The sequence below is a fragment of the Euprymna scolopes genome, chromosome 27, assembly GCF_053919585.1.
Source record: "Euprymna scolopes isolate OS-2025 chromosome 27, ASM5391958v1, whole genome shotgun sequence".
Classification (NCBI taxonomy): Eukaryota; Metazoa; Mollusca; class Cephalopoda; order Sepiida; family Sepiolidae; genus Euprymna; species Euprymna scolopes.
In genome coordinates, this window is record NC_136508.1 from 51,260,379 (window position 1) to 51,402,495 (window position 142,117).

The 142,117-nt window shown below is 34.9% G+C and overlaps 2 protein-coding genes across 4 annotated transcripts in view; both read right to left on the bottom strand.

Annotated features, from left to right (window-relative positions):
• LOC145248852 (cilia- and flagella-associated protein 44-like) overlaps positions 1-34,361 on the bottom strand; it is a 228,307-nt gene extending 193,946 nt beyond the window's left edge. The window contains exons 1-7 of the mRNA XM_080110575.1: positions 34,253-34,361; positions 19,780-20,699; positions 16,145-16,307; positions 14,598-14,737; positions 13,105-13,284; positions 8,835-9,114; positions 5,751-5,915 (exon numbers count right to left, since the gene is read on the bottom strand). Of these exons, the coding sequence (XP_079966701.1) occupies positions 5,751-5,915; positions 8,835-9,114; positions 13,105-13,284; positions 14,598-14,737; positions 16,145-16,307; positions 19,780-20,648 (1,797 nt within the window). The 5' untranslated portion in view covers positions 20,649-20,699; positions 34,253-34,361. The remainder of the gene's footprint in view (positions 1-5,750; positions 5,916-8,834; positions 9,115-13,104; positions 13,285-14,597; positions 14,738-16,144; positions 16,308-19,779; positions 20,700-34,252) is intronic.
• Positions 34,362-55,021: 20,660 nt separating this feature from the next.
• LOC145248854 (sulfite oxidase, mitochondrial-like) lies at positions 55,022-119,154 on the bottom strand. Of its 3 annotated transcripts, none has more exons than XM_080110577.1 (4): positions 118,739-119,154; positions 69,360-70,330; positions 64,949-65,478; positions 55,022-55,195 (listed from the first exon to the last, which is right to left on the bottom strand). In XM_080110577.1, the coding sequence occupies exons 1-3, from the start codon at positions 118,989-118,991 to the stop codon at positions 64,951-64,953; spliced, it is 1,752 nt and encodes a 583-aa protein (XP_079966703.1). In that variant the 5' UTR covers positions 118,992-119,154; the 3' UTR covers positions 55,022-55,195; positions 64,949-64,950. The 3 variants fall into 3 exon arrangements, with proteins under 3 accessions (XP_079966703.1, XP_079966705.1, XP_079966704.1); XM_080110579.1 differs by lacking the exon at positions 118,739-119,154 and adding an exon at positions 118,281-118,344; XM_080110578.1 differs by lacking the exon at positions 55,022-55,195 and having other exon boundaries at positions 64,948-65,478; positions 118,739-119,117.
• Between the last annotated feature and the right edge of the window lie 22,963 nt (positions 119,155-142,117).

Sequence of the window (142,117 nt, forward strand, 5' to 3'; positions counted from 1 at the left end):
AGTGATGGCTGAGAATGCAGTTAGGAGATTCGAAGTTCCTATCCGTCGCGGTTACCACCTGACGAAGGCCAGAGGAATAGTTGGCCGAAACGTTGTGAATAAACAAAACCAATAAAAGATGAAAAACAACAACTAATAAAGATGAGAATAATAGTCCAAAATAAATTAATATATAATGCTCATCTCAAAAATGAATTCCAATTAAGGAATAATATATATATATATATATATATATATATATATATATATATATATGTCAACGGATGTTATCAGAATATGATTTGCAAAATCCTTTATGAAGATCAGGAAGAGGATTGGACCAAGAATTTTCATTTAGTTTTAGATGCAGTTAGCGAGTAAGGAAAATTGTTGACAATGGTTGTAGCTAGACGAGTGTTTGTTGAAAATGCTTTACAGAGTGAGAACCATAAATTGAAGTTAAGTCAAGCACCTGTCACCACTTATTCAGGCCTAAAGGCCACACGAGGATAAGGTTGATGAGTGTCAGATGTGACAACAACATAATAATCGGTAATATTGGAAATTTGGGTAGAATATAATTTATTAAGAGGCCAGCTCAATAATAACTTGTTTACATTGGACTTGAAAACAACTATGTTGTAATCAACTTGGAAGCAGTCCTGCAGTATTGTGTTCCACAGATGGACAGTTATAGGCAAGAAACTTTGTTCATAGAATTTTATAAGGCGGAGTTGTACAACCATCAACCCCATGCGTAATTTTTATACTGATAGGTTTTTTGAAAATCTTTCACTGGATTATTATTGATTGGACACTAATTAACCAGATTATAAAAAAAAAATTGAAAACAAAAATCATTTCGACATTTGAAAGGGGTGCTCATTTTTTAGTTACAACATTCTGATAAATTGGTCATCCATTTTTTTTTTTCTAAATACGGAAGTGTCTTTGGGAGATATGAAATGGTCCCATGTTGATGAAGCAATGTATCGGGAGGCGTACGATATGAAAATTGACAACGGGATGGAAAATTATGAAACATTTCTCCAGCATGTTAGTGAAATTTATAATACTTAAAAAAATTTTAAAAAATTTTAAAAATACTACATTAAATAAAAACACTAAAAACATATCCAGTTAGGTAGAAAAGTAACTTATATTGCTTTTGATAACATTTATTTGTTATATATTTGTTTTTTGACAACTTTTTCGAATCTATGTGTACAGTAATAAAAACCCCAAAAACAAAATAAGTTAAAAAAAAAACACTCCAAACTTTATTTTCATAAAAAAACAATAAAAAAAAGTCATGTTCATTCTATCTTTTTTTTTTTTTCTTTGAGAAACAAAAATATTTCTGACTTACAAATGCGGTAAGCTTATGTCATTTTTACTTTCTATGGTTTTGATATACCTGCGTTTTTATTGGTTACAAAATGGGTGACTGATTTACCAGAACGTTGTAACTAAAAAGTGAGCACCCCTTTCAAATGTCGAAATAATGATTTTTTTTTTTCACAATCTGGTTAATTAGTGTCCAATCAATAATAATCCAGTAAAAAAATTTTAAAAAACCTATCAGTTTACAAATTACGTAGGGGGGGGGCTTGATGGTTGTACAACTCCGCCTTTTATAAAGTTTTAGGCAACAGATAGAGAGTGAGGGAAATTGTTGACAGCGGTTTTAGCTAAACGAGTGTTTATTGTGAATGTTTTACAGGGCGAGGACCATAAATTGAAGTTAAGTTGAGCACCTGCTATGAAATTTGTTGGAGCCTTACATGCCGGTGATAATCAATATAAGCAAAATGTTTATTAGCAAAAGTATGTAACAAAAGTATGTAACAAAAGTATGTAACAAAGTATGTAACAAAAGTATGTAACAAAGTATGTAACAAAGTATGTAACAAAAGTATGTAATAAAAATATGTAACAAAAGTATGTAACAAAAGTATGTAACAAAGTATGTAACAAAAGTATGTAACAAAAGTATGTAACAAAGTATGTAACAAAAGTATGTAACAAAGTATGTAACAAAAGTATGTAACAAAGTATGTAACAAAAGTATATAACAAAAGTATGTAACAAAAGTATGTTACGATTCTAGGGGCCTAACTGCCACGAACCGCTACCAGTATTTACTTACTTCCGACTTACTACAGGAAATTGTGACACAAGGTCGGAAAAGTAAAGCCAGAGCTCCTAAAGGAGGAGCACTGTAGCCTATTAAAAATGCTTTGATACATTGATACTATGTGTTTCAGACTTGTACCCATAAGCAATAACTTTTATAAACCTATCGAAGTGAAAGGATTTGATTGTTGAGAAAACATTTCTAGATATTCCTAGCTAAAAAGCTCTATGTCATACTCTGTCGAATATATTTATCTCCCTCTCCACTGTAAGAAGATGCGACACAAGGGTCAGGAAAATTGGATTGAAAATCTAGTGTATCTGAGGAGGAGAACTCTGGCCGGCAAAAAATGCCTGTGCTGCCCTGTCAGCATTTCTTGGTCGGAGCCTCTCCAGCAATTAGCAATAAACTAATCCCTTCTCAAAGAGAGAAGTCAAAATCAGGCAGGATGGACTTCCTAGAACGATGACCAGCAACATATCGCAATCAACAGAGAAAGGGTGATTACAAAAATGCTCTATTGAATACCTTTGATATAACAAGGGCCGAAATTCCCAATCAAAGGATTGGGTTGGGGTTAGTATTAGATTTGGGTTAGGGTAAAAAAAAAATTAGCTTCTCAAAAAATAAAGTTGAAAATACTCCCTCAAAAAAAGGAAGGGAAAGAAAAGAAATAAACTCTACCCTAATAAACAAAGTCTCTAACAGCATAGATACAGCACTTTCCCTTGACACTAGCGCACAAGTGCATGTATTTGGTGACTTCAATGTCCACCGCAGCAACTGGCTTGGATTTTCTGCTTACACAGAAGCAGCTGGTACCACAACACGTAACTTCTCTATATCTCATTCCGTATCACAGATGGTTACATTTCCAACCCGTTTCCCAGACCAGCAAGAACAACATGCATCACTTCCAGATCTGTTTCTGACCACAGTTCCTGATGACTGTGTAATGAATGCCCGCAGCCCTCTTGGAAACGCTGATCATGCAGTGGTAATGGGTGAAATCGCCCTAAACTCTAGAGCCAAAACTGAAGAGCCACTGCTCAAAACAACGAGCTATTATAAAAAAGCTGACTGGGAAGCCATCAGGTACCTCATCAGGGACCTCATCAGGGACGCTCCATGGCAAAATATCTTTTCACTTCCTACTGAACATTGCGCAAATGAGACCACTGAATGGTTCAAAGTGGCAATTGAAGCACATGTTCCCACACGCAAATCCTATAGCAAACCTCACTCTCCCGAATGGTTTACTTTAACTTGTGCAGCTGCCATAGCACAAAGGCAGCATACGTACCGCAAATTTAACTGACATAAGTCCAGTTCAAACAGACAGAAGTACATAGAAGCCAGAAATAAGTGTAAGAAAAAAATAGCGACAGCTAAGAAGGAATTTACTGAAACCACCCAAAAACGCATCGAAGTACAGAAATTAGGAACCCGAGACTTCTGGAAAATCTACAGCAATGTAGTAAATAATGGGCAATCAACAATTCCCCCACTATCCAACAATCATGAGGTTGTTTGCTCTGCAACTGAGAAGGCTAACATGCTTGCCAGACGGTTTGCCTCCATCTCCACACTGGACTCTGCTAACCACCTCCTCCCTGACTTTTCTTTGCAGACAGACGCCACACTAGACGATCTGAAAATCACCCCTGCTCAGGTACATGCTATCATAACAAAGCTTGACACTGCAAAAGCATGTGGACCTAATCTCATCCCGGCTGTGCTATTAAAAAAAATGTGCCACCAAAGTAGCTCCAGTTCTCTCCAAACTTTACAACAAATGCCTTAATGAATCTTGCTGGTGAAAGAACTGACCCAGTAAATTATCGCCCCATTAGCCTCCTCTCACTTTTCGCCAAAATATTTGAAACTATAATTAACCAAGCTCTAGTCCATCACCTTACAGATGCTAAACTTCTGACTGACCAACAATATGGGTTTAAGCAAGCCCGTTTCACAGCAGACATCTTAACTATAATCTCAGAACGTATATACCAGTCACTGGACAAAGCGGGGGAGGGTAGAGCAGTAGCTCTAGATATATCTAAGGCTTTTGACAGGGTATGGCATGAGGGTCTTCTCAAGAAAATCAGATCATATGGCATCACTGGAAGAATACATAACATAATTAGATCCTTCTTAGAAAAGAGAAAAATCCAGGTTATCCTTGACGGTCGTACATCTAAACAATATTATATAAATGCAGGAGTGCCTCAGGGGTCCATTCTTGGACCTCTGTTATTCCTAATATTCATAAATGACCTCCCTGACAAAACTGTCTGTTAGATGGGTATGTATGCTGATGATACCATGCTCTATAACAGACACGACAGGAAAATAAATGAACACATATCTAAAGAAATGGCAGAAGCACTAGAGGAAGACCTCCGATCCGTAGTTGAATGGGGACAAAAATGGATGGTCACCTTCAATGCTGCCAAGACTAAACTTGTTTCTTTCAATGATTACAAGAAACCTTCCCTACCGCCAATATCAATGGCCAAAGACTCTTTATCTGAAAGTACATCTTTTAAACTCGTCGGCTTAACGTTCACAGGAAACCTGAGTTGGAACAATTACATTGAGAACATTGCCAGGACCGCTGCAAAGAAGGTGGGTTCTCTCTATCGTGCTAGAAAGCTATTAATGCTTGAAAGTATTCTATACCTCTATAAGGCCACCATTCGCCCAGGTATGGAGTATCGTTGTCATATTTGGGCTGGTGCATCTGCTACTAGTCTCTCGCTCCTAGACAAGGTTCAAAAGAGAATCGCCAATCTGATAGGTTCTGAACTATCAGCTAAAGTTCAGCCTCTGTCACATCGACGAAATGTTGCATCCCTCTGCCTGTTCTACAAGTATTTTAACGGTGAATGCTCTGACGAGCTGCAAGCACTTGTACCCCCTCGACGTAAATACCCCCAACAAATCCAACAACCAACTAAGCCCCACCCCTTCACAGTAGAGATCCCTAGATGCAAGAGAGCCTTCTACTCCAGTAGTTTCTTCCCCAGAACAGCTAGATTTTGGAATTCCCTTCCGGGCCCCTGCTTCCCCGACTGTACTGACATGCAGAAGTTCAAGTGCAACGTGAACCGACATCTTGCTGCCCAACTTCCTACACAGTACCCCTGATGCTTATGTCCCTGATAATAGCCCCCTACAACAAAGTGTCAATGTGCCTTGTTTGGGGTGAAAATGTAATAAAAAAAAAAAAAAATTTTTAAAGTTGAGCGCATTAATGATTTCCAGAAAATTATTAAACCCATTCTTAACACAGATTGGGGAGAGGACTTAATTGATCCTAACCTTAAGTTAGGGGAAAATTCTTTTTTATAAAGTTCTTTAATCTAATGTCGGTACTTATTGACTGTTCAGCGACGGCTTGGTCATTTCCAATCCGTTTTGGAAATTGCAATTGGAAACAATTGGGCACATGTTAATATAAGTACTGGTCTATAGAAATAGTATTATTAATTTGGAGATTTTCAAAATGACTGGAAGAATTTTAAAATCGCAATGTATAAAGTTGAGAAAAATTTGAAAAAAACAAAAACACTGTTGATCAATACTTCAGCTACTCGTAGAATAAAAAAAAAAGGAGGTAATGTTTACACACCTGCGCATACCAAGTGATGTAATCATTCGTCTCGTCGATGACCTTCTCAAGAGAGTAAAGTTGGACGTTCATCGAACCGACCTTGAGTTCATTCATCGGTTCCATTTCAAACAAACCGGAATCATCGACGGCATCAGCTGCGTCGATCGTCTCAAAGTCCCAAACCTGAATGAATGAAACGGAATAATATTGAAACTTTGATCCAAAAGTGCTTAAACATGTTATTGTTGTGCTGGGCCTTTTGACTATGATCACAGCGTATTATCTGTGTTATGTTGTGGCGGGCAATGCCAAAGGTCTGAACGATTATTATTATTGATTTGTTAACTGTTATGTGGCAAGTGACCGCAAGCGCAACCTGATACCAAATGAACATATATTGCCTCTGCTAAAGTTAAAGTTAGAGATAGCTTAGTATTAGGGTTCAAGTTAGTGTTAGGATTAGGGTAAGGGTTAGGAGTTAAGGTTGCTACTCGACTTGGTATTTATATAATACTCACATAAGTATGACTTGACACAAGGCCGGAAGTTGGAGAGAGTAAGCCAGTGTCTCCAAAGAAAGGGAACTTTGAGCTGTTAAAATTGGCCTGGGCAGCTCTTGTCAGCATTCCCCAGTCAGGGTGCCTCAGGCAGTTAACTAAACTAACTCTTCCTCCAAAGTAGGAAGGAAAGGTCTGGGAGAATGAACCTCCTGAGACTATCCAATAATAATACTTCAGCTCAACAAATAAAAGATCACCAAGTTGGCTTTGTCGCTATCAGACTAATCATCTAGAACAGATCATCGACTAGTATATATACCGTCTCAGCGAGTGTCATCTTTTCAATAGAAAAAATGTTTCGTCTAGTGGTTGATATATACATACAGCTTCTTTTCATGCAGGAAAAACACACGGAGACGTTCGCTGAGTGTTTCTTTTTTTTTTTTTTTTTTTGTTTTTGCAGACAATTTACTCAGAAGAGAGAGACTAAGGTTTCTTTTTAGCTGATTATTAACTTCTTAGCTTAACTGAAATGCGAACAGATTTTAGCTCAGTGAAGCAATTCGCACTTATCAAATTATCAAATTATCAAATTATTAAATTATCAAATTATCAACTTATCAACTTATCAAATTATCAAATTATCAACTTATTAAATTATCAAATTATTAAATTATCAAATTATTAAATTATCAAATTATCAAATTATTAAATTATCAACTTATTAAATTATCAAATTACCAAATTATCAAATTATCAAATTACCAAATTATCAAATTATCAAATTATCAAATTATTAAGTTATCAAATTATCAAATTATTCGATTGTCAAAGGTTTCTGCGCAACCCATTGTTGCGTTGCATCAATGTTCACAATTACAGCACATCAATCATTTTTATCAGGATTTATAAAAACGAAACCAAACGTAATTTTTTATATCCTACACTCGTGCCCCTTGGCCGTGCCCCCCTCCCCCAAGTTGTTTGTGTTACACCGTTAATCACATCTGGAAAAAAAGCTTTCTTAATGCATAGCAACAGACGCAAATCTCATTTCTTTCTGAACAAATGGATTGTATTCAGTCATCATGGTTTTCCACGGTTGAAGTCGCGTCATCATTTTTCGTCCTTAATAGGAGAAGGCGGGGGGTCTCTATTTTACCATTTATTTCTATCTCATTACCTCCACGAGTATTCTGCTCATCCATATTCTCAAGAAATCAGAGACAAGCTTTTCTGATCTGCTTTCTCTGACGCCATGAAACAGACTTTTCATTAACTTGTATCACTTTCCCCCAAAATCGCGTTCCAAGAATCGTTCTGTAACGAGGCGATCCACATCACGCCATAGAAATGATTGCTCTGCCTATTCGACCAGTCTCTCTAATTTTGTTATGACACTTTTTTATAAACAAACAACCTGTGCTAATAACTTCTAATTCAAAAACGATGAACTCCAATTTCTTATTCTACCTATTGGATTGGCCACAACTACCAGTCTGTCTATGGTCAGCCTGTTATATGACACTATGACATACTCGCTTTATCTGATATCTCTAGTTCCGCTTCCACAGACAGTGATTTGGGTCATCATGACATGCACTCAGTGTGATCTTTGTCAAACTTTATACTAGCTGATCTAATCGCCACTGATTTAAAAACTGTTTTCTATCAGCTCAAAAACACCTGACGTCATCCGTCATCTCGATTTATACCTAACTAATCTGACCTTTTGTTTTAACCTCGGATGTCAGCCCCCCTTTGATTCAACTCTGGGAATGATTCTGCTTTGCATATTTGGGTCATCATGACATGCACTCAGTGTGATCTTTGTCAAACTTTATACTAGCTGATCTAATCGCCACTGATTTAAAAACTGTTTTCTATCAGCTCAAAAACACCTGACGTCATCCGTCATCTCGATTTATACCTAACTAATCTGACCTTTTGTTTTAACCTCGGATGTCAGCCCCCCTTTGATTCAACTCTGGGAATGATTCTGCTTTGCATATTTGGATCATCATGACATGCACTCAGTGTGATCTTTGTCAAACTTTATACTAGCTGATCTAATCGCCACTGACACAATTAGCATTTGCTTCTCGACTCCCTGACTGGATTCTATCCAGTACTATAAAATTATCGGAAGAGTCCTTTGTCTACATAAATAAGGATGATACCACAACAGAAAGGATCTAATTAGATCAGATTTTCTTTGTTTAAATAAAAATTAAAAACCGGATCTTTTCTTGCTTTTTTTTGTATGGAAATCGCTCCAGACAAGGCATGACACCACTTGATGTAAGTAGCTAAAAAAATAAATAAAATAAAATACTACTTCAAGATCAAAAACAAACAACAAATAGTGTTATCCAGATAGATTCAACTCATAAAACAGTAATTCTCTCCCCTTTGTCAGAAACATCGCTCATGGAATACAGGCATCAAAGGAAAAAAAAATAGGGAAATGAGAATTACGAGACTGTCAAAAGTAAATCCAAGATCGACTTTCTACTCTCCTAAATTATTATATGATCATATACAGCAAATCATAAACTATTATTATATGATCATATACAGCAAATATCAAATTTAAACTGACCCGAATGTATCCATCGACACCAATGGTCATCATTTCGCCTTCATCGAGCGTGATTTGTTGAATGTTCCCAACATGGCACGTCTTGTTGTTCCTCCGAGTAATCTGCACTTTGATAAGTCCGCCATCCCAGACCAACAGGTTGCCCCACTCGCATCCGGATACGACTTTACCATCTGGCAATTCCACATAACCTTCGATGTCTGAGAGTTTTGTCCTGCCAAATTTCCCCAAATAGCCTTGTAATTTGAGGCCAGTGTAAGTGTCGGCCATTTTCCAGAACCTGTTACAAAATAGATAGAGAATCTGAATAAAATAAAATGCGTATTATATACGTTTGAAGCCAAAACAATGAATTATTACAAAATAAACGGACATTTATTTTGTTTGAAATTTATATTGAAATTTATAAATATAGTTCGAAGATATACTTCATCATCAGTATGTCTTTCCTTCTATTTTTTTATTTGCTGATTCTCTGCTCCAACATTATGGCAAAAAAAAAATATATATATATATATATATATATATATATATCTTCAAAATATATTTATAAATTTCAATATGAATTTCAAACAAAATAAATGCCCGTTTATTTTGTAATAATGCGTTGTTTTGGCTTTAAACGTATATAATACGCATTTTATTTCATTCAAACTCAATCAGCGCCTCAAAGGAACAAAGATCTTAAAGTAGATAGAAAATTTATTTACAGTTTTTGGATGATGATGATGATGATGATGATGAGGAGGAGGAGGAGTAGTAGTAGTAGTAGTAGTAGTAGTAGTAGTAGTAGTAGTAGTAGTAGTAGTATCATTATCATTATTATTATTATTATTATCATTATCATTATTATTATCATTATTATTAGTATTATTAGTATTATCATTATCATTATTATTATTATTATTATTATTAGTAGTAGTAGTAGTAGTAGTAGTAGTAGTAGTAGTAGTATCATTATCATTATTATTATTATTATTATCATTATCATTATTATTATCATTATTATTAGTATTATTAGTATTATCATTATTATTAGTAGTAGTAGTAGTAGTAGTAGTAGTAGTAGTAGTAGTAGTAGTAGTGAAGGCCTGTGGAAATTCCACAGCAAACTCTTTCATATGTAATATATCGATGTTAACATTCTGTGGATGTTCAGCATAAATGGAGACGCTCTGATATTATTGTAGCTCTTTTGTTTAAACTGCAAAAGTATTTATCTAAGCTAGCAGGGACACCCGGCATAGCCCGGTCGTAAAATATGCTTAAATATGATGTTTTAATTTATGCAGATTTCGTATATATTATTATAGAGTCAATTTTCTATCGATTCTTATATAGTATACAGTTGTGATTTCAAAAATGAAAAAAAATGTACCCATATGACTTGGATGCATCAGCTTTAATTAAAACCGAAACCAAAACTTATGAAGAATTCTTGGTAAAATTATTTATTACAAGGAATATAAGGTCATAATAATTAAACGATAGTTCCTCGGAAGAAAAAAAATGTACGTGTGACACACAAAAAAACACACACAAGCTATCATATTAATATATAGAATTTTTGTACTCACTAGGAGTTCTCACACAGGTCATCATCAGAGATTACTCTCTGCCAACAACCTGTGGTGTTCTCTGGAGTCTGGGTGACAACAAGTCTCTCCAGAGTTCCAGTACTCACTGCCTCTTTCGATAACCTTTGCAAAAGAATTTGCGTTATTACAACAGCTGCTTACCATTGATTTCGCATTGGTGGCGACTATTGGTCTTCACTGAAATTTGGGTGGCAATAACCCTCCCCAAGGTCCCAGTCCTCTTTGTAATCATTAAGTGGAGGTCTAGCTAGTGCTTTCTCTTCTTGATCTTTCCATCGTCCTTGACCCTCTTAGATTATTTGGTGTGGCATCAGTTTCTGTTAACATACACAGAAAAAAAAAGCGGGGGAGGGGGAAGGCAAGGTGCAGGGGTGAGTAACTTACTAATATATAGTTTCAGTTTCACGATTCCATATGACGTTCCTTTGTGGTTTACATCTGTAGCAGTTTCTATATGTCCGGCTTGTGTCTGTAGCTCAGATGTCTTTTTATTATTATTATTATTAATAATAATATTATCATTATTATTATCTATATATCTATAAAAGCGAAATTGTCTGTGTGTCTGTCTGTGTGCGTACATTTCCCTACCAAATTAGTGTGTTACTTTTCAGTCTAAAGACTCGAGATTTGACATAAAGGGTATTGGGATTTGGGAAAATCTTTTTAATCGGTTTTCGGCCAGAGATTTGGCTGTCAAAGGGCCAAAGTCCAACGAGTTGACCTTTGAAAACTCTACTAAACTCCTTCGCCAATTTTGGGTCTAAATACTTGAAACGTTAAAAACATTTAAAAATAAAGGTTTAAATTTCAACGATATTTCTCGCAATTGACAGTGGCCAAATGGATTTGGTTCTTGCTAATGGAGTCAGAGATGGCTTCATTGCCGGGTTCGAATCTCTTGACTGGCGTTAATTGTGACACCCTGCACTGATGATTCTCGGAAGGATAAAACACTAGTGTCTGTAGGTATTTAATTATTATTTTAGTATATATATATATATTTATTTATAAAAGTGAAAGTGTCTGTGTGTGTGTGTGTTTATCTGTCTGTCTGCATACATGTTCTTACGCAATAACTCTGTCAATTTTCAGTCTATAGACTCAAAATTTGATATACAGGGTACTGAGATTTGAGAAAATCTTTGTAATCCGTTTTTTAGCCCAGAAATTGGGCTGTTAATGGGTCAAAGTTCCACGATTTAACCTTTGAGAACTCTACCAAACTCCTTCGCCAATTTTGGGTATAAACACTTGAAATTTTAGATATAGGTTCCTTGGACATGGAGCTAACTTAATAACTTGATTTGAGCCCAAAACAATGAATTTTAAGGGGCCATAATAGGGGTCAACGTTAAAAAAAAATTTGACCTCTGCAGTCTCTTCCAAATTACTCAGACAATTTCTGGTCTAAACATTTGAAATTTTACATAAAGGGTATTCAGAGATAGGACAAGCTTTTTAATCGGTTTGGGTCGAAAATTTGAGTTACCAATATATAAATGTATGTATGCATGTATGTATCTTTGTATGTCTGCCTAAAACTTTCGACAGAGGTGACGGATTTTTACAAGATCAGTATCATTTTGAAGTTCGACCTTTCAGACGACAAATATCGAAAAATTGGCGAAAAACATTAATATCTTCACCTTCAACTGGGTACTTTTCTATGGAGAGGGGGGGTCGCTTTTTTCGCCGATATTTTCGAAAGTCACCCTTCCTTTCGATTGTCTAGCCTTAATTAAAACCTACGTCACTTCCAGTTTGGCGATGGTTGTAACGTCAGGTTTTTCCTCCGTTCTTTTCCTCCTTTGCGATACAGGTTTAAGCCTGCCTTCCTACTACCACTTTTTTTTTTTCTCAACATACACCTCCAAACACCCGGGCAACGCCAGGCTGAAATGCTAGTATATATATATATATATATAAAAGGGGTTTTGACTAATTGCTAAGAAGTGTTCATTGGGAAGACTCTTTAAGAAGGAAGTGGAATGAAATTTTGTTCCAATAGTTTGGAAGCCTATAATTCTATAATTCTATAATTCTATCATTCTATAATTCTATAATTCTATCATTCTATAATTCTATAATTCTTATTTAGATTTTACATTGGAAATTGATTACCTTTACATTACGTTTTTTTACATAGAAGTCACCACTTATCAAGGCCCAGATGTCACTCGAGGATAAGGGTTAAAGAGTGTGCAGTAGTCAATGGGACAATATCATAGTAATCGTTAGTAGTGTAAACTTGGTAAATTGGATTACTTAAGGGGAACGGCTCATCAAGAACTTGTTTACATTGGACTTGAAGACGACCATATTGTAGTCATCTGGAAAGCAGCCAAACGGAAGACGGTTCCACACGTGTGCAGTTCTAAGAAAGACGCTTTGTTCATGGAATGTACGTGTAGGTTTAGGCACTGATAAAGACTGGGGAAATCATTGATAGAGTTTTCAGCTAGACGAGTTTTTCTTGTGAAAGTTTGGCAAGGAGGAACCATAAATTGGAGCTCAGACGAGCACTTGCCCTGAAAATGATGATAAAGCAGACAGGTTGATTTCTTGTCAAGTCTCTTTTTGTGTTTGAATCATTTCTTATTATTTGCATTCCTTCTTCACATTGATTCTTATAGAGTTGTGATTCAAAAGAAAGAATAGACACGACTTACTTGATGTGTCCTGATCCAGCTGTTGTTAGATGACCTTCCAGGTCTGATGAAAACGTGACTCGAAAAACCTCCGTAGAGAAGGCCTTACATCGCAAAGTGATATGTTCCTGGCGCCAATTCCACAATGTCAGCATATAATCAGGGGCCCCACCTTGGGAAGCCAATAAAGAGCCATCTGGGCTGTACGATAGTAAAAGAAAGCATTTATACAATCAGCAAGTTGACGTTTTGGTTAGATACCGGAAGGGGACACTGGAAGCTACAAAAAATATAAGGTGCCTTCAATAAGCTTCCGGATTTTTCTTTTTTTTTTTTTTTTTTGTACAGGCATTTAAAATTGTTGTAGACTCTTGAAAATTCAGTATCTTATTGCTAAACATCTTATACCAAATTTATGATTTCAGGTTCAAATGAACAGCTACAGAAGGAACTGGAATGAACCCTACTAAAGCCTAATTTTCACAGCTGGTGAATTTTAAAAATGCAATCAGGATGTGAGGACAATTTAGATGCAATAAAATTCTGTTTTAAACTTGGAAAAAAAATGCCACAGAAACGTACGGAATGCTTCAGACTGCTTTTGGGCCATCTTGTATGAATCGAGCATTAGTTTTTGTGCGGTATAAGAGATTCACGGAAAGCAGGGAGTCTGTGAGGGATGATGAGTGATGAAGGAGGAGTAAGGAAGTCAGAACACCCGAGTTGATTGGCCAAATAAAGAATTTCATGGATAAGGACCATCTTATATGCATAGAGATAATAAGTGCTCAGTCTGATGTCAGTGTGGGAACTGTACACAATTATTCATGTTGGAAGAGATCGGCACTCTTCAAATAGGGGCAGTGGCATTTCTACGAAGACAATGCAACAGTCCACAACATCCTTGTCACAGACTATTTGACCAGGATGGGCATCATGGCAGTTCCTCACCCTCCCTATAGTCCAAACCTTGCTCCATGTGACTTTTGGCTATTCTCTGAACTAAGGAAAACCTTAGAGGCTGGCGTTATGAAACAATTGAGAAGAGATGAAAGAGGCTGTGACGAGGGTCATTGACATGCTCACACAAGAGGACTTCCATGGGGCCTTCCAGGAGTTGTTAGACCGGTTTAAGTGCATTGCAGCCGGAGGAGATTACTTCGAAGGGGACTAGAGTTTCATATGTGTACTATTGATAAAAGTGGCCATACGAAAAAAGTCTGGAAACTTATTGAAGACACCTCATACCAATTCAATAATATCAGTTCAAGGTCCAAAACTAACGCTAAGTGTTATATGAATGGATTTTAACCCAGAAAACAGCAATTCTTCCCCTTTGTCTGACATGTCGCTCACGGAATGCGAGAACCAAAAGACAAAATAAGGAAAGCGAGATATAAAAAGAAGGCATATATTCTTAATGATCAAATGCACAATCGCCGAAGAAAAAGGGGTCTGAGTTCACGTTTTATTTGTTACTTCAAACAGAAAACAACAAATATAATTCGGCTCACCTAAAACTCAAAAACGAGTATCGCCTTTCGGTTCCTTTTTTTAAAATCCGGTACAGTTTTAAGGATGGAAACTCAAAGATGTTCAAGTCCGGAAAAATGCCTTTCTCTCCAACTGCAAAGTACATTTTGTTCGGGTGTACCTATCAGACAGATTATAATAGACACATGAGATGGAAAAGATCTGATAGTCACGGAAAAGGAAAGAAAATGAGAGCATAAGAAATATAAGTAGTCGTTTGAAAATTGAAAGACAAACTGAAAGATAAGTCACTAAGATATTATAATAGACACAAAAGAAGGAAATTGCTCTGCGAGAGAGAGAGAGAGAGAGAGAGAGAGAGAGAGAGAGAGAGAGAGAGAGAGAGAGAGAGAGAGAGAGAAAATAATGCTGGGGCATTTAGCAGTATAAACAGCAAAACGATAAATTGGTAAAATATATATATATATATATATATATATATATATATATATATATATATATATATATATATATATATATATAGCAAATAAATGTTACCAAAGGCAAGATAAGGAACTCTTTTACCTATCTGGATAAACTTTTTTGTGTTTTAACTTATTTTAAAGTGTTTATTTACTTTGAAACAAAGTAATGTCTAGTCTTAATTTAGTACAAGAAAAAAATGGCTGACATTAGACAGTCGTCTGGGGAGTCACGATAATCACTCAAAGAAAAAAAATTAAACAAAATACTGGTAGAACAATGCATTTTCGCTCGATTGGTGTCATTTTGATTGGATTTCTACCAGTATTTTTTTTTTTAATTTTTGATTTTTAAACGATTATCGAGATTCTCCAGATAATTGTCTAATGTCAGACATTTTCTTTTTGTTCTAGGTTAAATTTTGTTTCAAAGTAATAAATGATTTAAAATATAAAACCTAAAAAAAAATATTCTGATAGTTCTGTATCTTGCCTTTGGTAACATTTATTTGTTATTTATTTATTTATTTATTTATTTATTTTCCACTCTTTCGTTTTGTTATCTTAAACTGCAAAATAGCCGAATGCTGTTTGATTCAAAGTAAATCATTTAAGAAAGGATCTAATTTATTGTCCTGAAAAAAAAAAGAGAGAGAGAGAGAGAAGTATACAAGGGTAATTTAAAAAATAAAGCCCCCTATTTTTTTTTTTAACTCAAAAAGTTGGAAGAGCTATAAAGACGAGAGTGGTACTATGAAAACCAAAATTTATTTTTCTACATAGTCACTATCATTCTTATTGCTCTTTTTGCCTACAATGACGCATGTCTGCTTCTGATGCACGTCCATGACAGGGGTTGCTTTCTTAGAGTGTCACACCGTCAATATCTGCAACAGAGAGATGAAACTTTCAGGTCATGAATGCATAAGTTCAGTCATCATAACAATGCAGTTTGTAATCCTCTCTGATCCATTCGGACGGAATAAAAAATAATAGGAGACAGTACTTTTGGGACACCCCTCACCCCTCATAGAATCAACAAGAGACTGTATAAAGTAAAAAAGAAAAGGCAAACAGGAAGTCGTTGTTAAAATATAACAACTTACGGTAACAGCGCCAACACCGGATGGTCCTGTGCATCTCAAGTAAATCTGTTCTCTCGTCTTCAAGTTGAGAATCGTTATCATACTTCCCGTGCACATCAAAGCAATTTCCGGAGTTATCAGGTGAAGATTTGATCTTTTCGTGCTGTCATAACCCAGGGAAAAACTGAAGATGCACTTAAGGAAATTTATTCAGGGAAATGAAAAAAAAGGAAGAAATACATGGAAATACGTCGTCAGCCATCATCATCATCATCATCATCATCATCATCATCACTACCACCACCACCACCACCACCACCATCATCATCACCACCACCACCACCACCACCATCACCATCATCATCATCATTACCACCACCACCACCACCATCATCATCATCATCATCATCATCACTACAACCACCACCACCACCATCATCATCACCACCACCACCACCATCATCATCATCATCATCATCATCACCACCACCACCACCACCACCACCACCATCATCATCATCATCATCATCACTACCACCACCACCACCACCACCATCATCATCATCATCATCACCACCACCACCATCACCACCATAATCATCATCGTCGTCATCATCATCATCATCATCATCATCATCATCATCATCATCACTACCACCACCATCATCATCACCACCATCATCATTACCACCATTATCATCATCATTATCATCGGTTTAACGGCCATTTTACATGCTACCAAGCGTTGGACAACTTTAAGAACTGACAGCTAAACTAACCTATCTCTGGCCAGGTCTTCATTCATTCATCCCTATTGTTCTCGAGTTCATGTCTTCTTTGGTCTTTAGGATGACACAAAAAGTACAATGCAAGGGAAGTAACTCTTTACCTCTTTGGGCAAAGTTGCCTCCCTTTGTCTGAATCTGAGACTTTAGATTCGCGTGACTTCTCACAAGAGTAACGACCGGAAGTGGAGAGTGGAGGGAAGGAGAGTGACTTTCAAAATGGAGAAATAATCATCATTCCCATCCGTTTCAATTATCATAATTTGACCACTAACCTTTTCATGTATTACGTTTGAATTGTCCTTGTGTTTGTCTTCATAATAAATGTGTATCACCAAGCAACCGTGAGCAATTATCTTATTTGTTCCTAATTTTTTTCATATGCTATTTCCTTTCACCATGTGCTGCACTGCTGCACACACACCAACGTGGAGGCTGGACACCCTGCGGTAAGATATTTTATATTATATCGATGCTAACGCAACCTACTGGCTGAAATGTTTGTCTTCATAATAAATGTGTATCACCAAGCAACCGTGAACAACAACTATATAACACTTGTGAAATGAACCTGCTACCTCAACTGTTCTACATCTACTAATCCAAGAACTCATTCATTCAACGCAGCCATACCATCAAAGCCTACCCTTCTGCACACATCCCTCTATTCTGTCTAAGTTTAGTCTTTCTCTGAGGTCATCAAATTGAAGTCTGTCTTTATGACTCACATCTACTATATAAATCTCATATCATTTCTGTCCATGCCATGCATATCCTCAATCCTTCTTGGCCAGATTTTATTCCCATACATCATCAGACTGTGTACACATGCCTGATTTACTCTGTAGCAGTCATCATAACATGCTATTTTCTCTTGCGGATTAATACCCCCTTTGTTGACTGATGCGGCCATGCACTGATTAGTCAGCTAGTAGGGCGTATTAATCCTATATGCCCTTAAGGAACTAACTACCCCTGTCAGGAACTAGCTAGCAGCCAACAAAAGGACTCAGACCACCAAAGTAAACAAACATCTCCGCTCTCACTCTCTGTTCACTGAATCCCCCCCGGGTTATGACTACTTCCACTGGACAATCTGAGACACTTCAATTGTTTGTCTCCCAACACGCAAACATCCTAGAACTTTATATTTCTTTTCTTTCTTTCACCTCGGACATAATTCTTCTTCTTTCAAAATAAACCTTTTTGTTGTTTTGTTTTAAAAAAGAAATGTTGATTATTTACTCTGTGCTTTTGCAAATTAATCTTTTACGTGGAGTTCTGTACGCTCATGCATAAAAACTGCCTAAAAGATTCTGCTAGTTAGTACTGGCCGGTAGTTCCTTGGATTTACTCCCCACTATCTCCTGTACAATCCCAATGTTATCACCAAGATAACAAAATTTCTAAACAACAACAATAGCTTCTCAATAACAATAATAGCTTTGGCATCCAGATTTACTTTTTCTACATCTGAGTTTTCATCTATCTTCATTGTCTTACACATCTGCCAATGCATTTCTTGTGTACCCAAGTACGACAAAAATTTGATGTCCACTCGACTTCCTTTCCACAAGCGGAGCAAGGGAAATTTCCTGAAATCCAAATTCACTGGAACTTCAGGTTCATATACAGTTTAGAAGCACTGTATGATTTCCACAAAACAATATGAAGGTTGTTCCAAAAGTAAAGCTTCCTATTTTTTAACTAAAAAAGTTGAAGAGCTATGAATATGGGAGTTGTATCATTAAAACGAGTGACCGTTTTTGGCCAAGAATTTATTTCTCCGCATAGTCACCACCATTCTCAATCCACTTTTGCCATTCATTTTCATTCTCATATACATGCCTGATGTAATCTTCAATTAGTCAACATTGGTATCGCTCTGTTGGTTAGTAATGGCAAAAGTTCCTTGGATTTATTCCAGTCACTCTTGACTCGTGCAGTCACACTAGCTCTTGTCCAACTTCAATGGTATGACCCAGCAACAACCTCAAAAGTTTTACCCTCCAAACATACTTTCTCCACATCTGATTTTTCATTCATCTCCATTATCTTTTTTTTTTTTTTTTACTCATGTTCACCCCTTACAAAGCATATCACCGCTTGGATGTAAAAGGCTACTATTTGGGGCCATGTCTAGGAAAGATTAACAAGATATTTAGTTAGGTTACATTTAAACTTCTGCATATCAGTACAGCCAGGGAAGCAGGCAGCAGGAAGGGAATTCCAAAGTCTAGCTGTTCGAGGGAAGAAACTATTAGAATAGAAAGCTTTCTGGCATTTAGGTACATCAACAGTGAAGGGATGAGATCTTATTGCTAATCGGGTTTGTCGGGGATATGTATGTTGAGGGGGTACAAGTGAAACAAGTTCATCAGAACACATTCCATTAAAATATTTGTAAAACAGGCGCAGTGATGCAACGTTGCGATGATGGGGCAGGGGCTGTTGCACATTTTTCAATCTGTCATCACTTTGGTGTCGCCCTCTGAGGTCATCAGATCTAAGCCTGTCTTTAAAACTCAAATCATACATCCATCATATCATTCTCATATCATTTTTCTCCATAAATGCCGTTTAGGTTATTTAATGTCAAAACACAATAACTACTGTAAACAATTCATTGTAAACGATAAATTGAACATAAGTTGCTATTATACCGAACGCTGAGGGAGAGGATGATAACTTCCTCTAATGGATTAGTGCATGATAATTAAATAGCTGATTTCATAGTCGCCACAATACCACATTTACTCTAGAAGTTTGGCATAATCTCGGGTATCACCAGGACATAACTAGATCTCTGCACACCACTAAGTTGAATCAGTCGATATTCGCTATTTTGATTGCCTTCCACATAAAGGATACCTAAATTCTAATAAGTTGAGAGGGATACCAGATTCTTCTGTCACGTATGGTTGAGAAACTAGTTCTTCATAATCGTAATAAAAGTTTTCGGGTATGGCTTCTTTTTTCGATAAACCCTTCGATGCTTCTGATTCTCCATGTTGCTCTTGCTCCATTTCTCCCGAATCTTGTATCTCATTTTCTTTTCCTTCTTCGACGCTGGCCGCTGCCTCTTCTTCTTTCTTCTCAGATTGGTCACCTTCCTCCGTTTCAGTTTTGGGGGCGTCACTTTCTTTTTCCTCCGGCGCCTCTTCCGCAGCCTCCCCATCCGTCTCTGGTTTCCCAACGCTTTCCTCACCCGCTTCCTTTTCAGGTTCTACTTTTGTTTCTTTGTCGCTTTCTCCTGGCTTTTCATCACCTTTGTTTACTTTTTTATCGTCTTCTTCTCCTCCGCCTTCTACTTGTTCACTTTCTCTTTCTTCTCCTCCTTCTTCTGTCTCACCTCCCCCTCCTCCTACTCCTTCTGTCTCACCTCCGCCTTCTCCTTCTGGCCCACTTTCTCCTCCCATCCCAACTTCTCCTTCTCCTGTCTCACCTTCTCCTCCAACTTGTCCTCTTCCTTCTTCTTCCATTCCAACTTCTCCTTCTGTTCCAACACCTCCTCCTTTCCCTTCGTCTTCTTCTCCGTCACCTTCTCTTTCCACCTCTTCAGTTTGTATTACAGTGCTAGATCCACCCTCATCTTGTGTACCAGCTTCTCCATCCACATGCTCTCCTGCTTCTCCATCATCATCCCCATCTCGTTGAGTACTTTCTCCTCCTTCAGCTCTTTCACTCTCCTCCTCTTCTTTTTTCTTGTCTGTCTCCTGTGCGCTATTTTCTTCTTCCATATTTTCTTCTGCATGCAATAAACCTTAGTATTGTCAGACGTTTTTTTTTTCCTGCAAAATAAAAAAAAAAGAAAAGAAAATAATTAGAATCAAAATGTTTTTATATATCTAACAGACGGATATAGCCTACAAAGAGATTTGGCAAATAAACCAGTTCAGTTGTCGCTTGCTGAGGTTAAATAAATGCTGGAAAAAAAAAAAAACAGAATATAGAAGATGCACAACACAGAAATAAAGAATAATATTATAACGTTGTCCGTGGACCAACACAAAAATCTATTTCATTGAATTTCTTATTTAATCTTTGAAAGTTTTTTGGGTTTTTTTTTTAGTAGTAATATCATAGAGGGAGTCGGTGGAGCTAACCCTCCCATAGTCTTAAGTTCTGTTTTTACAATCAAGGACACTGAAAGAAAACCTAGACAAAGAATAGGAAATAGCTACAACTCGCTTGTTCTTTGTAGGAACAACATTTATTTCCTCATTAGTGCAGCCGTGACGTCACTCACATGATCTAGAACCTTCTCCACATCTCTCACGAGATCTCAAAAGTTATTTCATCTTTCTCGTGATCATTCACGTTCTCTTTTTATAGTCCTTTCCCCCCCCCCCATCGGTGATGTCACTTTGCATGCATTTACATAAGCGCATTCGTGTTGTGTTACAATATGTGTGTTAAATCAGACAATAATAAAGAAATGTCTTTGCAGAACTGTGTTTGCAGCTTTAAGAAGTTCAACTATAATAAAAACAAGTGCATGGTGAACGAGACAAAAAATGATTACATTCAGCATTTGCGCCCCCCCCCCCACACACACACGCAAAATTAGCCCCAAAAGTCACAAGGGGATGTTAAATCCTTGTGAAAATGAACAGTTTTAGGCCTTAACATGTTTGAGTTCTGCACCATACAAAAAAAAAAAAAGAAATGAATAAGTCCATCATTTACCCCCATTTAGCCCCAAAAGTCCCCAAGGCCTTAACATATTTAAATTTGAGTTCAGCACCATGCAAAACTGCTAAATAGACATGCAAGGAGATTTCGGACAAATATGGTAAAATAGTCCCAAAAATGGAGTGTTTTTATTAACCCTAAAAGAGCCCCTGAAGCACACCCAAGAGTTATCGCAAAGTATAGACAAACAAAATTATATAGAAATCAGTTAGTTGCAACTTTTCAAAAAGTTTTATAAAAATCCAAGGCATCAGTTTTTTTTTAATAAGCACAAAAGTGTCAAATTTAGCCATTTTAACCCAAAAGGCACCCCTAGGGGGGCAACCGGAGTTTTCCCAGAAAATCCGTCCTGTTACTTTTTTACTCATATCATGTTTAATGTTTGTGCAAAATTTCACAAAATTCAAAGGCGTAGTTATTGAGAAAAGTGTGGACAGACGAACCGACAAACGGGCAAGGGTGAATTTACAGGTCTACCTTCCTTTTGTCCGGCAACCAAAAAAAAAAAAGAAAAAGTTCTTTAGCGTCCAATAAAATAGATGGCCCTCTGAATGCCAGTTTCAGGTAATTACATACAAATTAAGTAGGTGAAGTTTCCTTTGTTGATTGGTTACAATTCCATTTGCAAACGAGAAAGGATAAGGGTTTTTTGCTTTCTGCATGCCAAAATTAGGTGTCTGTTGATTGGTCAAGCAAAATCGTCTTGGCTAATCAAGTAGGGCATTTTTTTTTTTCAGAGTAGGAGGTGGGGGAACAAAAAGAGAATTATTTTATGAGAGAAAGAGAAGTAAATTCTTTTTTATATATCTTAAAGATGATACATAGATACATCTAAAAATTATATTTCAAACTTTTAAGAGGAGCAAGTTGATCACTTGTTGCCTAAGTCGCCCTCACCGGAGAATGGCGACAGTGCTATTCAAACTTATTTTTGCAGGGCAAGGGGGCTCTCCTCTTGGGGTGCTGCTGGCCCATCACATCGCCTTGTGGTGAGAGAAAGGTAAAGACTGGCACACAAGACACAAGACCTCATGGTTTTATAAAGGATTAGGGGTGGGAAAAGGATGCCATAGAGGCCACAACAAAGAATACATAAAATGGACAACGTTGGAAGTGTGTAGATTCTGACTCCATATAATTAAAGACAGACGAATATTGAAGGTTGAGAACCGATTTTATTTACTACTAACAACTTGTATTGGAAGAGGCAAAGTGTTCGTAGGATGGAATGTGATTTAACGAAGAATGGATTGTCCGATGGAGATATTTGACAGTTTGTATTACGTTGGAATGTTCGTAGAATGTTTGCAGGTATGTACGATTTAACAAGGAATGAATGTTCGTAAAATGTTTGTAGGTATGTATGAATTGACAAGGAATGAATGTTCGTAAAATGTTTGTAGGTATGTATGAATTGACAAGGAATGAATGTTCGTAAACTGTAACTTATCTTTTGGACGATGGAGATGGTTAGGGTAGGCCGGTCATCCTACTGTCGGTGATGCGTGTTCTGGCTTGTAACTGGAAAGCGGGTGACTTTTTCATCAGCAGCTAGTAGCCCGGCGTCTTCGTCTTCTTTTTCCTCCTCTTTTCTTTGGTTTGTATGAATTAGGCAGTGTTTAGAATTGAAGGCGTTTGGCCCATAACATGAGAGCATAATCGGCTTCAGTTCACTGGTGCCTAATTTCTTTTTCTTCTTCATTATGTCTCTTCGGGTTTGGTGACAGAATCCGTCCATACGTTCACTGACGCAGCGGGGCGAGTTCTCTTCTCTTCATCTCTTTAGGTCGGGTGGGGGAATCTGTCCGTGCGTTCACTGACACAGCAGGGCGAATCTCCTCTTCCCTCCTTTCAGTTACCTCAAATCCCTCGTTTTTATTGTGGCAAACTGGCTCCCGGAGACTGTGATATTTGAGGTGTTTATTTTAGGCACGGAGCTCTGCCATTGGTCGATAATTATTTTGTGGTTATCTTATTTTTTTTTCTTTCCAAGCAGAAGCGATGCGCAAAAGACGATTTTTCATTTTGTCTCACATGGTGGATGCGTTAACATCCGGTTCGCTGCTATTTCTCATCATGTTCCCACAACAGAAAAAAAAGGTAATATGTGCATTTAATTAGATAATAATGCAAAAAGTCTTTGCAAAACTAATTGTGTTTGTGGCTTTAAGAAATCCAACTATAGTAAGCAAAAGTTATTTGATCTATCTATCTATATAAATAAAACCGTGTGTGTGTGTGTGTAAAATTATTTAATAGATAAATTTTAAATTCTTCTGGTCACATAACACTGAAATTAACAGGAAATAGTAATCATACACCAAGGATAGTTTATAACAAATAAAATCTTCGTTTAGGTTGATGAATAACGCCTATATATCGGCAAGCTGAAATGCGAAATGTTCATTTAAACTCGCCATGTTTTTATTTCTTCATGTGCATGCTCACATAAAATTCATTTATTCAAGTTTAATAATAAGACTTTATCTTTCTCTCTATGTAACAGTGGTAGAGAACGCGGGTGGAATGTTAAATGTTTTGGTTTAGATTCTAGCTGATGGTACCGAGGGTTTTTTTTTTTATGTTTATTTTTTTTTTAACTTTTGGAATCATGTCTTTGTATTAGTAAATACGAATTCTGCATACTTTTAAATATATTTAAAGGTATTTTATGGCAAGCGGAAATGTAAAATATTTATTTAGAGGTTGGGATAATAAAGACAATTTAAAGATGATTTAAGACAATAAATATTTTTTGACAACAATTATTATTTTTTTTTTTTTTGTCATAAATCCCTCACAACTGAATACAAAATTCTGTTTTAAAAATTCATACTTTTCTTAGGGAAGTCCTGCACGACAAGGAACAATTTCTAAGTACAGATTTTAATAGAAAAGCTTACTTGGGTTAATGTCAGGTTCCTACGTTTTTGTTTTTGTTTTTTTTCTAGTTTTTTTTTTTAAGTAATACGTTAATATTGCTCGAGATTCTAAAAATGAAACTGTTTATAGTCTAGCCTAAATGTAATAATCTATTATTCTTTAAATTATTTTTCAGTTTTTCCAGTTTTTTTTTTTTTAAGTAATACGTTAATATTGCTCGAGATTCTAAAAATAAAACTGTTTATAGTCTAGCCTAAATGTAATAATCTATTATTCTGTAATTTTTTTTTTTCAGTTTTTTTTTAAGTAGTAAATTAATATTGCTCGAGATTATAAAAATGAAACTGTTTATAGTCAGGCCTAAATGTAATAATCTATTATTCTTTAAATTTGTTTTTCTTTTTTTCAGTTTTTTTTAAGTAATATGTTAATATTGCTCGAGATTCTAAAAATAAAACTGTTTATAGTCTAGCCTAAATGTAATAATCTATTATTCTGTAATTTTTTTTTCTCAGTTTTTTTTAAGTAGTAAATTAATATTGCTCGAGATTCTAAAAATAAAACTGTTTATAGTCTAACCTAAATGTAATAATCTATTATTCTTTAAATTATTCCCCCATGTTCCCTTTCTCTTAACTTTTCCTTTACTTTAAATAACTGCTCTCTTTTTCTTTAATAAATGCATTTTTTTCTTTTTTGTAAAGAAATAAGAATTTATGAACTGCAAACTTTAAATTAAATACACGAAGACATACCTATATATCTTTTCTTTTTTTATTCATTTATCGATTAGACAAAAAGAAATTTAATTTCAAACCAAAATTCTAGTTTTCGAATACGTGGGTTTTGTTTTTTTATTTTTTGAGAATGTTTTATTTACACATTTGCTGAATTCAAATAAATATAAGAAAATTATAGCAACATAAAATAGAGGTTTATTTTATTGCAAAATATATATTTGTTTATTTTATTGAAAAGTATATATTTATTTATTGCAAAATATTAATTTATTTATTTTATTGCAAAATATAAATTCTCGTAACTAATTAAATATAAATAATCATTAAATTTTGAAAAAACTATTTTATTTTTAAAATTTTGCAATTTTTGTTACAATGTATTGTGTGTAATGAATGAATAAATAGATGAATGAAATCCCTCATGACTGAAAACAAAATTCAGTAAATAAAGTTCATACTTTTCTTGAGGAAATCTTGTACGGCAAGGAACAAATTCTAAGCACAGGTTTTAATAGAAAACCTTACTAATGTCAGGTTCGTACGTTTCTTCTTCTTTTTTTTCAAGTAATATGCAAATAGTGCTCAAGATTCTGAAAATTAAAATATTTGTCTATTCAAACTTTAATAACCTGTTATTTTTCTTTGAATTATCTTTCCTTTTCCCTTTAGATTATTGTTTCCTCTACTTTGAATAACTTCTCCCCTTGTTTTACATAATTTCTTCATTTTTTTTTCTTTAAACATTATTTCTGTAAAGAATTTATGGGCTGTAAGCATTAAATTAAATATACGAAGGCATACCTATCTTTTTTTTTTAATTCATTTAGCGATTAAATAAACAAATATTAATTTCAATGACATTTTAAAATAATTTATCTCTTTGACTAAAATATACACTTTTTTCGGATAATTACCCGATATTTCAACAAATTTATGATACATTTGGATTCTGCTTTTCCTAATATAAATTTAAAGTTAAAAATTCATACCTAAACAGATCGATTGCTTCATGTACTTTATATTTTAAAGATATAATAAAATAAATTCAGTCAGTTATCTTCGACACTTCATATCGAGATATCATACAAGAAGAATATTTAATTTCCATGAATACAGTTTTCATAAGAATAAAAACAAAAACAAAAACAAAAATAAAAACAAAAATAAAAACAAAAATAAAAACAAAAATAAAAAACAAAAATAAAAAACAAAAATAAAAACAAAAATAAAAACAAAAATAAAAATAAAAATAAAAATAAAAAACAAAAATAAAAAACAAAAATAAAAACAAAAATAAAAAACAAAAACAAAAATAAAAAACAAAAATAAAAACAAAAATAAAAAACAAAAACAAAAATAAAAAACAAAAACAAAAAATAAAAACAAAAATAAAAAACAAAAACAAAAAATAAAAACAAAAATAAAAAACAAAAACAAAAAATAAAAACAAAAATAAAAAACAAAAACAAAAAATGAAAATAAAAATAAAAACAAAAATAAAAATAAAAACAAAAACAAGAAATATATTCGCCATCAAAATCTCATCTGGCGAAAATCTGCCAAAATACTCAAATTGTTGTCTGCTAATATTTACAATCTAAAAACCACCACGAGACTGAACTCAACTAATGAAAGGTTGACACGAAAGCAATCATTCAAACATGAACAGAAGTTCTCTTGCCCATTATTAAATGAAATTTAATATAATTTGAATTTGCTCCAAAAGAATAAATTTTATACAGTTTATGTTCATCCACCCTGCGCCGATAGAAGTGCCAAGTGGCAGTTGCCAAGTCATCACAATATTGTACCTATAATTCTATTCTTTTTAAATCATATTCCGAAAGTATTATACACCAGAAACTTACATTATTAATAGTTAATTATATTATAAGTTACCCTTAGAATCGTAAAAAGAAAAAAAAGAGTGATAGGTCTAACAAAACGTTATAGTCTGCAGTTTATCTATAAAACAAAATGCTGCTCTCCTTTGGAGTCAAACGCTTGATTCAATCCCGAATTTTTTCTTTCCACTAAAAATTTGATATGAAAATCTGGCACCCCTGCAATACTGTGTGGTAACCATGTTTTTGTTTTTTCGTTGACAATGGTTCAATAACATTGGATAAAGACCTTTAATTGCACAAATTACCATGTAACCTGATAGTAAATTCAATTGGCGATCTGATGACAAAGGTTTTCATAGATATTGCTAAAAATTTCCACGATGTTGGAAAGAGCAATCTTGGTCCCTAGAAATGATGTTGTTGATATGATGAATTATAATCTTTTGCAAGAGTTAGAGCATTCTTATCAATCCATTGATTGTGTTATTGATGAAGATCAGGCTGTAGAGTTTCCTGCAGAACTTCTAAATTCACTACAACTGCCTGGAATGCTACATCATAACTTGATATTGAAGGAAGCAGCTCCAATTATATTATAAAGAAATGTTGACCCACCTAAACTATGTAATGGCACACGGTTAGCAATAAAATTTTTGAAAACTTCAGCTAGTGTCCAAATAAAAATAGCTGATTGTTTGAAGGTTCAAATTAAAATTGTTGCATTCAAATTAATGAGAAGTTTCAAGAGGTTTTTTTTTTCTGTGTCTTTGTTTGTTCGTTTGTTTGTTTGTTTGTTTGTTTGTTTGTTTGCTTTTTTTTTTTTTTTGTATTCAGCCCGCTAAAATAAAGTCTCTGTTTTTTGGTCAAGAACAACTGTCTTTGCCAATCAAATTGGGATTTTATTTTAGAATAGGAGCGATGAACAAGCAGATAATAATTTTATGTGAGCAAGAGAAGCAAACCCATTCATTTTCATCTTAAAGATGCATCTAAACTGATATTTCAAACTAAGATATACCAGGCAAAAGAAAATATGGACAGTTTCCGGGTGGATTTCTATCAGTTTAATTTTTCTAATTTTCAGTGTTTATTCAGACTCCAACCCTATCATGCCGGCCATTTTTCTTGTTCTCACATAATATGCGACATTATTTGTTTTTCGAGCCGAATAAACACTTTAAAATAAGCTAAAATAAAAAAAAACTTATCCAGCTAAGTAGAAGAGTAACTTATCTAATTTGTTATATATTGTTTTTTGACCATTTCTTTTTGTTGTCTATAGTAAAAAAAAAATGCCAGAAAATTCTATTTGATATTGTTAATTTACTTTATAAAATGTACTTATATTTTTTTATTTATAAATTTGTTGTTTGTTTTTGTTGTTTATAAATGTATTTATAAATTCAATTTAAAATTGTAAAATGTAGCTAATAGTTAATTGTAAAATTGTTAATTTATGTAAGGGAAATAACTCTTGTTGACTAAACTATTTTTCTCTTTGAGGAGAATTTGAGACGCTAAATCAACACAAATTAGACAAATTGTACTTTTATTAAAAAGAAAGAAAATGCGACTATGGTCACAAAAGAATTATAAATGTATTTGGTAATAATTACTATTACAGACATAAATTATTTCACAAGAAATAATGTTGGGAAATTAGTCAAAAACAATTTGCTTTAGTTTATCTTCCCATTTGTGATCTATTTGTGTTAAAAAAACGAAATTTGTTTTCTGATTCTGTCTCATTTGTGAGACAATCTTATTCAAAATGTTTATGAGACAATCTTATTCAAAATGTTTGCGAGACAATCTTATTCAAAATGTTTGTGAGACAATCTTATTCAAAATGTTTGTGAGACAATCTTATTCAAAATGTTTGCGAGACAATCTTATTCAAAATGTTTGTGAGACAATCTTATTCAAAATGTTTGTGAGACAATCTTATTCAAAATGTTTGTGAGACAATCTTATTCAAAATGTTTGTGAGACAATCTTATTCAAAATGTTTGTGAGACAATCTTATTCAAAATGTTTGTGAGACAATCTTATTCAAAATGTTTGTGAGACAATCTTATTCAAAATGTTTGTGAGACAATCTTATTCAAAATGTTTATGAGACAATCTTATTCAAAATGTTTGTGAGACAATCTTATTCAAAATGTTTGTGAGACAATCTTATTCAAAATGTTTGTGAGACAATCTTATTCAAAATGTTTGTGAGACAATCTTATTCAAAATGTTTGCGAGACAATCTTATTCAAAATGTTTGTGAGACAATCTTATTCAAAATGTTTGTGAGACAATCTTATTCAAAATGTTTGTGAGACAATCTTATTCAAAATGTTTGTGAGACAATCTTATTCAAAATGTTTGTGAGACAATCTTATTCAAAATGTTTGTGAGACAATCTTATTCAAAATGTTTGTGAGACAATCTTATTCAAAATGTTTGTGAGACAATCTTATTCAAAATGTTTGTGAGACAATCTTATTCAAAATGTTTGTGAGACAATCTTATTCAAAATGTTTGTGAGACAATCTTATTCAAAATGTTTGTGAGACAATCTTATTCAAAATGTTTGTGAGACAATCTTATTCAAAATGTTTATGAGACAATCTTATTCAAAATGTTTGTGAGACAATCTTATTCAAAATGTTTGTGAGACAATCTTATTCAAAATGTTTGTGAGACAATCTTATTCAAAATGTTTGTGAGACAATCTTATTCAAAATGCTTGTGAGACAATCTTATTCAAAATGTTTATGAGACAATTTTATTCAAAATGTTTGTGAGACAATCTTATTCAAAATGTTTGCCCAGTTTCGTGATTGCAGTTGTTCTACTGTCTCTTTTTTCATCATATTGACGTACCATTTTGAGGTCTGGATTTTGGGAGCCCATCAGTGCTCACGATTAGTGGTATGATGCTCATGGTCAATTTCTGATACCTATTACCTCTTGCTCTGCTCAGCAGATACAACCTAGGCAGACACATTGTTTTTATATTTTATTCTATGTGGTGTCAATATTTTTCAAAATGTGTGATAATTTAGGATAAGGGAAATAACTCTGGCTGACTAAGATTTTTTTTTGAGAGAGATATTGGAATGTTAAAAGCCAACGAATATTAAAGGAATTACACTTCATCTTAAAAAGAAAAAATGCAACAATAGTTGCAGAGGAATTGGAGATGTTATTAAAGAAAAATGTGACGACCTTTAAAAAATTTTATAACATTAATAACAAAAACTTTTAATCTTTAACATTACAAAAAAGAAAGAAATATTTAATAAACTATAAACATTATTGTATCTGAGCAAAGTGGTCATCTATGTTTACCTTACTAAACACAATTACTACTCTGTTAAATATTGTTTCGTCTATAGACACATGACGGTCCTTATCCATGAAATTCTTTATTTGGCCAATCAGCGCTGGTGTTCTGATTTCCTTACTCCTCCCACACTTTTCATCATCCCTCGCAGACTTCTTGCCTTCCTTGAATCTCTTATGCCACTCAAAAACTGAAGCTCGATTCATGCAAGATAATCGAAAAGTAGTCTGAAGCATTCCATACGTTTCTGTAACATTTTCTCCAAGTTTAAAACAAAATTTTATTGCATATCATTCTTCTAAAGTGTCCTCACGTCCAGGTTGAATTTTTGAAATTCACCAGCTGTGACAATCAGGCTTCAGTAGGTTGTATTCCAATTCCTGCTGTAGCAGTTCTTTTGAACCTGGAATCATAAAAATTGGTCAGCCATCTCATAAGATGTATAGCCATGCCATACTGAATTTTCAAGAGTCTACAGCAAGTTTAAATGCCTGTAGAAAAAAAATCTGGAAACTTATTGAATGCACATTGTACCATAGTTTGGTTGGTCTTTCGGCTAAGATTCAAGTGTAGTATCTGTTTTAATGCTACATGCTGGGTTTTTTTTTATCTTGCCACCAAAATCAGCAGAGATTAGATCATTCCTGTAATAACCTGTCCCTTGCTGATTGAGTCCTGTGCAGTTCTAGGAGGTCCACCCTCCCAGGCTTTGCCTTCTCTCTTTGAGAAGGGATTAGTTTATTGCTAATCGCCTGAGGCGTCCCTGCTGCAGTATGCCGACAGGGCTGTCCAAGTACTTTTTGCGGGTCAGAGTGACGCTCCTCCTTGGGGCGCTGACTTTTCAATCTAAACCTAAACATAGATTCCATGAACAAAGCTTCTTTCTTAGAACTGCATGCCTGCGGAACTCTGTTCCGTTTTCCTGCTTTCCAACTGATTGCAATATGGTCGTTTTCAAGTCCAAGGTAAACAAGTTCTTGATGAGCCATCCCCTTAAGTAATCCAATCGATCAAATTTCCATTACTAACGATTACTACGATATTTTCCCATTGACTACTGTACACTCATTAACGCTTATCCTCGAGTGGTTTCTTTGCAAAAAAAAAAAAAAAAATTCCACTTTCCGACCCTTGTGTCACATTTCTCATGGTGGAAGATAGAGAGAAATAAACAATCTCTGTTTTGCTGCTGCACTTAAGTTAATTTGTCCTTCGTCAACGTAGGAGAAACCTTTCTATGCTAAGGCAATTTGTATTTTTGCCTATTTCCAAAGTGCCCCCTTTTGGAGAGCTGGTTTCCCGCCACACATTACAAACGACCTTGTGTCACATTTTTCTTTCATGGGGAAGCAAATAAATAAATACCATAGTTTGGTGATAAGGTAAATTTCTTTACAATAATTTTCACCAAAAACACTCGTCTAACTGAAACCACTGTCAGTAATTTTCCCCACTCTTTATCTGTGCCTAAATCAAAACGTAGATTCCATGAACAAAGCTTCTTTCTTAGAACTGCACGCCTGTGGAACTCTGTTCCGTTTGCCTGTTTCCCATCTGACTACAACTTGGATGTCTTCAAGTCCAACATAAATAAGATCCTGATAAACCAACCCCTTAAGTAAGACACTTTATCAGATCTCCATTACTGACGATTATTACGATATTATCTCACTGATTACTGTACACGCAATAACCCTTATCCCCGAGTGGCCTCCGGGCCTTGATAAGTGGTTACTTCCATATAAAAAAAATAATAATAATTTAAATCAATTTTATTTATACAGTTTCATTAACACGACAAGCATATTATGGGAAGAGTTATGCAAACAGGAACATGAAAACATGCTGAGTCGACAGATATGAATGTGGTTGATTCTAGGTTGTCTGCATCACCTAACTCAGGTTGTCTGCATCACCTAGCTCAGGTTGTCTGCCTCACCTAGCTCAAGTCGAGATAGAAATATGCTGCCTTGTCATCATGATGCTAAAACACTGACTAAAAAGAGGGGGAAAATGGAGAAATTCACCAGAAGCGCCTCCCGCACAAACATGTTCTTACAATGTATCAATCACTCTGTGAGAACAAGCTAACACAAAAGGAAATAGATCGTAATTATATGACTGATGCATGGCTATGAGAGATGAATCTTCTTAATATTTACAGTATATCCTATTTTGCTGATATTCAAATCATATATATAAAATTTTGTGGATTATATAATGGAAGTAGTAGCAAATGTCTAAGCGTCCTCCATGGAGAGCTATGGGGACCGAACCTCTTAAAACTTCAAATGTATGCTATTTTGTATTAAATTTAAATCATGTACATATATATATATATATATATATATATATATATATATATATATATACAAAATCAAAAAGTCAAAATTAAGTTTCCAAGCCAAAAGCTTATTTGAATATCCTATCTAACAATAAATTCATGTAAAATATAATTTATAATCTTACATTTGTATTCTTAGATAGATAGATAGATAGATAGATAGATAGATAGATAGATAGATAGATAGATAGATAGATAGATAGATAGATAGATAGATTAGGTTGAGAAGAAAGTTTTAGTAAAATTTTTAATTTGGATTTCATTTCAAATGATTTAAAAGTTAAAAACCGCAAGAACTTTGTTAACCTTATATATATATATATATATATATATATATATATATATATATATATATATATATATATATATATATATATAAGTCTCTGTTGACGACAATGGAAGTAGTCTCGAATCTATGTGGCTTTTTGTATGCCTAATCTCTACATCCTCCTTCCCTGTAAGCCATAAGGTAAAACCTTCTTATCTCTTCAAATAAGTATCTAAGAGTTTACTTGATATTAAACTATATGTATATAAGACACCAATGCAGAGAGTTTTACGAAATTTCGATTTCTTCTGACTATATAAACGAGCGGAACAGTATTGCTGTTACATTTGGGCTGGTGCATCTGCTACCAGTCTCTTACTTCTGGACAGGGTTTAGAAGATAGTCGACAATCTAATAGGACCCAAACTGTCAGCCAGGCTTCAGCCTCTCTCCCATCGATGAAACGTTGCATCCCTCTGCCTATTTTACACGTATTTTAATGGTTGATGCTCTGACAAACTACAAGCCCTTGTACCTCCTCGATGTAAATACCCCCAACAAACCCGAAAAGCAGCTAAATCCCACCCCTACACAGTAGAGATCCCTAGATTTAAGAAGGCCTTTTACTCTAATAGTTTATTCCTCAGAACTGCTAGACTTTGGAACTCCCTTCCGAGTTTCTGCTTCCCCGACTGCACTGATATGCAGAAGTTCAAGTGTAATGTAAACAGACATCTTGCTGCTCAACTCCCTACATAGTATCCCTGTAATTATATCCCAAATAGTGTTCTAGTATTCTCTTACATCAAAGTGGCATTGTGCCTTGTCTGGAGTGAAAATTCAATTACAAAAAAAAAAAATAAAAGTTTTACGAAATTTCAATTTCTTCTGACTATATAAACGAAAGGAATAGTACGTAAATAAACGAACGAATAAAAGGAAAGTAATATGGTGTTAAGGCCATAGTAAAAATGAACACTTTTCGTCATTCAATCCCACCAAGGTCGGGTCTTCCTGCTAGTTAATTTATAATTCATCCAGCGTATCAACGTAAATTGAAATCAATTAAAAGTCTGATTTTCAATAAGAAATTAATATTTTAGCACCAAATTGCTTGTTTTGTTTTACTCCTGGATAATTTTTTTATATATAAATTAGTAAGAAGAAAAACGATTTCACAATGAACGTTTAAAAAGAAAAATATATATATCTATATACATGAATATTTACCTGGCGATGGATGGAAGTGTTTTCTGGATTGTAAATTGTTTACTTTCTTCAACCCATGTTTAAACATTTGTTGCTAAGCAATTTTTCGTTAAAGGGAGATAATATCAAAGGGGAGTAACTCTGCAATCTTATTTTCTTAGATAAGAGCGTTCGAAAAATAATTGTTTTTACCAGAATATATAAAAGGACATCATTACATTAACACACCGATTCTCGTGAGATTGACGAAGGCGACTTTGAGCCTGCTTAGTGTCAGATGGGTAATTAGTGACGGCAACACTTGCTTGCTAAAAAACTAATATCGTTAAAATTGGATTGCGGCTGACAATTGCAAAGTAGAGGCACTTATTCGGGATTCTGCGTTTATCTAAGGGAGATAACTAGCATTTCGTACGGACACCAACAATCTGCACTCTTTGGAAATCTGATAAATATGTTATTTTATTTTATTTTTTCTTACTAATATGCACTATCTTAAATTAAAAAAAATAAATTTAATCAATTTAACAGTAACCATAAAACAATAATCAGCATTTCATGATCATAAATCACAAATTAAAAAAAATGACACTAACATTTTTTTTTAATTTTTATATATATTTTAAAATTGATGCAAAATTCACAGTGTTTCCATTATTTAGATAGGATTTATTTCTCATCCCATCTTTGAATGATTGGAATCGATCTCGTTGGTTAGATTGTTCGAAATTATTCTGGAGTTTGAATCGTGCAATTTGTGCAGTTGTAAAGCTTCTCAAATAATGCACTTGTGATATTTTTGTCAAAATTCGATTGCTTCTTCTTTAATCGATTTTTTTACGATTATCGATTTTCAATATTTATCGAAGGCATTCCAATGCAAACCCTATCAAAGAACACTCCCAGAAAAATAAAGTACATTCTAGTGCAATTTCAAAACATTGGCACAATCGTTTCGAAGTCCATAAGGAATGAACTCACACATACAAAGTGACTTATCTATATATATATAAAAGCGAAAATGTATGTATGTATGTATGTATGTATGTATGTATGTATGTATGTATGTATGTACGCTTTTCCTCGATGTCAACAAAAGGCTTCTTTCAGAGAAGCGCTAGCTCGGTTCACAACTTCTTAAAACTTTTTATATCATCTATAAATTGTAATATCTCAGAGTTATCCACGGAGCTCGCCTGTCTATTTAATTTTATTGACTTTCAAACGTTAATTATTCGACATTTCCCGCATCGGCACGCGTTACATTCGGTTTTCGGTATAAAAAAAAGTGAAACTCGACCACAGGCCGAAAGCCAGTTGTCTCAAGAGAGCTAAGTAACGTTTGTTCAATGTCGACTTCCTGATATCAGACTGTAGCTTTCATTTCGCTCCTCCTAATAAACGGGGAGCGGGTTTTTAAAAACAAACAAACCGATTTATTCACCTCATTCAAAACTGTCCTGCACAAAATGCTTGCTGCTGAATACCTATCGCCGTCATGTCAATCAAAAACGCGCACCTGTTTTTTTTAACACTTTACTATTTTCCAATTGCGCGTCGTGAAGGCTTCGTTTTTTTCACGGGCACCTGTTTTTTTTTCACATTTTCGGTGTTTTTTCACATACCCCTAAAACCACCCGGGCAACGCCGGGTACCCTTTGCTAGTCTATATATATAAAAGCGAAAATGTGTGTATGTATGTTTGTTTGTTTGTGTGTCCGCTAAAAACTTTCGACAGACAACAAAAATTCACAAACTCTGTATCATATTGAAGCTCCATCCTTCGCCCGAAAAATTGGCCAAAAACGTTAATTTTTTCACCCCGAAATCGACAATTTTCTACGGGGGGGGGTCAACAAAACCGTCCTCTCATGACGACGACCGGTTCTATGCATGCGTCAGCTGACGTCATGAACTGATTTAGTTTAAATAGTTGAAGAACTGACTAAATTTCATGTACGTCGTGTTAGCTAAGTTGGTGAGCGCGTTGGTTCATTATCTAAACGTTTTGGGTTCGAATCGTTGTGTGAGATGTCTTCTTTTTTTTAATCGATTTTTTAAATTTAAATTCTTAGGTTTTCATTAACACTCTCGACCACACACCCAAAAACACCCGGGTACCCACCGATTTTTTAAATTTTAATATCGAAACAGGCTTATTTAAGCCATTTTTCACATGTTTTTTTAACGTTCGTTTTTCTGTTTTCTTTTTTGTTTTTGTTTTTTTTTGTTTTTTGGATTTTACATCGTTAGTTTTTTGTGTTTTTTTTTTTCGATTTTTTTAATTTTAATATCGAAACAGGCTTATTTAAGCCATTTTTCATGTGTTTTTTATTTTGGTTTTAATGTTTGTTTTTCTGTTTTCTTTTTTGTTTTTCCGATTTTTACCTTTAACATCGTTCATTTGCCTTACGTTAGTTTGTTTATGTTTTTTTTTTCGATGTTTTGATTACCCTCCTCCCCTCCGTGCTTAAGTTTTAACGTTCGTTTTTATGTTTTCTTTTTTTACTTCGTTTATAACAAACAAACCTGGTCATTGACCTCATTTGCTGAATAGCTATTGCTTACGTCGTTGTCATCTTAACGCTCTACGACTTCAGTGTGGGCACCTGTAAATTTGGTTCTTACTTAAATAAATTCAAACATCTTTCAGTAACTCATTCTCGCTGGCCGAACAGTTCATGTTTTTTCACATTTTATTTTCAAACTTCGCCTCAGGGCTTCGGGTTCGATCCTACCCCCACCCCCCGGTTTCTTTTTTATTTAAGAACACACACACCTCCAAACACTCGGGCAATGCCGGGTACCCCCACTAGTCTATATATATAAAAGCGAAAATGTGTGTATATATGCATGTTTGTATGTATGTATGTGTGTTTGTATGTCTCGCAAAAATTTTCGACAGGGGTCACGGATTTTTGCCAGATAGGTCATTTTAAAGTTCCAACCTCCGGCCGACAAATATCGAAAAATTGGCCAAAAACATTAATTCCTTCACCCTAAAATCATCAGTTTTTTACAGGGAGGGGTGCCGAAAAAATCGTTCCTTCATTTTCTTTGCTCCTGCTACAACGCCAATGACGTCATATTTGACCTAGAAAACGTTCGCGTTAGTTTCAACCACCTGCAAGTGTTTTTAAAGGTTTAATTTTATCCATTATTAAGTGTATCTCTCTTTGGCGTAGGGGTAACATGTAGGGCATTTTTTTTCCACCTTAGCCTCGATGTTTCGGGTTCGAGCCTATCTTTCTACCTAAACTTTTTTTCCTCTTTTACACCTTTTTCTTTTTTTTCCTTTTTTTTATGTTTGTTCGCTGTTTTGCTTTGTATTGGTTTTTCCAATTTTTCTTAACAGCGTGTTTTTTTTTTTATAATATTAAAACAGGGTCACCCTCTCCTACATACACCCCCCAAACATCCGGGCAACGCCGGGTACCCCCGCTAGTATATATATATAAAACATCAAATTAAGTATTCGTATATGGTAATATATTTGTTTGTATGTATAGCATTTACTCCTAAACTAATTAACCGCTCATTATGGATTCCAAAACACATCTGATATGCATAAGGAGTTCAAATATAGGTTAATTTTAGTTTAATTTAATTTCATACAAATGGAGAACTTTACGAAGATTCATACACCTTCACTTTTTGTAAAAATATAACAATGGGTATTGGGCATCAATTAATAAATATTTTCCAAATTCTTTGAAGTATTTTGAAGAGTATTTATGGACACAAACAACTTCTTATTTGAATATTCAAATAATTAAGATTTTTCTCATGTCATTTCTCCATAATCCAATTCCTCTGAAACTGTTTTTTCTTCTTTTTAAGTTAGAAACCTTAACATTTTTAAATTAAAAAAAAGGTGTTGAGTCGTTGGTAATGTTGACACATACAGGCCCTATGTAAAAACATAGATATAATTGCCACCAATGTGTAAGGTGATTTGTGTTTATGTAAAATACGACCTAAGGAAATATCTGAAACTGAAACAAAATATGTTTTAATAGTTTTTGCGTCTTGCTTTAACTTTGACTTCTTTTTCTTTCTTTTTTTTCTTTTTTCAAAGACGTCACCACTTGAGTGTACAGTAGTCAATAGGACAATGACGTAGTTATTGTTAGTAGTGGAAATTTGGTAAATTGGATTACTTAAGGGGAACGGCACATCAAGAACTTGTTTACATTGGACTTGAAGACAACCATATTGTAGTCAGCTTAATTATGGAAGAGAGTTCCACAGGTGTGCACTTCTAAGAAAGAAGCTTTGTTTATGGAATCTACGTTTTGGTTTAGGCACAGATAAAGAATGGGAGAAATTGTTGATAGCGGTTTCAACTGGATGAGCGTTTTTCATAAAAGTTTAGCAAGAACGTGATCATAGATTGGAGCTCAGACGAGCACTTGCCATGAAAATATCAAGAGAGCAGAGACAGGCTCGCAACGTCCCTTCTGTAGTAAAGAGGTTGCAAGGAAGAGAAAAAGGCATCCTCTATCAGGCTATGAAGTCTATCTTGATATCTTTACATAAACACAAACCGCTGTACACATTGGTGGTCATGATATCTATGGAAATGGCACTAACCCTATGTGGGTTTAATCGGCTTCCTCCAAAGGAAAAAGTTCCATGGGAGTATGAAATTCACAAGTGTTCCTCAATCACATGTATATTCCCGTCAACATTCTCCTACATACAGTGCTTGGAATTCTCAAATTGGTCACCCATCTGGTACTGACCAGGCTCAACGTTGCTTAATTTCGGTGATCTAACGAGAACGGGTGGGTCAATGTGATTATGTGTATATGATATCTGTTGCAATATTTTTGATTATTCATGGGGGTATGGTCTCTCACAGTTGGAAGATTCTATTTATAAACACTGCTGCTAGGAACTGATGAATCAAATTAATCCACATTCTACTACTAAGAGGTTATGGGCACAGAGTGCTTCGTTTTTTTTTTTTGTTTTTTTTTAAAAGAACACAGCTGTCTTTGTGGAATTAATACAGTGCTTAGATGACCGAAGTCTATCACTGGTAATGAGAGAAGCTCTGGACAATGGCAGCAAAGCATTGAACATATTAAGAGAGCATTATTTATCGAAAGGAAACCCCAAAATTATCTCTTTATATACTGAACTGACATCTCTAAAACAATTGGAAGCTGAAACAATTATAGATTATACTATAAGAGCCGAAACCACCGCAAATTCTTTAAAAATGTCTGGCGAAGTTATTAGCGACAGTCTATTAATCTCCATGGTCTTTAAAGGATTGCCAAGTGATTTCAAGCCATTTACCACCGTGATAACCCAGAAAGGAAAATCCATGACTTTTAGTCAGGTAGCCCCCCAGGAGTTACAAGGAAACTGAGAAAATGATCACAGAATAAAAACGAATCTACAAATATCATGAAATTTAAAAATGCACACATAAAAAACATCAAAATTAAATTATACTCATGCCTGGAATAAAAAACACAACTTTGCCAAAACCAATTTTTCTCCTAAGAAAAGTACGAAAATTATTTGCTATAATTGTGGGCGACCTAATCACAAAAGTTTCCAATGTAGGTACAAGACTTTGAAAGGAGACTCCATTAAAAATGTGGAGAGCTTCATGAACGAACATACATTTTAATTTTCATATACGTTTGATGTTTCAACAAACAGTAACAATTTTTTTGTCAAATGTGGTGCAACGGCACATGTAATTATGAAGGAATCTGATTTTATCAATTTTGATCCCAACTTTAAGCCTCAGAATCATTTTGTAGAACTGGCCAACAGCAGTCGATTAAACGATATCGTTTTGAAAAAAGGCGATGCTAAAATCTCGCTAAGGAACAATAAAGGTAAACTTTGTTTCTGTATTCTAGAGAACGCTCTTCTAATCCCGAAATTTAAACAACATACATTTTCTGTACAAGCCACCATTAAACAAGGTGCAAATATAAACTTTAGCCCCAATAAATCAAAACTGGTGTACCCAAACACACTTTATTTTGAACCAATAAATGTTCAGATAAATGAATTGTGTCAATTTAGTGTCACTTTTCTTTTTTTTTTTTTTTTACATAGTCATCATAACTTATCAAGGCCAAGAGGTCACTCAAAGATAAGGATTAAAGAGTGTACAGTAGAAATTGGACAACATAGTAATCATTAGTAATGAAAATTTGGTAAATTTGATAACTTATATAGAACGGCTCATCAAGAACTTATTTACGTTAGACTTGAACACAACCATATTATAGTCAGCCGGAAAGCAGGAAAACGGAAGACAATTCCACAGGCGTGCAGTTCTAAGAAAGAAGCTTTGTTCATGGAATCAACGTTTAGGTTTAGGCACAGATAAAGAGTGGGGGGAATTATTGATAGTGTGTACAGCTAGACGAGTGTTTCTTGTGAAAGTTTGGCGAGGGGGGACCATAGATTGAAGCTCAGTCGAACACTTTCCATGAAAATAACGATACATCAGAGACAAACTCGCAACATCTCTTCTGTGAGAGAGAGGTTGCAAGGAAGAGAAAAGGACATCCCCTACGAGGCTACGAAGTCTATTTTGAACTCTATCAAGGCAGGACAAGTCCTTTCTAGCAGCTCCTGCCCAGATGTGGCAACAGTATTCCATCCTTGGACGTACCTGGCTCTTATATAGATAGAGAATAGCATCAGCAGTGAGATATTTACAGGATCGATAGAAAGATCCCACCATTTTTCCAGCGGCCTTGGCAACAGATTTGATGTACGTGTTCCATTTAAGATCAGAAGTAATGGTCAAGCCCAGAAGCTTGTCAAAACTTGAGGCCTCCTGAAGGCGAGAGCCATTCATTTCAATTGATGCCAGATGGGGATCAGAATGTTGATGATGTAAAGAGAGAGGCTTGGTTTTAGATGCATTAAAAGTAACCAGCCACTCCTTTCCCCATTGTAGTACGTGCTCAAGATCAGAGGAGAGAGAATTGGAGAGAACTTGGTCGTTTACTGTCTTAGATGTGCTACCATAAATGGTAGTGTCGTCAGCATAAATGTCTACAAATGATGTAAGGATGTGATTTGGAAGATCATTAATGTAGATCAGGAAAAGAGTTGGGCCCAGGATGGACCCCTGAGGGACACCGGCATTAATACTGTGAGCTTCTGATTTTTGCCCCTCAACTACTACTCTTATGAACCTATCAGAAAGAAATGATTTAATAATTGAGAAGACATTTCCAGCTATACCATAGCTGGAGATCTTGTGAAGTAAACCTTTATGCCATACCCTATCAAAGGCCTTAGATATGTCAAGAGCAATTGCCCTAGAAAGATTGCCTCCGTCGAGAGATTTGCTAATCCTATGAGATATAACTGTAAGCACATCTGCTGTAGATCTAGCAGAACGGAAACCATATTGAGTGTCACTAAGAAGGTTATTTTTGTTGAGATGGTTGATTACTTCTGTATTTAACACAGATTCCAGCAACTTACTCATGACGCACAGGAGACTTATTGGCCTGTACTGAGAGGAGGATGAGCGATCACCTGAATTCTTAAATACAGGGCATACTGATGAAATTTTCCAGGGAGATGGGAAACTATTCTCCTTAAGACAACGTTTAAACAGTTTTGTAAGTATGGGCGCTAGTTCAGGTTGAAGTTTTTTGAGTACTATAATTGGAATACCGTCAGGGCCAGTTGCTTTACTGGAATCAAGGTTTTTGATTAGCTTGGCAACATCACGTACAGATATACGTATATCACATATAATTTATAATTTAGTGTGTTTGCTTTAACTTTAACTTTTTGATTTTACCATTTTAAATTTAAGAACTTTTTAAATTGTCTCCCCCTGTGGAAGTCTTCAAAAACGAAAACAAAAAATTTTCTTAAAATGTACAGTTGTCAAAATGGATGCTTGTGCATTATAATTGCTTATTAAAAAAAAAAAAAAAAGTGCCCCTCTTTTAGGGGCGCTGGCTGGACATTCCCACTTTCCGACCTTGTGTCACATCTTGCTGAGGTGGGCAGCAAGTAAATATCTACTCTCTCATTATTATAAGATCTAAAGCACTTCATTTTGATTCAATAAATGTTCAGATTAATAATTGTGTTAATTTAGTGTCTTTGTTTTAATTTTAACTTTTTGGTTTTCACCAACTTTAAGAACTTCTTGAATTGTCTCCCTTTGTGGAAATCATCAAAAATGTAAAAAAAAAAAAAAAAGAATTGGGCGCTTCTACACTATTAGGACGAAATTTGGGAAATTGTAAGACTGAATTTCACATGAAAACAATGGTATCTATATATTCCTCGTATTTTTAAGATGCTTATATCTAAAAATTACGAAAATCGAGAAGGTAGAAAATTATTTATTTAAAAAAAAAAAATAGAATTTGATGAAACGATCGTAAGACAAAGGAGAGTTCAAAAGAGGGGTAATTTTCCATTTTGATTCAAACAAAATGGCCGCATTTTTTCACCGGCTAACACAATTAAAGTTGTGGTTTTTTGGGGGGTTTTAATAATTCATTAATATTCAGGTAATTTCGACTGCTTAATTTAGAAGCTAACATTGTAATTTATTAGAATTGACAACAAAAAAAAATCAGTAGAAACCATTTTTTTTGTCTGAAAACTACAAAATTTCGTCCTAAAAGTGTAGCAGCGCAAAAATGCACGGTGCTTGTCAAGATAGTCAACTGATCGATTTTTTTAATACGTCGTTTTAAGCAAAAAACAATATTACTTACTTAATTGTCATGTCAAAAATAGTAATATATCAAAAAATTACGAAAAATTCATCGAGAACAACTGCTTTAGTGTTTTTAGTAAAAAAAAAAAAGTCTACTGCTATAAGGCTAAAATATTGATTGCCATTAAAATGTAATCTGAAATTTGCGTTCTGAGTTATGTTCCCTGTGTATGAACTCTTCACCATCTATTTTTTTTATTTATTTATTTTTTTTTTTTTTTTACACCGGAATCACCACTTATCAAGGTTCGGAGGATAAGGGTAAATGTGTATACATTAGTCAATGTGATTATAGCGTAGTAAACATAAGTAGTGGGAATTTTGTAAATTGGATTACTTAGGGGGGATACATTATTAACTAGAAATAACTTTGTACTTAATGAATTTACTAGGCTTCAGGACGTGCTGGAAGCTGTAGGAGGTGCTGAAGTGTTTGTTGGCTGTAGAGGGTAGTCTTAGAAAGCAAACAGTAGTGAAAGTAGTAGTTTGCATAGAGGTAGTTGTGGAAAGTAGCCTTGAATAGGGCTGTTTGCGCTACTTCTGTACTGCTGCTGAGACCTTTTAGCTGTTGGGCTCGAACAACTTGACTTGGTGTGTCAAAGTTGCATTTAGGGAAGCTTCCTGAAGTGTCGTTCACGTGACTTTGGCTGCTGACAAATGTAGCCATTGTTTGTTTTTGTTTGAGTGAAACCAGAGATCTGATACACACTGCGACAATCGTTATCACCATCTTGTCATTTTCTAATTTGAAATAACAAAAGTTAAGTGAAAACAAGGGAGATAAGTCAAATTGTTATTTATTTATTTTTTTGTTGGAATTATTTTTCAGTGCTTGTGCAGAATAGTGGATTTTGAAACAAAAGTATTTCAGGGGGAAAAACATTATTATGTACTTTGGTGTCATGTCAAAATTAATATAAATGCAAAAAAATTACAATAAATGACCCAGTAGAAAAATAATTAGAAGTAAAAATAGAATTTATCGAATGACTGAATTTTATTGTATGTTTTTAATGCGGAAGAGTTGTACGATCAATTCTCCATGACAAACAAACTTATCTCCTTTGCTTTTTTTTTTTTTTTTTTTTTCTCTTTTTACTCATGTTCACCCCTTACAAAGCATATCGCCATTTGGACGTAAGGGGCTACTATTTAGGGCCATGTCTAGGAAAGATAACAAGATATTTGTTTATATTACATTTAAACTTCTGCATATCAGTACAGCCAGGGAAGTAGGCAGCAGGAAGGGAATTCCAAAGTCTATCTGTTTGAGGGTAGAAACTATTAGAATAGAAGGCTTTCTGGAATTTAGAGACATCAACATTTCCTGAGAAATTTGCCATTAAAAAATAGAAAATCCCTGACCATTAGTCTATATGTTATAAACATGTAAGGACCCAAATCCATTGTGTGTGTAGGTGTATATACGTGTCACTAAAATGTCTGTGGTTCTTCACTATTTGAACCATATGTCGTCTTATCAATATATATATATATATATATATATATATATATATATATATATATTCCAAAAATATATATAAAATAGACTGTTATATATATATATATATATATATATATATATATATATATATATATATACGTAACAGTCTATTTTACGGCCTGTGATTAATCTCATCTAGGTGTGTTGATGTATGCGTGTCAACATAATTACATAAACATATATACATTTGATGATATACCTGTTTCTACTATTGTTTCTCTAGAAGTTCTTCAGTCATTCTTTGGGGGCTGGATTCTGTTTAAACAAAAACACTTCAAGACGCTGTATTTTTTTTTTATATATATATTTTATATCTCCCAGGTAGTTGTCATAGACGAGGAGTGATCAACGATCTTTGCTTGGGGTGGGTCTTATACGTCTCGATTCTGAGACCTCTCCCGCCCTCGTGAGGAGGCCCCTTTAAGATCATTTTCTTCCTTTGACGTCTTCAATCCAACTCAACACTATGCTTGTCAAACTGGAACATGACATGGAACACGTCAACTTCCAGTCACCTGCTCAGATACCTTCCAGTGCAAACTTGACCAGTTCACCAAGTTTGACATGCTTTAACATGTTTTGATAACCTTATCAAAACATAGTTTCACCTCGTTTACTTTGCCAGTTAGATAGATAGATAGATAAACAGACACATTGATACATACACTGATAATTTGATAAACGGATAGATAAATAATTTACTGTTCTGCTCGGCCAAGTATATAACATATACAATCGTTTTCAAAAAATAGCTCTATTTGAATCTTCCACCGGGTCATTTTTCGTAACTTTTGGAATTTATACTAATTTCGACATGACAAGTACCTAATAGTGTTTACATTTAAAATGCATTTTGCATATCCGATTATAATGCACAAGTACTGAAAATGTGTATTTTTTAAACAGTTTTTGTAATAAGTAAAAATTTTTAAATAAATTTAAACAACAAACAGTTTATTTACAAAGGATAACATCTATTTTGAGAGAAAATTTTGTAATTGCCTAAACTTGCCCCCCCCCCTACCAGTCGAAAACTCTTCAACAAGGTTAAAAAAAAAGAAAATGCAAAAGTGTCCTCATTTTTCTCTTAGTAATTGTTTTAAATTATTTAGAAATTTTGGTGCTTCTTCATTACTAGAGCAAAATTCGAAAATCGAAATATTGAATTACAAGTAAAACCGATGGTATCTACTTAATTGTCGTATCGCAATGATGAACATATCCAAAAATTACGAAAAACGATAAGGTAGAAAATGAATTATTAATGAAAATAGTTTTCAAAGAAAATTAGCAAAAATTGAAAGTTTTGCTAAAAATAAAAAACAAAATAAAAAAAACAGGAGAGTTTACATTGTAACAAGGGAGGTAATTATTTTCTGAAAACTGAAAATCTTAAGCCAATTCTGGAGACATTTGTGAAATATTAGTTACTTCCGTTGTTTTTATGTCTCGTGTTCCCAAACAAATATGACAAAACATTTTTTTTTTTCGATAAAGCTTGAAAATTTTTGTTTGATTTAATAATGCAGTAATATTTAACAAACTGCAACATGGCAATTAAGTAGATATCACTGCTTTTAGTTGAAAATGGCATAAAAGGTAAAGAGATACCCTTCGTTTTTTCATAGAAATTGATATTTTTTTTACTTCGGAATTTCACTCTAATAATAGAGGGGCACCAAAATTTTAATTCATCTAAAAAAAAAAAATCACACATTCGCACCCCCCCCCCAAAAAAAAAGAACACATTTTCAAATAATAATTAATTTCATTAAGTTCAGAATTTTATTTTAAAGAAAGTGTTTGTTGAAACACACACGTGCATACACACACACATACACTTCTTCAAATAATGACTGATTTCATTCTTTCAGAATTTTATGTGCTTAAACAAACCATTTGCTTTACGAAAAAAGAAAAATGAATTTTTTCAAATAATTAAGACATATATTCATTCCATCATTTCGATTTCTTAAAAGAAACTTTTCATTTAAAAAGGTTACACATTTTCAATTAATGACTATTGCGCGAGCGTTTTCTAGTCTCACACAAAAATACGCGCGCACAAACATACACGCCCACGTCCACACACGTACATATATTCACGTTCGCGTACATACACTCACATTCACGTGTATATACACACACGCTAACGTACACACATGTACTCACACATGCGCACACATACGCACACAAGGACAGCATCACTTCCCCTTTCAAAGAAAATCCACACATGCGCAAAAAACCACCGGAAACAAGTATAAAAGAAAGAGCAATAAGCAGCTTCTTCCGTTTTAGGACCAGCTTTCAAGCTGGTCGGTCTATGGACCGACCACGTACCTCACACCACTTGCTACTATGTGGGACAAAAAGCTAACAGACCGTACGTACATTCTTTCTCTCTCTACATATACAACTTGTCCCTGAGAATACCTTCGCGTAGCTGACTGATAACATGGCATACAGCTTAACCCTCTATTCTTTGTCTTTGTCTACACGCTGAACTATCATTCTCATTTCTACGCCTCACTTCTTTTCCCACGTGCGAGCAAACGATAGTGACCCGAATGTGTGATGAAAACACATTTCCTTTTTCCTTCTACAATATCAGTCCTCTACAAACGATGGTTACACCCGCGCAGACATGAACACATGTTATATCTAAAACATTCATTCTTTCAACAGTAAATAAACGACACATTTATCTTATCCATCAACTGAGTTTTTGTTTCCTTCAATTCCATTCGTTTCATTATTTTCTTGTGGCGAGTTAGGGTATTATATCCTGGTCCGCAACACTATTTTCATACGTCTCAGAATATCCCAAAATGGTTGTTTTTATTCATTTCGAGATAGCAAGTAAAAGTAAGTGTTCGCTTTTTAGAAACGATTGTCTCCTGTGGGAATGGAAATTCCCGGGCTTATTCAATTGTCACCCTTTAACTCTGATAACCAGAGAATGACCTAGCCACATGACTTTCTGTTTCTCGTATTTCTCTCTATTTTCCACTGAATCCATAGACCATTCGACATGTAACGAAGAGTTGCTCCGGGTGGAGACATCGGCCACTCAACACTTCGCACGAACAAGACATGATTACGCAGATGTGGAACAAGCACTTGCAACGAATGCACGTTACACTACAGCACAGACGTAACTCTAGCGACATACTATGTCCACTGCTACAACGAACAAAAATAACTTCTTCATATGAACGAGAATCCTAACGACTTTAATAGCAATCTCAACATATTTTCAACGCCAGAAATTATATATGAATTTTGCTGTGGATGACGAAGTCTAACAAACATTCCATCACGCACACGTTTTAACTATGTGTATCACAACTTTAAACTTTCTTCACTTTATCTAAATTTTTTTTTGCCATGTGCGAATATAAAAAAAAATATTTCAGCTTAATCATGAAAAACATGTGGCAACAAGCCCACCCCCACCGCATAACTCAAATAGCAATTCTCACACTATTTCAACTCCAGTTTTCCATAATTATGGAAAGGAAAAAGCGCATCAAGCCTCTTCACAGCATATCAACCTTTTCTAGCAACAACCAACTCAAAAATATTCACCAAACAGTGTAAACTTCTGGATCTCACAACAACTCACCTCATCGAAGTTCCCCAGCCAACATGAGTAAGTTGCATCATGCACACTAAGACACTCATTCCGGGACGTTTAGATCCGTACAGACCCACTGAGTATGCCAATCATCTGAACAACATCGACACAGTTTTCTACGGACGGACCAATTACCTCGCAGACCCACTTGTGACCATAAGCATGTAGTCGACACATTCACAGCTAACACGAACCAACTTCAATCCACTGTGCTAACCCTTGCGCATGCTTCATAGACTCCATGGCAATACAGTCTATGACTGCAACACTCACACTCCATAACTCATAACGTCGTTCCTGTGATCATCCTACAGTTATACAAGTTGTGAACACATTTCTGCCTGATATCCTTTAACGTTGCAACTCCTTTTCACCTTGATACTTAATAAAAATTCTTTCTCGTTCTCTATATGGTGGACACGCACACATATATATGCATGTTTTTTTTCTCCTATTATCTTTTCTTTTCTCTAGCTTCCAGCTAACTAGGAAGGGAGTATTGTGGGAATGGAAATTCCCAGGCTTACTCGATTGTCGCCCATTAACTCTGATAACCAGAGAGTGACCTAGCCACGTGACTTTCTGTTTCTCATATTTCTCTCTCTTCCGCTGATCCCTAGACTAGTCGACATGTAATGAAGAGTTGCTCCTGGTGGGAGCATCGGCCACCCAACAGCGGCCCTGACTAACTGTCAGCCTCTCACTGCTATCAATCACAAGCAACAAACTCTTATTCTTTCTATCTGTATTCCTAATATTTCTCATGTAAATAAATCTGCATTCCTTCACTGATATATACCGGTATGTTTCCGTCGTCATTATGCGGCCTTTTGCTTTACAATCCTTCTAACATCCAATACATCCACCATACACATGGAAACAGGATCGTCTATCACACAAGGAGACCATATTGTCCTCTCCACACTCCCTTTGTCCTGAATCGAACTCTTCAAAAATGAAAATGTAAAAATCAAAAATTTTTGTTTGTTTTTTTAATTTTTTTGCCGTCATTTAATTTGATTTAATTTGTAGGTGATCAGTTAACATTATTTCATTGTTAAAGTTTATTTACTTTTTATTGTTTTGGTAAGTAAATTAACAAGTTTAATTAGGTTTTTACTTAACTGCATCTTATTTTTTCGTTCATTTATTAACTGGCTTCATTTTACGATTAATTGACCGTCATTGTTCAAGCATAGTATTTGTGTAATCAGTTTTTATTTAAATTCCCAAGTTTATTTAACGTTTTTTTCTTAACACCATTTCATTGTTAGATTGATTGTAAGGATGGATTTCACGTGGTCTCTCCTGCAAGGAGGCACCACATGAAGGTTGCCAACATCCTAAGTTAAAGTATTTTCTGTAAAATGAACTGGATTCAAACTTGGAACACCCAGGCTGTCAGTCCATGTCATTAAACAATTGACCACTGTCACCTCCGAATCTATTTCAAATAATTGGCTACCATAACCTGGTGTGGAAGACATGGAGTATTTATTGTGGTAAAGTTCCTGAAGAATGGTGAGTTTGTTGTATGGAACAGCAATTAATCTATGGGTTTCTAACATTAAACAAACATCAAGAAAAATCTTGGCAGTCTTTTTACCACTACAGATGCAGAAAATGCAACAGCATTCCTCAAATTTTTTTTTTATTTATTAAAAAAAACTTAATTTAATTGCAAAGTTTAATTTACAATAATACATTTTAGATTTTTTTGTAAGCTAGTCAGACATTTTTAATATTTTGATAATAGCTGAAAAAAAAAAAAAAAAAAAAATTATTATTATATTATGACTTTGCGAAATTTTAAAAGAAATTTCGAAACATTTAAAATGTTAAGTAGAAAGTTATTTCTGGCTTTAAAATGCTTGGCAAATTCTCATGTATTTAAAAAAGTTTAATTTTTACAAGCCATTTACATTCAATAATTTTATAAGTTTTTTTTTTTTGTTTTTTTAAAAAGAAGTCACCACTTATCCTCGAGTGGCCTCTGGGCCTTGATAAGAGTTAAAGAGTGTACAGTAGTCAATGGGACAATATAATAATCGGTAGTAGTGGAAATTTGGTAAATTGGATTATTTAAGGAGAACGGCTCATCAAGAACTTGTTTACGTTAAATTTGAAGACGACTATATTGTAGTTCCACAGGCATGCAGTCCTAAGAAAGAAGCTTTGTTCATGTTATCTACGTTTAGTTTTAGGCGCAGATAAAGAGTGGGGGAAATTATTGATAGTGTTTTCAGTTAGACAAGTGTTTCTCGTGAATGTTTGTCGAGGGGGGACCGTAGATTGGAGCTCAGACGAGCACTGCCATGAAAATAACGATAAAGCAGAGACAGGCTTGCAACGTCTTTTGTCTGTGAGAAAGAGGTTGCAGAGAAGAGAAAAGGGCATTCCCTACTAGGCTACGAAGTCTATTTTGAACTTGGGGATGTAGTCTTTTCTCTGAAAAAGTGGCTGTATGACAAGACAATGGTTTCTATATTTCACAGAGTTTGAATTTCCTTATTTTATCTTTGCACTGAAAAAAAAAGTAATTCTGTCAAGGTATAGCTTGGGTGATACAGCAACAAAAACTGTTATATCACAGTTGTGAATACTTATTTTGATTGGACTATTGTTCTCATCTTGAGTGTTATTTGTGCAAAGTTTTGTTTGATGTCTGACAAAGGTCGATGGCTACATTGACTGAAATATTGCACGAATAATGTCCAAGATAAAAACAATAGCCTGATCAAAACAAGTAATACAAAAACAATCATAGTTTTATAATTATTTGGTTCAGTTAATAATTTAATCACCAAATAACATCATTAAATTTAACTTTCAAGTTTCTGGTAGACTAAATACACCTGCCATGTTTAAAGAAAAGGAAAAAAAGAGGATAAGCGAAACAACCGAGTAAAATTACTATTTAGTATTATTCTTGGGTGCTTGCTCATAACCCCCCCCCTCATCCCAAGAAAAAAAAAAATGTCTGATGTATATACTTATGATAAAAAGAAAATAACGTACACCAAAAATCATGAAAATTTATCAAATAGATTTATCTATAAAAAAATTTTTTTTTAAAATGTTTTTTAAATTTAAAAAAAATAAAAAATAAAAAAAAAAAAATAAAAAAAATGTTTTTTAAATTTAAAAACAAAAAACAAAAAACTATGAAATTTTATGGCTAAATGATTGTATGGTGCCATTTTGAAATTTATTACTGGATAACTCCCTCTGAAAAAAAATCTTCAGGAATAGAATTTAGAATCAACCTTTTACATTATTGTAATGCCTATGAATTCCCATTAATTGCTTGGTGCCAAGTCGTACTAGGTAATCTGGATAACAAATCTTGTGTAAATTCAGGAGGAATTCACATTCCGATCCATAATCTAGTCATCTCCACTTCTATGTGTGGCAAACAAAGAGATGCTTGTGCAGTATACTGGGTTTTCAAAAAACGCATTTCAAGTGAAAACATTATTACATACTTACATGTCATGTCGAAATTGTTATAAATTCCCAAAATTACAAAAAATGCTCCAGTAGAAAAATAATTACAAGTAAAAATAGAATTTATTGAATTATCGAGTTTTATGTTTTAATGTGGAAGAGTTGTATGGCCAATTTAGTATAACAAACTCACTTATCTTCCTTTAAATCTACAATTGGAAAAAAAAAAAAAAAAATGTCTGACTTCTAGCCTCTACGATTTTTTAATTTTTTTTTTTATTAAAGCCATGTTTAATAGCAGAAGAGTTTTGATGGGTAGCCTTGGACTTTAACCTTTTGCAGGCAAAGATCTTTCTCGCATAGACACAAAAAAATTAGGTGCAGGAATTCTAAAAGATCCAATATTTTTATGGAGCAATTCCGGTTTCTGATTGCTTGCAAGCAGAACGTGGCTCCATTTGATTGGTCAGTTCCTATCGCAATAACTAGAACCTTCCAATTTTTTTTAATCATAGCCTCTATTCATATAAAAAATATTGCAACAATTTTTTCCAAAAATATAGTTCTAGCCTATCTTGTTGGATTTTTTTTTTTTTTTATAAATTTTGAATTTATACTCATTTCGACATGACATGATACATATGTGATTGTGTTTCTACACGAAATACATTTGTTTGAAAACTTGGTATACTGTACGAGCACCAGCAAAGATATTTCAGGAACAGAACTGCAAATCAGTGGAATGAAAGTGGCAATGATGTTTCTGCACCGTTCTTTTACGTGTTCTGGGCAAAATCTTTCCTGATATTGCATGCAACCAGTGCACTATTGTTAAATGAGACATGTTAAATGTATGTGGTGGTTGATATCAGTAAAAGAAGGAAGGTCCACACGGCTCCTTAAGGGAAGAGTTCTCAAACCAAAGGGGCATAACTATGGATGCTAAGGTTTACTTTCTTAAGAACTTCAATGCTTTGTAATAGGAGTAAAACCTGCAACCCTGAAAGTTAACAAATGACAACAACAACTAAAGAGAACTAAATGCTGACCAGATGACCCTTCTTCACGTGCATCTTTTTTAACTTGGGTATCTTGGGGTTTTTTTTTTGTTTGTTTTATTACAAAGGAGTCCTTTCTTATCAAGGCCCAGAGGCTACTCGAGGATAATGGTTAATGAGTGTACAGTAGTCCTTGGGACAATAGTGTAGTAATTGTTAGTAGCTGAAATTCGGTAAATTAGATTACTTAAGGGGACGGCTCATCAAGAACCATATTGTAGTCAGCGGGAAAGCAGCCACAGGCGAGCAGTTTTAAAAAGGAAGCTTTGTTCATGGAATCTACGTTTATGTTTAGGCACAAATAAAGAGTGGGAGAAATTATTGATAGTAGTTTCAGGTAGACGAGTGTTTTTCACGAAAGTTTTGCAAAGGGGAAGGCATAGATTGGAGTAGACGAGCACTTGCCATGAAATTAACAATGGAGCAGAGACAGGCTAGCAACGTCTCTTCTGTGAGAAAGAGGTTGCAGAAAAGAGAAAAGGGCATCCCCCACTAGGCTACAAAGTCTATTTTGTACTCTGTCAAGACAGGATAGCGTGATTCGAGCAGCTCCAGATGTGGGAACAGTACTCCATTCTAGGATAGACTTGTCTCTTATACAGGTAGAGAATTGCATCAGCAGTGAGATATCTTCTGGAGCAGTAGAATGATCCAAACATTTTTCCAGCAACTTTGGCAACAGATTTAATGTATGTGTTCATTTCAGATCAGGAGTAAAGATCAGACCTAGAAGCTTGTCAAAACATGGAGCCTCCTCAAGATGAGAGCCATTCATTTCAATTGATGCCAGACTAGGGTCAGAGCATTGATGGAAAGATTGAAGCTTGGTTTCAGATGCATTAAAATCAACCAGCCACCCTTTTCCCCATTGCACCACATGCTTAAGATCAGAAGAGAGAGAATCAGAGAGATCTTGGTCATTTACAGCCTTTAAAGTGTTGCCATAGATGGTAGTGTTGTCAGCATAACTGTCTACGAATGATCTAAGAATGTGACTTGAGAAATCATTGATGAAAATCAGGAAGACAGTTGGGCCCAGGATGGAACTCTGGGGGGAAGTCAGCATTAATACTGTGATATTCTGACTGCCCATCCACAACTGCTCTTATAAACTTATCAGAGAGAAATGATTTAATAATTGAGAAGACATTTCCAGCTATACTATAGCTAGAGATCTTGTGGAGTATACCTATATGCTATACCCTATCAAAGGCCTTTGATATGTCAAGAGCAATTTCCCTAGAAATGAAGTTCCTGTCGAGAGATTCGCTAATCCTATACGATATAACAATTAGTACATCTGCTGTAGATCTAGCAGAATGGAAACCATATTGCATGTCACTGAGGAAGTTATTTCTGTTGAGGTGGTTGACCGCTTCTCTATTTAACAGATTCCAGCAAGTTACTCATGACGCACAAGAGACTGACTGGTCTGTACTGAGAGAAAGATGATCGATCACCTGAATGTTTAAATATGGGACATACCAGTGAGGTTTTCCATAGTATTGGAAGGCATTTCTCATTAAAACATTTAAACAGCTTTGTAAGTATGGGGGCTAATTTTGGTTGAAGCTTTTTGAGCACTATAATTGGAATGTCCTCAGGGCCAGTTGCTTTACTAGAATCAAAGCTTTTGATCAGCTTGGCAACATAATGCACAGATATTTGTAAGTTGCATAGCATGTTTTCATACACAAGAGGAAATACAGAGGGGTTGGCGGCTCTGATAGCAGAGGGTAGAATTAGCTGCAAACTTTTGGCAAAGAGTTTGGCTTTGTTCGATGCTGATAAGATTATCTCAGGTCTACTGATGATGATCGGGATAGAGCACATGCTTCTGTTCAGGACCTTGTTTGTTATTTGCCAAAACTCATTGGAACCAAGTTGCTGCTCAGCTACTTTGGACTTGGACTGAGCATACTTGTGTTCTTTATTGCTCTTTTACAGTATTTGCTAGCAGTCCTGAAGGCTGCTTTCGTCTCAGTTACGGTTAAGGCTTTACTACACACAATAATAACTAAGATTGACAAATATTAAAACTTCTAACAAGTACGATCTTCATGTGCACTATACAGAAGCCTGACTCATTTAAGAAAAAAAAAAAATTTTTTTTAAACGCCGATACATCAGAAAATCTTGAATTAATCGTACATTTGACAGTTGGTAATAAAATGAAAAAAAAAAAAAAAAGAAAAGAAAAAATGACAAGATTAACTGCTAAAAAAAATTGCATGTAAAAAATTTCTTCGCCGGCATAGTTTTGTCAGCAACAGTCTTCTGCTTAAGACAAACATGCACACAACTTGGAACTTTTTTTTGGAAATTCTATCCATATTTTTTCGCATGAATTATATTATAAATGTATATGCGAGAAAAATAAAAAAAATAACAAAAACGCACAAAGTATAAAGAAATATTTATTTCTAAAGAATAATCAAAATAAGTGTTTCTTTAATGGTTTTACATTTTTAAATGAAAGCCCATGGTCACGACAAAAGATTGGTCACAGTGAGTTTTTATTTTAGATCATCTCAGTTGTAGATAATATAGCCATTGCAAGATTGTGGATAAAGTTCTGCAAAAAATAAAATTGAATATGTTTGTTTTATTTTGTTTACAAAAGATATTTTAGAACCAAAAGACTCATTAAAAAAAGAAATTTTTTTTTTGATTAAATATATTCTGAAACAAAAGATTCATTAAAAAAAAAAAATAAATTTTTTTTTACAAAGATATTTTGAAGCAAAATATTAAAAAAAAAAAAAAAAAAAAAAAATTTCTTGCCAATATATTTTGAAACAAAATAGTCATAAAAAATTAAAATAAATGAATAAAAAAAAAATTATAAAAATATTCCGAAACAAAAGATTTATTAAAAAAAAAAAAAAAATTTGGAGCTTCTATTCTTATTTTGGTTGTTTTCATGATGATTTGGGCGATATAACTTTAGGCCATCTTTAAATGCATCGTTTTGAACGTGGGAATCTTGGGTTACATTTCAATCCTTACTGCAGGCAATAGTAACTAAGATTGACAAATATTAAAAATTTAAGCAGGTCATAACTGACAGAAAGAGAAAAATCTACTCCTGTAGATTAAATTAAGAGTTGAATTGAAGATTTTTATTGTGCATATTAGAAGTTCATTTATTAAAAAACAAATTCCAAAAATGATGTAAATTAATGAAGTATTTTTTTTTATTGAAAAAAAAGAAAATTAAAAAAAAAATCAAATTTTATGATTTTTAACAATAAGTATTTTTGGAAGCCAATGATGATCTCTTATTTATAGAGAAATAGATAAATTTCATTAGTCAAATTGAATTATTTGAATTATAATGCAACCTAAAAAGCAAGGACATCTACTACCACCAGTCCCATCTGGCTAGTCATAAAATTTAATTTTTTTATATTAAAAAATTAATCAAATTACATAATTTTTGGAATATGCCATCTTCATTCTGTGATAGGTACGTACACAATAAAGATGTATTTATTTTTTAAAATAAGTGTAATCTTCTATTATATAAAGTAGAGATGTCTGTTAGTGTGTATGCATGTATGTGCGTTTGTATGTATGGTTAAAACATTTTAAATCCAAAGAAAATAAGAATGATTCTAGTACTGTCTTAAAAGACAGAGGCACTGACACATAATATGTGAAATTAACAAAATATTCATTTTTTTTTTAATTTTTTCATAAAACTAATTTCAATAATTAGTTTAAAAAAAAAAAAAAAAAAAAATCAATAATTCTTAATTAAAATAGGACATGAAAACCTTTTCAATGATTAAATAAAAAGAACAATCAGAAAAATGTAATAAAAATAGATTATAGGAACAGAGGAGATGTAGGCATGAGAGAAAAAAGTGAAGAAACTGATTTGCCATGTCACTGCTATCGCTAGCAGCCATGCCAGAAGTTAAAAATTATGTTAGCTGACTACAACAGAAAAATTAAAAGAAAATAAAAAAAAAAGAAAAAGAAAAAAGACTAAGACTAGCAACATCACGTCTGTGAGAGAGAGGGTACAGAGAATAAGAAAGGGGGCGAGCAACCAAATTACATATACACTTCTACACTTTATCAAGAACCCTCAAATGGGACAGAGATTCACCAGCTGAAATATAACAGACATTGCTTCAATCTTGTAAATGATATCAACATAAAACAAAGGCTTAAAAAAAAAATAATAATAAAGGGGGGGGGCAAAGGGAAATAACTATTAATCAATACAGAATTACTTGCCCTTCTTAAAAAAAAAATCAAAATTTAACCAAAGATACTTGATTCTCTTAAAATTATGCCATTTTGAAAATAGTTCTGGTCGGATAAAATAATTTCCCAAATAAATTAAATCGAACCACATTTTTTTCTTGCTAAGAACATGTACCAATGTTACACAGAAACCTGATAAACCAGAATCAAATATTGATGTTGTAAAACAAAATCTCTCGATGAGCAAAAGCAACAAAGTGACTTTAGAATAAAAAAAAAAGCATAGAACATATGGAAGTGAATGTGATAGTCAGTAATGGTTAAATCTCACATTAACCATGACCTTGTGTCACGTGTATGGGAAGGGTATGCAAAGTTCTTCTCATAAGTACTATAGCTGCATGTGATACACAGCATGAATTTGAGGTAAATAAAACCGGCACATGATTGGGTAGTTGTTAAAGGTCACATCAAGAGCAGAATGCAAGAACAAAATTCTGAACAGGCAGATTTCTAACATCTATACAGAAATTTTTTTCTTGCATTCTATTTTCAACATGACCTTTAACTATTACCCGTTTGTGTGTCAGCTTTACTTACCTCAAATTCATGCAAGTTATCTATCACACATTGTTTTATGTTGTTTTTAAATATTAAATGAGGAATTATTTACAGCTAAAATCCACTTATTATTACGCACGTAAACTTGAAAAAAAAGTATGTTCGAAATGTATCTACATGCAGAATAACATTGACACCCGTTAGATCACCAAAGTTAAGCAATGTTGAGCCTGGTCGGTACTAAATGGGTGACCATTTGGGAATTCCAGGTGCTGTATGTGCTCTCTGCCTATCTCGGCATTGTTTCCAGTAGTTCTAGACTTCTCCTTGTCTTAAGCAGTGCCGATCCAGGAGAGGTGTAGCTGGAGATTGTGCAATCCTTGCCTCACAATTACACAAGCAACCACCCTTACAGGGGGTAGCCATTGTCTTTCGAGACTGAACGGAAGCGTACATTATGTGAATAAGTGTTATCAAAACAAGATGGTGATCGAATATGACTTGGTGTCGTGCTTCTTGTTTTGATGTCATTTATTAATATGATGTTGACGTACTTCAAGTATGTTATTCTCAAGTTTACATGCATAATACTACATGGATTTTAACTCAAAATGAGCCGTATTTAATATTTAACAAAAGCAACAAAATAAAACCACTTTTAATGCTGTTACAAAACTTTTTCTCACATTCTGCTTTTGACGCGACCTTTAACGATTACGCATGAATGTTAATCAATTCTTCACTTTGTTGTATATATCCGATGTTGCCCGGGATTGAATTACGATTAACAATTGTTGCCCACTTTCAATATTTTTATTGTCATCACAATCAGTGAAATTGACTATTCGCCAATCAAATAGCATAAATTCCATAAATGGGCCCAGATGTTTTGGAGTCCACAGGAAAAACTCACACACAAACACACACACAAAGTGCCTTTTATATATAAGTTCATTGCCTACTCTAGTTAAGAACCTACAGTGGTACACCAGAAGGAAGCTTCACATGCCTCCTCACAGTGACTTAATCCACAATCTATTGTAATCTACATTGCACTGTAGAGAACCTACTGTTGCTTTACTGAAATTATTTTTATACGACTTGATTTTTATATAACGAGTTTAAAATGAAAAAGTCAAGTAACATGGTTCGATTGTGCATTCATTTCAAACGCGCCCTTGCCTTATCAAGGAACCTACTATTGATTGTATGTGTGAGACTCTACCGTTTGTGCAGTGATAAACCTTCAAGTGCACTTATGACATTAAGCCATATTAAATCTGGTCAAAATCGAACTGTTCCTTCTTTCATAGGATTTTTTTCGATTATTGACAGTTATTGGAGATATTCCGATACAATACCTATATAAGAACACTCCTAGACACAAAGTACATTTGCGTGAAATTTCATAAAAATCGGCCCAGTGATTTTGGAGTTTATAGGGAACAACCTCACGCACACACACACAGAAAATTTTATATACAAGTAGAGGTAAATTCCACAAGTTGCAATATCTCTACAATTCTAGAACTAGGTATGAAAAATGAAAAAACAAAATTATATATTCATTAATATTTTGTCTTTCTTTAAACAACTTATTTAAAAGAAATAACATTTTTTCCCCATTACTAGCGTGCATGGGGCACGGGGGTGGGGGTCTTTGCCCGGTTGTAAAATACGCTTAAATATGATATTTTAATTTGTCCAGATTTTGTATATATTATTAGTTGTTATTTCAAAAGTAAAAAAAAGTATTTGGGTGCCATCAGCTAAAATCGAAACTGAAAGCACAACTGTAGCATTCTAAGCTGGTGACGTTACCACTGCACCAAAGTGACACACATACAAACTGATTAAAAATAAACTAAAATGAATGTACAAGATGTATAACGATTTTTTCAATTTTAACCCCTTAAAAGTTTTAACCAGTTAAAGACCCATAAAAGAATGGTCCATAAAAAATTCAATCATTTGAGGCCCAGAGTGCTGCTCTGTGACTTTTAGTTTCGGAAGAGATATAGTTTGAAAACATGAAGACAGAGTTCTATAAATTAGATTAAGCAATGGTCATAAAACAATCAGTAATAGACAGCAGCTACTGAACAATTAGGAAATGCATAAAACTTAGGAACATCACAATAGTTAAACAATACAGAACTCTGAAAATGTGACAGTGATACATGTTCATTCACACAATTCTGAGGCAGCATGTTCAGGACTGCAGAACACAATGCGAAAAGAGATCACTGGTACATCTCTGAGCAAACACCAGTGTGATTATGCAGAGAATCCAACGTGAATTTATATCGTTGCAGGTTTAATCTGTTCAGCCGCAGCACAGGACAGTATTTAAGCATTGCGGTGGGGAAAGAAACATGAAATAATCTGTAAGCAACAGAAGCAACTGTTACATTCTGGTGAGTGGACAGCAGATCTAATCCAAGTAGATCATATACTCCAGAGGAAACAGGGTTGTGTCAGAGAATATGTAATATATATCTGATGGCACAATGCTGTAGAGTCAAGAATCCGAGAACACCTTGCCAACTTTGGAGAAAATATTATGGGCCCGTATTCCAAGTGGGGACAAATCGTTGCCTTGTAAAGCCTAATCAGCAAATGCCATTCATAAAGGAATTTGGTAGCTCAGGATGAGCAACATATAAAGCTCCTTATTAACCCTATTGGATATATAAGACAAGTGGTCGTCAAACCTAAGATTGCTAGATATTATTACTCCCAGATAGTTATGATATACACTATTTTGAAATATGCGGTACATTTATGAGGTGAAAAGTGTGTTTGTATTTTTGTTTTGTTGAAAGAAAAATATTCTTTTCGTGTCACAAACGCACCACATATTTTCAAATATTGTACTTTTATGTTGTTTCTTCAAATCAGTCATCTTGAGACAGTCTTAAAATAAAGATCAAACATTGATAAATACATAAAGTTATGCATATGCAGGGTCATCTCATAAACTATTGAACTGATCATTACTGAGAGAAACATTTGATGAAAGAACAGTTTCATGAAATGGACCGGTCAACTGGCCACTTTGTTTGTGCAATTTACCCCCATTAGATTATTTGAGGGGGTATATGTAAAGTCCCATGTCTATGTTGATAAACCAGATACAATAGAGCACTTGAAGATAATATTTGATGCGTTATTGTCAGATTTAATATGTAGAGTTTGTGAAAATTAGATCTCTAGATTAAAAATCGGTTTCATAAGGAAAAACAAACAAAATCAATAAATTGTACGATCGTTTCGGAAACGATGTTTTATTGTGATAGACAATGAGTCTTGGACAATAATTTTATCATATAGTTTTTGAAACAAAGTCTCCTCATCAGCAAAAATATTGGGTGGGTTTTTTTAAAGACACCAAAAATAAACCTAGAAACCATTAAAAGATACATCTGCCTTACTTAAAAAAGTAAGGCAGATGTATCTTTTAATGGTTCACGTTCTAAAAGTCGAACGTATCATCATCAATGTATTCATTGGGATGGTAAATGTAGTTATAACAATTATACAATTTATTGATTTTGTTTGTTCTTCCTTATGAAACCGATTTTTAATTTTAATTATAAATTAAAAATCATCTTACTATATATATATATATATATATATATATATATATATCTCAACGCGATGGTTGTAGGTTCAATTCCTGGCTAGGCAAAGGTGCTAGTCTAGCCGCACTGATGAGTTGTAATACAACCAAACAGTACTGTATGTGGATGACTAACGTGCAGATATTTAATTGTGATTAAGAGTCACATTTAGTTTACAAAGCCATTCGGCAAAAGTAATGTAAGACAAATTTGAGGGTACGTATATGATGAGTATTGCAGATAATGTAGCTTTTTCTTTTAAACAGTCTATATTTGAACTTTTATAAGAAAATTATAACCTTTATAATGAAGATATGTTCAATGAATGTTTATGAATTGTTTATTTTAATCAAACATGAAGTGTTGGTATTTTTTTGTTTTTGTTTTACATGAAACAAAAATATAACTGTTATAAAAAAATATTTATGAACGTTTTTTTTTTCCAACAAGATTTTCTTTGAAAAATATTTATGGATTATATTTTTGTTTGATAAAAAAAAAAAAAAAAAAAAAAAAAAAAAAACAGTTCATAAATATTTTTTCATAACAGTTATATTTTTGTTTCATGTAAAACAAAAAAATACGAACACTTCTGATCTTTGATTAAAAAAAAAAAACAGGACAAACATTTTTATTTTAAAGGTTATAATTTTGTTATAAAAGTTCAAATAAAGACTGTTTGAATAAAACTTCTATTTTTATATTTCTTTAAAAAAAAAAAAAAAAAAAAGAAAAAAAGGAAAGGAAAAAAAGAAAAGGAAAAAAAAAAGGAAAAAAAAAAAGGAAAAAAAAAAGGAAAAAAAGAAAAAAAATACAGTCTTGGTTATCTGTACCTTAAAGTTTGCCTGACGTCACTTCCGCTGAATGACTTTGTAAACAAAGAAGTGCGACTTAAAACCAAAAATTAAATTGAAAATGGATTTTTTTTTTCAAATCAGTTCATTTTTACTCAATCTGTAATTTTTAGTAAAAAAAAAAAAAAAAAAAAAAAAAAAAATCAGCAAATAATTAAAATTAATAGGACACATGCAAATTCCACTGAATAAGAAGCAATATATTTAATATGCTTTGATAAGGCTGAAATTTTTCTGGATAGCTAAATAAGTTTTTTTTTTTTTACAGAAAAACTAATAATATGCAGCAAATATAAGTTTAATAACATTTCTATGAAAATAGTATCCATTGTATTCTAAAAACGAAGTTACAAAGGGAAGTCACTTTCATATTCTTGTCCAGGGTTGCCAGATGGGCATTTTTAGTGCCAAATTTTACGAATTTGGTCTCTTTTGAAGCAGTTTCGTCTTCAAAAACTATATTTGGCCTTTTTCAAAGCATAACGTATGGACTAACTAAGGAACATGCAGAAAATGATATAGAAAAAAAAAAAGGTTTTCTATTTATTTTGTTTGAATGCAATCATTTGTATTGGCTTGAAAGTATCAAAATTAAACTTAATACGGTGTTGCCATATAAGGAAAAGGTGATATAAATTTCAAGAGAAGAGGATACAGTAGCCCAACATTTCTCCAATTTCACCTTCGATTGCTATGTTATAAATAGGATACAATAGAGCAGCACTTGTCCAATTTCAGCTTGAATTGCTGCATTGTTTGTTGCATTTATTACTTCACTTGAAAATCTATTTTATGGCCCACGGATTCTGATTGAGAAAACAGCCCTCCTCTAGTTCAATCAAAATCAACGGTGAAATAGTTTCTTATAAGGAGAAATCCTTAGACTTCTTCATGATGCACAAGTTAATAGGTCTTGAGGTTAAATGTAATGCCCATTGAGGAAATTTTAATTAAAATTAAAACAGAAATATTAAAAACAAACAGAAATATTAAGAAAAAAAATATTTAAAAAAGTAATATTAAAAATCTAAAAATTTAATAAAAAGAAAGAAATATAAAAAAAATACTTCAAGTTAAATTCAAGTAAAAACCTTTCTTTTAAGATCAAAAAATACTCTCGTTTCTGACTTTTTGTAATGAAAAATCTGTGGATATTTTTCTCACAAGGTTTTCTTACAGATTTTTTTTTTATATTTCTTATTAGATATTAAACAGTTTTTAATGCCAATGCATAGTTAAAGCAAAAGCAATTGTTTTGGACAATTAAATTTCCAATGTTATTGATAATGTCTACCAATTAATTCAATTTGTACAATGTCAAACTGAAGATCCCAAGGTTTCAGTTTCTAGTCATGGAATTTGATTTATTTGTTGAGAATTTATTTACTATTGATATATTCTCCATTTCTAAAAGTATTTAAGATCTTTGACATTTGGAAATGAGAAAAATTTTACAATGTTTTTTTTTACATTTCAAAAAAGAAAGTAGAACGTAAGGTACTAAGAATTGAAAGAGGATTATCACAAAGCCTGCAGGTACGAGGAAAACGGCAGGAAGAGAGTTCCACAAGTTTGCAGTTATAATTAATATTGATATGAAACGAAACAATATTTTCACCCCCATCCTCCGACTTAAGGTTAGGTCCAATTACCCTCCTCTCATTTATGTTAAAAATGAGTTTAATAATTTTCTTCAAATCATTAAGTGAATCAATTTTTTTTCACAATCAAAAGAATCTAGTCAGATATGTATTCCCAGCTACAGAAACTACTGAAGTTCATTTTTATGAAAATAATTGGTACAAGTCCAGAGTTTAACCTAATTAAAAAACAAAACATACAGAAAAATCTGACACATATTTCTATCACAGAACGAAAATAGATTCTAAAAATCACATAAATTAAGTACATTTTTCTTAACTAAATCAAATTTTATGATGAAGTGATCCATCATGTTTAATAAAAATGGGAGACAACTCAATTCGAACTACTAAAATTAAAAAAAGTCTTGTAATGGCTATAATTTATTATTAAAATCATAAAAAGATGATTTTCTATATAAAAAACTATTTGATCAGTTTACGTAATTTTTAGAATATGACATTTTCCTTCTGTGATGGGCATGTACAAGATGCCGCCAATAAGTTTGCAGACTTTTTGTACAGGCATTTAAAATTGTCGTAGACTCTTGAAAATTTAATGTTATGTACACACATTATTCACGAGGAACTGAAGATGTGGAAGATTTGCACGAATGCACCAGTCCGCAACTCCATCCTTGTCACATACTATTTGACCAAGATGGGTTGGTTGGTTGTTTTTGTTTTACGACATATCAACCCTTTTCGGGTTATTTAATGCCGAATCCAAAGATTTTGAAGAAAAAATTTTTCTAATAGAATATATTTGTTGTTTTCACGTCGGTTTCTATTTAACCCATAGTTGGGACCCTAACAGGTACTACCACTCCGGGCCAGAGTGGACCTGGGAGCAATGGTAATTAAAGGGTGGCTCCACACTCTCCAAAGCCCACAAGCTGGGGCCTCACCACTGGATATAGTTTAAGGTCATATCCAGGACCCCCATTGAGGGACTTTTACCCTCTGCAGGGGGGGGCAGTCGGCGTATTCTAATGCCCCACCGACAGGGCCGACCAAGATGGGAGTCAAGATTTTCTCACCTTCTCTATAGTCAAGACCTTGCTCCCTATGACTTAGTTATTCCCTAAACTCAAGGAAAACCTCATTATGAGACAATGAAGATGAAAGAGGCTGTGACCAGAGTTATTGACATGCTCACACAAGAGGACTTCCCTGGAGCCTTCCAGAAGTTGTTGGAACGGTACAAAAAGTGCATTGCAGCTGGAGGAGATTACTTCAAAGGGGACTAGAATTTCATGTGTGCACTATTGATAAAAGTGCCCATACGAAAAAAGTCTGGAAACTTATTGAAGACACCTTGAATATCAAAGATTTTCTGTATTTTTTTTTTTTTTTTTTTAAATTAGGTTGAACCCTAGACAGGCATGAAATAATATTAAAAAACAAATCAAATAAAACATTAATTACTCACTTTTATCTTTCAGAAACAGGATCAACTTTCACAGTGATTCGATGCCAAGCGTTGCTCAGTACTCCTCGAAGATTCCAGATTCCTTCCACACTATCAGGTTGAGTGTTGTAAGAGACATCGGTTGCCTTGCAAACAATGTCTAATTTCCCACTGTGATCAGGTGGCAGAGGCACGGTCGCAGACCATAAAGTCCACGCATAGGTACTATATAAAGATTGCCCAGTGGGTCTGATTGTCGCATCCTGCCAGGTTTTTCCACCATCAACCGATACATCAACACGGATAATACCACGTCCCCCTCCGCTCCATGCATAACCCTGTAACTCAATTTCACTTTCATCTTCATCAATAGATTCACCATCGGAAGGAATGCAGATGACAGACTGAACAGGATATTGTTGAATTGATTCAGCTTTATCAAAGTCAACGTTGTGCCAATCGATCGAAGGATTGAAACCTTTGTAGTCCCTTCGTTGCCAGTGACTTAAGCTTTCTTCTTTGCTCAATGACACTTTTTTTAACCATTTCACCTGGAAAAAAAAAAAGGCAAGTGATAAGTATTAGAAACATTGCTATTGTAACACTGTAGTTATGCATATTATTAGCAGGGAGACCAGACGTTGTCCAGGATTTAATGAGGATCAACAAATTTTCCACCTACCATACTTTTATCGTTGTTGAAATCGGTGAAATTGTCCATTTCTTTTTTTTTTTTTTTTTTTTTTATCAAATTGATTGACTGCCCGCTCAACTTAGGGACCCACGCTGGTGTACCGAAAAAAAAAAGCTTTCCCCACCATGGTATCATCAGAGCTATGCTGTCTGGAACTCCAGTTCCTGAGAGGGACACTAATGGCAAACAAGTTTGGCACCAAACGACATTAGGGCTGCAATCTGGCTAACAGAGCTCTGGTAAAAATTCAAGAGTCGCCATCCAAATCTGTCATCCTCTAGTTGTCTCTGTATGTGGCAAGTAAAGATGCGTCAGACACAGAATCGTTATGGGCAAAAAAGAAATACACTTTTCTTATTTTTTGAAAAGAATAGGTGAACAGGGTTGCCAGATTAGCCTTTTTTAAAGCCGTTTGGGCTTCAAATGTTAACTGGTTCCAATAAGGGAGATTGATTTACTAGATCGTTGTATTAGAAAATAAGCACCCCTTAAAAATCTTTAAACATTGAATTTTTTGTATTTGGGGCCAGATAATGTGATAGGTTACTGTCCAATAGATAATAAGCTGTTGAAAAAGGCAAGAATATTTTTATTCTAAACAGTTTTTATTTCATTTTATATACAGACTAGCAAGGAAAACTAATGTTGCCCGGTATTGAATGATGATTAACAAATGTTTCACATTCCCATATTTTTTATTGTTGTTGAAATCGGTGAACTTGTCCATTTTTCAATCAAATTGATTGATTACCTGCTCTAGTTGGGGACTCATCGCAACAAGAGAAAGCTTCATGTGCCTCCCTGCAGTGACTTAGTCCACAATATATTATAGTCTATATTGCACTGTAGAGAACCTACTGTTGATTTTTTTAAAATTATTTTTATATATAATGGTTTGAATTAAAGTTTAAAATGCAAAAGTCAAGTATCATGCTTCAATTGTGCTCTAAACAGAAACATTAATTTGAATGCGCCTGTGTCATATCAAAAGACAGACTGTTGATTTTATATGCCTGGTCTTACTGTTTGTTTGATGATAATGGCTTGAATTTAAGTTTAAAATAAAAAAAGTCAAGTATCATGGTGCAATTATGCTTTAAACAGAAACATTCATTTTGAATGCATCCTTGTCATATCAAAGAACCTACGGTTGATTTTATATGTCTGGCTATTCGACTTGTGTTGTAATTCAAATACACTTGTGATGTTAGGCTATGTAAGGTGTTAACTTTGATTAAAATCACCTGTTCCTTCTTTTGATTATCAATTACTAGTACTTATTGAAGACATTCAGATGCAAAACCTATCTAAGAACACTGCCAGACACAAAGTACCTTAGTATGAAATTTCATAAAAATTGACCAATTGTTTTTGAGTCCATAGGAATGAACTCGCATACACAAAAAGTTCCTTTTATATAATAGTAGAGATAGGGATACGTTTTTCATTAAAAAAAAAAAAAAAAGGAACAAAAAAAAAAAAAACAAGGAACAAAAAAAAAAAAACATGAGAAATGGAACTTGTAGAGCTGGAGATCCATATTGATCCAAATGTTTCTTGACTGTAATTTACATAAAAGTCGGAAATGGTTGAGCAGTGGCTGAACAGTCACTTAGTAGACATTAAGTGAAACAACTTTTTTTTATTCTTATGATTAAAGATTAAATAGTAAATTATTATCTCCCTCCACCTTTATGTTAAGAATTTATACTTCTCTTAGTCTGTTTATCAGTTTTATTTTTCTAGGAAACTATTGGGCTGATCTGGCTACAATTTTGTATAGATCTTTGTTATGAAAAAAACCAAAAAAAAAAACGGTGATACTAACCCTAGGTGGGTTCAGCCAGCTTCCTCCGAAGGAAGAAGTTTCACGGAAGTATGAAATTCACAAGCAATCCTCAATTGCATGTATATCCCCATTAGGGTAGACGACATTAGGTTTTTGCAGCTCTTGCAGGTAAATGTTGATGTCCTTCTACATACAGTGCCTGATATTCCCCAAATTGGTCACCCATCTGGTACTGACCAGGCTCAATGTTGCTTAACTTCGGCGATCTAACAGGTGTGTCAACATGATTATGCTTTGTTGTGATTAGGTGCAGCGAACTATTATAGTATCCGTTCAATACACAGGTATCAATACTGATTTGTATTTAATGCGAAAATGAGCACTAATTTAGCCATAGTCAACAAACAATTTGGCATAAAGCACTCATTCTAAAATCAATGGGCTATAACCTTTTGCTAGTTTTTTTTAATGGGCTAAAAAGTCAGGGAGATTATTTTCTTGGAATCATTAAATGAATTCATTTTATTCATTTTTATTAGTTTTTTTTTTTCTCAACTTTGTTTTTTTAGGAGCAAAAAAAAAATTTTTTTTTTTCTTTTTACAAGGTGGTCACCACTTATCAAGGCCCGGAAGCCATTCGGGGATAAAGGTTATTGCATGTACAGTACGTTAGTGTTGAGATTTGATAACGTGTCTTAAGGGGGCGGTTCATCAGGAATTTGTTCAACATTAACATAACCAAAATGGTGCATTTCTGTTGCATCTGTTGCAATTTTGGTTTTTGTCAGAAGGCTGTCCCCCCCCTCCCCCGGCAGATTCAACAGCTGTTGTCATTGCAGTTAAATTTATTTTGGTTTTACAATCGTATGACTTAGTGCCATCTAAACTTCTTACATTATTTTTGTAGCTTTTTATCATTAGCTGCTCCACATATTTTCAGTTTGTTACGTAAATCAAAATGTGAAACATTCAGGCTGATATGTATTTCCATCTGAAGAAGCACCTGTGAAATTTACAAACAAATTCATAGACTTTCGTTGTTTGGATCGGACTACAAAATGAAAAGTGATCAATAAACAAATATACAAGTAAATGTTACCAAAGGCAATATAAGTTACTCTTCTACCTATCTGGATAAGGCTTTTTTTTTAAAGTATTTTCATTTATTTTAAAGCATTTATTTACTTTGAAACACAAATAATGTCAAGCGTTTAAGTTAGAACGAGCACAAAATGGCTGACGTGAGACTAATCTGGGTAGTCTCGATAATCGCTCAAAAATCGAAAATTAAACAAAGTACTGGTAGATACCTATCTAAGACTACTGTTCTCACCTGGAGCATTATTCTCACAATGTTTTAGCCAATGTAACCTCCAACCTTCTTCAGGTGTATCTTGTTGAACTCGATAATCTTTCTGCTGCACTCTGGCATCTGCACGGAAATCTGATTGGAACCCTTCATTTAATCTACGGGAGTAACATACTCTAATTTCGTCAGGAAGATTCCCAACTTCAACAAGATACACCTAAAGAAGGTCAGACGTTACATCGAGCAAAATGTTGTGCGTATAATGCTCAAGATGAGAACAGTAGTCCAAATGATCTAAATAAATATCAATCCTCATCTCAAAAATTCAAAAACTTATACTTACTTATATTAAGTGTTTTGATCGGACTATTGTTCTCATCTTGAACGTTATTTGTGCAACGTTTTGATCAGTTAATCTTTTGACTGTCCACAGACATGTTAGTTGTTGTTTGCAAAAGACGGAGCCAGTAACTTTCTTCTTTTCCAAACAACCAACATCCCTGATGAAGGTCGAAGGCCAAACTGACCGTAACGTTGCATAAATAACACTCAAGATGAGAACAATAGTCCTATCAATGCAAGTAATATAAACAATCAGTCCTCATCTAAAAAAAATTTCAGAACTTTGACATGTACTTACTTGCCGAGCTCCGACCACTCCAGGAATTATTACACGTAGTGGATAGCCATGGTCAGCAGTGATTTCTTCCCCATTCATTTCATAAGCGAGAATTATATCATTTTTTATCAAATTAAATAAATCTATAGGTATCGAAGCACCATAGGGCATACCAGTTGGATCGATGTCGAGCCCCTCAAACTGAATGTGTTTGTAATCAGGGTTGTTGGTATCCACCCCTGCATGTTCAAAAACGTCGACCAATCTGACCCCTGCCCACGAACCATTCCCAATAGCTGCATTGCCCCAGTTTAACCCTTTCACCGATTTAACAGCTTTCATTTCACTTCTACGATTACCGGCACACTGAACAACTGAAGTGACTTGATGCTTCGGAAATTTTTTCAGCTGATCCAGCGAGAGGCTGACTTCTTTGGTACCTTCACCGGGCGCTACCTCCAGTCGGAACTTTTCGATATCAACCTGTGGCACTGGTAGATGGTTCCTGACAAAAAATACTTCTTTTGGCGTCACAAAATTATCTGTAAGTATCCCTAAAGGTGGTTCCGCGTTAAATGGAGTCTCCGAGGATGGAATAAGAAGTGGATGTCGCTTCGGATCATTCGCATATGGATCGGAAGCATCTTTAGCTTTTGGTATGTCTTCTGGTTTAGGGATGTAATTACCGATCCTAAAGGCCTCCAAAATCTTCAAAATTTCAGGATTTTTATGAACTGCGTACATCGCCCAAAATGGCTCTATGGATTTCCCAGCAGCGAGAAGGATCTTTTTCCCTCCAGGATGATTTTGGACGTAATCCGTTATGTTATAGACACCATTTTTGTAAATGACCCAGATTTGTTTTTCAAAAGAGTTATGATTAGCTATTTCTTCTTTGGAATAAAATGGTAGATTCTTTTGTACAGAACCAGAATTTGGTAATTCGGCAGCATTCTCAGGCGACCCCAAAATTTTCAGATACGCAGATAAACCTAGAAGAAAAAAAAAAATGTATAGCATAAAGAAGCTTTGACTATTTTACAAAAAGAAACTAAAATAAAAATAAAAATAAATGCAGTTTACATTCTGGAAAAAAAACAAAAAAAAAAAAAAAAACAGATCGCAGTCTTAGCACTTGCATAAGCCAACCTTCTGCTAGAAAATTCACAATTAATCAATTATTTGGAAAAAAAATAACTTTAATTGCTAAATAGAAAACAAAGATCATCAGCTGTTTACCATGTAGCAGTTTTGGAAATTTAAAAACAGGACAGCTGTAAAATACATGGCTCTCTAGTCGAAAATACCACTTCCCCAAATAACAAAATGTAGACACAATGCAGTTACTATTTATATTAATATGTAAATATATTATTATATTTTTTTTTTTTAAGTAAATAGAATAATAATATTTTAAGATCTATTCTGTGATATGTTAATTAGCATATATATATATATATATAAGCTGGTAGCCCAGCTTTGCCCGGTCATACAATAGGCTTAAACATGACATTTTGATTTATGCAGATTACACCTATATTATGATAAAATCAATCCTCTGTCGATTATTACATATTACAAGGCATAATTTGCCCGGTGGACTAATTTGCAAAAAAAATAAAATAAAACAATAAAAGATAATAATGATGTCATTCATCAAATTTCATCATGTTTGTTTACAATATCACATCAGTTGATATTTTCGCTCGACGATGAATGCCCTGGAAAAGACACTTCTGATTAATACTTAGTTTTAAAATATGCAAACCGAAAAATGATTTGCAGCGATTTTAAATGGTAACTTTTCTTTTATCGTAAATTGAACCCATTTATAAGAAAAAATTAAAATAAAATGGTGAGATACTCCTGGGCTTGAACAGGGGATTATTTGATCTGTAGTTGAATACTCTACCACTAAGTTATATCTCCAGATAATAATAAATATTTTTTTTTTCTTTCTTTTAAGAATTCATTTGCTGAAATTTTATTATCTCTCTTTACCGGTGTAACGTAAAATATTCCCCTGTAAAAAACATTCTTTTTTATCCCTTAGAGAGAAAACCTACTTTTAAGTTGAGATCTTTTTTGGGTTGAATTTTTGTCCAAAACATATCCAAAACACTGCCATATTCTGGGCCCAACTCTCTTCCTGATCTACATCAATGACCTCCCTAAACACATACTTAAATCATTTGTTGACATCTATGCTGATGACACGACCATCTACGGCAACACATCAAAGGCTGTAAATGACAAAGATCTCTCTGATTCTCTCTCCTCTGATCTCGAGCGCGTGGTTCAGTGGGGGAAGATGTGGCTGGTTACCTTTAATGCATCCAAAACCAAACTCCTATCCTTACATCATCAACACTCTGATTCCCAGCTGGCATCAATTGTGATGGATGGCTCTCGTCTGGGTGAGGCCCCGTGTTTTGACAAGCTTCTGGGCTTGACCTTTACTCCTGATCTGAAATGGAACCTACCGTTCCAGAAGATATCTCACTACTGATGCAATTCTCTATCTATATAAAAGCCAAGTACATCCAAGGATGGAATACTGTTGCCATATCTGGGCAGGAGCTGCTAAAAACAGCCTATCCTGCCTTGACAGAGTACAAAATAGACTTTGTGGCTTAGAGGGGGATGTCCTTTTCTCTACCCTGCAACCTCTCTCCCACAGAAGAGACGTTGCGAGCCTATCCTTGTTTTATCGTTATTTCCATGGCAGGTGCTCGTCTGAACTCCAATCTCTGGTCCCCCCTCGCCAATCTTTCATGAAAAACACCCATCTAGCTGAATCCACTGTGAAAAATTTCCCCCACTCTATATCTGTGCCTAAATCAAAACGCGGATTCCATGAACAAAGCTTCTTTCTTAGAACTGCATGCCTGTGGAACTCTGTTCCGTCTGCCTGCTTCCCTCCGGACTACAACTTCGATGTCTTCAAGTCCAATGTTAACAAATTCCTAATGAACCACCCCCTGAATTAAACATTTCATCAAATCTCCACACTAACGTAATGTACTTGCAATAACCCTTATCCCTGAGTGGCTTCCGGGCCTTGATAAGTCGTGATCACTGTAAAAAAAAAAAAAAAAAAAAATTAGCTTTGTGTGAAATTTGCAAGATATGTTCTGAAATGGCTCAGCCTATGAGGAAGGAACTCTCACACACACACACAAAGTGACTTTTCTATAATAGAGATGATTATATATATACACACACACACACTTATAAGGAAACATTTGAGCGCTTGTCCAAAACATCACGATGAAAAAAGAAAAAATTCATATGAAGTGTGTATATGTAGATTAATCAATTAGTTTTATTTTTAAAAAGAAAATCATTTTTAAGAGAATTCAAGTTTTATTGAATGCTCTCTCCCTACGTTAATGGTTTTTCAAAATCCTCAAGTTTTAACTATTTGGAGTTATCTCCCTTGTTCCTTAAGACTGTTTTCAAGATCGTATTGTAAAATCGTCACTCATTGTTTAGCCATAAAATATGATGTTCTTATTTAACAAGCCAATCATGCGAGGCCCCCCTCCACAAGTGATTAAGTCTGGGAAGAGAATTTTGAGAGTGACCAAGATAGAGAAGAGGACTGCTATGTCAAGGAAGGTGAATGCTGTGAAGGTGAAACATACCTTGCGCGATGCAGGTTATGCAAAGAGACTGTTTTCCTTGGTGCACATTGCCATGATGTGCTGAAGACTGCAAGAAGCATTTATATTATGATTGTAATGAATCGACAAAAGGAAAACTTCAACCGAATGCTTAAGTCTATCATCGAAGAAAATGATAGCTTTGACGTTGGGCATATCGATCATGATGAAGCTGTATGTTGGGAGTTTGACTGCAGGGAGCCAAATTATGACTGTGATTGACATGAAAAATTGGATTTGAAAGGTTCTGAATAAAACTGAGGGGCAACCAGAATTATCCCGGAAAATCCATTCAGGCAAATTTTAACCATGACTAATGTTTTTGTAGAATTTTAAAAAATTGTGGTTATTGAGAAAAGTGCAAACAAACGATTGGACAAATGATTTTGGAGCAATTTTACCCCCGATAATGCCCCGTAGGTGGGGTGGGGGGATAAGCGTGATCCTGGTCAGACATTTTCTAATATTATGCAAGCTCGCTCTTAAGTTCATCACTAAGTTTAATCACTTGCTTTTAAATTTTCCTTGGTCAGCCTATCTTCTCGAGATTTAAGACATCCATGTCACCGAAACGGTTTATCTTGAGGGATAAACGACCATATAACTATACCAGCATAAACAGGGGGATGATGGTGGCTCAATGGTTAATGATATAGACTGACAACCTGGATGTGCCAAGTTTGAATCCAGGTCATTGCGCTGAAACATGTTCACTTAGAGACGTTGGCAACCTTTACGTGGTCTCTCCCGTAAGCACAAAATATCTTTCTAGAAAGAATTCTGACTAGAAAGATATCAGGGAAACGAATGCCAACAAAATCATGAATGATATTCATCAGCAATGAGTCCTTCACATAAACTCTTTGCTGTGCGAATGTAGTGCTTGCTTTCAGGTTTCCCAAAATGGGCTCCACAAAGCCCTGGGGGGGGGGGTCCCTGGGTGAGGCTGAGGGGCTCCAGAATCTCTTAAAGGGAACTCAATGCTTTATATAGAAAAATTAAATAGCTGCAGACATTAAATTATTGATCTTTTTTACTGGAAAGAGATAGGATACATAACTATAGATGTAAGAAGATTCAGGAGGGTTCATGAAAACGAAAATAAATTTACAAAAACTTGCAACAATTTTTGATTAACCAAAAACAAAAAAAAACAAACAAAAAATGGTTGTAAACATTATCATTAGTAAGTACAAAAATTTGAAATTAATGTTTTTCATATTTATTTTAGAAATTATCTTGTTAATGCTCCAGGAAAAACCTTTACCCTGCTCAGAGGCTCCATGGTGTCCTGAAGTTTGGGAAACCCTGCTCTAACCTAAAGTGTTGGGTTTGATCAGATTTTACATTACTGATGTAATCACGAATCTACCATTGTGCTGCAATCAGGCAAGAGAGGGTGGGGTGAAAGCCCAACGTTCACTGCCATAAAAATAAAATAAAATAAAAGCTACATAAAAAATAACATTTATTTATGCCCTAAATTATTCAGCATCACGAAATGAAAAAGAAAATATTTTCACTCACATTTACTTATTTAGAGATTCAGTCATTCAACTTTTTCAAAGGAAGGTCACTTAGTATCTACTCTGACTGCTCATGGGCGCAAAAAATTCATAGGATAAACTTTCACTTTGCACTAATCTTATACATGTTAGCTATTTGAATCAAATCTCACATCTATCTTTAAATGAGAGGTAAACGTCACCGTTTTCATTTCGCAATAAATTTGCTGCCTGTGGAGACAAGTGTTATGAGTCTTGTATTTAATCTTCTATTTAGGTATGAATCTCCCCACTCCATGGCAAAATGATGGATATAAAAAAAATGAAAACTGAACAAAGATTCAAATTTCATTAACTCTTTCATTGCAAGCATCACTTTAAAGAGTTAACTATGAAAAATGAATTAAAGAATTTTGATTTCAATAGTTCACCCTATTATGTATTCATTCCTTTTGCAGACTTATCTTCATAATTGTTTCACTACGTTTCGGCGAACTAATCCTCTGGCCTTCTTCAGGTGATTAATAGGGCTGTGACAACAGAACATTCTTTTCATTCTTTGAACTCTCAAGTATATATCCGACACAGTAAGACACAGTCAATCAACAGAGAACCACATCAGTCTATATAAAAACATAAGATATGAACAGAAATATACTCAAGAGTCAAAGTGAAAAGAATATGCTGTTGTCAAAGTCCTAGTGATTAACCATGATGGAATAAGAATGCAGGGTCTTGTAACTTATCCCCAGTAATTACTGCCTTCCATAGTTGTCTCACTACATTTTGGCCAACTAATTCTCTGGTCTCCTTGGATAGGATTGAACCCACTACCTTCAGACAATGCTCACCTCGAACCGTAGAGACTCAACGCCTCTTTCTACTGAGCCACAGGCCCCGAAGACAACAACTATCAAGATGAGGATAACAGTCTGCAAAAAAAAAATGAATGCATAAATTGTGAAGCCTCACCTCAATGGATTTCAAAAGAATAAAAAACAAAAAATAGTTTACTCCTTAAATAATACTATGACTGAGCCGCAAATTTACCAACTCTTCATAGTAACAGTAGCATATTTTGATGAGATGGATAGGATCCAAAAGAGAGTCTTTAATCTAATAAGTTCCACTTTGTCAACTAAGCTCCAACTCCTGTCCCATCGCCACAATATTGCATCTGTGCCTGTTTTACAAATATTTTAATGAAATGTGCTCTGATGAACTCGTTGCACTTGTGCCCCCTCAATGTACATATCCTTGACAAACCTGCTTAGCAACAAAATCTCACCCCTTCACTGTTGCGGTCACTAAATGCCAGAAAGTTTTCTACTCTAATAGTTTCTTTCCTCGAACAGCTAAACTTTGGTTTGGTATTCTTTTCCTGCTAACTCCTTCTCTGACTTTACTGATATGCAGAAGTTTAAATGTAATGTAAACCAACATCTTGTTAATCTTTCCTAGGCATAGTCCTAAATAGTAGCCCCTTACGTCCAAATGGCAATATGCCTTGTTTGGAATGAACGGGAGAAAAAAGAGATATATGACATACTAATTGATCATCAGGATGAATGGATTCCTTAAAAAAAAAAAAAAAAAAAAGGTAAAATTATATATATATATATATATATATATATATATATATATATATATATGATGATTGCAACGTCTTGTCAGACGAGTGCCACTCCCTCAGACATTTAAAATCCATGATCCCAAATGCCTGAGGGAATATCTATACAAATATGATTTTACAGAGTCTTAGCTTTGTACGACAGCTAAGTCTCTCTCTCGGTTCAAAATGTTGAGATCCAGCAACAAGCAAGAGCAAGATAGCCAGCAACAAATTAAACTGCAGACCAGCTTAATGCGGATAATGGTCTTCCGCTTTATGGTTTTTTAAATCAGAGATTTGCTTCTCCTAGAAAGGTTGCCTTCACCACGGCTTACGGGAGCCCTCTCCACCCCAATACACATATACACACACACACAAATATACACGGTGCTAGTTGGCCGTTGACCCAAAAAGAGTTCATTCGCCCTATATATATATATATATATATATATATATATATATATATATATATATACATACATACATATTACACACAAACAAACCAGGAATTAAAATTGTCCATGCTCCTAAAATTCTAATTTTAGAAAATACTAGCAAGGAGACCCAACGTTGCCAAAGATTAAATGAGGATCAACTAATGTTTCCCATATTTCTATTGTCATCGAAATCGATGAAATCAACCATTTTTCAAACAAATCGATTGAATGCCTGTTCTAGTTGTAGACCCATTGTGATGCACCAGGAGGAAGTATTACCTGCCTCCCTGCAGTTACTTAATCCACTATTTTAGTCTATATTACACTGTAGAGAACCTACTGTTGCTTTTATAAAATTATCTTTTATATACAATGGTTTCAATTAAAGTTTAAAACGCAAAAATCAAGTAGCATGCTTCAGTTGTGCTCTAAACAGAAACATTTTGAATGTGTTTGTCATATCAAAGAACCTACTGTTGATTTTATCTGATGGATCTTTCTGCTTGTGTGGTAATAAAACTTCTCAAATGCACTTGTGATGTTAAACTGTACAAGGTGTTAACTGGTTAAAATCTTCCATCGGATTTTTCTTTTTTTATTATCGATACTTTTTGAAGACATTTTGATACTAAATCTATCTAGGAACACTGTCAGATACGTAAAAGTACATTTGTGTGAAATTTCATAAAAATCGGTCCAGCAGTTTCAGAGTCCATAGAGAACAAACTCACACACAAAGTTCCTTTTATATAATAGTAGAGATAGAGATTTGTTAAGTTTAAAAATAAAAAAAAAGATGGTAATCAAATTTTATAGAAAATAATCCAGTAGTTTTTTTGTTTTTTTTCATTATTTAAGAAATTCAATTTTTTTCATTCCATTAAGTATTTGAGTTGAGAAACACCATTTTCTTAACAGATATAGCTATCTAATTTATTTCTAAAGCAGTAATCTGCATACACGTGTTTCACTGTACTCATCAGTGCAGTTGACTGCTGTGGGGTTTGAACCTGTAACCATTTCTCAAACGTGCTGATGATGTTAGGTTGCATTAGAATGTTACATTGGGTCAGAATCGAACTGTTCCATCTATAATTGGATTTTTTGATTATCAATTTTCAATAATTATCAGAGGTATTCCAGTACAAAACCTACTAAAAAAAAACAAATTTCCAGACACAAAGTAAATTTGTGTGAAATTTCAAAAATATAGCACTAGCTGTTTTAGAGTATAAAGAGAATTCTTTCTCTCTCTCTCACCCACAAAATAACTTAATAAAGATTTTCAATTCTATTGTCTCATTTTGCCTCTATCTCACATTATATAAGTTATGAAAATATATATGGCAATTAAGTTACACAGAATATTCCGTGTTTCATTATTGTGAGAATTCGTCAGGCTTATGTATTCTCACAAGAATGCAACACGGAATATTCTGTGTAGCTTAATTGCCATATATATTTTCATAACTTACTGCCTAGCTCTACGTATGTATTGAGCACTGTTGAAGTAAATACCGAAAATTTACGCATAAAATTATATCTTCATATATCAATTTATGTGATTAAATGAAGTAGTCATATATATGCAATAGTTTTGTCAATATTTACAGTATTTAATATAAATGATTTAATTTATTTAAAAAAAAATTTTTTTAAATGGATAACTTACTCAAAATCTTTCCTCAAACATCGTTTGCTAGAATTCTTACTGACAGGAAAAAATAAGAGAAATAGAAGTAAGCAACTGACTGACTCTTTCTCTTAATGATGATCCCCTCATCATACAAATTGATTTCTTTTTTCTTTTCATTTCTTTACTATTTTATTTAAAAAGATAAATTTGTGTCAACATTACCAAGATGTTAATGTTTATCTATTTATGGCAAGTAATAAGGCTAGAGAGTTATAGATTTCGGTTTCTCAAAAATCTGACTTTCACATCCTTATTTAAAATTCTCCATAAACATGACAATTTTCAAGGGCTAACTTTAGAATTCTCTTAAAAAATTCCAAAATATGCTGACGACAACCATCTTGTAATTAAAATTTCTTCATAACATGACAATTCTAACTTTCAAATAATCTAACTCTCAACATGGTCGCATCAAGTTTTTCCTTATCGCAATAGTTTAAAAAAATTTTTTTTAAATGGCCAGCACTCCTGACCTTCGTGTTATTAGCACAACTTCTAAAATCCTGGCATGTTGTCTTCACTGCCAAACGCTAGACTTATTCTCCTCCACAATTCGTCTCTTATCGCAGCCACTCTTCTCATATGCAAATTATATTTTGAAACCACATATAAAAGCAATAGGACATCTTGTCGCGGCTAGGCCGCTAACAACAACAACAACAACAACGACAGCACAACAAACGACCAGCCTTTAACAGCCTCCGCCGAAATCAGCAGTAGCAGTAATGTCGGCGGCCGTCACGTGACTCCAGCGCCCCGTTGTAGGAAAGAAATTTAAAAAAGACATCTTTTCTACAACATAACAAAAACAACTAACTTTAATTTCCTGGAGAAACTTCGTGAAATACACACAACGAACTCCTCCAGCATCGACTGTTTGTTAAGAACATATCCGAGAATTAATATTAACTGTTGTTTAGAAATAGAAACAGCTGCCTGCCCGTCCCCGGTGACTGGCAGCCTCCTGAACATTTCGGCGATATTTCCACCGTTCGCCAGCTTGGTTCCCATGCAAAGCTCCGCACTTGCTCACGGTTCCCCTACCGTTCGACGCTCGCGCAACTACTGTGACTCCAGTCCTTACACTGTAGCAGTCCAGTCCACCACCACTACCGTGGCTCCGGTCTCCACACCGTAGAAGTCCACCACCACTACCGTGGCTCCGGTCTCCACACCGTAGAAGTCCACCACCACTACCGTGGCTCCGGTCTCCACACCGTAGAAGTCCACCACCACTACCGTGGCTCCGGTCTCCACACCGTAGAAGTCCACCACCACTACCGTGGCTACGGTCTCCACGCCGTAGAAGTCCACCTCATCACCACAACTCTGTCCGTACCTGATGAACACTGAACCCTCAGTGTTGCCAATTCGCCGTCCGTACCTCTCATACACTGACACCTTACTCAGTGACCGTCCGATCTGAGCGCCTGTCCGTACCTGATGAACACTGAACCCTCAGTGTTGCCAATTCGCCGTCCGTACCTCTCATACACTGACACCTTACCCAGTGACCGTCCGATCTGAGCGCCTGTCCGTACCTGATGAACACTGAACCCTCAGTGTTGCCAATTCGCCGTCCGTACCTCTCATACACTGACACCTTACTCAGTGACCGTCCGATCTGAGCGCCTGTCCGTACCTGATGAACACTGAACCCTCAGTGTTGCCAATTCGCCGTCCATTCCTCTCTTAAACCCGAGGCTAACGCACCAGTACTATCCCAGTCGGACCCAGGTCGACCAATCACCCGCACCAGTTATCACGCCGACTTCTCCGACGTCATCTCAGCGTTCCAGCCTACGGCGAACCAACAAGCATCCCCCTGTCAGAGTACACCAGCAACGGATCCCGGACCAACGTCGCCCAGTGAGAAAATTCGCATTTTTGCCACCCTTTCGTTTGCTTAAATAAAAGGCGAATCGTCGTTTTTAACTAAACCTCCCGAGTTTTGTCATTCTTCTTTGCCTAGCATGCTGTTCACCTTTTGCCTGTGTTTATTTTGTTAGTTGCTGGGTCGATTGTCTCCGGACGGCCGGCCCCCGCAACAAGTGGTGACCCCGACGTGATACTTAACATAGGCAAAAACAGCTGGCAGAGAAGAGGGCTAAAAATACAGACGGACCCGACGCGACTTTCGATACGGGCAAACAACTGACACAGAAGATGGCGGAAGGCACCGAAGAACACGAAATTAACGCATCAACTCCCTTCATTCAACTACCGCCATATAACCCCGTGAACACCAGGAGTTGGTTTATTCAACTGGAGGCGATTTTTGCATCCAGGAGAGTCACACGCCAGGACACCAAATATGCCGCAGTGGTACAGGCCCTACCTGCAGCCGTTGTGGAAGAAGTGGAGGACATCCTGATGAATACACCCGAACACCTTCCGTACACCCACCTCAAAGACGCCATCCTTAAGCGCACAGGCCGCTCGGACGAAGATCTTATCAGAGACCTGTTCTCTCACGTGTCTCTCGGCGACAGAACCCCATCCCAGCTCTTGCGCCTTATGAAGAGTCGCCTCGGAAACAACACCATGGCCGAGCCTATTCTCCGAGGCCTATGGATGGATCGGTTGCCCTCGAACATCACTCAGGTTTTGGCCCTGGTTCCTATAGAAACTCCCCTGGAAGTGCTGGCCGATTCAGCAGACAAGGTCTATTCTCGGGGCCATGAAAGAGTCCACCAAGTGGACGACACCCACGAAAGAGTCCACCAAGTGGAAAGGACTCACCAAAGAGACCACCAAGGCGATAACAGCCCTCAAAGCCTTGCACGACGCTTCGAAGAGGAGATGGCCCAGATGAGAGCCGAACTCCAAGAGCTGAAACTCACCTTACTCCAGAGGCAACGAAACCCAGACACCCACACTCGCGGTCGAAGCCCAGCCCCACGCACGCATTATAGAAGCCGTACCTGCAGTTCGAGCCAGAGACGGAGCTATAACCCCAACGAATGCTGGTACCATCAACATTTCGGTGACCAAGCTCGCAAGTGTCAACCTCCCTGTACACGCCAAAGGACACAGGGAAACGAATAAACCAGCAGGCAGTGGCGACAACCCCTGCTGGTACACACATGCATAGTCGTCTTTTTTATGTGTGGGATCAGAACAATGGCCTAAGATTTTTAGTCGACACCGGTGCAGCCATCAGCGTCATACCACCCACCAACAAGTCAAACCTAAGACCCGCCCCATTTCAACTTCGGGCAGCAAACGGTTCCATTATAGAAACCTACGGGAACCGAGAACTAACTCTGAATATTAAGCTTAGGCGTGACTTCAAGTGGTCATTCACGGTGGCAAATGTCAAAACCCCCTTGCTCGGTGCTGATTTCCTGGCACACTACAACTTGACCGTCCACATGAAGACAAGGACCCTATCCGACAACACCACATCGCTCAAGGTTATAGGGACCCCATCAAGTTGCAACACAACCGGGATTAGCGTAACAACTCAACACGACCCACGCTACGCGGAAATCCTGCGCCGGTACCAGGACATCACTCAACCTATCAAGCCTACCGACACAGGAGAACATCAAACCCAGCACCACATAAAGACCACTGGACAACCCGCATTCGCACGGCCACGACGACTCCCCCCACACAAGCTGGCATATGCCAAAAAGGTTTTTGAAGAGATGTTGGCGGACAACACCATCCGTCCCTCAGACAGTCCATACGCATCGCCACTACATTTGGTACCCAAGCCTGATGGGGAGTTCAGAGTCTGCGTGGACTACCGAAAACTAAACGCATCCACAGTGCCCGACCGGTATCCAGTTCCACACATCCACGATTTCGCATCAGGCCTACAGGGGGCTCGTATCTTTTCGAAGATCGACCTGACCAAGGCATACTACCAGGTACCAGTTGCTCCAGAAGACATACAGAAGACAGCCGTTACAACCCCTTTCGGGCTGTTTGAATTCTTAAAAATGCCCTTTGGACTACGTAATGCAGCCCAGACTTTTCAAAGACTCATGGACGAGGTTCTGCGTGGCCTGCCATACGTCTACGCCTACATAGACGACATCTTGGTGGCCAGCAGAGATGTGGAGACCCATGCAAAACACCTGGAAGAAGTGTTTCGCCGTCTGAAACACTATGGACTCCGAATCAACTCAGACAAGTGCGAATTCGGAGCACAGCATATAAACTTCCTAGGACACCACACCGATGCTCATGGGATCACTCCACTTCCGGCGAAAATAGAAGCGATACGGGATTTTCCCATGCCAACATCCATAAAACAATTACGACGTTTCTTGGGCATGGTAAACTTTTACCGACGTTTCATCCCCAAATGCTCAGATCTCCTCACACCCCTGACAAACGTCCTCCAGAGAAAAAACAAATCCATCACTCTGGAAGGGGAACAAGTAAAAGCCTTTCACGCAGCAAAAGCCGCTTTAGCAAACTTCACAAAGTTGGCACACCTGAACGAGGACACCCGGGCGCACATCTATCTCACTACAGACGCCTCAGATACTGGAGTAGGAGCTGTCGTGGAACAGGAGAGTGAAGACCAACGCAAACCTATAGCCTTCTTCTCCGCTAAACTTTCACCAGCTCAGTCGAGATATAGCACTTTCTCCAAAGAGCTGCTAGCAATCTACCTCGCTATCAAGCACTTTCGCCACCTACTCGAGGGCCGCAGTTTTACTGTTTTAACAGACCATAAACCTCTGACAACCTCTCTGTCCAACAACTCGGACAAATATTCTGCCCGTGAGATCAGGCACCTGGACTACATCTCCCAGTTTACCTCCGACATTCAATATGTCAAAGGCGAAAACAACACTGTTGCTGATGCCTTGTCCAGGTCCAACATCAACGCCTTGGAAGACAGCCCGCTCAGCTAGGACCGGATAGCAGAGGCACAGGACTCCGATACAACCCTCCCAGATGTGTTGGCAAACACATCCCTGCAGTTAAAGGAATTCCCGGCTCCCTTCAGTAGCAGAACCATTTACTGTGACACCAAACTGAGCCATCCCAGACCTTACATACCTCCAGCACTCCGAAGGCAGATCTTCAACCATCTCCACGGGATGTCACACCCCAGCAAACGGGCCACAGGAAAACTTATCACCGACCGTTTTGTTTGGCCAAATATGAACTCGGACATCCGGAACTGGGTGTCAACGTGTCTTGAGTGCCAAAAATGCAAGGTACACAGACACACAAGATCCCCACCAGGCACATTCAGCAATCCCGATGCTCGTTTCAGTCACATTCATATCGACATAGTCGGGCCCCTTCCAATGTGCCAGAATTACCAGCACCTCCTCACTGTTGTGGACCGTTTCTCCAGGTGGCCAGTGGCAGTTCCCATCAGAGACACCTCGGCTAACACGGTAGCAAAGGCCGTCCTGCAGGAGTGGATTGCAGTATTTGGTGTGCCCGGCATCATCACCACAGACCGCGGTGCACAGTTTCAGTCCCTACTCTTCCAGGAGTTTACCCAACTACTTGGCGTCAAGCACATCAAGACCACAGCCTATCACCCTTGCGCCAACGGCCTCGTGGAAAGATTTCATCGGACCCTGAAAGCTTCTATGACCACAAGACACCCCACCAACAACTGGGTGGACGAGCTACCTCTTATCCTCTTGTCAATTCGAAACTCACTGAAAGAGGACCTAGGTAGTTCCCCAGCAGAAGTAGTCTTCGGCACGACACTCTCTCTACCTGGCCAATACTTCGAGGATACCACGCCCAAACCTACTTCGGCAAGTCCCTTCACTCAAGAGCTACGCCATAAAATGTCCCAACTCCAGTACTCACCACCCAGGCAACCATCATCACCAACCGTCCACATCCCTCACCAGCTGCAGGATTGCGAATATGTCTTCGTACGAAACGACGCAGTAAAGAGACCACTAACACCAACGTACCAAGGTCCATTTAAAGTCCTGCAGCGTACTGAAAAACATTTGACCATCAACCGAGGAAATCGGAACGACACCATTTCGATCGACAGAGTTAAACCAGCTTTCCTGGAAAAGACATCGCAAGGGGCAGAACCTGTCTTAACTCACCCAGACGCCGAATCAGCCCCAACAACAACACAATCACAGCCAGCTCGCCAAGAGACAGACCAAACGCCAGAAGCGTCCAGCCCCCCCACCAAACACACCAGGCGTGGAAGAAAAATTACCTATCCAAGTAGATATAAGACGTACATCTACCATTAGCGGATTATACCCAAGTATCCAGAGAGAGGGCATGACCATCAAAAAAAAAAAACAAAAAAAAAAACATCATATTTGTAATTGAGTATGATCAATTATCCAGGGAGAGGGCCTTGTCGCGGCTAGGCCGCTAACAACAACAACAACAACAACAACGACAGCACAACAAACGACCAGCCTTTAACAGCCTCCGCCGAAATCAGCAGTAGCAGTAATGTCGGCGGCCGTCACGTGACTCCAGCGCCCCGTTGTAGGAAAGAAATTTAAAAAAGACATCTTTTCTACAACATAACAAAAACAACTAACTTTAATTTCCTGGAGAAACTTCGTGAAATACACACAACGAACTCCTCCAGCATCGACTGTTTGTTAAGAACATATCCGAGAATTAATATTAACTGTTGTTTAGAAATAGAAACAGCTGCCTGCCCGTCCCCGGTGACTGGCAGCCTCCTGAACATTTCGGCGATATTTCCACCGTTCGCCAGCTTGGTTCCCATGCAAAGCTCCGCACTTGCTCACGGTTCCCCTACCGTTCGACGCTCGCGCAACTACTGTGACTCCAGTCCTTACACTGTAGCAGTCCAGTCCACCACCACTACCGTGGCTCCGGTCTCCACACCGTAGAAGTCCACCACCACTACCGTGGCTCCGGTCTCCACACCGTAGAAGTCCACCACCACTACCGTGGCTCCGGTCTCCACACCGTAGAAGTCCACCACCACTACCGTGGCTCCGGTCTCCACACCGTAGAAGTCCACCACCACTACCGTGGCTACGGTCTCCACGCCGTAGAAGTCCACCTCATCACCACAACTCTGTCCGTACCTGATGAACACTGAACCCTCAGTGTTGCCAATTCGCCGTCCGTACCTCTCATACACTGACACCTTACTCAGTGACCGTCCGATCTGAGCGCCTGTCCGTACCTGATGAACACTGAACCCTCAGTGTTGCCAATTCGCCGTCCGTACCTCTCATACACTGACACCTTACCCAGTGACCGTCCGATCTGAGCGCCTGTCCGTACCTGATGAACACTGAACCCTCAGTGTTGCCAATTCGCCGTCCGTACCTCTCATACACTGACACCTTACTCAGTGACCGTCCGATCTGAGCGCCTGTCCGTACCTGATGAACACTGAACCCTCAGTGTTGCCAATTCGCCGTCCATTCCTCTCTTAAACCCGAGGCTAACGCACCAGTACTATCCCAGTCGGACCCAGGTCGACCAATCACCCGCACCAGTTATCACGCCGACTTCTCCGACGTCATCTCAGCGTTCCAGCCTACGGCGAACCAACAAGCATCCCCCTGTCAGAGTACACCAGCAACGGATCCCGGACCAACGTCGCCCAGTGAGAAAATTCGCATTTTTGCCACCCTTTCGTTTGCTTAAATAAAAGGCGAATCGTCGTTTTTAACTAAACCTCCCGAGTTTTGTCATTCTTCTTTGCCTAGCATGCTGTTCACCTTTTGCCTGTGTTTATTTTGTTAGTTGCTGGGTCGATTGTCTCCGGACGGCCGGCCCCCGCAACAATCTTATGAATACACACACACACACACATACATACACGGGATACAACGATAAAAGCCCCCCCCCCCTCCGAAAGAAAACAACACTACAGCTTTATTTTAAAACTATTATTGAAAAAAATCGATTTAGGTAACTTAATTATATAACAGAACTGACATCTATTCAATGTAGCCGCCTTAAGCCTCAACCACCGCTTCAATACACGTTCAGAACTGGGAATACGCCTAATTCAGTTGCTTAGGGTACCCTTCAGTCATTAATAGAAAAAAAATTGTTTAAAATTTTGAAAAGGTTAATTTAAAAATTTAATTCTGAATGTTGATTGCCACAGACAATATGTTTAGACTATTTGGATATATGTATATTTGTTTGTATAGATTTTATCACAAGTGAATAAGTGCAGGGGGAGGGGGTCTTAGTGACCTTGTTCTGTGTGGAACAAAAGTTGAAATCTTGTACTGAGAATGACCCGTCACCAGTGAGAAAATTGACAGGTAAGGGGAGGGGAGGGGGTCAAAGAAAAGAAAGGTTAAATTTTGAATCACACACTAGTTTGAAAGTTTGAAACAAACGGTTTCTGATAAAAAAAAAAAAAAAAAAAAAATGAAAATACCTTATTTTGAGTTCAGCTACTTAGAGTCTTACTTGTCTTGAAAAAAAAAAAAAAAAAAAAAGTAGTAAATTCCTTGCTATAATTATGAATCACTTGAGTTTTGCCAGGAATAATAGATAGGACTCTCTCGGAATTGGATCTTTTATGCTCATAGATAAGGCTAGCCATCATCTTAGCTGGTGGTTGAGAATGGCTGAGAAGTAGACATATGTGCTTTCCAAGTCTAAATCTAATTTCTAAAACTCACTATGTCTGTCTGTCTGTTTCCATATTTTCAAACTATCTCTCCCGAAATTAAAAGTTGCAGAGCGGCGCTAGGACCTCAAATGATTGGATTTTTTTATGGGCCATTCTTTTATGGGTCTTTAGCCGGTTAAAATAGTTTTTAAAGGGTCAAAATTGAAAAAAAAATTGTTATACATTTTGTACATTCATCTTGGTTTATTTTTAATCAGTTCATATGCGTGTCACGTTGGTACAGTAGTAACGTCACCAGTTTGGAATGCTACAGTTTTGCTTTCGATTCTAGCTGATGGCACCTAAACATTTTATTTATTTATTTTTTTTTTTTTTACTTTTGCAATTATGACTACGAAATCTGGACAAATTAAAAAATATCTAAGCGTATTTTATGATTGGGCAAGGCCGGGCGCCCTCCTTCCCACTAGTTTGTATACATATAAAACTCATTATGTCTGTGTGTCTCCATTTTTTCAAAGTACATGACCCCTGAGACAAGGTTACAGAGCAGCTTGTGTCTCAGCAGTGCAAAGCCGGTCAAATGATTACATTTTTGAGAACTTGTTATATATATATATATATATATATATATATATATATAAGCCGGTAAAAATAACTGCTAAGAGGTCAAAAACTGAAAAAAAATTGGAACTGAGCAAGCGTAAGTCAACTTGAAGTGCTCTTGTATGCATGTATAAATATACGTTTATATGTTAAAGTCAGTTCATTTTAACTATTTCTTATCCATTTGACAATAGCTCAACTGGTAATGACTATGGCTGGAGTGCTAAATGTTTTGGTTTCGATTCTAGCTGATAGCACCAAATTAATATATATATATAAATAGAAATATAATAAGAATACCTGCGATGGTTGACGTTATGTGGTTTGGAAAAAAGAAAAACCGAATGAATTTATAAAATGGTGATCAACGTTTCATCCCTAATATCCTGAGGATGTCTCCTGCAATAGGGACGAAACGTTGATCACCATTTTATAAATGCATTCGGTTTTTCTTTTTTCAAAACAAATATATATATATATATATATATATATATATATATATATATATATATATATATATATATATATATATAATATTCTGAGGAGCTAGAGAGATAAAAAAAAAAAAAAAGAAGAAATAAACCAAGTTATATGTTTATAAACATTTCGTCGTTGTTGTAAGATTTCTTCTGGGTGAATGAAATTAAAATAAAATACCAGTACAATATTTGAAAATATATTTTTGTTGTAATGAAATGTATGACTGTTCGATTTCAGTTATAGTTTGTGATGTGGTTTGTATGATTGGAATTCCTAGTTTGATTAGAGTGTTGGGACACAAGTTGCAGGGATACTATGAGGGAGTTGAGCAGCAAGATGTCTGTTCACATTATACTTGAACTTCTGCATGTTAACACAGTTGAGGAAACAGGAACCCGAAAGGGAATTCCAGAGTCTAGCAGTTTTGAGAAAGAAACTATTAGAGTAGAAGGCTTTCTTACATCTAGGGATCTCTACTGTGTAGGGGTGGGACATTGCTGCTTGTCAGGTTTGACAAAGGTATTTACGTTGAGGGGGTACAAGGACTTGTAGTTCGGAGTATCCACCATTAAAATACTTGTAGAACAGGCAGAGGGATGCAACATTTCGTCAGTGGGACAGAGGTTGAAGCTTAGATGACAGTTCAGGACCTATCAGGTTGGCGACTCTTGAATCCTGTCCAGGAGCGACAGACTAGTAGCAAATGCACCAGCCCAAATGTGATAATACTCCATGCATGGGTGAATGGTGGCCTTATCAAAAGTACAGGATACTTTCAGGCGTAAGTAAATTTCTAGCATGGTAGAGAGAACCCACCTTCCCAGCAGCCTTGGCAATGCTCTCAATGTATCTGTTCCAACTCATGTTCCCTGTGAACATTAAGCCGAGGAGTTTGAAAGAAGTACTTTCAGGTTATGTATTTTTAACCATAGCTATTCGTGTTTGAGAAGATTTCTTGTAATTATTTAAAGAAACAAGCTTAGTCTTGGTAGCATTGAATGTGACCATCCATTTTTGTCCCCATTCCACTAAACTGCCATCACCTTAGATATATGTTCATTCGTTTCCCCCTCATGCCTGTTATAGAGCATAGTGTTATCAGCAAATATACTCAGCGACAATTATATCAGGGAGGTCATTTATCAATATTAGAAATAATAAAGGTCCAAGAATTGACCTCTGAGGTACACCCGTGCGACTGTCGAGGACAACCGGGATTCTTCTCTTCTTTAAGAAGGGTTTAATCATGTTAAGTATTCATCCAGTGATACCATATGATCTGATTTTCCTGAGAAAACCATCATGTCATATCCTGTCAAAAGCCTTAGATATAGAGGTTAAAGGGGATGGAGGTTAGTTTCACTTAGCGCCAAGATATCCGAGATGTTTGCTAGGAGAAATGATTCAACATCATCTAAATTAGTTCTAAGCTCACAGATATTCATGAATGCAAGCCTCAAGGGAGGAGGCAAATTGGTTTTGTTTGAGTTTACGCCGGGTTTGATTGCAAATTTTGAACTGCCATTTTATTTTTAAATTTCAGTTTAAGAGTGAGAGGTGCTGGACAAAGTGGTTGTGCAGAATACCAAAACATGCAACACAAGTAGACCATCTTATATCTCTCTCTCTCTCTCTCTATATATATATATATATATATATATAGAGTGCAAAATTTTGTTGAAAATTCAAAGACTCACGTTTTCTTTTTTATAACCTTCATTTATTTCCTGGGTTTTTCCATTACAGCTGTTTCATTAATTAGTTGGCAATTTTACGATTTATGTTTCTGTAAAAATATCCTGTCCCCACCAACTTCTTCAGATGTTTATCCATTAGATTTTTACAACAAATGGTATATTTTTAACATGCTGGACATTGTATTCAGATAAAAAGATTTCCACAGCCATGCTTCCTCACTTCCTCCATCTTTTGGTGTTATGTAAAGATAGTTTTCCGTTTTAACCTGTACTTTCGTATTTTTATTTTTTATTTATTAATTATTTATGTTTTAATTTTCCCTGTTTTTCCTATTTGTTTTTTTCCAATTATCATAATTTTATATAATTTTATTTCTATGTTTGCATGTTTATTTTAATATTGTTTTTTTGCTTAGTGTTTGAATTCGTATTATATTACCTGATGCAAGAGAGGTCACTCTCATGGTATCATTTTTAATCTAGGATTACCTCCCTTGCGGTTTTTCCCCCCCTAATCTGCTCTAGTGCATGAAATTAAATATTTGTTTCTGTACAAACACCCGTGGATTACATCTAGTCTTTTGTTTAATAATTATTAAAAATTTTTTTTTTAATTATTGAATTATCAAAAAAAATTAAAAAATTATTAAACAAAAGACTAGATGCACAGAAACAAATATTTAATTTCACGCACTAGAGCAGATTAGAAAAAAAAAATGCAAGGAAGGAACCTACTTTTTCGCAGCGGTTCTGGCAATGCTCTCAATGTAATTGTTCCAACTCATGTTTCCTGTGAACGTTAGGCCGAGGAGTTTAAAAGATGTGCTTTCAGATAAAAAAGTCTTTGGCCATTGCTATTGGTGGTAGAGAAGGTTTCTTGTAGTTATTGAAGGAAACAAGTTTAGTCTTGGCAGCATTGAATGTGACCATCCATCTTAGTCCCCATTCCACTACAGATTGGAGGTCGTCCTCTAGTGTTTCTGCCATTTCTTTAGATATATGTTCATTTGTTTTCCTGTTGTGTCTGTTATAGAGTGTGGTGTCATCAGCATATATACTCATCTCAGACGCAATTTTGTCAGGGAGGTAATTTATGAATATTAGGAATAATAAAGGTCCAAGGATAGACTCCTGAGGCACTCCCGCATTTATATCATATTGTTTAAATGTATGACCATAGAGGGCAACCTGGATTTTTCTCTTATCTAAGAAGGATTTAATTATGTTAAGTATTCTTCCAGTGTTACCGTATGATCTGATTTTCCTGAGAAGACCTTCGTGCCATACCCGGTCAAAAGCCTTAGATATATCTAGAGTTACCGCTCTATCCTCCCCTGCTTTGTCAAGTGAATGGTATATACGCTTGGAGATTACAGTTAGAATGTCTGCTGTGGAACGGGCTTGCCTAAATCCATATTGTTGGTTGGTAAAAAGTTTAGCATCTGTAAGGTGATGGACTAGAGCTTGGTTAATTATGAACTCAAATATTTTGGTAAAAAGTGGGAGAAGGCTAATGGGGCAGTAATTTACTGGGTCAGTTCTTTCACCAGAATTCTTGAAAACTGGTACGACAGAAGCAGTTTTCCAGCAGGCAGGAAAGCAAGATTCATTAAGGCATTTGTTGTAAAGTCTGGAGAAGATTGGAGCTACTTTGGCGGAGCACTTTTTTAATAGCACAGCCGGGATGAGATCAGGTCCACATGCTTTTGCAGATTCAAGATTTTTTTATAATAGCATGCACCTGAGAAGGGATGATTTTCAGATCATCAAGTGTGGCGTCTGTCCACAAAGGAAAGTCTGGGAGAGGGTGGTTAGCAGGGTCTAGAATGGAGTTGGAGGCAAACCGACTGGCAAGCAAGTTAGCCTTCTCGGTTGCTGAGCAAACAACTTCATGATTGTTGGATAGTGGGGGAATTGTTGATTGCCCATTATTTACTACACTGTTGTAGATTTTCCAGAAGTCACGAGTTTCTAATTTCTGAGCTTCGATGCGTTTTTGGTAGGTTTCAGTAAATTGTCTTAGCTGTCGCTATTTCTTTCTTACAGTTACTTCTATATACTTCTGTCTGTTTGAACTGGATTTATGTCAGTTAAATCTGTGGTACGTGTACTGCCTTTGCACGATGGCAGCTGCACATGTGGAAGTAAACCATTGGGAAGAGCGGGGCTTGTTATAAAATTTCCGCGTGGAGATATGCGCTTCAATTGCTGTTTTGAACCATTCAGTGGTCTCACTTGCGCACTGTTCAGCAGGAAGTGAAAAGACATTTCGTCATGGGGCGTCTCTAATGAGATCCCTGATGGCTTCCCAGTCAGCCTTTTTATAATATCTTGTTTTGAGCAATAGCTCTTCCATTTTGGCTGTAGAGTTTAGGGTGATTTCAACTATTATCACTACATGATCAGCATTCCCAAGTGGGTTGTGGGCGTTCGTAACACAATCATCAGGAACTGTGGTCAGAAACTGATCTAAAAGTGATGTGTGTTCTTGCTGGTCAGGGAAACGGGTTGGAAACGTAACTGTCTGTGATAGGGAATGCGATATAGAGAAGTTATGTGTTGTGGTACCAGCTGCGTCTGTGTAATTAGAGAATCCAAGCCAGTTACTGTGGCGGACATTGAAGTCACCAAATACATGAACTTGTGCGCTAGTGTCGAGGGAAAGTGCTGTATCTATGCTGTCAGAAACTTTATTTATTAGGGTACAGTCCTGGGTCGAGGGAGCACGGTAGAGAAAATAAAAGTAACTATTATGTTGCATGTTAAGTCTAAAGCACATAAAGGCTTGATCATCCGATTCTCGTTTTCTTTCTCTAGTCAGGGTTTCGAACGAAGACTTCAAGCCTGTGCATATGTCTGTCAGAGTCCTTACTGCAGAGTGGGAGATATCCGGGCATGTTAAAGTAGTTAGAGGGGATGGAGGAGTGTAGGTTAGTCTCACTTAGTGCTAAGATATCCGGGGTGTTTGTTAGGAGAAATGCTTCAACATCATTTAAATTAGTTCTAAGCTGACGGATGTTATAAATGCAAGCCTCAAGGGAGGAGGCAATTTGATTTTCTTTGAGTTTTGTTCTGGTTTAAGCGTAATTTTACATTGTACTGTCATTTTTCTTTTAAGTTTCAGTTTAGGTAAGGGGTGCTGAACAAGTGGTTATGCAGAACACCAGGCATACAACACAAGTAGACCATCAACTGACCTTCCATCTACTAGGACTGTGGTCTCAGGAAAGCCCACTAGGGATGAGTGCAGGGTCCCTTTCCATGCACGACATGGTATTACAAACATCCCGATATTATTCAACTGTTGATGGAGCAGCCGCTCTGTGCTACCAAAGAGTTAGGGCTCCTGTACTACCAGCCGGGAACAGCAGCCAGGAACTGTCAATCCAGTACCCTCCACCCATCAGACGATGGTCAACCTAATCTACTTGTGCTGGCATTATGATGTTCAAGCACTTCCAGCTGCCTAGTTTAGAGGGGGATGGGATGTGTCAAGAGAGGGGGAAATCTGCGTTCATTGCCTTAGTCAGGAAACAAGATCGACCACTGAGTGTTTCTGTTGAATCCCTGTGCTTTGACTTGGCTAACAGGCAAAGAAGGAGTATGGAAGCCGGGCAATAGACAGTGCCTATCTACTCCTTAAGCAGTTTAGGTTTGCAGATCGTTAATTTGTTTGAGTCACCAGCTCTAGGAAGGATGTCATCCAAGAATGGAGGGGCCTCCCTCCCCTTAGGTTTAGCTTCAGAGTTTTCCTTCTCCTAGATGGATGATCTGGGAAGATCTGCGAGTCCATCAGCACCAAGAGGGTTTACCCCGCACCTGGGTCCTAATCCAGGTATTTCTGTAACCCCGCGTGGGTAGTTAATGTTACTGGGTTAGTATGTAAATGTTATGTTTACCGAGAAATTACACTCCTCAAAGTGATTATGGACATTGCTATTACATTGTTACTGGAGGAGGGGGTGAGTAAAAGTTCATGCAGTGAAAGCAACTATATTTGCAACAGGTTAGTTGGAAAGAGTTAAGACATGGTTTAATATTTTTCCTTTAAATTTAGCAAAAAAATTTTTTAAATTTTTTTTATTTATTTATATGTTGGCTTAGGAATAGGATAACACGTTACAGAATGACTTTATATTAAGCGTGTGTAATGTATGAGTGTTAGTAGCAGCTTGGGGAGTAGGGTAGACTTAGTGTTTAGGAGAGGATTAACTTACAGAATACAGTAGAATTAATTTTTAGAATTTATAGTCAAGTAAAATTTAGCTATAGAGAAAAAAAATCATTTTCTTTTCTTTTTTATCTATTTAACATGCAAATCAGACACTGGCAGTCGTCTTTGAGGAAATGAATATATTGGATATATGCAGCACGCAAGAGAGGGGTGTTTCTACCATATAAGACTATGTGGTGTGTCGGAATTCGTAGTTAACGACAGTCAAGTAGGTCAGGCACAAAGCATTGTGTATCTATTCAGAAAGTCATAGTGACGTATCTAAGATCACTGTGTATTTCAGGTACATATTTGAAAGTAAGGCAAACGATATTCCGTGGTTTGTTATAGATAGCAAGGAAGCCACATATTCAATACAAGCGAGTTTATAGTCATTGTAGATATTAAGTATATTACTTAATAAAGGCGTATCCTAGCGTGGAAAAAAAATAAGTCCAGGTTTCTGAAACTTCTGGGATTTGCTTTGCAAAGGCTTTTTTTTTTTTGCTAGTTTACTTGGAATATAAGAGTGAAACAGTATTTTGCCTATAAGGAGGGGGGGGATAACTTTCTTTCTTAGAACTGCACGCCTGTGGAACTGTTCCGTCTGCCTGCTTCCCACCTACAACTTGGATGTCTTCAAGTCCAACGTAAACAAATTCCTAATGAACTTAAGTAAACACTTCATTAAATCTCCACACTAACGTACTGTACTTGCAATAACCCTTATCCCTGAATGGCTTCCGGGCCTTGATAAGTGGTGACCATAATCAAGAAAATTCCATGCAGAAACCTATATAAGGACGCTACACTAGTAGCCGCATCAGTTGTTAAATTGTTAAGTTGCTGACTTGCCATTAAGAACTCCGGCAATGTTTCTAGGATGAAAATCCAGCTGAAAGAAACTCCTTAAAAACCAAACACCACATCATTTGAAGAAACTGGAATTTTGGTAAATACAAAGATTTCTGTATATTTTCTCGCTGATCAAAGAATTATATTTTTAATATTCTTATTGTTAGCTTTACCTATAGATAAAATATTTGAAAAATCCTTCAGTATTTTCTGAACAAGCATAATGCGATAAATGTATTGTTTTATATACTGAGTCACCACTGAATGAGACCAAAAGCCACTCAAGGATAGAGGCTAATGAGATTGTTGGTTAGATTATGAATAATACTACAAAATGATTTAAAATGATGACTGGAAAGGGCAGAATCGAGTTATGTAATAGGATGGTTCAAGTATTTGTTGACATTGAATTCAAAGATGGCCATTTTGTAGTCAGCTTGGAAGCAGATCTACGGTATTGTAGTCTACAGATGGGAAGTTCTTGGTTCCTTGCAGTGGTTATACTTGGACAAGTTCTGGCAGTGAATGTTTTACAGGGGTAGTTGGAGATTAGAGCTCAGTGGAGCCCCTACCATGTAATTATTAGAGTAGAGAAAAAACTAGAAACGTCACTTTTGTGAGAAAAGGGTCGTAGTGAAGAAAAGAGATCGTCTATTAGATTGCAAAGTCGATTCTGTATTGGGTCAAGACAAAAAGAGCTCTGAGCGACACTTCTCCAGGTGAGGAGTTAATGTAGTTGATATTAGAACAGTTAGGAGATGGGTTTGTCAGTTTCAGAGTGGCAATAGAGATATGAGTGACAAAGTGTGCTCCAGACGCCCATGTACAGCCACCACCCCATCGCTGGCAGAAGTACATTGAGAATGGTGACTATGTAGAAAAAAATAAGTTCTGGAGCATAAAAGGTTACTCGTTTTAATGGTACGATTCCCGTATACATAACTCTTCAACTTTTATCAAGATTTTTTTTTTTTTTTAAGATACATCTTAGGATATATCTTACAAAAAAAAAAAAATCTTGTGTACAACATATACATCTTAGGATGTATTTTATGATGTACATAATGTAAAATAGCATGTTTTTTTATTGTATGCAGAAACTATAAAACTGTCAAAGTGAAAGAAAAGCTACACTAAAATATATGAAAATGGATGTTAACTTCTCGTGTATGTTTTTGTAATTTTTTTATTAACCTTTAATACCAAGTCTCCGAAATTTTATTGTTCAACCTTGAAAGATGGCATCTTATGTTTTTTTTTATATTAGTACACACACACACACACACACACACACATACACGTTTCTACTATTTTTTCCCTTAAAAGTTGAAGAGCTACGAGATATTAAAACGAAGCAATAAAAAGAAAATAGCCTAACACAATATAGCATTTAATACAGACACAGTTTAATATATTAAACTCAACCACACCCCTTCCTTTTCCTTCATCTGCTTTGAACGTGTTCCTGAGGCGATGTAAATAAACAAAGGGTACGCAACAGCCTCAACGTTTAGGTAAGCGTAACAATCAAATACAACAGAATCGCTAATAAAATTTATTTTAAAAAACCCAAAAGATCTTGCATTAAAAAGCGATAAAATCATGCATAAAAATTTGACAGGGTATCATAGCTCTGTGAAAAAAAACATCAGGATGCTGATCGGGCAGTTACAAGTCTGATTCTTGTAAAACATTTAGCCATGCTGACAACAGGTGATACCCAGGAACACATGTTAATGGATAACTTTTGGGCACATAAAAAATATTTTATATATATATATTTATTATATATATATTTTAAAGGGGATTAAGAACAGTAGTCTAAAGAGCAGATTTGCCTATCGAGCTTATATATATATATATATATATATATATATATATATTCATTCCTCATTCAGATCCAATCAACCCTGTTAAGTTTTTGACCTTTTGTGTGTCATGTCTGCCATCGTCCTTGTAAATCAGTTGCCAGCCTTCAAAGACACATGAGGAGCTATTTTATGCAGAATATGAAACCTGAGACGGCAATCATCTGTAGAGATGCTGCAATCATCATCATATATGTCATCCACCGATAGATTGTTGCGCTGCATCATAGCTCTTCATTGTGGCTAGACTAGCAACTACCTCAAGCCAGGATTTTAACTCAATTGCCTAAGCGATAATCGATGCTTCTAACCATTACGCTGTTTGGCTGCTGCTAAAATGGGTATGTGAAATTACAATGGTTAAAAATTGTCCACACGCCCAAGCTCTATTTGTTTACACAAAGAACATTGCTTTGTATGCTAGCAGCAGTTTGTTATTTCTCTCCCCAGTTTCATTTTACTTCAATCGAAGTTCTCAAAAATCAAAGTGTTAGCCCCTTTCTATATGAGATACATAGATATTTGAATAGTTCGTTAAAATTCTTTTTCCAATATTTTTATTGTCATCAAAATCAGTGAAATCGCCCATTTTGCAATCTAACTGATTGATTGCCTACTCTAATCGTAGATCCACTGCAGTGCACTGGGAGGAAGCTCCACGTGGCATCCATTTCAAATGTGCCCGTTTCATCAAAAAACCTGTTGATTTTATAAACCAGGCCCTTATGCTTGTGTAGTGATAAACTTTATAAATGCACTTGTGATGTTAGGCTATATAAGGGGGTCAACTTTTATCAAAATCAGACCGTTCCTTATTTAATAGAATTTTTTTTTTATCAATACTTATCAGAGTTATTCTAATGCAAGAACTATTTAAAAGCACTCCCAGACAAAAAGTGCATTTGTGTGTAATGAGAAAAAAAAAACAAAAAAAAAAAAAAAACAGCCCAGCCGTTTCAGAGTCCATAGAGAATAAACACACACACACACACACACGCAAAATACCTTGTAAATCTTGTTCAGGCAGTCCATCAAACAAGTGCATCATCTTAATTGTGGCCAAATAAATGTCTGGTTTCTCTGAATTGTAAAGTCCATGCCACAAATTGTTTATAGGCAATGCAGAGATCAGTAGCCAATACTTTGTAGAGCACCATCTTGATTTTAACAAGATCTTGGTTTTATTACTCTCTGGTACTACCAGATCAGGCTGTCTGGAGGTACCGGTTTCCTGACCTAAAATGCACCAAACATTGATGATGAACAAGCAAGGTTCATACAAATTTTCAATGTCCATTTTCCAGAACTTTTCAAGGTTTTTACAAGCTTCCTACAGACAAAATTCAAGTTTTCAAAATATTAGATTCATAAAACAATGACATAAACCAAAGCAGTTTATGTACAACAGCAAAAAGTCATTTTTATTTACATACAAAACAATATACCTGTCAACAATCATTTTTACATTCTCTAACCCACCAATATTTGGCCAATTAAGCGCGATTAAATGTTATTTTCCCCATTGTATATTGATCTATGCGGTGTTCATTTTACTTTTAAACTTTGAATTTCTGGTATTGTAGATAGAATTATGTCCCTTTATCATAAAATTACCCGATGTTATTATATGGAAAACAGTTTCATGATAAAAGGACGTAACTCTTGTATCCACAATAATATGTAATTTCAGAATAATGTATTACAATTTTATTTTCAATATTTAAAAATTAGTTTAATGATATTTTTATTCAAACTTAAAATATAATTTAGTAGTATTTATTTCAATTTTATTTTTAATATTGCAACACAATTTTTTACTGAACATAAATACAATTTTCAAGGCCTTTGAAGATATTTTCAAGGATTTTTCAAGGTAATAATAGAAATAAGGCCTTTTCAAGGCAAAAGTAAAAATTCAGAGAGTTTTCAAGTCTGTGTGAACCCTGTTAAAGATGTATCTGCATAGTGTATTCCATCACTATATCTTAATTTGCTTTAGTTTGTGTGTATCCCTTACACCTCTGCATTGTTTTGCCTGCTGTAAATTTAAATTTCCTTTATATACATACTAAACAATGCTTTAAGCAAACTACACTTATATTTTAACAAAAAGCAAACAAAGTACAACTGCAACCCTCCCCAAAAATGCATGGCTCATCTTGAAATAAGCATATTTAAGTAAAGGTAAACAGATGTACAAAAACTACCAAATAAATTGCGAAAATATTTTTAAAAAGTAATGCAAGCAAAATGTATTCAAAAATTCAAAATTTACAATTACGAAAGTAGTAGAGAAATAAAAGTAAGAGTGCTTTTATATATTTCGGTAATACTCGAAACGTCAGAACTTTATTATTTTTTTTTTTTTACTTGGGAGTCACCACTTATCAAGGCCCAAAGGCCACTCGAGGATAAAGGTTAATGAATGTAAGGTGGTAGTGTAGTAATCGTTAATGATGTATATTGGGTAAAATTTGATTATTTATATTTATTAGAACTTGTTTTTAGAACTTGTTTACATTGGATTTGAAGATTACCATGTTGTATTCAACCAGGAAGCAGGCCAACAAAACAGTGTTCCATAAGGGGGCAGTTCTGGGAAAGAAGCTTTGTTCATGGAATATGTGTTTAGATTTAGGCACAGATAGAGTGGGGAAAATCGTTTATAGTGGTTGTAGCTAGTCGTGTGTTTTTCTTGTGAAAATTCGGCAAGTTTGGCTTTATTTGTTTATAGTTGGAACTGCTTACATCACACCTGTAAATCTATCAATACCTATTCCTAAATAGCACCAAGATAAAATATAGGTATTTTACACTGGCAACCTACCGAATCCTTTGATATCAAGTTACGTAATACAGCTTTGCCCTTACATACCTAATGTGCAATTTTTTATTTATTTATTTTTTAAATTTAAAAAAAAAAAAATCTGTTTTGGAATTTTTGAGTTGAGGATTGATAATTTGGATTATTCGGACTACTGTTCTCATATTGAGTGTTATTCTTATGTTTTAAACTGATATAACTTCCAACTTTCTTCAGGTGTATTTTGTGAACTCTGAAATTTTTCTGTAAAATTCTGGAATCTTCACAGAATTTTTAATAAAACCATTTATTTAATTCACGTAAGTAGCATCGCTCATTCCATCAGCCACGCCTGGGTAGAAGTCTTAATTGGCAATTGTATTCTTAGTATCGCCCATACTGAGGATTGAACCTTTTCACTTAAAATTGGAAGTTGAAGGTTCCATCATCAGTGTGGGTGATAATTACTAGGGCTGTGACAAAAATATTCTTTAATAAAAGCATATTCTTAGCATATATTTGGTGAGGGAATATTTTTTTTTTTAACAAAAAGCATATTCTTCTAAGAAAAAAAAAAAAAGAAAATGTTAAATCAGTTTCATTGTGCCGAAAATATGCTTAAGCATATTTGGGTACGAGTTTTTTGATTTATTCATTCTTTCCAGATAAATGTAATCAACCCCTTAGTAGGTGTGAATTTACATGAAAAGTGTCTAAAATTTGGTCTGTAGAAAAAGAATGGTATAATAGGCAGATATATAAACATGCACAGACATCTCATTGTGCTTGTAGACAAAGCATGTTACTTTCCAGTATGTATTTATAAGATCTGAAAAAAAAAAAAAAAACAATACCGAAAGTAATTAGCACTCCTGCTAAACGAATGACAAGATTTGCAGAGGAATTTGAAGATTACCTGCCAACAGGCAATTGCTTAACCTGCAAATACTGCAATATTCAGGTAAGAACAAGTTATAGTGCATAAAATTTGAAATATAGTTGGATGATAAATTGGTATTGCTATACAAATTACTGAAATAGTAGTTTTGTATTTCAAATTCTGTAACGTTAAGACTCACCGTATTAAAATTTCGTTGAATGTTGAGATTTTTAATTTATTCCATCTACTTTACACATTAAATTAACAAAAGTTAATGTGTTTAAAATAACTTTTTCCATACTTTTTTAAATGTATATATTAACATCAAATAATATCCTGTTCAATAAACTGACCAACGACGTATTCAGAGAATTTCTGCATAAGTACACACTTAGAAATATTCCAGATCAGACTACACTTAGGAAATATTACATTAGTGAAGTGTATGAAGCAAAAGTTAAGTCATTCAGAGGAAAAACTGCGAGAATGAAACTGTGGGTCTCCATTGACGAAACTACTGATGTAGAGCAGTGTTTTATTGCTTGCTTTGTGTTTGGCGTTCTAGGGGTAGACGAGGAACGTGAAAAGTGCTATTTGGGAAACCTTGTATGTCTGCCAAAGGTAAATCACTCTACAATTGCGACATTTTTCAAGGATTCATTGTGTTTTTGTGGCCGTAGCAAGTGCTTTACAGTAATGTGCTCCTCGTAACAACAGATGCGGTTTCATGCATGACAAAAGCCATGAATGCTCTCCATGTATTCTACCCTAAAATGATACACATCACATGCTTAGCCCCCGGTTTGCACAGGGTTGCAGAATTGGTTTAGGCAAGCATACCCAAAAGTGAATAAATTAATTTCCAGAAGAGTGAAGAGTATATTTTTAAAAGGTACGCAATAGAATCGACAAGTTCCGGGAACTAGCTCCAGGGGTGCCCCTTCCCCCTAGTCCCATTCTAATGAGGTGGAGTATGTGGCACTATTACGCTAAATATTTACATAAAATTATTGCTGTTGAGATGTCCCTAGATTCAACAGAGGCACAAAGTATATCGGAGCGCCAAAAACTGCTGGAGAATGCAGCCCTGCTTAATAGCATTCTTCAGTCTTGACAGACTATGGATACCCATTGTAAGGGTGTTTGCGCATGAAATTTTTGTGGCAAGTGTTGTACAATCTCCAAACACACCTCCCCTGAGTCGACATTGTTGAATACCAGTCGCAAGTGGAGGTTCAGGACGACTGGAAACAATGCAGAGATAAGCGGAAAGCACATACAGCACCTAGAATTTCCAAATGGTCACCCATCTGGTACTAGCGAGGCTCAACATTGCTTAACTTCGGTGATCTGATGAGAACCGGTGTGTCAACGTGATTATGCCCTACAATTAACAAGTTTTTTCCACAATATAAGACTACTTTAGTGGACAACCAAAGCAGTATTGATTTTGATAATTTAAAGACACATTTAATCGTAAAATGCAAAGAATAAAATATTTGTTTAAGTTTTATGGAACGTTTAATTGTTCAAAGTATAGCGTTAAAATAACCTGTTTTTCTATAGCTTTTCTGGCCTTCTTTTTATTGCATTAATTGAAAGTTTTACAAAATTTTCAATAGAATTTGTAAAATACTGAATACGGGGTTTTTAACATTTACCACAAGCTATAGTAAACGTATTACATGAAATAAAAGCCAAATAATTAATGTTGCTGCTAACGTAAAACTAAGTTACCAAGAATACAAATGTTCGCCAGAAGTATGCTGAAAATATGCGATTAAAAAGAAATATATGCGGTAGCCAAAAAGCATATTCCCATGAAAATAAGTACATGCCTAAAGAATATTTCCAGCATATAACAAGAATATAAAGCATATCTGTAAAAGAATATTGTCACAGCCCTAATCTGTATATACTTTATATACTAGCCTGGGTGCCCAGCGTTGCCTGGGAGTTTGGAGGTGTGTGTTGAGCAAAAAGAAAGTGGTAGTAAATAAGCAGTTTCAAACCTGTACCGCGAAGGAGGAAAAGAACATGTGAAGAAAAAAAAAAAAAAAAAAACTCATCACTTCATTAATCATTCATTATGAACATTCCACACAAGAAAACACTTAAGTTGGAACGATTTAAACTAATATTCCTAACATCCATCCATCCTCGAGACTCTAGAGGGGCATAGGCCATCTACAACTTTTGTAGATGTTTTTGTAGTGAGGAGTTCTTTTTACCTGGTGAAGGTTCTGGCCCCACGCCCAACCTTCCTAGAAGGTACATACAGTACCTCGCCTTCCCAAATGGTCACCCATCTGGTACTGGCCAGGCTCAACGTTGCTTAACTTCAGTGATCTGGCAAGAACCGGTGTGTCAACGTGATTGTGCCATACAATAATATTCCTAACACGTAAATGTTTATTTCGTATTAATACAACCATTTTGTGTTTTTTGTAAAGTTGTTATTTTCTGGATTTCATTTTTATGTCTTTATGTAAGGATGTGGATTGATGAAACCTTTCTATTAATCATCGATCCTGTTAAATTTACATTGAATAGTCCAGCGTATACACTCCTACTTTCGACTTCCATAAAATTGCGACACATCTAACCTTGGTCCTATAAATTTATAAATCCTGATTATAAATTGGCGACCACTCGACCTACATCCTATATTTCAAACAGTCTAGGATGCAGAAATTTTGTGATTAGCCAAAAAAAAAAAATAATAAATAAATATGTTTATCTATTTCAAAAGAAAAAAAAAAACTGTCTATGATGAACATATGAAAAATACTTGCGCAAACCGTTTCTAGTCTCACACAAAATCACACAAAATCACGCATTCACATCTCAAGCTATATTACTTGTCATATACATACGCGCACACAAACATACGCGTGCACGTCCACACACGTACATATATTCACGTTAGCGTATATACACTCACATTCACGTGTATACACACACGCGCTATCGTGCGCACACGTATGCACACATGGGCAACGTCACTTCCTCTTTCAAAGGAAATCCACACATGCGCAAAAGACCACCAGAAACAACTATAAAAGCAAGAGCAATAAGCAGCATCTTTCTTTTTCAACTCGCCTACCGAGGTGAGTGGTCTATGCACCAGCCACCACCGTTTCGGCAGGCGCACGCCTCATGCCACTTGCTACCATGTGGAGCAAAAAGCTAACAAACACTACGTACACCTTATACGCTTTCTCTCTCTCTCTCTCTCTATATATATATATATATACAACTTGTGCCTGAGAATACCTTCGCGTAACTGACTGCTAACATGGCGCACAGCTTTACTGATGTCAACCCTTTATCCTTTTCTTTGTCTACACGCTGGACTGCCATTCCCATTTCCACTACATTGCTCACTCCTTTTTCCACGCGCGAACAAACGATAGTGACCCGAAGGTGAGATGACCACACATTTCCTTTTCTTTCTACACCACCAGTCCCGCAACAAACGATGGTTACACCCGAACGAGGACATGAACAAGCGTTATACCTAAAACATTCATTTTTCAACAGTAAATAAACGACACGTTTATTTTATCCAGCAATTGAGTTTTTGTTTCCTTCATTCCATTCATTTCATTATTTTCTTTTGTAACGAAATCAGGATATATATATCCTAGTCCTCTACATACTTAATTAAAAAATATTTTGTAATTAGAAAAAAATTACAATTAACTTTTTGCAAAAAAAGAGTGTTGCAGCTGCTTGATCCTCACTGTATTTAATAAAAATTAGAAATAAAAATTCTTTCATTTATTTTAATATGAAAAAATATTTCATTAAAAGGAAACATTTTGTAATAAGGAAAAAAAAAAAAGTGTAAATTTTTACTTGGTTTCCACTTTAACATTTTAAATTAAAATGACAAATATCGCATTTAAATTTTCCGCAAATAAGTAGTTTTCAGGATATTAATCAATGTAATTCCTTGTGTTAAAGTGGTGGCCATTGATATACGTGGAAGCACGCACATATTTTTCACACGCCAAAAATATGCGCGCAACATGGCCAATTCGCCTTTTTACAAAAAAAAAAAAAAAAATACAAATTCAATCATTTAATTTGTAGTTCCAAAATTCGGTACTTGTGTAGTTTATAGATAGTGTTATTTTTTTAGATAGGATTTTCAAGTTAAATTAATTTTTTACACTATCTGATAAAATTGTTAGGTGAAAGTACAGAATAAAAAAAATAAAAATGAAAAAAAAAGACTGGTCCATCTTAACATTTTCCTTTAAAATGATGATTTTTATAAGTGTTTGGGTATGCTGAAATAAATATTGCATTTAAATTTTCGCACAAAAATTGAATGCATGTGCATGCGAAAGCAAATGTGACGACCAGTGAATAGAATACAAAATACATTCGATAATATCATTGCCCTTAAAGTTAATAAATGAAAATTCCTTTATATAAGACTAACGGTGGTACCTGGCGTTGCCCGGGTGTGTTGAGGTGAGGTAGTGTAGTAAGGAACCCCAGTAGGCAGCCCGAGAGGTATTTAAAAAAAAAAAAAAGTGGTAGTAGCGGGGGGGGGGTCAAAACAGCAAGTGGCAGCCCGGGTGGAGAGGTGTTAAAAAAAAAAGAAAAAAAAAGAAAAAAAAAGTAAATGTGGTAGTAGGTAGGCAGGCAGGCTCGAACCCGTAATGCGAAGGAGAAAAAAGATTAAAAATTGTAACGTCTTAGCCGATGCGTCCATGGCGAAACTGGAAGTCATGAGCGTTGGTATAGTCAATCTAATGGAGACGGTGACTTGCGAAAATGTTGACAAAAAAAGCGACTCCACTCCCTTATAGAAAACTGCCCAGTTGAGGGTGAAGGAATTAATGTTTTTGGCCAATTTTTCAATATTTGTTGTCCGAGACGTTGAGTTTCAAAATGATACTGATCTCGTCAAGATCAGTCATGTGTATCGAAAGTTTTTTTGGCAAACATACAAACACACACATTTTGCCTTTCATATAATAGACTAGCATGGATACCCGATGTTACCTGGATGGACCATGAAGTTCGGTTTGGACACAGCTGCTTGACTAAGGATATTGAGCACTTACAAAAGAACAGAATCGCCCCCCCCCATCCCCCCCCCCAAAAAAAAGAACAACCTCTTGACCAGGGATACAAAGAAAAGTAGCTACTCTCTGAACTTCCACCCCACGCCAAAAAAATAAATAAATAAAAAATTTTCTTTCAATCAAAATAGCAGCAAGTGCCCAGGCGATAAAAAAAAAAAAAAAGACCCAAACCTGAAGTGCAAAAGAGGAAAAGGAGGGCAAAAAGTTACTGGCTAAGGCGCTTGTTGTTACGGCCACGGCTACTTATGACGTCATTATTCTGCAAAATAGTTTTTCAATTTGCTCACGGCCACTGAGATATAGAAGGCCTGTTAACTGAAAAATGCCTGCAGGCAATGTAGATAAGATTTGTCGGACTGTTACTCTTGATACTATATGACGGCATTTTTAAAAAGAGCATTAAAACTTGTTAAAAAAAAAAAAAAAAGAAAAGAAAGGAACCCAATTCGATTAATCATGAAACTGAACTTTATTCAATATAAAATGTAAATATTATCTATGTAAAATTACGTAATTTTAAAGCAATATACAATCTAATAGTGATAAAACTGAATTATGAATTTAGGGAACAAACAAAGAAACAAAACAATTCTTGGCCTTCGAGACAAGATCACAGTGTAGTATCTGTTCTGATGCTACACTTCACCTTTTCTGTCCTCGGCCGGTGGAGGAGAAATCCTTCATTACCGAGACAATTTTTATTTTTGTTCTTATCCAGAGTACTCCTTATTGGGGAGCTAGATTTTCCCAACAAGATTATATGTTGAAATATTTAAATAACTATTACTTTTAATACAGAAATTACATTTAAAGTTTTGGTTTTCTGTTCTTCTATATTCATTTTTTCCCATGTTTTTCATCAAAATGTGTAGCGTATTTTCATCAGTTACATGGTTAGGAATCCTATACTCCGCTATAGTCTTCATTTTCATATCAATGCAGAATACATGAATACGGAAATGAAGTTCACATAACTATCAAAAGACAATCATACTATAATGTGAACATTGGTTAAAAACTAAGAAAATATAGTGAACATCTACGATATTAAATCAGGATGGTGGTGAATTTGGGAGGAGGCATTATTATTATTATTTCACTCACTAGGAGTTGTCTAACATGCCATCATCAGTGACCACTCACTGGCAGTAATCTGTGGTATTCGCTGGAGACCGAGTGACAACAAGTCTTTCCCAGATTTCCAATGTTCTTCTCCTCTTGACCATTTATGTAAATGATTGCACGTTATCGCAACAGCCTTTTGCCATTGATTTCTCGTTGGCATCGGCTATTGGTGTTTCCTGGGGTTTGGGTGACAAAATGCCTCCCCAAGGTACCAGATTTGAACTGCACACTTCCAGTGGAGATCTGGTTAATACTCTCCCACCTCGGACTAAAGCTACGAGTGAGATGCTCATACGACGGTGTTTTGATACAATAATGAAACTGGTGAAGGAATATGCACTGTCAATGGATGTAGTCTTGGTCAAATCTAGCCGAAACAAGGTGGATCAATTGACGAGAGTATGGGAATTGAAACTCCCAGGCTAACTCGATTGTCGCCCTTGAAATCTGGTAACCAGAGAGTGACACAGCTACGTCACTTCCACTGAACTCTTGACTAGTCAAGATGTGACAGAGCCCACTCCTGGTTGGCTTGGTCATGCCAACCAACTCTCCTGACTAACCCATCTATCACCCATGCACTGGTCAAAGGGGACTTAAATGTTGAACAAACATGGTATAGGATAGCGATGGATATCAATCATTACGACGGGGCCCTTTTTTTGGCATTGACTGACTGCGGCCCCGCTCGGCAGGATGCAAATTGTATAATCAATCAAAGACTCTTTTCTATGAAGGAGGTCCGCGATCAGAAAGCCTAACAGATAATGACCCTGCCTTTTGGAGCAACTTGTTTAAAGCCTTCATGGACAAATGGAGAATCAGACTTCGATTTCGTTGTGCATATATTCCCTCCAGTAACGGCATCATCGAGCGACGTCATAGAAGTGTCAAAAGGATTGCAGCCAGGAAACGTAGCATACCGGAGGCAGTACATTGGTACAACGTTACGACAAAGGATGACTTGTCCACCTGCCAATATGGTCCATCGGTACTGCATATAGCTTAAAAGAATCAACGGAATAATGGCACTGACAGACAATTAACAGCAAACTGTCTACAAAACGGGTGATCGAGTGTGGGTAAAAGCTCCACACGGACGATGTACTACAAAGTATGGAGTTGGACGTGTGACTGGGAATACCAATACGCAAAATATATTGGTCGATGGAATGCCACGCCATGTGAGAGACCTGCGACCTATAGTAGGACCGAGTTCACCAATGGCCTGCTCTGACACATCTTCAGAAAGTGGTAGTGAAATTTGTGACCATCAATGAGACAATGGGTGAGCGGACACCCAGTGTGGGTGAAGATCACGACTTAGTCGATGACATTCCAGATTAAGGCACAGTAAGCATCGGAACTATTCCTGACAAAGACACAATGATTCTTTTGTCACGAAGAAGTACAAGGCACAAAAGTATTTCATGTGTGATCATAGGATCAGAGAGCAGTGTAGTAGTAATTCTTCAAAAGACAGAAAGTCTGTTCTGTTTGCTGTCAACACACAGGGGCTGGGAGAGGAAGAAGAGAAAGAAGAAGCGGTAGATGTGGTTGGTTTTATGAGAAAGAGGGTGAGACTAACCGTGAGAATTCCCCAGATTTAAGAGGAATAAAGACCAAACTCGGATGGATAGGTGATTGTGCTTTTGCTCAAGCAGAGGAAACAGTGAGAAGAGAAAAGTACCTCTCTAAAGAATGTTCTGACTCAAAGTGAGAAAGAAAGTGAGGCTGAAGGACTCAGCAGTTTTCATAGATATAAAAATTCTATTATAATACTCGATTATGATATAAAATATATAATACTCGATTATGATGTAAAATATATAATATTCGATTATGATATAAAATATATAATATTCGATTATGATATAAAATATATAATATTCGATTATGATATAAAATATATAATATTCGATTATGATATAAAATATATAATATTCGATTATGATATAAAATATATAATATTCGATTATGATATAAAATATATAATATTCGATTATGATATAAAATATATAATATTCGATTATGATATAAAATATATAATACTCGATTATGATGTAAAATATATAATACTCGATTATGATGTAAAATATATAATACTCGATTATGATGTAAAATATATAATACTCGATTATGATGTAAAATATATAATACTCGATTATGATGTAAAATATATAATACTCGATTATGATGTAAAATATATAATACTCGATTATGATGTAAAATATATAATATTCGATTATGATACAAAATATATAATATTCGATTATGATATAAAATATATAATACTCGATTATGATATAAAATATATAAATAATATTCGATTATGATATAAAATATATAAATGATATTCGATTATGATATAAAATATATAAATAATATTCGATTATGATATAAAATATATAAATAATATTCGATTATGATATAAAATATATAAATAATATTCGATTATGATATAAAATATATAAATAATATTCGATTATGATATAAAATATATAAATAATATTCGATTATGATATAAAATATATATATTTTTTTTTACATAGGCATCACCACATTATCAAGGCCAAGAGGCCACTCAAGGATAAGGGTTAAAGAGTGTACAGTAGAAATTGGACAATATAATAATCATTAGTAATGAAAATTTGGTAAATTTGATAACTTATATGGAACGGCTCACCAAGTACTTATTTACGTTAGACTTGAAGACAACCATATTGTAGTCAGCCGGAAAGCAGGAAAACGGAAGACAATTCCACAGGCGTGCAGTTCTAAGAAAGAAGCTTTGTTCATGGAATCTACGTTTAGGTTTAGGCACAGATAAACAGTGGGGGGAATTATTGATAGTGTTTACAGCTAGACGAGTGTTTCTTGTGAAAGTTTGGCGAGTGGGGACCATAGATTGAAGCTCAGTCGAACACTTTCCATGAAAATAACGATACATCAGAGACAAACTCACAACATCTCTTCTGTGAGATAGAGGTTGCAAGGAGGAATATATAAATAATATTCGATTATGATATAAAATATATAAATAATATTCGATTATAATATAATATTCGATTATAATATAATACTCGATTATAATATAATACTCGACATAATATAAAATTCGACATAATATAAAATTCGATATAATATAAAATTCGATATAATATAAAATTCGATATAATATAAAGTATATAAAAATTCGATAGATATAAAAATTCCAAAACAATTCACTTACTGTTATATTTTGTTAGATTAAAATCATCCCAATGTGCAATTATGATAATTGCAATTATATAATTATCCAAATGGAAAATTGTCTTTTTTTACTCTTTAGGAGAATAAAAAACATGCACAATCTAAGGCAACGAAAAACATTTTTTATGGCCACGTGGTTGAACACCGGAAACTTTCTTTACCTACATGTTGATCTGGTAATACCATCACGCTGCCATATTCACTGGCCTACTCTCTTGGTAGCTGTGGTTTGACATGCGTGTGTGACTTGCAAAAATTGCAACGCAAAAAGTGACCCCTTCCAAAAAATGGTCCAATTGATCGCCACAGAATTAATCCCGTTTTCTAATTTTCACATAATATTAGCATTACAAGCATATGCTGTATTTTTGTGGGCATCGACAATATTACTAATACCTAATGTGCTTCAACAAGTCATATTTTTAATTGTGGGTCAATTTTAAAAGAATTACATTGATGGAAAGAGAATAGAATAAGCATTCCAATGATGTTAATTTATTTTTCTTATGCGTTCAATGTTTTTATGCACCAAGTTAAAAATGAAAAAAACGGTAAAAAAAATGACAGCAAAAAGGGAAACTTTTTTCAATGTTTACATTTCATACGTTACGTTTGGATACACATGCATGGGGTCAAATTTGATTGGATATGGCTGAAATTTTACAGGCTATATAAGCATAGAAGTCCATCTCTACTGGGTTTTGATTTATATTTTTATGATCACAGGAAGTAAAGTTACGACCAAGCAAAGTTGACAAAGAATATTTCAAAATTGACAAGATAAATCAGTATATATCATCCATTTTCATATAGATAATAGTTTCAGAATTATTTTCTTGTATAATATGTAAATATTTGATGATTATTATGCGGAAATTTCTTTAAAATGTTATCTTTTATAGAAATTATAGGATATAGAATTTAATGAGAAAACGCCCGCTATGCGCTAATCAGCACTGAGCTGCCTACTGTCAGCGTATTAACGAGTTTCGTTTGTATTCTCTTATAAATAGAAAACTTTTTTCTGCTTTCAAAGCGAAAGCAGAAAAGTTTCATTTTTTATTCTGAGTTCGTCAATTTAAAAAATTATTTTCAAATTTGATTTCCAAAAAATACCAAGCCAAAACTATTTTGTTGTTTTTAACTCTTTTAGTGCAATGTATTAAAAGCGTTAAGAAACAACAAAATGTACCAAGTACATGTGTTTCTCTTATCATGGTATTTATTACTTCTTACTTGTACTTCAGGTAGAATTGTTTTTTAGTGGTAAAAAAAAAAATTATATATAACAAATAAAAAGGTACTTGTGCACTTATGCTACCATACTGAAATAATGTCAGAAACCCATTCTTAAAATGACAATGAAGGGTGTTTTGTTAACTATTCTGTACTTTCACCTAACAAAAAAAGATGAAATTTGAATTTAATTTGAAAATACTATTTGAAAGAAATAGCATAGTAACATAAGCGCATAAGCACCCAAATAAATATTACTAAAGGCAAGATAAGTTACTCTTCTACCTCGTGACATTTATTGGGTGGGTTTCTAATAGTATTTTGTATAATATTTATTTTTAACTCATTGTCAAAACCATTTTTTCGAATCTGTAAAACAGAACCGTTTTTTTTTAACTGAGGATAGGCGGTTCGATAAAGAATTTTATTGTGATGCATTTTGTAAATTTTTCTTTAAAATGACTACCTCTTAAGGTTTTCAGGCATGCTGAAAAAGAATATCGCATTTAAATTTTCCGCAAATGAGCAGCTTTCCAGATATTAAGCAATGTCATTTCTTATGTTATTGCTGGTGGTAATCTTGGCACGTGCGTTTACACATAGTTTCTTGGGGTTGCATTTACACGCTCCAAAATGGCCACTAGCGATAACATAAGAAATGACATTGCTTAATATCTGGAAAACTACTTATTTGCAGAAAATTTAAATGCGATATTCGTTTTCAGCATATCCTAAAACCTATAAAAATAATTTCAAATGTTAAGGTGGAAACAAGGTAAAAAAAATTACCGTTTTATTTCTTTGTTTACATAGTTGAATTTTCAGTAAAGCAACGAAATAGAAATGACACAAAAAAAATTACCATCAACTGGTGAATATATAGTTGTTGCTTATCAGGATTCCTGGTATCCTGGTACTGTGGAAGCTACATCAAGGATTCATGTACAGTACGATTTATGGTTGCATCTAAGAAAATAGGGGTATATTTTGGGCCAGATAGAGAGGAAAACTGGACTGGTCCCAAAATGCATAAGTTCTGGTCAATTATGGGAATTTCCATCTTTTACAGAAATCCAAAATCTATATGAAAAATTTTCTTTGATTTATTCATATCTACTCAATTTTTTATTTTCTTTGAGGGGGAGTAGTAAATACCGGCCATGAATGCTCTTTAGGCATTCAATGGCAACACCACAGATTAAGCTCTCCTTAAGGAGGCAGGTAAATACCTACTCTCAACAAAAGCTATATTTAACTATCAGTATAATACTTAGTTTTGTTCATGAATAGACACCCACTGTATGATACCATGCACCAGTTTAAAAAAGAATTTTAATTTGTACATCTAAATTTATAATTCATGGCTTATGGTAAAGAGATACATCAGATCTGACTGCATAATCAGAAAGAGCACACAATTTTACATAAGAGCTCTAAGTTTCATGAGAATAGCTTGAAAAATAAATAAATGGTGACAAAATTACCAAATTTCTTGAAATGTTGAGGCTCGTAATTTAGCCCACTTTTTCTAAAGAAAAATGTCCACAGAAAAGCATAAATTTTGGCACTTAAAATTCTCATAACTTTTGAACTACTGATGGTATTTGCATAATTCAAACGGTTTTAAACATCTTTTACATAGCTCTTTTCATGCAAGTTGATAAAATAATTATCTAAAAAGAAAAAAATCAACTTGTAATGCTAATAATGTGTCTGAGGGATTGCTTTTTCAAATGATAGCAGTTTCGACCTAGTCCAATGTAACTGACGAAAATTTTTAGCAGACATACGAACACACGAACAAACAGATGTTTGAGATTTGTATAATAGCAGAGTGTGAGTGTTCTCGTCAAGTGGTTCCAATATGGGGAATCGATTTACTAGAACGTTTTATTAGAAACCGAGCACCCCCTTACTAGGTGTATCAAAATTTGGGGGGAATTTGACACTCCTAACACGAAACTGCGAATAAAATATAAAAAACTTATAATTTCTCTTTTTAAAGTGGGTTGTTTATTTTCTTTATGGAATATACTTCCAAAATAAACTATTAAAGTGATTTAAAAAATAGAAATATTTTTTTTTATTTTTAAAAAACAGTGTTTACAAAGTGCCGATGCGCCTTCATGCAGCCATTTTTTTTTTTACGTAATGAAATCAATTGCATTTTACGAGTTAATTTTTTTTCAATTTTTAAACTTTAAAAATCTATCAAAATTTTTCTATTGGTTCAATTTTTACGATATTTTCAGGGTTAATGTGAAATTTTATGCTCTTTCCAATAAACCAAATATAATATTTTAGAGAAACGCTTTTTTTAATTCACCCCTCCCATTTTGAAATGTCTATTAAAATTTAAATAATTAATTTACTCACCAAAGTTTTATATATCACAAATTGAAGATAAAAGATCAATAAAATATTCTAATTTAAAACAAAAAGTGTTTTTTTTTTTTTTTAAATTTACCTGTAAAGTCCAAAGTGTAAAACCTTTATTTTTTAAACCACGTGGATTTTTTTTTTTAAAGTGAAAGCTTATGTTATGCTTAGATTGTCAAGCAAATATCGGACGCTTACGACAATTTTTTCTTTTTCATTCAATGTTTTCTTTTAGATATTTAAAAAAAAATTCACTCGATAAAGAAGAAATAAAATATATTAATCAAAAACTCATGTATTTCATTACGAGAATATATTAAAAAAAAAAAAAAAAAAAAAAAAATCGGTAGAGTGGGTTTTTTGTTTAACAGCAAACACTTATAAGTGAAGGTGTTCATTTTTCATCTAAGGAGGCCCCAAAATACTAATTTTGGTTTACAGCACGCAATAGAAAGAGACATTACTTGTGGCCCTTTGAAGCCACCGGAAGATAAACGCAAAGAAAATCAGAAATTTGTCTCCCTTTATTTGAACAGTGAAAAACATCGGAGTTCGTTTTTTTGTAATCCTTGTTTAAAAAAGTATTTTATTTAAAAAAGACATGGAATATAAGTATAAATATGGATAAATTCTTAACAATGAAAGTACCCATTGAATATTATTTTTTATAGGTAAGTGATTTTTTAGAATTTATATATATTTTTTATAATCGAAGTAAGTAAAATTTTATTGATTTTCTTTAAATCTTTTTTAAAGAAAACCGATTTAAAAAATTGCATAATTTGCTATTAAACCTGTTATTTTTAAAATTTGGTCTTCGCTCTTTTAATTAAAAAAAAAAAAAAAAAAAAAAAAAAATAGGGTTTGAATTGAAATGAATGGCTCGTGTGTTCAGGAGGCCTAACAAGCTTCTGGGCTTGACCGTTACTCCTGATCTTAAATGGAACACGTACATCAAATCTGTTGCCAAGGTCGCTGGAAAAATGGTGGGATCTTTCTATCGATCCAGTAGATATCTCACTACTGATGCAATTCTCTATCTATATAAGAGCCAGGTACGTCCAAGGATGGAATACTGTTGCCACATCTGGGCAGGAGCTGCTAGAAAGGACTTGTCCTGCCTTGATAGAGTTCAAAATAGACTTTGTAGCCTCGTAGGAGATATCCTTTTCTCTTCCCTGCAACCTCTATCTCACAGAAGAGATGTTGCGAGTTTGTCTCTGATGTATCGTTATTTTCATGAAAAGTGTTCAACTGAGTTTCAGTCTATGGTCCCCCCTCACCAAACTTTCACAAGAAACACTTGTCTAGCTGAAAACACTATCAATAATTTCCCCCACTCTTTATTTGTGCTTAAGCCTAAACATAAATTCCATGAACAAAGCTTCTTTCTTAGAACTGCACGCCTGTGGAATTGTCTTCCATTTTCCTGCTTTCCGGCTGACTACAATATGGTTGTGTTCAAGTCTAATGTAAATAAGTTCTGGATGAGCCGTTCCATATGTTAACAAATTTACCGAATTTCCATTACTAATGATTACTATATTGTCCAATTTTTACTGTACACTCTTTAACCCTTATCCTCGAATGGCCTCAATAATGTGGTGATGCCCGTGTAAAAAAAAAAAAAAAAAATTACGTTTTTCAAGTAGTTATAAGCTTCGAAAGACAGTAAGTCTAAATATTCCAGTGTTTACCAAATTTTTAATGGCGATTTCTGACACTGCTACCCCCTTACAAATATTGCATTTTTATTTATTTATTTAATAATATGGTAGATCAATGACCAATCGATAATAATCTGTTGAAAAAAAATTTTAAAAGACGAAAAAAATAAATAAATACAAGGAGGGCATTGTACAGTTCCACCTTAGGTTTTTGTGTATGTAAGCAGCCTTAAAAATATCAGGAAATTGATTGCAATATTTAACATTTCAAGGTAAATTTTAAACAAAAAGCTCCCCCCCCCTCCCCATGTTGTTTGAAGTGTTTCTAAATTGTTTGGAACTTATGACACTCCCCCTGCCATCAAACTTTAAAAATTGCTAACAATTACAGGTCTCATTTACACGCACAAGCATTCGCTCACACGTACCAAAATAGCTTAATATCCTGGAAACTACATAATTACGGAAATTTTAAATGCGATATTCGTTTTCAGCATACCCAAAAACCATAAAGTTGTCATTTTAAAAGAAAAATGTTAAGGTGGAAACCAGGTAAAAAATCCCCCCCCCCCATTTTTTTTTTTTTTTTTTAATAATAATAATAATAATAATAATACATATTAGTTTATTTACTTTTTGCAAAAAAAATAAGTGTTGCATCTGTTCGGTCCAATCGTGTTATTCTGACAGCCAGGAAGAAATGTGATATATTTTTTTACGTTAATTAAAAAGTTTATTGGTTAATTAACATTGTTTTATTATTACAGCTTATTTAATATTTACATTTTATTTTACGTTAATTAACAAATTTTACCTGATTTTTTAATGTTTTAGTTCAAATTTTAGGTACTCCTTGGACGTTGAGTTCCATGGCGACCAGCATAAAAAACAAGCGTCGCTACCTTCCTGACGCAAGCGCACGTTACATTTATTTACTTACGTTGTCGTAGTAACTAAACGATTGTCATTATTTTGAAAAAAAGTTTTACTCTTTATGAATATTAGAAGAAAAAAAGTTAAACATTTATAAATAATGTCTCACTTTTACAGACATTTGTTTTTAAATTTCTTTTTGAATGGCGACTTTTATCGACTTTTTTTGAGTATGCTGACATTTGTTTTAATTTCTTTTTAAATGGCGACTTTATCGGCTTTTTTTTTTTTTTTAAATAGCATTTGCGGATGGGTAAAAAACGAAAACAATAACTAAACCATTTACTGATATCAGTATACTTGACTTTGATAACATTTGTGAAAATATTTGTAAAAGTGAGAAATTATCAGTAAATGGTTATTTTTTTTTTCTCGTTTTTTACCCATCCGCAAATGCTATCAAAAAAAAAAAAAAAAAAAAGCCGATAAAAAGTCGTCATTCAAAAAGAAATTAAAAAACAAATGTCTGTAAAAGTGAGAGACATTATTAATAAATGTTTAGTAACTTTTTTTAAAAATATTCATAAAGAGTAAAACTTTTTTTCAAAATAAAGTGACAAATAATCGTCAGTAAATAATAAAAAAAAATGTTACGTGAGCATGCGCCAGCAAGGGAGCGACGCTGGTCGCGGATGGAACTCAACGCCCACGGAGTACCAAATTTTAATTTTAGTTCGTTATTTCTCTCGTTTATTATTGGTCACTTTTTCTCTTTCATGACAATTTTTACTAGTTGCATTATTTCATTGTTTCCTTGTTCTACGGATCATTTCAGCATCCTAAATCGGCTCTAAATTATTTCCAATAAAATATTTCCTTAGTAAATGCTAGTTATCTCCCTTATATATATAAAGAACAAATCCCAAATCAGCCCCGGTTTTCGAATACGCTGGAAACGAATATTGCATAACATAAGTAATTGCATTGTTTAATATGCGGACAACTACTGATTTGTGGAAAATTTAAATGTGATATTCGTTTTCAGCATACTCGAAACCCTTCGACATCTATATTTTTTTTTGATAGATTTTTTTTTACTTGGTTCCCACCTTAATATTTTCCTTTAAAAGGACGACGGGTTTGTGTTACTGAACACAGATTCGAAAAAGTTGTCAAAAAACAAATATATAACAAATAAATGTTATCAAAGGCAAGATAAGTTACTTTTTTACGTAACTGGATATATTTTTCGTGTTGTTATTCAATTTAACATGTTTATTCAGCTCGAAAAACAGTGTTTAACGATGTATTGGAAAATTCAAGATGGCGTAACACGTTAAGTTTGGGAAAAGGTGTTATAAATAAAAAAACTGGATAAAATACTGTTAAAAACTCGCTCAATATATGTTACCGTGACATAGCTTGCTAAGCTTGACATATATTCGGCGGGTTTTTAATAGTATTTTTTCTAGTTTTTTATTTATAACACCTTTTCCCAAACTTAACGTGTTAAAGAGGGAGTGAGGCGCCATTTTGAATTTTCCAATACATCGGTAAACACTGTATGTTTTCCGAGCTGAATAAGCATGTTAAATTGAATAACAACACGAAAAATATATCCAGTTACGTAGAAAAGTAACTTATCTTGCCTTTGATAACATTTATTTGTTATATATTTGTTTTTTGACAACTTTTTCGAATCTATGTGTTCAGTAATACAAACCCCCTTTTTTTTTTTTTTTACGAGAATACCCTGCGTAGTATAAACTCCCAACCTCCCCATGTTAACGGCTTTCGGAATAAATACCCAACCTCGAAAGCCGTTCTTAACATGTACAGGTTGTGGGGGGGGGTATACTACGCTTGGTACTGTCGTAAAAATACAGTTTTTTTTTTAATTATTAAATTGTTAGAAGAAAGTACAGAACAGGGTAAACCAAACTTAAACACCGAAAACGAAACCAAATTTATTTTTTATTGTTACCAGAAAAGATGTGTTTTCCCCCTCTTATTATTTGGGGCTTATATATTTTTGGTACCGCGTTATTTAAAAAAAATTTCAGGTTAAATTAAAGTTTCACAATATCTTTTTATTAAATTGTGGTAATCGTGAAGAAGCAAAGAATAGTTACAAAATACTCTCCCCTCCCCTTGTTAAGAATGGCTTTCGAAATAATCATGTTTTTGTTTCAGCGCCATACCAAAAATACTAAGTACCATTTATTTTAGTAAGTACTATTTCGATAACGAAACATTTTAGTAATAAAGAAATAGTAATTCGTTCTTAAAATAATAACAGAGGAAATGCAACTTTTCTGGTAAATGCGTTTCTAAATAAAAAAAATAAAAAAAAAAAGTGCAGCAAAATAAATAAACTTCGTTTCATTTCGTTTTCGGTGTTTAAGTTTGATGGACGCGGACGATTTTTTACCGGTGATTTGGCCAGGGTATTCCGATAGTCACATTTACCAAAAGCTACTTCTGCAGAGTACGGACCGTGCTGAAATAATGATAAGCATATTCTTAACATGAGGGTGAAATCGCTGCGTCTTGAAACCATTCTGTACTTCCACCTAACAATTTAATAAACAAAAAACATCGTAAAAATTGAATTTAACTTGAAAATCATATCTAAAAAATAATTCTGTAAAATATCAGTCATAAGTACCAATAAAAATAAAGGTGCTAGTGCACTTACTGATCCGCGCTATTTTTTAAATCGTTATTTCCAAGTTTAATTAAAGTTTTATGTTTTTTTATTGGTAAGGTTAAAGTATAGAATAGGTACAAAACACCCTCCTATCCCCATGTTAAGAATGGCTTTTTAAATAATAACGTTATTATTTCAGCACGGATCAATAAGTGCACTAATAAATAATAGTTTCTTACCAAGTGTGGCGATAGTCCCGGCTGTGATAAATAACCATCGGTTATTATTACTAAAAGTCGTAGAATAATAATCATTATTGGTGTTGTTATTATTATTATTACGGTGATGGTGATGATGGTTATTGTTATGATGATATTGTGTACATTTCGCTTCTTTTTGGTAAGTAGTTGGAATTAAATAAGAAAGCGGTAATATTTGACGGAATGGCCGGTGGCTAGTTATAGATTTTTGTAATAATTTAAAAAGTGTCATTTTGAACAAAAAAAAACAAAAAAAAAGAAAGAACTTCTAAAAAGAAGTACGCCTTACGACCTTAGGATGGGGAAAACTTTTACTAACTGCAGGTCGACTCCGAACTAACACTAGCAGCAGCTCAAACTAAACAGATTCTTTTAAGCAATTATTATTCTGGAATAGAGGAATAGCTGTTGTTATTATTCTGTTGCGCAATTAACATTCGAGATTAAAGAATTGCTGTTCGTAAAATTCACTTCTGTTATTCTTATTCTGTTATTCTTTCTTTATTATGTGAATAAATCCTGACCGAGAGAAAATATTAAAAAGAAATGTTTGTTTACGAATTTTAAAGAAAACTAGAATATTAAAAAGATCCTTTTTGTTTTTGTTTTTAATTTTATTTTCAATTTCAATGAATATTCGATTAAAAATTATTTAATGTGTATTTATCTAATTTACGTGGTCACCTCGGGGGTGGAGAGGGGAGTCTGGTACAGAATAGATTTTTTAACCTAATTAAAAAAAAAAAAAATGAGACAGAAAAATGTTTATGATGTTACCACCCACCGGTCACAGAACGGAAATGTTATATTGGTGAAAGTGCACGGGGGGGGGGGGGAGATCAATGTGCACGGTCAATGTGCAAATGGTGTTTATTCCGAAAGCCGTTCTTAACATGGGAGGTTGGGGTTGTTTGTTCCGAAAGGCATTTTCTTATTTTCAACCTCCTCGTAGTCAACTTCTTAAAGGTAAGTCTTCGGGTGGTCTCCCAGTGCACTTTCACCGTTATCTTTTAAAAATTACGTAAATTGATCAAGTACATTTATTTGTTTGTTTGTTTTTGTTTTTTGTTTTTTTAATAACAAAAACAATTTTCAAATGGTTTAATCAAACACAATTTTTAAATGGTTTAATGTGAATTCGGTAGCAGTACAGGAGCTACAGGACTGATCTTGCAAGTTTGAATTATTGTAGACTTATCTGCCCTTGTTTTTTTTTGTTTTTGTTTTTTTTGTTTTGTTTTGTTTCGAGATGGCGACGCTAAACAGTCCCTTTTGCAATGATGCATATTAACTCATTCGAGTCATTGATCCGTAGGGATATCCAAATTCTTGTGTAAAGTCACCAATATTTTACGCACTATCAGTCACGTCATCATTTTATGTCTATTTATAATTGTCCATACTTTTTACGGATGCTGCTAGTCGCTTTAATTGAATCAGGGAAGCAACATATCGAAGGCCTTCGATAAGGTATGGCATAAGGGCCTACTTCACAAGATTTCCAGCTACGGTATTACTGGAAATGTTTTCTCAATCATTAAATCATTTCTCTCTGATAGGTTCATAAGAGTAGTGGTTGATGGGCAGAAATCAGAGGCCCACAGTATTAATGCTGGAGTCCCTCAGGGGTCCATCCTGGGCCCAACTCTCTTCCTGATCTACATCAATGATCTCCCAAAACACATACTTAAATCATTCGTTGACATCTATGCTGATGACACGACCATCTATGGCAACACATCAAAGGCCGTAAATGACAAAGTTCTCTCTAATTCTCTCTCCTCTGATCTTGAGCGCGTGGTACAATGGGGGAAGAGGTGGCTGATCACTTTTAATGCATCCAAAACCAAGCTTCTATCTTTACATCATCAATGCTCTGATCCCCATCTGGCATCAATTGAAATGGATGGCTCTCGTCGTGGGAGGCTCCATGTTTTGACAAGCTTCTGGGTTTGACCTTTACTCCTGATCTGAAATGGAACATGTACATCAAATCTGTTGCCAGGGACGCTGGGAAAATTGTGGGATCCTTCTACCGCTCCAGAAGATATCTCACTACTGATGCAATTCTCTATCTGTATAAAAGCCAAGTACATCCAAGGATGGAGTACTGCTGCCACATCTGGGCAGGAGCTGCTAAAAACAGCCTATCTTGCCTTGACAGAGTACAAAATAGACTTCGTGGTTTGGTGGGGGATGCCCTTTTCTCTTCCCTGCAGCCTCTCTCCCACAGAAGAGACGTTGCGAGCCTGTCTTTGTTTTATCGTTATTTCCATGGCAAGGGCTCGTCTGAGCTCCAATCTCTCGTCCCCCCTCGCCAATCTTTCACGAGAAACACCCGTCTGGCTGAAACTACTGTCAATAATTTTCCCCACTCTTTATCTGTGCCTAAATCTAAACGTAGATTCCATGAACAAAGCTTCTTTCTTAGAAGTGCACGATTGTGGAACTCTCTTCCGTTCGCCTGTTTCCCACCTGACTACAACTTGGATGTCTTCAAATCCAACATAAACAAATTCCTGACAAACCGCCCCCTTAAGTAAGACACTCTATCAAATCTGCAATACTAATGATTACTACAATACTATCTCATTGATTACTGTACACGCAATAACCCTTATCCTTGAGTGGCCTCCGGGCCTTGATAAGTGGTGACCCCCATGTAAAAAAAAAAATTTAAAAAAGCAGTGCTTTTTGTTTGCTTGTTTGTTTGTTTTTTGCTAGTCATTTTTTATATTATATGTTTTGTTTTTTTTAATTGGAAAACCTTACTCAAAGATCTATGTTTGAAACTTCATATTGCGGAATATTGGAATTGTAGGTACTTGTATAGTTTAATCAAGACATTAAAAAAATGAAAATATCGAAAAAAAAAAAAAAAAAAAGGTTATATTGTATGTATCCGTTTTGGACTAAAGATCCCTGAAACAAAATTTCACTTGATTTAATCAAGTAGTTTTTTGGGTTTTTTTACAGCGGAAAAACAGGTTTTTATGAGAGCGCAATGAAGGTAGCCATCTTTGAATTTTTGAACACGCCATAAGGAGATAACTCGGTTTAAAGCACCGACACTCCCTCCCCATCTTTAATCCTAGCTTTTCTTCCTAAAAATCGAAACATGACTACCGGTATCATAACAAACTGTTTTGTTTTTCGCTGTTAAAAAAAAAAAAAAAAAAAAGTGAAAAAAATTATTTCGGAGAACTTCATTCCATAACGGATACGTATGATATAACCTTTTTTTTTTAAATATTTTCATTTTTTTAATGTCTTGATTAAACTGTACAAATATCGAATTTTATTCCATTTAAATCTGTTAAAAATTAATTCTGTTTTAGAATTCTTCATTTTTGTAATTTAACTAATTATAATATATATTATTGAGAAAGACAATTTTAAACATAAAATATCGATTTTATGCCCATTTTTTATTTACAACTTCAAGGTAAGTGAAATATATATATACTGTAGTGGACTGCTGGAATAGAAAGAAATGCGTGGTCATCTCACGTTCGGGTCACCAATTTGTAGTGGACTGCTAGATATATTATATATATCATGCAGTCATACAAAATAGGAAAAATGAATTGAATTGAGAAAGAAACGAACAACGCGTTTATTGAATTAAACGAACTAGAATTTATTTCGTGAAGAAACAAATGAAAGGAAAGGGTACAACATGTGTTTAGTTCGGCATGAATGAATGAGGTTATTCATTGAACATTTGAATAGTCAAGTCGCTGCCTGATGATATCTGTTGTTTGATTGAAACAAGTGGCTGTTTATAGCAGCGGGATGTGAGCATGATTATATAACAATAAACAAGTATATATATATATATATATATATATATATATATATATATATATATATATATATAACACGGAAATTACATAATTGTGTTATATTATATTTTTATGTTATTGCTCTGTTTACCACATTGAGCTCTCATACCCGGATTTCCTCCTGGAATTATTCCATTATAACACTATATATATATATATATATATATATATATATATATATATTAATTTTATTTATACAAACATTAATGGCTACATATGTGCATACATGTTTCTGTAATCACCCACGTTGGGGGATTACGTCTTCAGGCCAAGAACTACCTTCAAAGGTTTTGAAGGTAGTTCTTGGCCTGAAGACGTAATCCCCCAACGTGGGTGATTACAGAAACATGTATGCACATATGTAGCCATTAATGTTTGTATAAATAAAATTAATATACATGCTCTGTTCACTCATTGAGCACTATTTTGGTAGACACGTGTTGTTTCATTGGATGTACTTCTAGGAAACTAAACTCTACTGGCTATATATATATATATATATATATATATATATATATATATATATATATATATAGAGAGAGAGAGAGAGAGAGAGAGAGAGAGAGAGATATTTCTCTCTCTAAGAACAGATTTATATGACACTTGACTAGCCCATAACAAGGCTAACTTTCGTATTATTTGGATTCATTGGACTAATGTTCTCATCTTGAGTGTCATTTTCACAACATTTCGGTCAATGTAACCTCTGACCTTCTTCAGGTGTATCTTATTGAACTCTGCAATATTCAGCTGTTTCGGAAACTATGAGGAACTCTCTCTGTTTCTGTCTCTGTCTCTGTCTCTGTCTCTCTCTCTCTCACACACACACATACACACACACACACAAAGTGACTTTTATATAATAATAGAGATAGGGATAGATAGATTACCGTGTAATTGCTTTAAGAGTATCTATTATATTTATGTAGGTCTCGGTAAGTATTGTTGATCTAAGATAGTGAAACGCTCATGAAAAAGAACATTAGTTTGAAATCGACACGATGGTAGCCATGGCAACTATAACAAGGTCCATCATTGTTTTCTACTTATAAAGTTGACAAGTATGCATTTTCTTTCTTAGATAATTATACAGATAAGTTACCTGGATATATATATATATATATATATATATATATATATATATATATATATATATATATATATATATACATATATATAAAGGAGATTAGAATAATAGTCTAAAGAGCTAAGTGTATTTTAATCTAACAGTGAAATTACTAGTTTAATTAAAATACAGGAAATGCTCGTTGTAATTTAGATATATAATAAGCTCGATAGTTAAATGTCCTAGAGCTAATTCAATATTAAGTAAAGTGATTTTCAATTTAAAAATTAAAAAAAAAATTTTTTAATTTAAAAATCAAATTTTAATTAAATTAAAAATCAGTTTCATAAGAAGGAACAACAACAAAGTCAATTATCTGTACGATCGTTTCGGAAATCCGTGCTTTTTATTTGTGGTATACATGAAGTTATGTAGAACAATTATATATAGTTTTTTTTGGTAAGCACGGTCTCCTCATCAGCAAATTTAGGAGGATTTTTATTGAATTTAAAAGACACCATAAATAAACCTAGCATTAAAAGTAAGGCAGATGAATCTGAAAAAATTGAAATAAAAGGTTTGGATTTAAAATTTATAAGAAAATTAATATAGGTTATAGATAGAAATGAGTAGAAAAAATATATATTTTTGAATTTACATAATAAATTTGATTTAAAAATATATAGAGATAGTTACCTTTTAGTTTTTCTTTTTTTGAAATCAGGAACTGTGTTTAAAGTAGTCATTTAGATGTTTGTTATAGCTTTTTTTTTTATTGAATGATGAATTTTAAAAGGGTGACGCTCGTGCAGTAAATTGTTTCCGTTAGCGTATTTTGATTTAAAGACGCTACAGTTAATATATATAGAGAGAGTATTTATTTTGCAAGTTTTTAAGGGGAGATAATTGTCATGTATTATTGACTTTATTTATTATTTGATTTATGGGTCTAGGGGAGGTAATTGGTCTAACTTAATTTATTTAAAAACAAAAAAAAAATTGTAATCTATTTTTACTAATGAGTAATTTTTAATGATTTAAGGTGGTTTATATTTATTAAATTTAAACCAACGTTTATGATTACATGTCAGAAGCTCGTGTCTTGAATTTACTAGTTTGGTTGTATTTTTTATATCTTCATATTTTAAAATTTTTAGGGTTTCTTTTGTACATAGTGGACAAAATTTATCTCCTGGTTTATATGATTTGCAAGTCTCAATTATTTGCCATTTTAAGTTGAAAGAAATATTGCTATTTTTTAGTTGCCAAATATAGTTGGATAGAGTAGTTTGGTTTGATAGAGAGTTATTTTTAAAAGAATGTTTGTGCGCTGAAATTCTATAGTCATCGGACTATAATTTTATTACATTTATTATTAACTAATAAACTCATAGTACCGGCAGATAAAACTGGAAATTTCTACACAATGGACTATATACAATATAAAAATCTAATATATAAAGAACTTAATAAAAATTATAAAACTACTAATAAATCAGCACTAAATAAAATAAATAATGATGCAAAAAACATTTTAACTAAACTTAAAATAGATAAATACACAGAAATAACGGTACCAGGTACCCCGAGATTTACTTTAAAAGACCACAAACACAGCTTCAATATTAACCCTACTATTAGACTCATTTGCCCCTCGAAATCAGATATAGGACTGGTTAGTAAAAACATATTAGATAGAATTATCCCCAAAATTAAATCCATAATAAAATACCCACTATGGCAATCTTCTAACCAAGTAATCGACTGGTTTTCTAATATTCAAAATAAAAATAATATTAAATTTCTTTCTTTTGACATTGAATCATATTACCAATCTATATCACCTACCCTACTTAATAAATCTCTATTAATGGCACGAAAATTAACTAATATAACTCAAGACGAAATTAAACTAATACTTATAGCTAGACAGTCTTTAATAACATTTGATAATAAATATTGGACCAGGAAAAATACCCCTAACCACTTCAACATTTTAATGGGATCGACGGACTCAACTCAGGTCACTGATCTAGTTGGCCTTTTCCTTTTAAATGAAATACATTGTATACTCCATAAACAATTCAAACTTGAAGGAGGGCTATATAGAGATGATGCACTTTTCATAACGAATTCTACTAATAAAAATTATGAAAAAGCAATTAAAGCTCTACATAAATTATTTAAAAATTATGGACTTAGTATAAAAATCGACCCTAATAAAAAAATTGTTAATTTCTTAGACATAACCTTAAATCTTGAAAATTCTACCTTTGAACCATACCATAAACCTAACCAATCACTCCTATATGTCCACAATCAATCAAACCACCCTAAATCAATATTAAAATCAATAGTTCCCAATATCGCTCTAAGAATTTCTAGACTGTCTTCTACTAAATCAATATTTACCAAAAATGAAAAATACTATAATGAAGCCCTTAAAAACTCTGGATATAATTCACAAATTAAATTCATAAATGAAAATGATAGAAATATAAACTGCATTAAAAATAAACCTATTAAGAGCGTAATAACATATAATATGGCAATGTCTTCCCGTATACGAGTTAAGAAAAATAACCAAGAGACAAAAAAAGATAAAACCAAACTACAAATATTAGATAATAATACAAATAAACAGCAAACTAAAACCCGTAAACGTAAGAATAGACACAAGGAGATCCTATGGTTCAACCCCCCGTATTCCAAAAACCTAGAAACAAACATAGCCAGAGAATTTTTTAAAATATTAGATAAGAACTTTAAAGCCCCCCATAGATATAATAAAATTTTCAATAAGAACACAATTAAAGTCTCTTACTCTACTATGCCTAACCTTCATCATAAAATAATTAGCTCTAATAATAAGAAAATTAATAAACTACAAAATACAACTATACAAAATACATCGGACTGTAACTGTAGAAGAAAAAATAAATGTCCCCTACAAGGCTCATGTAAAATTAAAAATGTTATCTATAGCTGCACAGTATCAAAAACTCCAAATCTACAAGAACCTATTAACAGCCATAACTCAACTACCAGATTAAATAATAACACCAACTTAAATCAATCTACCGATCAATTACTAATCAACCCACCACATAATAATCCAACAATAGACCTAACGGAAAATAATCACAATAATCAAGAGGTAATATATATTGGTTCCACATCTGGCCCAATAAAACATAGAATTTCAACGCACAAACATTCTTTTAAAAATAACTCTCTATCAAACCAAACTACTCTATCCAACTATATTTGGCAACTAAAAAATAGCAATATTTCTTTCAACTTAAAATGGCAAATAATTGAGACTTGCAAATCATATAAACCAGGAGATAAATTTTGTCCACTATGTACAAAAGAAACCCTAAAAATTTTAAAATATGAAGATATAAAAAATACAACCAAACTAGTAAATTCAAGACACGAGCTTCTGACATGTAATCATAAACGTTGGTTTAAATTTAATAAATATAAACCACCTTAAATCATTAAAAATTACTCATTAGTAAAAATAGATTACAATTTTTTTCTTTTTTTTTTTTAAATAAATTAAGTTAGACCAATTACCTCCCCTAGACCCATAAATCAAATAATAAATAAAGTCAATAATACATGACAATTATCTCCCCTTAAAAACTTGCAAAATAAATACTCTCTCTATATATATTAACTGTAGCGTCTTTAAATCAAAATACGCTAACGGAAACAATTTACTGCACGAGCGTCACCCTTTTAAAATTCATCATTCAATAAAATAAAAAGCTATAACAAACATCTAAATGACTACTTTAAACACAGTTCCTGATTTCAAAAAAAGAAAAACTAAAAGGTAACTATCTCTATATATTTTTAAATCAAATTTATTATGTAAATTCAAAAATATATATTTTTTCTACTCATTTCTATCTATAACCTATATTAATTTTCTTATAAATTTTAAATCCAAACCTTTTATTTCAATTTTTTCAGATTCATCTGCCTTACTTTTAATGCTAGGTTTATTTATGGTGTCTTTTAAATTCAATAAAAATCCTCCTAAATTTGCTGATGAGGAGACCGTGCTTACCAAAAAAACTATATATAATTGTTCTACATAACTTCATGTATACCACAAATAAAAAGCATGGATTTCCGAAACGATCGTACAGATAATTGACTTTGTTGTTGTTCCTTCTTATGAAACTGATTTTTAATTTAATTAAAATTTGATTTTTAAATTAAAAAATTTTTTTTTTAATTTTTAAATTGAAAATCACTTTACTTAATATATATATATATATATATATATATATATATATATATATATATATATATATATATATATATATATAAATGGGATAAAGAAAATATGTAAAACATTATCCATACAATTACACAACCATCAGATATAATCTAACTAGCAGGGGGTGCTAGGCATTGCCCGGTCGTAAAATACACTTATGTATGATATTTTAATTTATGCAGCTTTCGTTTATATTACTATAGACTCAATTCTCTATCGATTAAAAGAAAATATGTGACTTTGGTGCCATCAGCTAGAATCGAAACCGAAACCCAAACATATAGCGCTCAAGCCTCAGTCATTATTATTTCATCTATCGTCATTTGTGTAAGAAGTAGCTAACAGTGAACTAACATCAATGTATAAATGTATATACATATATATATATATTATTGCTTATTCATACAAAAGAACTTATAGTCGACTTATGCCTGCTAAATTCCAATCTCCTTCAATTTTGACCCTTTAACAGCTATTTTACTGGCTAAAAACCCATAAGAAAAACGGCCCACAAAAAATGCAATCATTTGACTCGCCTTACACTGCTAAGTGACTTTACATCTTGGAGGAGATGCAGTTTGAAAATATAGAGACAGACAGACAGACAGACAGACAGACATAATGAGTTTTATAAATGAGATTTTTAAAAACACTCTGTCTGTGTGTCTGTTAGTCTCCATTTTTGCAAACTGCATCTCCTCGAAAATGCAAGGTCACAGAGTGACACATTTTTTGTGGACCATTCTTTTATAGGTCTTTAGCCGGTAAAAATAGCTGCTAAGGGGTTAAAATTTTTGTGTGTATGTTACTTAATGTGTGGTAATTAAATCTATGCTCTTGTTTTCTTTTCAGATCTGTTATATAAATTTGGTTTTTAATTTTGAAGGGAGAATATGTTAAGTTATTAATTCCATCCCGCAAGAGTATCATGTGAAATCAGTTGATGCGGTTCATAGTCGATTTGAAAAGCTGGTGGCGAATGGTGGTGCCCATATTGAATTTTAAATAAAGGTCCACATATTATTTTTCTTCTCATATTCATTAATTGGAGAAATTATATTTTAAAAATGTATTATAGTTATTTTAAGATAGTTACTTTTGGATCACCCTGTATATATATATATATAGTAAGTTATAAAATATATATGGCGATTAAGCTACACTGAATATTCCGCGTTTCATCCACTCTAGGACTCTTCAGGATTATGGCGCATAAGCCTGAAGAGTCCTAGAGTGGATGAACCGCGGAATATTCAGTGTAGCTTAATCATCATATATATTTTATAACTTACTAACTAGCTCTACCTACGTATTGAGCACTTTTGAAGTAAATATTTAAAGTTTACGCATAAATTTATACATTCGTATATTAATTTTATGTGAGTAAATGAAGTAGTTATATATATATATATATATATATATATATATATATAGATTCAGCCTTTGTCCCATCGACGAAACGTTGCATCCCTCTGCCTGTTCTACAAGTATTTTAATGGTGAATGCTCTGGCGAACTGCAGACACTTGTGCCCTCACGACGTAGACACCCTCAACAAACCCGACAGGCAGCTAAATACCACCCCCACACAGTAGAGATCCCTAGATGTAAAAGATCTTTCTACTCCAGTAGTTTCTTCCCCAGAACCGCTAGACTCTGGAATTCCATTCCAGGTCCCTGCTTCCCCAACTGTACTGACATGCAGAAGTACAAGTGTAACGTGAACCGACATCTTCCTGCCCAAATCCCAACATAGTGCCCCAGTAGTTGTTGCCCCTGATAGTAGCCCCCTACACCAAAGTGGCAATGTGCCTTGTTTGGGATGAAAATGTAATAAAAAAATAAATAAATAAATAAAAAAATATCATAATTTAGGAATTTAAAATTTGTGATTTTAAAAAGTTAAATTTGCAATATAGAAATTTTATTGTATGCAAGACAAAGAATACAATATAGTAAAATATATTTCCTTAAACCATGAGTTTTCGATGTTTATACATCTCCTATATATATATATATATATATATATATATATATATATATATATATATATATATATATATATATACTAGCAGTTCAGTCCGGCTTTGCTCGGACCCTATCTAATGTTCATAACTTTATGTGCATATGTATATACATATTAAAAAGTTTAACTCATGTCCAAGTAACCTAGATCTTAAATTTCAAGTGTTTAGAACCAAAATTGACGAAGGAGTTTGGTAGAGTCTGCGAAGGTCAACTCTTTCAACTTTTTTATGTTGACCTCTTGGCAGCCAAATTTTCGCCCAAAAACCGAATAAAAAGTTTGCCCTATGTCTGAATATACTTTATGCAAAATTTCAAATGTTTAGACCAAAAATTGGCTGAGTAATTTGGTAGCGACCACAGAGGTCCAATTTTTTTTTTTCTTTGACCCCAATTTTGACCCCTTAAAATTTATTGTTTTGGGCTCAAATCCAATTATAAAGTTTGATCCATGTCCAAGTAACCTACATTTAAAATTTCAAGTGTTTAGACCCAAAATTGACGGAGGAGTTTGGTAGAGTTTTCACAGGTCAAATCGATGAACTTTAACCCCTTGAAGGCCCAATTTTTGGCCGAAAACTGATTAAAAAGATTTTCCCAAATCTCAATACTCCTTATATCAAATCTCGAGTCTGTAGACTGAATATTGACAGAGTAGTTTAATAGGAAAATGTACACACACAGACATACAGAGACACACAGACAAACAATTTCACTTTTATAGATATACTAGAAGTTCAGCCCGGCTTTGCTCGGGCCCTATGTACTGTTTAGCACTTGCCTTATGTGTGAATACACTTTATGTAAGATTTCAAATGTTTAGACCAAAATTTGTCTGAGTAATTTCATAGAGACCGCAGAGGTAAATTTTTTTTAACTTTTACCCCAATTTTGACCCTTTAACATTTATTATTTTGGTCTCAAATCAAAATACAAAGTTTTATCCATGTCCAAGTTACCTATATCTAAAATTTCAAGTCTTTACACCCAAAATTGACAGAGGAATTTAGTAGAATCTGCAAAGGTCAACTCTTTCAACTTTGACCTTTTGGCAGCCAAATTTTCGCCCCAAAACTGATTAAAATGCTTGACACATGTCTGAATACACGTTATGTATAAATTTCAAATGCTTAGACCCAAAATTGGATGAGTAGTTTGCTAGACACCGCAAAGGTAAAATCTTTTGAACTTTGACCCCTTGGAAACTCAAATTTTCAACCCAAACTGAATAAAAAGCTTGCCTTATTTCTAAATATATTTTATGTAAAATTTCAAATGTTAGACCAGAAATTGGTTGAGTAATTTGGTAGAGACCACAGAGGTCCAATTTTTTTTTTACTTTGACCCCAATTTTGACCCATTAACATTTATTTTTTGGGGCTCAAATTCAATTATAAAGGTTGATGCCATGTCCAAGTAACCTACATTTAAAATTTCAAGTGTTTTGACTAAAAATTGGCGGAGGAGTTTGGTAGAGTTTTCACAGGTCAAATCATTGAACTCTGACCCCTTGACAGCCAAATTTCTGGCCGAAAACCGATTAAAAAGATTTTCCCAAATCTCAATACTTCTTATGTCAAATCTCAAATACAAACACACTAACACACATTTTCACTTTTATAGATATACTAGCATGGGTGCCCGGCGTTGCCCGGGTGTTTGGAGGTGTATGCTGAGCAAAAAAAAAAACGGTCACTTTTTTTAACTTAGACCCCTATTATGACCTCTTAACATTTATTGTTTTGGGCTCAAATCAAGTTATTAAGTTAGATCCATGTCCAAGGGACCTATATCTAAAATTTCAAGTGTTTAGACCCCAAATTGTGGGGGAAGTTTGGTAGAGTTCTCAAAGGTCAAATCGTTGAACTTTAACCCCTTAACAGCCAAATTTCTGACCGAAAACCAATCACATAGATTTTCCCAAATCTCAGTACCCTGTATATCAAATTTCGAGTCTGTAGACTGAAAATTGACAGAGTTATTGCGAAGGAAAATCTTCACAGACAGACAGACACATACACACACACACACACACACACACACACACATGCAGGCACGTTCACTTTTATAGATATATAGACTAGCATGGATGCCCGGCGTTGCCCCGGTGTTTGGAGGTGTATGCTGAGCAAAAAAAAACAAAAAACACACGGTCAATTTTTATAACTTTGACCCCTATTATGACCCCTTAACATTTATTGTTTTGGGTTCAAATCGAGTTATTAAGTTAGATCCATGTCCAAGGAACCTATATCTAAAATTTCAAGTATTTAGACCCCAAATTGTGGGAGAAGTTTGGTAGAGTTCTCAAAGGTCAAATCGTTGAACTTTTACCCCTTAATATGCAAATTTCTGGCCGAAAACCGATCACATAGATTTTCCCAAATCTCAGTACCCTGTATATCAAATTTCGAGTCTGTAGACTGAAAATTAACAGAGTTATTGCGAAGGAAAATGTACACAGACACATAGTCAGGAACACATACAGACACGTTCACTTTTATAGATATATAGATATAGAGAGATAGATTTCAGGTTAATACTTTTAAGAGGTAAAGCAATCAATGACGTTTTACCGAGGTTAATACAAGAGTGCTTAATACCGAAGTAGGGCAAGATATACTTTTTTTTGTTTCACATAGGCATTAATATGTTGCTACACATTCATGAGCATGTTTCAGTCAGTCAGTTAAAAGTAACTAGGGACCTCTTCAGGCGATATTGCTTATAGAAAGGTTTAGGCCGTAAATGTAGCATGTTATTATTGCTAAAAGAAACTGTAGAACGAACATCTTATTCACAAGCACATATACATATACATATACATACATGTACATGTACATATACATATACATACATGTACATGTACATATACATATACATACATGTACATGTACATATACATACATGTACATATACATACATATACATACATGTACATGTACATACATATACATACATGTACATATACATATACATATACATACATATACATGTACATATACATACATGTACATATACATATACATATACATACATATACATGTACATATACATATACATACATATACATATGCATATACATATACATATACATACATGTACATATACATAAACATATATATACATATACATACATGTACATATACATATACATATACATATACATACATGTACATATACATAAACATACATATACATATACATACATGTACATATACATATACATACATATACATGTACATATCATTATACATAAATATACATATACATACATGTGCATATACATACATGTACATGTACATATACATATGCATACATGTACATATACATATACATACATATACATATACATACATATACATGTACATATACATACACATACATATACATATACATACATGTACATATACATATACATACATGTACATATACATACATATACATATACATACATGTGCATATACATACATGTACATGTACATATACATATACATACATGTACATATACATACATATACACATACATACATGTACATATACATATACATACATGTACACATACATACATGTACATATACATACATATACATATACATACATGTGCATATACATACATGTACATGTACATATACATATGCATACATGTACATATACATATGCATACATGTACATATACATATACATATACATACAACGCAGTCGTTACTGACACTGTAAAGTTAACATTGCTGCTGTTTGCTTCAATGTCTGACTGCATCAATGCCTCCGTTCAGTCTTGAAAAACAAAGGATACTCCCCATAGGCTAAACTGCATGTGTAATTGTGAGGAAAGGGTTGTGCAATACCCAACCACACCTCTCCTAAATCGGCACTGTTTGACTTCAGTGGCAAGGAGAACTCTAGGACAATTGGAAACAATGCCGAGATAAGCGGAGAGCACATACATACATAGGAGCTGCTAAAAACAACCTATCCTGCTTTGACAGAGTACAAAATAGACTTTGTGGCTTAGTGGGGGATGCCCTTTTCTTTACCCTGCAGCCTCTCTCCCACAGAAGAGACGTTGCGAGCCTATCCTTGTTTTATCGTTATTTCCATGGCAGGTGCTCGTCTGAACTCCAATCTCTGGTCCCCCCTCGCCAATCTTTCACGAAAAACACCCGTCTAGCTGAATCCACTGTGAAAAATTTTCCCCACTCTTTATCTGTGCCTAAATCAAAACGAAGATTCCATGAACAAAGCTTCTTTCTTAGAACTGCATGCCTGTGGAACTCTGTTCCGTCTGCCTGCTTCCCACCTGACTACAACCTGGATGTTTCTAAGTAAACAAATTCCTAATGAACCGCACCCTTAAGTAAACACTTCATTAAATCTCCATACTAACGTACTGTACTTGCAATAACCCTTATCCCTGAGTGGCTTCCAGGCCTTGATAAGTGGTGACCACCGTGTAAAAAAAACAAAAACATACAGCATCAGGATGTCGCAAATGGTCACTCATTTAGTATTGACCAGGTTCAGCGTTGCTTAACTTCAGTGATTCAACAGGGACCGGTGCGCCAATGTGATTATGCCGTATGACTGCTCACATATAAAATAAACATATACTTTAATTTATTACTAATAGTATTCCTATTTAGGATTCTCCCCCATGAGGGCAGAGTTAGACACCAGGGCCGGTTTTTAATGTGAAGAAAAAGAACAAAAATTAAAATTGTCTCAGTCTTGAAGGATTTCTCCCTCACTAACCAAGAACAAAAATATGAAACTTTACATAGGCATTAATACAAGAGTGCTCAATAGATTGTCCTGGACTTCTCCTAATAGTCTTTAAGTGTAGCATCAGAACAGATACTACACTTTGGAGTATTAAATCCTTTATTCAGGTTAAAATTACAATAAAAATTCAACATGAACAAAAAACTTAGACACAAGGCCAACTCAAAATGGAGGAAATGGGGATCATTGGTCATCCTTGTCATTCTAGAACTAAACAGAAGGTTCTCTTAGCTAGTATCCTCTTTCTCCATAATACCACATTCATGTTTTCGTTCTGGGGAATGTCCTACTTAGAACCCAATCGTTGAAAAATTTTTTTATTAACATGCAAAAACAAAAACACTTTGATCTTGGCCTGAATTGCCATTGCCATCACTATTTTCTATGCACATGGAGTAAACTGGTGCGCTACGTTGAATGCATAGAGGTGCAGAATCTAACAGAGTGGATTTTTTTTTTTTTTTACATAGGCATCACCACTTATCAAGGCCAAGAGGCTACTCGAGGATACGGGTTAAAGAGTGTACAGTAGAAATTGGACAATATAGTAATCGTTAGTAATAAAAATTCGGTAAATTTGTTAACTTATATAGAATGGCTCATCAAAAACTTGTTTACATTAGACTTGAAGACAACTATATTGTAGTCAGCTGGAAAGCAGGAAAACGGAACACAATTCGATACGTGTGCAGTTCTAAGAAACAAGCTTTGTTCAAAGAATCTACATTTAGGCACAGATAAAGAGTGGGGGAAATTATTGATAGTGTTTTCTGCTAGACAGGTGTTTCTTGTGAGACACAAGATATATATATTTTCAGAAGTTTAGATAAGATAAACCATCAATACCGTCGGTTTCAAACCTGATATTAGGGAACCATTTTAGGTTCTAAGATAAAGATCTCTTGATGGATATATATCTATAGTCTAAAGAAGCTTTGTGTATTCTATTTTTAAAAAAATGTTAAAATAAAATTTTTTAAATGCAGTTTAAGTTCGAAATAAATTCAAAATATCAAAGACTTAGCACTTGCATAAGCCGACTCTCTGCTAGAAAATTCACAATTACCAAAGGTAATTTAACTATAGAACAGTGGACGAAAAGACTTAACCTAAAATTGTGAAATAGAAAACAGTGATCATCAACTGTTTACCATGTTGCTGTTTCAGAAATTTGGAAACAAGACAAAAATTGTTGAATAGAAAATGGAGATGGTCAGCTTTTTACCAACATATGGTAAAAAAAAAAAAAAAAACCCTGACTATCCCCGTTTTTGTCTTGGAGATTTAAAAACAGAAAAGCTGTTAAATACATTCATCTCCAGTGGAAAATGCCACTTTCCTAAAATAACAAAATGGCCATTCTCATTTCCCCATTTAGCTGAATTAATTTTATAATTTTTCTGTATAGGCCCTATGATCCAGTCTTCAGGCATTATGCCACCCTTTTGATGGGATAACACATGCTAACATTTTTCGCAGTCCAGCAAGAGCATTTTGACTGATGTAACTTTGTCAGGTGTATCTTGTCGAACTCAAGAATCTTTCTGTCAAACTTGGGAATCTACAAAATTTTGAATGGAATCCTTTCTTTCACCCACAGGGGTAGAATGTGTCAGTTCTGTCACCCATGAATGTGTAGAAGTCTTAAGTAATTTGCAATACTGATACTGACCAGGTTCAACGTTGCTTAAAAATCAGTGATCCAATAAGAACTGGTATGGCAATATGATCCGATGCCTCCGTTCAGTCGCGAAAGACAAAGGATACTCCTTGTAGGAGCAGTTGCACGTGTAATTGTAAAGCAAGAGTTACGCAATCCCTAACCACATCTCTTGAATCGGCACTGCTTGAGTCCAGTGGCAAGGAGAAGTCCAGGATGACTGGAAACAATGCCGAGATAAACAGAGAGCATATACAGCACCTGGAAGTCCCAAATGGTCACCCATCTAGCACTGGCCAGGCTCATCGTGGCTTAACTTCAGTGATCTGACAGGAACCGGTGTGTCAACATGACTGTGCCAAATAACATGATTATGCCACACATTTCAAACTAGTATTCGATCCAAATTATAAATTTCTGCAATTTTTCATGCAAGCTAGGAATATTTTCTCTCGGCACCAAAGCCAACAAAAACTATGCTATTTTTGAAATGGCTTTTTGCCCTGGCGACTGCTGTATGTTTCTAGTCTTGTGCAGATTCTTGGAGGTCCATCTTTCCAGGTTTGTCTCCTCCCTTTGAGAATAGGGTTAGTTTATTGCTAATCACCTGAGGCGTCTCTACCAAGTAATGCCGACGGAGCTGCTCAGGCTTTTTGGCAGAGTAAATTACTTTTCCTTTACCACTCTGGCTGGTCATTCTCACTTTCTGATCCTTGTGTAATATCATACCACCGTGGGAGGAAGATGAATAACTTTTCATACATGCTGGTCAGACATAGATGGTGGGCCAGATGTGGTGTGTAGGCTGAATAATGGCCAGGTCTGTTCTATACACATACAACAGTAAGAACAAAATGTCGGCAAAAAAAAAAGAGGTTAATCTCTGGTCCTCTGTAATTACTTCTCGGTTTCATCTTGACATGAAACGACTTGCCTGATTGTCATGGAAATAAAACGAGAAGATGTGAAGGGCAAAAGAAAGACAAAAGAAAATTAAAAAAAAGTTTAAAACTTTGACACTATCAAAACAATAACACCTGTAGAGATAAAATTGAAATGAACACTTATCAGGTTTTATCAATTGCAATCCATAAAACTAACAATGACCTTTTCACTTATTACATACAAAGAAAAATCACTCCACCTTGCCCCAGTCTAAATCTAGTTAGTTCTAAGTATTTCTTTATAAATGTATAACTTGAATTATACACAGGGGGCAAAAAGAAAGTCTGCACTTGCAATTTAAAAAAAAAACAAAAAAACTGCAAATTTAAGTTAAATTTAATGTAACTGTTTAAACAAACTATACCTCATTTGATTGGCCTTTTATTCTTCTTTAATTTTACCTGTTCATATTTGATTTTTAATTCTAGTGTTCACATCAGTTTAAAAAAATAACTTCAAATTGAGAAGGCAAAAAGAAAGTCCGCACAATGGAAAATTGTTATTTAAATGTAACTTTAGGACATTGATGCAACACAAATACAACAGGAACACAATGAACTAGTTAATATTTAGTAGCATAGGTCTTCTGCAATTTGACAGCCTGCAATCGTTTAGAAATTCCTTGAATTATACTGCAGCAATACTCCGGGGAAAGGGCATCCCACTTTTGTTTAATTTTTGTCCAAAGTTCTTCCAAATTTGAAATTTTATCATTGCATAGCTGTTCCTTGATGTAATGCCATTCGTTTTAGATAGGATTGAGGTCTGGAGATTGTGCAGGCCAACCCAAACACGGAATATCATTCTCTTCCAGGAACCTCTTGACATTGCCAGCTGTGTGAATGGGAGCATTATCCTGCATGGATTATCATCCAAATTCTGACCAAAGTAGGGTAGAAAATGCTCAGTTAACATATTAATGTAGTTGGTCGAATTAATTCAACCATGCAAGCGAACTATAAGCCCTGGACCATTCGTACTAATAATGCCCCACACCAAAACTGAACCTCCACCACCTTGCAGCATTGAAACTGAGCATCTAGGATTCTTTGTCTTTCCTCTGATGGATGTACTGCCTACCATCACTGCCTAGCCTATTAAACTTGCTTTCGTTGCTAAAAAGCATTTTTGACCAATATGAAGAGTCATGATCTTCATTGCAAAGTCCAGATGGCACTTTCTGTTCTTTACAGAAATCATTGGCTTGCATCTTGCAACATATCCTTGCAAATTAAATTCCTTTAATCTGTTCTTGACAGTAGAGAGATGGCACTTTTTAACAAGATTGCACTGTTGTTGAATTTGGGGAGCAGTTTCAAATCTGTTTCTTAGACTGCGGATCTTGATAGTATTGTCTTCCCTGTTAGAAGTAACTCTTGGACGACCAGATTTAGGGGCATCACAAACACTGCCGATATGTTGGTGCTTTTGCACAGTCTTTCATATCGTTTTCTCATCACATTTCAATCTGCGGCCGATTTCTCGATTGGATAAACCAAAAAGGTGGAGATTAATGAGCTCGTGACGATCACTAAGAGAAAGTCGTGGCATATGAACTAAATGTTACATTATATAACCTGGAACAACAACAATTATGATTAGAGATGCTTTGTTGCCTGTTGGTGGATATTTTAAACTGATTTAGGGGCGATAATTTAAGCTGGTTTTAAGCGAATTTGTTGCTGTGGACTTTCATTTTGCCTTTTCAATTTGAAGTTATTTTTCTAAATTAACGTGAACACTAGAATATTTCAATTAAAAGTCAAATATGAACAGGTAAAATTATAGAGGAATAAAAGGTGAATTAAATGAGGTATAGGTTGTTTAAACAGTTACATTAAATTTAACTTAAATTTGCAGTTTTTGAAAAAATTACAAGTGCGGACTTTCTTTTTGCCGACACCGTATATCTTTAATACTAATTATATTGCACTATATTTCTTAATTTTTTTTAGACAAGAAGTGATAATTTGTACAATTTGGATTATTCAGACTACTGTTCTCATCTTAAGTGTAATTTTTCAGCATTTTTGACCGATGTAAGCTTTGACCTTCTTCAGGTGTATCTTGTCGAATTCAAGAATTTTTATGTTTTTGAGTTTTTGAGATGGGGATTTGATAGTTCAAACGTGTCTTGTCAAATCCAGGAATTTTTATGTTTCTGAACTTTTGAGATGAGGATTGATAGTCCAGGTGTATCTTGGAAATGTGCACAGAACTTCAAACGGAACCTTTTATTTTAATTCATAGGGGTGGCAGGCTTTCATTTTTTCTTGTTCGCACCTAAATTATAGTAGGTTGAAGAGGATTTGTTAAAATGTGTTGAATTTTAGTAGATTTTCTTAATTTTTATAAATTTTAGTGTGAAAGATCTTGGTTTTGCGTTTATATCGTGAAGTGTCCTGTATCAAATGAAAATCTTTCAATCATTCTGCCAAAATGAGAAAAAAGTGTGGGTAAAAATCTAATTGTGAGAAGTGGATCGGCAGGGGAAGAGGGTGGTTGTTGAAGGAGAGTCAAGTAAATGTATTTTGAATGGAAGCAGCCAAGATAAAAATAAAGGTAACCGAATCTGAGGGGGTATGTTAGACAGAAATTATATCTAAACTTGTCACGGAAATGATAGGATTTTCTACTCAGGTGAATGGTCAAGTATTAAATTGCTGTCTTCTGGGTCAAAGTGAATACAAATAGTATGAAATCGTATGCCCATACGTACACATACAGAAAGGGATATAACATATATCAACACAGATATATACATACACATGGATGTATACTCCTATACACATCTGGTACTACCAGAGCAGGCTGTCTGAAGTTATTGGCTTCCTGAGACGAAATGCACCTAACATTGATGCTTTTTGTTTTTCTATTCTACTTCCTTTTGCAAAACTTAATAATGTTCTGCAAAACCAAAAACAAAAACAGCAATCCACCTTTTCCCCCTTTTCCTTCTTCCCATTTCCCTTTTCTCTTTCTATCTCCCCCACTTCCTTACAGGTTTCCTAACTTAAAATGTACCAAACATTAATACTGTAGCCCTCTTCCCTCTTAAATAACCTGAAAAGGGTTGATACACTGTAAAACAAAACAACTAAACCAAACTCTACAAATAAATATTTGAAGATATAAAGAACATGAAGCATAAGAACTATTTCCAAAATAACTACATTCAGCATTAAATAACCCGAAAAGGGTTGATATGCCATGAGCCCCACTCTCCCCAATGGTTTACTTTGACTTGCGCAACTGCCATTGCTCAAAGGCAGCATGCATACCGCAGATTTAACCAATATAAGTCCAGTTCAAACAAACAGAAGTATAAAGAAGCTAGAAGTAACGTTAAGAAAGAAATAGCGACAGCTAAGAGAGAATTTACTGAAACCACTAAAAAACGCATCGAAGCACAAACATTAGGAAATCATGACTTCTGGAAAATCTACAACAGTGTAGTAAATAATGGGCAATCAACAATTCACCCGCTAACCAACAATCACGAGGTTGTTTGCTCAGCAATCAACAAGGCTAATATGCTTGCCAGCCGGTTTGCCTCAAACTCCACACTGGACCCTACCAACCACTCCCTGCCTGACTTTCCTTTGTGGACAGACGCCACACTAGACAATCTAAAAATCACCCCTGCTCAGGTACACGCTATCATAAAAAACCTTGACACTTCAAAAGCATGTGGACCTGATCTCATCCCAGCTGTGCTATTAAAAAATTGCTCAGCCGAAGTAGCTCCAGTTCTCTCCAAACTCTACAACAAATGCCTTAATGAATCATGCTTTCTGGGCTGTTGGAAAACTGCTTCTGTGGTACCAATATTCAAGAATTCTGGCGAAAGAACTGACCCACCAAATTATCGCTCCATTAGCCTTCTCCCACTTTTCGCCAAAATATTTGAGACCATAATTAACCATGCTCTAGTCTGGCACCTTACAGATGCTAAACTTCTGACTGACAAACAATATGGATTTAGACAAGCCCGTTCCATAGCTGACATCTTCACTGTAATCTTTGAACGTATATACCATTCACTGGACAAAGCGGGGTAGGGCAGAGCGGTAGCTCTAGATATATCTAAGGTTTTTGACAAGGGTCTCCTCAGGAAAATGAAATCATACGGTATCACTGGTAGAATACTTAACATAATTAAATCCTTCTTAGATAAGAGAAAAATCCAGGTTGTCCTCGATGGTCGTACATCTAAACAGTGTGATATAAATGCGGGAGTGCCTCAGCGATCTATCCTTGGACCTCTATTGTTCCTAATATTTATTAATGACCTCCCCGACAAAACTGCCTCTGAGATGGGTATATATGCTGATGACACTATACTCTATAACAGGCATGACAGGAAAACAAATGAACACATATCTAAAGAAATGGCAAAAACACTAGAGGATGACCTCCAATCTGTAGTGAAATGGGGACATAAATGAATGGTCGCATTCAATGCTGCCAAGACTAAACTGGTTTCCTTCAATAATTACAAGAAACATTCTCTGCCACCAATAGCAATGGCCAGTGACTCCCTGTCTGAGAGTACATCTTTCAAACTGCTTGGCCTAACGTTCACAGGAAACATGAGTTGGAACAATTATATTGAAAACATTGCCAGAGCTGCTGCGAAAAAGGTAGGCTCTCTCTACTGTGCTGGAAAACTACTGACACCTGAAAGTATCCTGTACCTCTATAAGGCCACCATTCGCTCATGTATGGAGTATTGTTGT

Coding starts and splice junctions, on each gene's coding strand:
- LOC145248854 (XM_080110577.1), bottom strand. CDS start 118,991: ATGACACTTTTTAAATTATTACAAAAATCTATAACTAGCCACCGGCCA. Junction 70,331..118,738: donor CGGGACTATCGCCACACTTG/GTAAGAAACTAT, acceptor TTTTTCTTCTAG/GTTTATCTGCGTATCTGAAA. Junction 65,479..69,359: donor GAGTGGTCGGAGCTCGGCAA/GTAAGTACATGT, acceptor TTTTTTTTCCAG/GTGAAATGGTTAAAAAAAGT.